The 144,179-nt window shown below is 44.0% G+C and overlaps 1 protein-coding gene across 2 annotated transcripts; it reads right to left on the bottom strand.

Moving 5' to 3' along the window:
• Positions 1-25,724: 25,724 nt before the first annotated feature.
• Positions 25,725-113,996, bottom strand: PTCH1 (patched 1). Of its 2 annotated transcripts, none has more exons than XM_086961182.1 (24): positions 113,795-113,996; positions 90,321-90,513; positions 63,426-63,615; positions 62,732-62,804; positions 62,479-62,570; positions 60,374-60,575; positions 59,084-59,205; positions 55,669-55,816; positions 53,432-53,563; positions 53,106-53,261; positions 51,922-52,020; positions 50,952-51,077; positions 46,331-46,449; positions 45,028-45,433; positions 44,069-44,378; positions 42,394-42,536; positions 40,152-40,326; positions 38,604-38,884; positions 36,877-37,014; positions 35,128-35,270; positions 32,396-32,495; positions 30,486-30,740; positions 29,544-30,078; positions 25,725-28,489 (listed from the first exon to the last, which is right to left on the bottom strand). In XM_086961182.1, the coding sequence occupies exons 1-23, from the start codon at positions 113,795-113,797 to the stop codon at positions 29,545-29,547; spliced, it is 4,140 nt and encodes a 1,379-aa protein (XP_086817308.1). In that variant the 5' UTR covers positions 113,798-113,996; the 3' UTR covers positions 25,725-28,489; position 29,544. The 2 variants fall into 2 exon arrangements, with proteins under 2 accessions (XP_086817308.1, XP_086817307.1); XM_086961181.1 differs by lacking the exon at positions 113,795-113,996 and adding an exon at positions 91,257-91,775.
• Between the last annotated feature and the right edge of the window lie 30,183 nt (positions 113,997-144,179).

Below are 144,179 nucleotides of genomic sequence, written 5' to 3'. Positions count from 1 at the left end.
GGGGACAGTGGAAGGGTTCACCCTGACTTCAGGGGGAAGGGAGTTCCAGATCCTCAGAGTCATACCTGAGAAGGCTCTTTTTTTCTTGAGTTTTTGTGGTTTGAGCAGTAGGGTGCTGGTGCTTCTAGAGGCTTTAGAACCACATGAGAGCTCCAGTTTCTGGGCAAGGCATAGCAGGGTCTTGAAGTGGAAGGCTTTGTGTGCCATGCATGCAATTTTTAACTGTATCCGAGCTTCATTAGGAACCCAGTTGAGGGCCAGCAAGTCCGGAGAAAATTGGTTGTATTTTTTAGTGCCCGTTATAAGCCTAGCAACAGAATTGAGAGCAACCCTAAGTGGAGCCGTTTCCAGTCTGGGCAAGCCACAAAGCGTTGCACTACCAAGGTAAAGCTTTGAGATCACTAAACTAATGCTTGCACTGCAACCTTTAGGTCATGAGCAAGGAGACAGGGTTTGAGTTTCCTAAGGATGCTGAGTTGAAAGTTCGCTCCTTTGGTGAGGGAACTGATGTGCTTCTGCATGTTCAGACTTTTGTCTAATATAATACCCAGATAGGATGCCAAATCCAAGAGGTAATGTCTACAGTTAAGAGCAGTGAGCTAATTCAATCATTGTTCCATGACCAGAGATTGATTTTGGGTTGAGATTAGGAGGAATTCCAATTTTAGGGCATTTAGCTTCAGGTGGTTACGTGTCAGCCAGCTTTGTGTTTCCGGAAGGACTGAATTGAGGGAGTGGATGTTTCCTCGGGGGAGGCGATCTTCAGGTATAGTTGGGTATCATCCGTATCATCCGCATACATGTGATAGTGAATGATGGATGATTTCAGAATTTCTGTCAGAGGCTCTATGAACAGGTTAAAGAGCGTGGGAGAAAGCGCTGAGCCCTGGGGAACTCCCAGAGTGACCGTTGCAGGATGGGACAGTGATTGGTTCACCCTGAAACTTTGGAATCTGTTCTGAAAGAATGAAGAGAACCAGTTTAGTACAGGCCCAACCAGCCCCATCCTGTGTTCCAGGAGGTCAATTAGGTTTTCGTGTTTGACAGTATCGAATGCGGACGAAAGCTCAATAAGGATCAATTAGCACGACTCATTGTGATCCAACAATCTTAGTGCATCATCGACAATGTGTATTAGTGCAGACTTTGTGCTATGGCCCAGGCGGAAACCAGATTGGCTTTGGTCCAGGAGTTGGAAATGGTCGATGTGGTTGCAGAGTTGGGCGAGCACACGTTTCTCCAAGAGCTTTGCCAAGGTGGGGATGTTAGAGATTGGGCAAAAGTTATGAAGGTCCATGGGATCAGCAGAAGGATTCTTTAGAATCAGGGTAACGACCCAATTTTAAGCAATCTGGAATAGCACCTTGCCAAAGTGATGCATTAATGATTGTAGTCCAGGTGATAGTAAGGAGGATCTAACTTCTGGGAAAAGAATGGCAGAGGGTCGTTGTAGTGATTGGAAGGTTTTAAAGTTGACAGCATTGTGCATATAGTGCATCCATGCAAGGTTTAGGACAGACTCATGGATGCATTGTTTATGGGGAGGTGGTGTTGAGCAGGGTCAGTCATATCCAACCCTGGGGGACGGAGGGTGTTTAGTGGACTAATCAACAGGTGATCAAGGGCAGATCGTAATTCAGTTTCAATTTTAATAGTCTTATCAGTGAAGAAATCAGCAAATTCTTCACAATTCGGCAATGCCACTTGACCCAGTGACGAGAGATTAGAATGATTGTTAGCTTGGGACCTCATGAGTTTGAACTGTTTTTTTGGATGTTTGTTTGCTTGCTCTATTTGTGTTCTGAAAAAGGTGGCCTTCGAGCATCTGATGCTTTTATTGTATACGCTTCTAAGGGATCTCAAATGGTAGAGATGCTCAAGAGAGGGATATGATCGCCGCAGCCTTTCAGCATGTTTTACATTTCTTCTTTCTGACTTAAGATTATCATTGAACCATGGTTTGGAGAGTTTAGAGGACATTCTTTTAAGCTGTAGTGGTGCAACCGAGTCTAGTAAATTAAGTATTGCATGGTTATAGTGGTCTGTAACATGTTCAAGGGAAGGGGCAGGATGTTATTGCAATGAGCAGTCAGATCTTGCGAGTAGACATCTTTTCAGCTGTTTTGGTTTCTTAGGCTGGGCTCCATTTGCTTTTACCAGTTCCAGGATGTGGAAGGTGATGCGATAGTGGTCTGTCCTATCACACAGGAGGATCGAATCCAGAAGGATGGAGTTGGGATTACCAATGACCATATCTAAGGTAGCTCCTTTTATATGAGTAGGGCTGTCACAGATTTGGATTAGGTTGAGGTCTTGTAGGAAGGATTTAAGGCTATTGACCACCACATCATTTACATCATTCCAGTGGAGGTTGAAATCTCCCAGGAAGATCTGAGTGCCATGATCTGTTCAGTGAAGGGAAGGTTGTCACAAGGGGGGTGGTAAAAAGTGTGCAATTTGCATGAGTGATTGCTGCAACCAGTCACTTCAATGCATAGGTATTCACAAGACAGCAGTAGGTCTGAAGTACTTTCACTGTTAGATTGCTACGATGTAAACATGCAATGCCTCCCCCTTGACCATTAGTTCTGTCCAACCTAATGATATCATAGTTGGGAGGCATTAAAGTGTCCAGGACGGGAGCAGCTGAGTCATTTAGCCAGGTTTCCGTTAGCATTAAAAGGTCAAGATCCTGGGCAAGGATGAGGTCGGCAATGCCCGCATCATGTTTAACTGGCAATCTACAATTTAGGAGCACACATTTGAGACTTTTTTTGGAGTCCGTTGGTATATGTAGAGTGGTGGTGGCTCTTGTGAGGTTGTTCTCATTTAAAGGTTGGGCGTTTGGCCTTGGTTCCCTGAAGGGATCAGTGGGGATGGATTCAATTTGTGGCAAGTTAGTTATAGTGGAGGGATTTGCCTGATCATATTAAAGTAGGAGAGAATGAATATCCCTATCAGACAGGGGGGCTCTACATCTGGAGGGGCAAGAAGGGCCATTAGGGAGCGGAGCAGAGCGGAGGCCCAACTATGGGGTGTGTGGGTGATGTGGGATGGCGACCGCTGAATATAGGGGTGGGGGGAGCCAGGTACACCCGTTAGCTGGGAGCGAGTTGAGATTGTTCATAATGGAACAACTTAGTCTAGAGTTAGCTGACAGTTCCTCAGTGATATGTAATAGACTACGTACCTCTGCCTTAAGTTGTTGTAGGCAGTGTGCTATCTCGTTAAGTCGACCTTCCAATGAAGTGTGTGATTGGGATTGGGAGGCTAGGTTCAGGGGATCCTGCAGAGGTAGCGAGCTAGTGGGGGCGGGGGGTAATAAGAAAGGTGGCGAATGGATGTGCCCAAAGGGAAGGGGTTCTAGGAAATAGTGATGCGTGCTCAGAGGGATGGGTAGGTTAGGGGAAGAGGGCTCGGTCGAAAAGAGACACCTAGAGGCCTGTGAGAGCAGGTTAGGATTACGGGTTGGGCTAGAGGAAAGGATCCTGGGGAGAATCAGGGCAGTGCTGTGAACAGTGGAGCTAGGGGAGTTAGAGCTAGCTAAAAGAGTGGGGTGGGAGCAGGTAGACTAGCGCGATGACTGTGCTGTCGCTGCTCATTCACAACGAGCAGTGAGGGGGAATTGTTATTATGTGTAAAGGTAGCTAGAAGGGGGCCATTCGGAGCAGATGTCGGGTCAGAGGATGGAGGTGAAGACTGGGGGGCCACTGGGGAGCTAGCCCCTCTGAAGGGGGCGGAATTTAAGTTAGCCACTGTATTCATGATGGTTGGGAAAAAGTTGTCAAAGGCAACTAGATTGCGTTCTGATGCTTGTATAAGGATGGTTCCGTTTTTGTAAAGGGAGATGGTGACTTCAGCTCTGTAAGTCAAGGAGGGTGCAACCATCAATCTAAGACCATGTGGAGTCTTCAGCGAAGTGGAGGTCCTGAGCAGAAGGTATATGGCCTTCCGCCATTGAGCATGACGTTTAGTGTAGAAGATGAGATTATTTATGGTAAAATCTTTTCTGATGGAGAAGAAGGGGTCTGAGATAAGGGTATCTGGATGGGTTTTAAGTAGTCTGTATTTGAATTTTTTTGCAGCATTTTTTGATAGGTTAGGGGGTATATGATTCGGAAAGCATTATGGCCAGACGGCTCCAGGTTGGGAGAGATGAGGATCAAAGGTTTAGGATCCATACCAGCACACGCCTTGTCTCTGAACAAAGGAGGCGTAGGTAAGCCAACAGTCTGGGCAGAGGTCATCTCCGACCATAGGAGGCGTAAGTAGGCCAAGCGTATGGGCAGATGTGGGGGACGTGTCGAAAGAGTTCAGTGTGATAGCAGACGGAGAGTTTAATGGGATGAAGGTGGAGTGGGCAATTGAATAGGTAAGCCAAGAGTCTGGGCAGAGGTCATCTCTAACCATAGGAGGTGTAGGTAGGCCAAGCGTCTGGGCAGAGGTAGGGATGTGTCGAAAGAGTTCAGTGTGATAGCAGACAGAGTTTCATGGGGTGAAGGTGGAGTGGGCAATTGAATCACGCCTGCTAGCAACTCACCCTTGAGTTTCTTTGGGTAGACTAAGACCCATGAGAGCCAGACTATCTAGGGCTAAAAGACAGGAGGCTGGGCTGTGATAACTTGACGGCCATTCGTGGGATGTACTTAAATCTTTATATGGTAGGCAGATCAGGCAGGCTTTTTATGCACAACCTTAAAGGAAATAATCACCTCAAAATTATGTGGTGTTGCGGCGAACTAACTGCTCCAGCAAGGCCACCCTCTGTGTAGAATTGTATTTGATTACGATAGGGAGTGAACGCAGGGCATTTCGTGCAAGTCCCTGAAGGACAATTCAAAGGCCAAGAGTGTCAATATCCTGGGTGGTTCACATAAAAGGATGTAATTATCCTATTAACCGAAGCGAAAACCTGATCAGTAGAGCATGTATGAAGTTAAAAAGAGAACTCGTGGACCAGGTGTGTGGGATCTAGATAAAATGACCACTCCAAGATGGCCACCATATGCTGGAAATGGAGCAAGCCTGTTTCTCTTTCCAAGGCTGGCAGAGCATAGAGACCAGGGAAGGGAGGCTCCTCTTCAGTTTCCGTAGTAGGAGGACAAAATGGGTGCCAGCAACAACAAAGACAAACAAAATGGGTGCCCATCAATGAAGTGGGGTATAGAAACAACTATACTGCCAACCTCCAAGATGGCGTTGCAAACGAAAAGAGAGTGTGTTGCCCCTCCCTCCACTCAAACCGCCTAAAAATGCTGTGGTGGACCAGGAAGAGGAAGACCAACACGAAGATCGGTATGTTCACAATGATTTACATATTATACAGGTTAAAAACCAATTCAGGTTAACATATTCAAAATAGGAGCCTAACGTGCAAGCATGGTGCGATAATTAAGAACAACCAGCAAGCTGTAATGAGATTGTTTAAAACAATTGAGGCACCCCCCTGCAGGCCTTAGCGTGATTAGCAGTAATTTAAAAAATGCCCCCAAAGTGTGGCACCTCGTAAGCCTCTAGGCATCTATGGGCCGCCTTTGTACATCTGAAACATGCTCTTTCTACTGCCCTTGCACCGGGACTTTCTAATTAATCCAATCCATTCACCCTGAATTGTCATGAAAAAGATGGGTTTGCCACTGAGGTACAGGTGCAGGATCAGAGAGACCATAAAAAGCCCATAGCCTAATATCCTTCTGCCCTTGATCGAATTCACTGTGGGTCTTTGACCCTGTTTAAGAGATGTAGCCGCTTTTGCCTTTCTAGCAGAAATCTCAGAGAATATTGTCTCTGGTACTGCTCTCATTGTTGCTGTATCCCATGAGAGAGAGAGAGAAAGAAAGAAACAGACAGACAGACAGACAGACTCATCTGTCTAAGGCCCATATTCATTTCTTTGATCCACCAATACCCAATTGTGAAGTCACCTCCTATGTCGATGACTCGTATCTTAGAAATGATGGTGACACGCTAGTGGCAAGTTATACTCTACATACATTATATGAAGTTGTCAAGAGTCTATATTTACTTCAGGTGCATTCTGCTCAAGTTGCTGAATTGATCACTCCTACTTTTGCATGTATACTGGCGTGCCTATTAACCTTAGGTTCACTTGATGTAGCAGTGTTTATCTACCTCTGTAGAACACCCACATAACATAACATTTATGTAAAGGGTTTGTTGTGCTACTTTTCAGTCTTGCCATTGTTGTGTGTACTGCCCGTCAGTCATCTGATGATGAAGTGTCTAGGAGAAATCCTTTTGCTGATGAGACTACTAAGAAAGCTGTGTTGGGCCCAAATTCTGTGACTTTGCATATCCCAAATTGCTCAATCTCTTCTATCAAGGCTCAAAGACTTATCTGCATTAAACGATTGTGCACCTGAAGCAGAGATGCAGACATGGATTAAAAAAACCTGTAAAAAGTTACCACACATGTTTTCCTCCAGAACCTCATCAAAATGCACCATTTTATCATCCACATTACCAATGTAGGCATGATCTGTGCGACAAGCATTGCTTAATTTGTAAAAGAATAAGTGCCAGGCCCAGGTTTATGCTTAGAACCCTACGACCTGCACTAAAGAATGTCAAGGGTGTCAAATACCAAAGCTCTCCTATATTGTTTCCACCTCAAGCCAATTTGAGCCACCATCGAAACTCACTGCCTCTTTATTTCATTCTTGCACATTCTTTTTTTATCTCTTCCTTCTCCCTTTGCCACTGTTTTCCCACCTTTCCCTTCCTCCTCTTTTCAACTTTTGTGTTTTTTTCCTCTCTCTTTTGCAATGGGTCAAAGTAGGAAGCTCATAATGTCAACTCATGTGCCACCTCCCAAGCCCACAATTTTGGGAATGGGAATAAAACCCCACCTGCTGCCCGCCCACCCACCTCTGTGGGGGCCTTTCATCCATTTGGAGATAGATTTCATCCAAATGCCTAAATTATTAGATTTTTGCTAATTCTTTGTATGTTTTCTGGCTGGATTGAGACATACTGGTGTACACTATTGTACAGACGCTATTACAGTAGTGAAAAGGCTAATCCAAGGTTTCATATCTAGGTTGGGTATCCACTTCAGTTATCCGGTGACGAGGGCTCTCATTTCATGTCCTCAGTAGCTGAGGAATTGTGCATGGCTTGGGGATCCAACAAGACTTCAAATGTGCATACCTGAGTCATAAGGGATGATGGAGTGCTCTAATGGTACATTGAAATCAAAGGTAGTGAAAATCTGTTCTGAAACTGATATTAGGTGGCTGAATATATTACCCGTGGCAATCTTGTCAATTTAAGCAATCCTTACTCAAATAACCAAACTCAGTCCCTATTAGATTGACATGGATAGGCCCATGTTGCTGCCATCTAACTCTCCATAGTATGCAGTCTTACCTGATCTGCATTTAAATGACTTAGTTCTTTAATAATGCAAATAACTCATTCACTGTCTCTACAGCTTCCATTCTCTGGTTCGACCTGTACTTCCCATTTCTCTGACAATATATGAAGCCCAGAGATTAAGCCCACATACATGCCCATCAGTGAAATTTCACCTACCAGTCACTGTAGTGGGGTCCTCTCCAAGTTCTTTTTATGGGGCTACTGCCAAGTGTTTCGTGATACCGGCCTGGATACACAGCACCCACAACAAGCAAGCAACCCACCAAACCAGAGCCCTTTTCGACTACACCTGCTGCACCTGTGGCTCCGGCATCTATTGGCCCATCCCTGTGCCTGACCGGATCACCAAGCTTCATCAGCTGGAGAGGAGTTTCAGATGTTGCACCTTCTTAACCTCACCAACTTCAGGATGCAACCCCGCCTTCCTGCGGATATCACCTCTGATTGCAGTAGTTGGCAGGTCTCCACCTTTTGGGTTGTGTGGTGGGTCTTGCATTCCCACTGCCACATGCCTTGCTGTTTGGCTCATCAGACGGTAGTGCTTAGAGGTAGCAGTAACCAAGATATTAACTGCACTCTACCCACTGCCCACCCTCGGATTCATAATTTTTTTATATCACAATACCTTTTTGCAACTCTCAGCATAATACCAACATAACCTTAACATTTCCTATTGCTGGATTTGAACCCAATGATGGCTAAGAATGAATGCATCTGAACCTCCCCTTGAGCAAGAAGAAATATGGGGCTTATTTATGATCTCCTTGCGCCGCCGGTGCATGACTTTTTGTGACAACCGGCGACATAAAATATGCGCCACTCTGCAACATATTTAAAATATGACACATCTAAGCAGATGCTTCACTTTGTAAACCCCTGCGCTACATTATACCTGCATCAGGTATAAAGTATGTAGGGTGGGCGTTCCCCCGCAAAAAAGATTTGTTGAAGTGGCACAGTGAAATCTATCAGATTTCACTATGCCACTTCTGAGACGCCACTGCATCAAACCCTTACACCTACCTCACAGCAAGCGTAAGACTGACACATGCCCTTTCTCATGGGGCTATATATATATATATAGCTATATGTGTTACTTTAATAATCAGTCAAAGGATTACTTTGCTCATGCATCGACAATAATTCAAGTATAACTTTCTTGGAGAGGATTAGTATGACTCTCCTGATGTGCATCAACTCATACTTCCGTTACTCACAAGAAAACAAATCACATTAAAAGCATTACCTTTCACTAAGCTTCCTTTTAATAACTATTCAATAAATATATTTCTTCTCAAGCTTTACCTGAATGTTCAAATACTCTCAAGTTCTTGAGCATCGAGTATTACTTCACAAGGGTTTGCTTGTTTTTGTGTTGTGTTTTATTTTCACTAATGACTCTTTTATTAACGCTTCTAGATTTGTTCAGGAATTAACTCAACCTTGAGGTAAGTATACTTTTGTTCCTAAATTGTTGTGGACTTAGAATTGGCCATATGTCAGAAGCGATTATTGTTTGCAAACTTGTGGGTCGTAGGTCTAACTTTGTCCAAAAATAAATATGTATTAATCAATGTGTTGTTTATTTTGAAACAATCCATTGTTATCCAAATAAAACTGTCTGTGCACACAGAGCTTTGCGCGGAGCTGGTCCCTCCAGATCTCTGACCCGATAGTAATCGAAAACAGACTTAATGTCCTCAACTTTACTAGCATAAAAATTTAGCAGTTTCTTAACAAATAAAAGAACATTAAGGTATCCATGTCAGAGATGTAGTTCCTGTTTATATTTCACATGTTTTACTTAATCTTTCATTCCCTAAGCATGTTAGCTATTTCCCGGATGTTTCTGTATATTTTTTCTTGTAGTATATACATCTTGAATAGTATATATTTTCAACTGAGTTGCCTTCAGATATTCATAACAGGCCACAATAGAGCACTTTTGAGCGGGCCTGAACAAAGTACGAGCATTTTAGTGTATGTCAGTATCTCAAAAAAGCTATTCAGAATACATGGTGAAACCCCGACACTGGTCCTAGGATGCTTGTTTCCAGTCCAGGGAGGACCTAGCTTGGCAGTTCGGGCTGGACTGTTCCCATTGGGCACAGGGTCAAGACTGATTTGCATATGGCTGGGTTCAAACTGGAATGGCATGGTGAGCAAAAAAACAATGGATTTAGGCCCAGATCTCTGTACCGGGTGAATGTATGACATTGTTCTGCATTCTGTCCATCAATTATTGTTTTGCAGAATACATAGTCGTTCAGTCCTTGGCCTCTCTATTTTGCAGTGGTCATGTATTTCAGTTGCTTCTCTATGCAAAACTGTGTGAAGGAGGTGCTACAGTTGTCAAAATAATGACAAGGAGAAAGTAAAAGAAAATTAAATGCTTACAGGTGAGTGGATGCATAGTGTGTTTGGGGGTGGAGAAGTGCAGGAGATACAACAAAGTGAATTCAGGAGAGAGTGAATAGAGGGTACTGAAGAGGAAAGAGATGAGGTGTAAGATATACAGATGGAGGTGATGTGGAGTAAAAACGTCCTTCCATGTCTAACTGAAGGGAGAGATTGGGAAACTCTGAAGACCATTACCCCTTCCAAAGGCCTTGGTAATGTTTAATTCAGTTTCACAATTTCATAATTGAAAACTTCCAATATTAATTATTTGCCACAAAATCATTGTTGTTACTCATTTATCCTAAATAGATAACAACCACTGAGAAAGCCAATAGTCATGGCTAGTTTATGGTTTGGGTTCCCGGTTTTATGTTTTTTATTTTTTCAACATTTCCATCTGTATTTATCCATATTTATGTTCTGTTCATTTTATCAGTACTCATCCACATTTATTTTTGTCGCAAGCAAAAGAAGACGTTGCAGCTAGTATTTTCCGACATTTATTTAAATAGACATGCACACTTGCACTTGGTTGTTGTGGGTTGCTGTAACTGGTTTTCAAATTGGCGCCCAACACTAAGTGAGCTTTACATATTGGGAACAAATGTCTTGCCTGTCCTCTAAGAAAAGATGCGTTAGTTAGAGTTATTGATTAGATCTCGTTTGAGTAGTTGTCTGGAAAAAAGTCAAAGCATTACTCCCTCCTTTACTTGCATTCTATCAGCCATCACAGAGTCTCTGCTTGGAAACAAACATTCAGAAAGTCTTTTCCGGGCCCAGACTTTGGGAGGTCCTCTCTCAAACCATTAGAACGCAGACTACTTGCTGACAACCCAAACATGAACAAACCTTTTGGGGGTACCTGTTTGTCTGATTTCGAAGCTGATCTCTGTGAAAGGGCTGCTGCTGTCTGTAGACGAGTTTTTGCGTGAGCACAACAATTATGGGCCTTTTCACCAAAGTAATATGGGTCACCTTCAAGATACACAGGGAACTGGATGTGACACTGGTGCAGAAAGAGCTACCGAAATTCAAAACCCTACAGTCCGCAGCTATCCGTAGTGGGCAAAAGCCACATGAGGCAGAACTAGCCCTTTTCAACAGCTTTTCTATGATTTTAATGGTCTAAACAATCACTTCATAGCAGAGAGGAGATAGTTTATGCATAAATGCTGCTTAAGACATATAATTTTAAAGGCCCATTTGTGTTTCCTAAATGTTTTACATTGTAATTTTGGTTTGCCTAAAAAATGAAGAACTGAATATTGAAAATGAAGCACTGACTATTGAAACTGTTGTTCTGCAGACACGAAGCTCCCCAATGCACTTGTTCACCCCTCTCCAGAGTGGCAGTTTGACTGCAGCGGTTTCTTATTTCTTTCTGCAGCCCCTGTGTGCCTCAGACACGGATTGCCCAGATGAGCACAGAGGCAGCAGGAGCATTTGGTTTGTCAGTATTTTTCCGCTTTTATATATCAGTACAGACAAAGAAAAAAGTTTTCTGTCTGTATTTATATGTAAAAATCTGTTTAAACGGAAAACCGGGAGCCTTATTTATGGTATAGGTTAGTTTTTCTGCAATAACTTTAGGCCCCATTTTCAATCAATTACAAGCACAAAGAGCTGTCCTCTTACAGAACCGTATGGCTCTTGATTTTTTCCTGGCTGCAACTGAGGGAGTTTGTGCCGCAGGAGGTTGTGTATTGGTCTTGCAAACCTAACGTCTCATTGAGCATACATAACCAGATAAACCACATTTGCAATGATGTTTAGGAAATTCACAAAATTAATGATGTATTTGGTACTAGTTTAATGACATTTGAGGATTTTGCGATTAAGGTAACGAGAGATATTAGCTGTTCTTGTCATACTTTTTGTATCAGTAAAAGTCTGTGCACCATTCATCACCATCTTTTGTAGTTTCATCTAGATTCACATGCTATGCATGGATTACATCCTGGTCTTATCTTCCCTGTGGAAAAGGAAGTGAAGAGGGAGTGGACAAAACATGTGTTTTAATACGGACTGGCCCACTGCTACCTTGTTATGTGCGCGTCTGTCTTAACAAAGGTGTTCAAGAAAGTATGTTCTGAAGACCATATAGCTGCCCTGTATATGTCCTGTATTGAGATATTGGCCATGAATGCCAGTGTTGCCTCCTTCTTCCCGATAGAAAGATCCTTGGATCCTGCTTCCAGTGGCCATTAAATAACAATGTTCTGAGTCTCCTGTATATAATACATCACCGCCCTTCTGACATTGGGGTGTGTAAATCCCTCTCTCCTGTATCATTAGGCGGGGGCATTTGATGTGGAAAGGTGAGACTACCCTATATAAGAAACTAGGGTGTGTTCTTATGATAACCGTGACTCTATAAATAGTTAGGTATGGCATTTGTACAATAAAGATTTTTTACAATCTGCTAATTCTCTGCAGAGATATCATAGCAACTAAGGCGGTCTTCAATGTTAGAAATGTGGGAGAAGATTTACGTATAAGCTCAAAAGGAGCCTTCTTGATTCCCCCCTCCAAGTACTAGATTCTAATACCATTATGATGCATGAAGGGTGCACGAAGGGTATAGTCTCTTAGCCCCTTCCATAACTCTTTTGATGGCGAATAACTGTCTTGTGTGGGCTCTTTTGCATACGCTGCAATTACTGACAAGTGTACTTATGATGATGCAGAACAGAAACTGTAATCCATTTGGAGTGTTGGATAAGTTAACATTAAAGTCTTATTTGACATACTAACATGGAAATTGTTCTTGCGGCCGCACACTAGATATTTGTTCCATTTGGTAGCACTACACTTCTTTCCAGTATCATTAGGGAGGTCTGCGCGCCTCCATAGTGATTGGGAGTGTTTTCTCAGGCAGCTGTAGATGACTGAATTCTTCTGAGTCAATAGCCAAGCCATTAGGGGAGAGGATGTGGCCTTACGGCTAAAGCGGTCAACCTCAAAGCTGAGGAACCGGGTTAGAGTCTCGACAGGAATGCTCAACATCCTGTGATTCTGGGCAATCAGTAATCTCCCCGTACCCAACAAAAATGAATAGGTCTATCTGTAACGCAACTGGTGCTCATGTAAAGCGCTCTGATACCTTTGGGTCAAGTTTGCGCTATATAAACCTTCGGAAAAAATATGGTCTCTGGGGGCAGGGTAGAAACTTTGCTCTCCTGTATTGTGAGGGTGTTCTTGTGTTCTATTTTCACACATGCGCCCAGTGCTTTCTGTACTAGGCAGAATAATCATGCTTGATAAAGTCACCAGGGGCTATTAGGATCAGTTTTGTAGGTGGTTCGGAACTACTCTACAGCCTGTGGAATAAGAGATACTAGTGGGGGAAGTATTTACATACATCCCTTATCAGCTATTAACGACAATGCATTCTCTATTGACTGTGGGTAGCACTGCCAGGGTGCAAAGGATTGGCTTTTTTTTGTATTGACTGTTGCAAAAAAAAAAACAGATCTTCCTGGGGGATTATTCACTGTCGGAATATTACATTCCCTATGAACTGTTTTAACTCCCACCTGTATGTGGCATTTGTTGTTTGGCTTAGCTCATCTGCGCGTCTGTTTTGTACCCCTTGGAAGTGGTTTGTAATGAGTTGTGGGTTCCTCGCTAGTGCCCTTTTGCAGATGGACTGTGCCAGTTTTGATGGCGGGTAGGAGACCTCCCTCTCCTTGTTTGTTCAGGGAAAACAGAGTTTGGGTAGTTCATTAGGATTTGCAACTTTTTTCCTACTCTGGAAAGCTTTTAGGGTCAGAAACTTGATCAAGCACCTAGTAATCAATGTACTTGACCGCATCCTGGCAGGCCACAGCCCTCTTATAGTGAGCTGAGTTATACATGTAAGGCTCCTGGTTTTATGGCATCCATATTTACATTTTGACCATTGGTAATATCCATATTTAGTTTATGATTTGAGAATAAATGTAGAATAAAAAAATATTTCCACAGATAAAGATGCACTCCTGATGCCTGTCGCATTTTAGCAAATTAACCCCTTCGATGCTGATGACGGCCCCCAGCCATCATGCATTACGGTGGGCATGTGCTGATGACAGCTCGGGCTGTCATGAACCCGCCCACTATGGAAAACGCCGCACAGGCGCAGAATCGCGGCCGCGCCCAAGGGGTTAAGTAACCAAATATAACAAAACACTACATCTTACAGGTAACTATTAACATTATACACAAATATATGTTAACATATGCCTGTATGTAAGGGAATTTTGTCTTGTTTATAAATCCCCATGGTGTCACTGTTTAGCAGTTAGTCTGGAATTCATGAAGAGCAGAAAGTAGAGTTACTTAAAAAGTAACATTTTCCGTAATATTCCACTTCAAAAATAAATACAGACAAGAAATAGATTGTTTTCGGTCTGTATTTATCTGCAAAAAAATAAAATCTGTAAAAACAGAAAAACGGTATAGGCACACCTGCTTGCTTGAAATCCTTTTCCCAGTCAGGTATGAGATTGCCTCTGCTGTGTTTATATCTGCCCCTAAGAAGATTTTCTTCTTTTCTGGATCCAGAAAGTTTTTTTGTTTTTCAATTCGCAGCAAAAAACAGGACCACTTCTTGGTCCTGGCTTCTTGCACTGCTTGAACTCCCGTGAACGTAGATCTTCCACCACTCTTGCCCTGGCTGACCTACATTGGCTGCCCATACACCAAAGGATCTGCTTCAAATCCCTATGTATTGTTTTCAGGGCAGTTCATGAGCTAGGCCCCCGACCACTCCAGTACAAATTTAAGTGGTATGAGCCCAGCCGGTCTCTTCGATCCTCATCCTTGAACTTCATCAGTATCCCCAGGATCAAGAAAGCCACCTGTGGTGGACGAGCTTTCAGCATTGCTGCAGCCCACTTATGGAATAAACTCCCCTTGGACATCAGAAAAACTAATCATCTTCTGACCTTTCGGAAAAAGGTGAAAACTTGGCTTTTCCCCAAAAATCCTCCTAAAACCCTTCGCAATAAATAAATCTACCCGGTTCAGCATCTCGTTCATGCTCCTGTCCCCACAAAGCTTTAGCTATGTACCTAAGCGCCAGGATGCCCATAGGGTTACAGAGCGCTCTACAAATGCTATAAATAAATAAAATTGAACATAATAACTCCTACCAACCAGGTAAGGATAAATTTGGATAGATGGTCTCCTGAGGTGGGCTGCAACACCATCAGGGACATGGTCTAAAAAACAAAAATGCTCAGAGCAGATTTTATGCCAAAAGGTAACACCTCAAACTGGGAATTTATACCCCACAATCACAAAACTGAGGTATTTATAAAGTGAAAGCACGCATCTTTTAGATCTACTGCTCCCAGATAACCTTTCCTTTCCGACAGGGAAATTAAGTCTTGTAGTGTTATTATCTGGAATCTCCGAGTCTTGACAAGACTGCCATCTACCTTGGATCTGTGGTTTGTTTGTGTTCCAGGAAGCATACAGAGCATATCTGTGTCTTTTTTATGTGAAGTACTGTCTCTATAACCTTCTTTTGTAATAGTTCCTGATGCTCCTAGTCCTTTTCGCATATGTCAGTTAATTTGGTTGTATTGTAGGTGGTGTCTCTATGAATTCTAAGCAATAACCATGCCTTACGTGATTTATCACCCACTTTTTTGATGGGTGGATACTCCAGGGTGCTTGGAAAGAAATTAATTACTTGCCTGTAAGTATGGTTTTGCAGTTTGACACTTTTCTAGATTCACATCCTTACACAATTTCACCATTAACCCTTTCGGTGCTAATGGCGGAATGGTTCCATCATAAGCTACTGTGCTCATGACGGAACCCTTCCGTATGTGCACAGGCGCACTAAATCCCTCTGCTGCAAACAGCAGATGATTTCCTTTTTGGGGCTCAGGAGGTGGGGAAGAGCTTCCCAAACTCCTGAGGCCTGCTTTTTATTTTCAATGTAAAGAAGATCGCGGCCATGGCTTGCTGACATCATTACATTGAAAAATTAAACTGAAACTTCGTTTGTTTCGTTGTTTTGGTGCTCGTGGTGGTATCTCTGCCCCAGAGCACCAAAACACTTGGGAGAGGTTTCGTTGGAAAGAGAATCTCCCCTTTCTAATGATACCCTTCCCTAGTGGATCCCTGCTTGGGAATCACCGCAGGAGGGATCCACCCACTAGCCACCAGGGAGGGGGAGCGGACCCTTGGGCAAGAGCCTTTGCTTCCACCATTTTATTTTACCATAACCAGTCTTTCTGGTTTTATGACAAAGTTTGAAGTTTGCAGGGAATTGTAGGCAACAAGTCCTGGTGAGAGCCACACACGTCAACCCTTCTGGATTACCCTGGGTGTCTAGTTTTCAAAAATGTATAGGTTTGCTAGTTTTCCCTAGGTACCGGCAGAGCTAGTGTTTGAAATTCACTGCTAGCCACCTTAAAAAAAAAAAAAGGTCAGTTTTCACCAACAATGTGGTGTGTCCACATTTCCTTTTGGCCAGTTTCCTGTAGTGGGCACTAGGCATACCCACACAAGGGAGATACCATTTGTATAGGAAGACTTTAGGGAATGAGAGTTGGGTGAAATTTTGTGGATTTACGCATATTCCAGAACTTTCCATTACAGAAATGTAAGGAAAATGTGTTTTTTGCCACAAGATTTCAGTTTGCATGCGTCTGGGTAACGGACCTTGGTGAGATCCACACGTCACCCCTCCTGGCTTTCCGTGAGTATCTAGTTTTAAAAAATGTATAGGTTTGCTAAATTTCCCTAGGTACCGGCAGAAGTAGGGTTCAAAATCCACAACTAGGCACTTTGAAAAAAAAAGGGTCAGTTTTCACTGTAAACACGTGGTGTGTCCACGCTGCGTTTTGGCCCGTTTCCTGTCACGGGCACTAGTCCTACCCACACAAGTGAGGTACCAGTTTTATTGGAAGACTTTACGGAATGCAAGGTGGGTGGAATTTTGTGGATCCAGGCATATTCCAGAACTTTCCATCACAGAACTGTGAGGAAAATGTGTTTTTATTTTTACAAAGTTTGAGGTTTGCAAGGGGTTCTGGGTAACAATCTGGTGACAACCACTCAATTCACCCCATCCTGGAATCCTCTGGGTGTCTAGTTTTAAAAAATGTATAGGCATGCTATGGGACTTGGCCCTTTTTGCAGGGTCATCCCTGAACTTTTTGCCTTCCTCCTATATTTTTTTCTGACCTGTTGGCTATTTTATGACTCTGGACACTTTACCACTGCTGACCAGTGCTAAAGTGCATATGCTCTCCCTATTGTAAATTGATATATTAATCAGTGGTTCCAGGTTTTTCGTTTTTCACTATTGCAAGGCTACCTGTTCTCCATAGGCCAGAATGGGCTGTTAGAATTGTTACAATTTATAATCCCAACAGGCTCAGAGAACATGGTAGAAATTAGAGTTTAGTATGCCTGAACTCATAATAATAAAATACATCTTTTAGTAAAGTTTATTTTAATATTCTGTGTTTGCAAATACCACTTTCAGAAAGTAGGTATTTGCTTGTCTAACCATTCAAACCTGCCTCTGCTAGTTTGTGTATTCCTACGTCTGGATTTGTGAGTGACAGGGCTGGGGAATTCCAGGAGACAGGCTGAGTCACCCAGTGGTGAATAGAGAGATCTGCATCTAGATGGGAGGGAGGAGTTCACCTGAACCTTGAATGGGGCTGTGCCTGGCTTCCACAATGCTGGCTCCACCCCCTGGAGAGCAGCTGATGTCTCTGCCCTGCACACTGAAAGAAGAGAAGGAGTCCTGTAAACAAAGTGCTCCAGGACTGTACTTGCCTTCCACAATGCTGGCTCCACCTCTTGTGGGGCGTCTGATGTGCATGCCCTGCACTGTGAAAGGAAAGGAGAAGTCTGGTAAACAGAGTGCTTCAGAACTTGTTTGGACTGGGCAAAAGCTCCTCTCCCCTCAGAGAACAAAGAATTTCTGGGTATAAATATTGGGACCCTGATCCCATGAAATTAGATCACTTTGGACTACAAGAAGAAACCTTTACTGAGGAGAGGCACCTGAAGAAACTGAGGAGAGACTATTCCCATGCTGAAGTGTTGCTTGGGGGATTGGCCTGCAGTGGTTGCCTTACTACCAAAGGAAGGAGAAAGAAACTTTGTGTACTTTGCTTTCAACTTGTGAAGGATCTCCAAGGGCTTGGAAAAGAGCTTGCCTCCTGCTGAAGTCTCAGGGACAACAGACTTCACCCCCCAGCTCCCCAGAGTTCTTTTGGAAGTGCCTGCTGCTGTTTTGGGCCTTTTGAGGAACTGCGTGCCGCAAGGAGCTGAAAGCGCTACTCAACGAGAAGAAGTGAGTCGCCGTCGCAACTCCGGAGAAAGGAGGGTGTCGCCTCTGGAAGTGTCGCACTGCACCGCATCGGAGAGAAGCGTGTCGCAACGAAGAGGAAGCATGTCGCCGTCGCTGCAACTGCCGTCGCAACTCCGAAGAAGGATGTCGCCGCTGGAGCTGTCGCACTGCACCACATCCAGAGAAGAATCTCCCAACGAGGTTGGAGCCTGTCGCCGTCACTGTGCCTGCCGTCGCAACTCCGGAGAAAGGAGTGTGTCACCGTTGGAACTGTCGCATTGTACCACATCGACCAAGAGCACCTCGCATCCCAGAGAAGCGCGCTGCCGTCGGAGCTCCTGCCGCCGCATCTTAGATGTCGCCGCTGTAGTTGTCGCATCGAGCGGAAGCTTCACGCATCGTGGATAAGAGCGTCGCCGCTGGAGCTGTTGCCGTCGCATCGTAAGGGTGTCGCCGCTGCAGTCCACGCATCAAACCGAGAGTTTCTCGCATTCCCGAGAAGCGCGCCGCATCTGGAAGATCTTCACGTCTTTATTTATTTGGACCCGACTTTGCCGCATTTCCTATCGCTGCGACATTGCTTGTCGTGGAAGCGCACCGCAACTTAAGGTACATTGACGCAGAGTGTCGCATCTAGAACTGAACTAAACTTAAATCTACCATCATGAAGTAATCGTAGTGTGTATTTTTGTCGTTTATGGTCTTGTGGTAACTCTATATAAAGTCTACTTATTTTTTTATATAAAACCTGTGTGGTGTCCATTTGTAGTGTTGTCACTGGGTTACTATATGTGGTCACAACTGCTCAATTTACAACGCCTCTGAAATAATCCTTGATTGCTCACGCCACGCAACCTAGATGGTGAGCAGGGGTTATTTTAGGAGTGTAATCCCCTTGTCCTGACTAGAGGAGAGGGTCCCTACATGTCAAAAGTACCTACCTGTGCCAACTACAGACCCCCAAATCTAACATTTGCCTAGGTGCCAGCTGAGCTAGGGTTCAAAATCCACAGCTAGGCACTTTGCAAAAAAAAGGGTCTGTTTTCACTGTAGAAATGTGGTGTCCACTTTGCGTTTTGGGCCGTATCCTGCCACTAGGCCTACCCACACAAGAGGGGTACCATTTTTTTCGGGAGACTTGGAGAAACACAGAATTGTAGAGCAACTTTTATTACCTATTGATTTTTTATGCATTTCTGCCTTCCAAATGCAATACAATATGTACAAAAGAAGTCACTTTGAAATCAGTCCTATAATTCACATGCTAGTATGGGTACCCACAATAATGGAAATGTGCATATAGCTACTCCTTCTTAACTCTATATTTTGTTCCCATTTTGGAAATACATAGGTGTCCTTGATACCCATGTTTCACTTTTTATATTTTACTATATGAATTGGTATATACCCGGTACACAATGAAAAACCATTACAAGACACAGCTCAGTTATTGGCTCTGGGTTCCTCTTGTTCTTGGTGAACCTACAAGTCCTATATATCCTCACAATCAGAAGGATCCAGCAGACGTAACGGTATATTGGTTTAAAAAAATCAGTCATACTTAGAACTTCTAGGTGAAAATATTGGCACAGATTGCTATTTTGTTTTTTAACTCATTTTCAATTTCTTATTTTCAACTGTTAGTTTCTATTAAAAAACCTTGAAGGACCTACACAAATGACCCCTTGCTGAATTCAGAATATTGTCTACTTTTCAGAAATGTATAGCTTTCCAGGATCCATGATTGCTTTCACACCCATATCTACCACTAACTGGAAGGAGGTTGAGAGCACAAAAGTAGCAAAAATAGGTTATGTCGCAGAAAAACTCCCAAACTGTCGGAAAACCAAAATATTTTATAAAGGTCTGTCTGTCCCCGAAAGCTGGGAAGATGGCGATTTCAGCACCACAAACAGTTTGTTGATACCATTTGCAGGGGAAAATCCAGTTTTCTTCTGCAGCACTTTTTCTCCATTTTTTTTTTAAACCCCCAAAATGTAGCTTTATTTTGGCTAATTTCTGAGACGCCTCTAGGGGGATCCACAAACCCTGGTTACCTTTAAAATCTCCATGATGTTAAAGGAAAAGGACGCAAATTTGGCATGGATACCTTATGTGGACAAAAACCTAAAGGGGCCTAAGTGCAAACTACACCAAGTAGCCAAAAACTGGCTCAGCACAGAAGGGGGGAAAGGCCTAGCAGTAAAGGGGTTAAGTGGTTGGGCCTGGAAGTATTTATATACAAACCTTTGAGTGCGCATAGACATTCACATATTAGGTTATGTTATGTTATTCAGGATTTAGGGAACGCACGGCTACTCGATTGAGTGTTCTGGCACTAAAACATCCTGGCCGTGGCTGATGAACAGGCACTATGCTCGCTGAGATTAAAATACAATTGCTGAAATAACCATGTTTTCAAGAACTTCCTAAAGGACAGAAGGTCCTGTATCATTCTAAGTGCCGGAGGGAGACTATTCCAAGGGTGCACCGCATGCACCTGAAAGGAGCGACTCCCTGTACGTGCCCGCTGGAATTTAGGAATACGCGCTACATGCAGCGCAGAAGATCAGAGCACGAGGTGGACGGTAAAATTGGACTTTATTCCTGAGATATGGCCCCCCCCACCCCCCCGAGGCGTGGAGTGCCTTGAAGGCCAAAACCATTGCTTTAAAAGTTATCCTCTTGCGGATCGGGAGCCAGTGCATAGCATTCAGTACATTGACGTAGTCCAGCCTAGAAGTAACTAGCACCTGGACCACAATTTTCCTGTGTGACAGCAGAAGGAACTGCTTGAGCATCTTAAGTACTCCAAAGCAGGCCCCCACTACAGATTGAATTTGGGAGTTCATAGACAGATTATCCTCAAGGTCCACCATAAGCCCACAGTGCCCCACTACGTATCCACCATTTTAGATTTTTTTTCAATATTACAAACGCCACTACTCTATCCCCCTTCAATGTTAATGAAGGGTGTGTCACGTGTGAATCTAGAAGAACTTTAAGCTGCAAACCAGAATTACAGGCAAGTATCTGGTTTGTTTTACAGCAAGAAATCGCTTCCACATATATAGACTTCGCACAGATGAAGTTTCAGCATTACCTCACAAAAGTGTTTTGTGAAAGTGTGTTCTAAAGACAATGTGCTTGAGTACAGATGTCCTGCATGGTTGGCCACAAATACTACGATAGCCCCCTTTTTTCCTACTTGAACATGCTCTCTGGCTTAGCTTTCCGTGTCCCATTTGCCAGTTGATATAGCTGGATAGTTTTTACTATTCATCTGGTGAGAATATTCTTCCTGTTGTGCCCCGAGCCTGTGATGAGCGTTGTACAAAGAAATGCTTGTTTTTTTTTCAAAGTTTCATCTGCAACTTGCATATAGTACATGACTGCCATTCTTATGCCTAGATTATTCCTCTCTGTTGGCTTGAAGTCTTCTGGGGGAAAAGCTGGTAGCATTATGTATTGGTTGAAGCAAAAACAGGACATTATCTTTGGTATGAATTTGGGTCTTTTTATCATCTTATCTTTGTATATGGTTATGTACGTGTTACTGCACTGAGAGTTCTTGAAGCTCACTCACTCTCCTTAATGATGAACTCGCCACTAGAAAGGCTGTCCTTAGTAGGCGATGCTTAAGCAAGGTGGTATGCTTGGGTTCAAATAGTGGTTCATTAGACCAGATGGGATTGTGCATGCAGGGAACAGTCCCTTAGCTCACTCCATAAATATTTTAATGAGGAATCCTTAATGAAGGATAAGTCAAGATACAAGTCAGTTAGATTAATTATGACTGCATGGTCGTGCATGCACTTTGGGGACCTTGTTAGCCTAGCATCATAACAAGGGTCTTCTCCACTTTCTGGCATAACACGTCCTAGTGGATGGCTTACAGGCTTCTTTAATTATGTGTTTCTATAGGAGCTCCAGGTGACTGGATTTTTGCTATCTCATGAACCAAGCAAACAGCAGTAGTTACTCTGGATTTGGATGAATACTTTACCTCCCTGCATTATAAGTGTGTTCTTGTGCAGAGGTATCTTGACAAAAACTTGTTTTGACAGTTGCATCAGATGTGAGAACCAGGGCTGTTATGGCCACCTCGGGTCTATCAAAATTAAGCCATGTAGGAAGATGTGAAGTTTTCCAGGACCACTGGAATTCGAGGTCCTAGGGAAAAATAGCATAGACAAATAATCACATACCAGCTTATCAACCGAGCGTTCCCAATTGACAGCAGGGTGGTAATGCCAGGACACGAAGACTAGCATTTTGTGTTTTCTGATCTATTTGCAGTACTCCCTAGTGTTAGAAAACGGGGTCTACTAAACATTGCTTTAGCTCCCATTTTTGAGAACTGCTTCTTTGCCTACATTGCTCCTCTGTATGCATGTATGTATGTTTTCTATCCGTGAGACGTGGTTTGCTGTGAAGAGAAGATTTCTTGTGATGGCTCACCTGCAGATGGTTTGTGCCAGTTTTGATAATGGGTAAGAGATTGTTCCTCCGTGTATGTTCAAGTAGAACATTGCAGTTCTGTTGTCGGTCAGTATTTGTTCTAATGGTCTCAATTTGGCTTTGAAAAGCCTTTAAGGCTAAATCAATCGCTTTATGCACAAATAGTTGAAATGTCACGTGCTTGCTGAGTTTTCCAGTCCCCTCAACCTTAGATTAACCATATATGGGCATCTGTTATGATGTCCTGCAGAAGGGATTTACTGAACAGTCTCCCAATCAACATATTCCACTGCTTTCCACCATTTTATTTCCATATGGACATTGTTAAATAATGAGAAACTGGACGATCTATTGGTTTTTCTTGGTTATTCAACCACTCTTTAATCGCTCTTACATGGAGTCTTGTGTTTGAAATTAGGTGAATTGAGGAAGCATTAATCGCTAAGTTTCATTGCTTTTCTCACCAGTCGGACATAGGTGTCTGATAAATTGGAATCTGGTTCATTGTTGCCTAAACTCTCTTAAAGGTCGGGTAGGTAGTTGCCTTGTTCCGTTTAAATCAACTCCAAGGAACTCTTTGTTTCTGTTATCAGGAAGGATTTCCCCAATTCACCGAGAACCCCAGTTGGTCATCACCTTCTGTGCACTGGAATGGGCTTCCCTTAACCAGCCAATCCTCTAGGTAGGGATAGACATCTCGCAGCCCTCTTCCTTGTGATTCATATTAAGAAACCTAGACTCCACATGGACTTGTAGGCATTTCGGGGACTGGGAAGATAGTCTGTACTTCTTAGTTCTAAGGATCACTGCCCTGAAGAAGATTTTGCAAAAAGGTGCCTGCCTTGAAGGGTATACAGGATGGATGGGTAAATCTTCCATTTATAAACAGGACTTAAGGTCTCTAGAAGAAAGCAGCAGGCCTATTTTTCTACTGCCATTTGCACCCCATGATTCTGTGCTGCCTTATGAACCACTGTGTGGTATATAGATAAGTCATTGGGTGGTGATGGTTTCGAAGAGTATTTATCCACTTTCTCTTGAAGAAAATGCCTCTATGTACCCCCATATTTTGTTTTCTCCCCCATTTTCCCTGACTTGTATCCTCTACATTGGTGTATGTGTTTAGGATTCCCTCCTCACCGTGCTCTTGTTTTCCTCACCCTTATTGTTGAGGTCAGATTTTTCGCTCGAAGATTTTAGTTTTGCCATTTTTATGGGCGACTTAAGTGCCCTGCCTCTTGATGTTTTCTACCTTGGGGTACTGGTATGTGGTCTTAAGAGTCTTTACCACTTGAGGAACTTCTGGACCAACGTCCTTGGCGGTCTAGTTCTTACTGATTTTCTCCCTGGCCTCCTCATTCTCAACATCTTCATGCTCATAAAAATGTTTTCCTCTATGGACTGCACCTTTCTCTTTTACTTTTCCAGCTCAAAGATATCGGTCTTCTTTGTTGATGTTCAATGTGCAAGTAAAACCTAGTGAGGTATCAGTCTTGGGCTTAAAAAGTGAACAAGTGTAGCTCAACAGGTGGAGGTGGGACCTTTTCTTGCCTAATTCGGTTACTTACAGATTACTGATTTTCGTGGTAATAAACCTTCAGACTTCAAGTAGAAGTGATACCTGATTTTTCTTCAACATTACATACTTCTGTTATGCACCTTTATTTGTAAAGAGCACCTATCCCCTTGGGGATGTCACGGCACTGGAAACTGCCTATTCCATACATGAAGAGAATCATACAGCGAGCCAGTCAGAAAAAGGCTATTAGCCACACACCCCCCACCACACCCCCCCAAAGCCATGTTTTTAGTTTCTTTGTAAACCAAAGGTAACTATCAGCGAGACAGATGATCAAGGGTAAGGAATTCCACTGGTCTTCCACCAAATGGATAAGCGATAGACTGCCTTACTTAACTTTCTGTACTCCCCCATGTTCTGACCAAAGGTAAATTCCGAGAGCTTCAATCATCGGTGTAGTTTAAAACTCCACCCTCGTCTGCAGAATCTCCAGCCCAGTCTTATACAGGCTTTATGAGCATGACAGAGTTTAAGGCTTTCTCTTTCTCTTTTTCCCCTATTAAGCCAATGGAACAATGTCAAGCAAGCCAATGCCAAAATGGTCCATTTTACAGATTAACTTAGCCGCAGCATTTTGGGTTACCTGGAGTCTCACAAACATAATCTGCCATGCCAACAAATAGGGCATTGCCGTAATCAACTCTGCTATCACCAGGGACTGGACAATAAGAATCCATTTCCTTAAAAGCTTCAGAATGCCGAAGCATTTGCTGCAGATGGCCATAACGTGGTCTAGCATGGAAAAACTACAATAAAAAAGGAATCCTTATAGACAATAGCAAATTTCTTGGGGTCGGCATCTTCCCTGAAGAATCTGGCCACCATGATACATCCCAAATCAGGTGGGAATCACTGAATACTCTTGCAATATCAGTCCAGCAGTGTGCAATGTTTTGGTGAAAGATTTTTCTCTTTGGAGGCTAAAGGCTACATAGCTTTGTTAGTGTAGAATCCTTTGGTTATCAATTTCTACTCATGTTTGCCCAGCTCTGTTTATTAAACCTGTGAGACTTAAAAAAAATATTGTTTGGTATGGTGATCTTCACCACTGATGCAGCTGTGGTTTTTTGGCACTGGCACCCGTAGACCCTTTTTAGAGGTTTTGTGGCTCAGGTTAAAAAATAAACCATCAAAAAACATCTAGTCGCAGCCGCAACCTTCTTTAAGGGAAGAATCATCTTTTCTATGGTACTTAACCCAACCAGTCTCAAAATACCATGGTGACCAGCATTAACATTTATGCTAATGAAACTAGTACCTTTTGCTTTATATTCCTTGCAGGCTGCACACCAAGGCTTCCTGAAAGTTTTGCTTAAAATAAGATGCACATATCCAACAAAGAACTCCATATCTTAAGTATGCAAATCGTGTCCATCATTGATCATGGCGCAAAGCAATACATTTGCTAAAAACCTATTTGACCATCTTCTCCCAACACCTCCCATTTCTCTTCCTACAGTATTTGGTGAGCAATACTAGCTTTTTCATGCTTAAGGTCACAATCCACTTTTACTGGGGACACAGTAGGGCTTACACAGAATGTTAAATGTGCGTTACTGAAAAAATAGTTGGACATCATAAGTAATAAGTTATATTTTTATTCATGTTAGAATTTCTGTCAGTGTTTTGAACGTTAATGTTTAGAGAGTTTTCGTACAGTTTCCACTGCCTCAAGATCCAATATAAGAAATCAGACTAGATCACAAATGGAAAAAACATTTTAGAATGGTAGCAAGATTTACTCTCTTGAACACTGCTGAACATTTCTTTTCCCCAACGGAGTTTACAATGAAAGTGTGCACTGTATTCACGTTCCACATCAACATAATGGCATCATTACATATAAACTCTTTAAAAATATACTTCTTTCAAAAGACTTGACTACTATGTACACTACAAAAATAAATTTTCATATAAATAAATTATATGGCATACTTTTATCTTTGTAATTGAAATGACACAAACCCACTCCTACCGCAATAGGCAAGCGATGAGACCCAGTTTGAATTTTTTTCCTTTTAACTCCTCGCACTAAAAAGTTACAATGAGTCCATATTGTAAGTGTTATATACTCTTTCCTATTTAACATTAGTAAGCACTCTATACAAATAAAATTCCATTAGAACGTAGAACGTAGCTGTAATAGAGTTTCCAATAGAACTATAAATCCCTGCATTTTGTTCGTATTAAACTGGCATGACAAATACTGTGAAAAAAACACATAATAGAAAAATATAAATATCACAGAAAGATAAAAAACAAATTCAAATAAAACATTTGAAAAATTGCTACCAAATTGAAACTCCCACGCCAATGTGACTACAGGAGAGCAGGATCTCATGTGCGGGAAGCAGCAAGTAAAAAAGAAAAAAAAAAAGTAAAGAAAAGTACAAGATGGACAGAATCTGCTAAAAGACTAGGAGCACAAGAACTACAAGACCAGATAGAAGAGCTTCCCCTTATTTTGCAACGGTGGGCAAGAGGCGAATGCAATAGCATAGTCCTACAAGTATAAAATGTACATTTGCAGCTGGAAGTGTATAAATAGCAGCCTAACAAGTTTGTTGCTCGCAGTGGCAGTACACAATCTTGCTGTCAGCAGAATGTTCACAAAGGGAAGACTGCTAGTGGCTCGAAAGTGTAGCTAAAGATTTGGCCTACAAGTGCGCTCACAGGGAGTGTGCTTACACTACAGATTGAGGCTGGGCTATTTATACACTGAAATTTCGTAAGCAAGTACCAAAGATGTTGTTTCTCAAATGTGAGGTTATTACAGTGCTTAATTTGAGCTGATGATTTTTGGTGTATGGCACTTGCACTTAATTGTGAACACCAGTGCTTGTGACAGTCTGCCACCAGGTGGTGGCGTCTAATTTAGAGAGGACCACGGCAACCGCCAATTATTCATTCAATTTACATTAAAAATGACTATTACCTGCTATTTTTATAGCTTTGGGGGCTGAAATAGACTGAATTGTCACACTTGTAGGAGTGTGATGGTTAGTAGTTGTGTTGTAATTTGTTACTATTATTGGCATTATAGCACGGGCAATGTGTGATGCAAGCAGCAGTGGCCTCCTGAGGAGAGCCCTGGCACTTTTTTTTTTTTTAATAAATTAAGCACTGGCTTATTGAAATAGCAAAGAATTTTGCTTTTCAGACTGTCAACCAGAATGCGTTTTATTTAATCTGAGCGACCTACAAAATAGCAAACTAGACCAACGTTAATACATGAAATGTGTCTGAAATTATGCTATTGTGACAAGTATTCAGAGAAGTGTAGGGCTACTAAGTTGTCACATATGTTGCGGCCTACAAGAAACGCTGCATGCTGAATAAGCGGACCAATAGCACATTCTTAAGGAAGTGATGGAAATACAACAAAGATCTTTAAATATGATGCCATCACGCTCCTCTCAACGCTAGTTAATGCTATATTGCTTCCTGAGAGAAGGGGCAAGGGAAAAGAGTGCCTTTGTAGAGATACCGAGTGTGCAACAAGTGAGCACACACAACTACTAACAGGGAGCAGGAAATAAATGAATCTGTAGCTGAAGTAAGTTGGGACTTCTGTTAAGTGCTCGATGCTAGTTTCACCGGGGGCTCAGGGACGGAATTCAACGCCCAGCAACAAGAGTTTATAAGCACACTAAAGGCAAGCATAAAAGTACAATAAAATAGAGTAAAAACATGTCTGACAAAACAGAAGACAGAGGAACAACTATAGAACCTGCACACATCCAAACCTACGTTAGACACCAGGATTACCGTGCTCTTCTTCATATTTGCGCATTTAAAATATATTTATATATTTATATATATTTATATATCACGCATAGCGTGTTAGACAATGAACTGTAACATTTCATACTACCACAGGGTTGTGATATGCAAAGTAAAAAAATACCAATATAAAAAAAAGACATACCGTTACAAAACAAAATCCAATAACATGAGCAATATTTGCATAGAATTACACAAGTAAATTATACAATATTTAAGCAGCAGCAAGATATGCTGAAATCTATGACTAGATTAAGCCTGGTTGTGGCACGAGAGCCATGTATAACAAGTACAGACCACCCACACACGCATACACAATACACTTTAAAGAGTTGTACAATCTCAAATTATACTATTTTACAATGTTCATTTTTATAATACATGTGTACATCTTTTAAATATTTATAGAAATATTTAACAAAATATTACAATAGGTTACAGTAATAGTAAACTGTTGCCCTGATGCAGCATGTTCTCTTCCATATGTTCAACAAGTTCTTGTCAAGGATCTGGAGAGAAGAGGGTTCCCATCTTTGGCCTTTTGCGCTTTCTTCATTCACCTAGAAATACATAAGACACATTCATTTGGCATAGAATCTTTTATCAAAATAAGAATTTGTCACCAAACACTGGCCTACCGCCCAAAACATGGCAGGAAGTATGTATTTTACGTATGTAGTACATCAAACATTTCCGGGAGCGTGGAATGTTCTAAATATTAAGTCCAGTGAGGCAGTCACATTCCCACTAAAATACCCTGACTAAGCACAATTATGAAGAATAACTTGTTTGACCCATACACTTAGGCTCAATGCTTGGGGGGGACTGGCTGGCTTTATAACTGGCAGTACCTCTAATACTTGCTTAATTTTCAACTTATTGGAGGTGAAGGTTGACAGTGCTTCAAAAACGTGTTAGAATGATCACATCTGATTTCACTTTGACATGGAAGACTAATTAGGTTGAGAAAAGGCATCCAGCTTCCAGGATTTCAGGAGTTTGTATTCATAATGTAATCCATACTGGGCAGTAGCGGCATCCACAAACAAAAGGTGGTGGGCGGGTGGAGGGTGCATGGGGGATATATATATATTTATTTTTTTGTAAGAAACTTACCTTAAGCTGCCAGGCGCCTCCCACAATGCATTGCACCTCAGTGTCCTTTCTGGTCCCAGTAGACACTGGGACAGACTCCCTGTGAAATCCTTGTGCTGCTCTCATGCGATGAGAACAGCTGGGGGTTTGGCCTGAGCAGGCTGAAATGATGCCCCTCTCAGGACAGGGAGTCTGTGCTGTTTTAGTGCATGTCTGTTTGGCCGGCCGGTGACGGCCAGCCAAACACACATGCGCACTTAGAAATGCACATAGAACTCTTCCTCTCCACAACTCCCATGGCCCAGCCCGCCCCTCCCAACATGCACTGGTTCAGAGCAGGCAAATAAAAAAATAAAACTAAGACAGAATTTAGTTTTTTCACCTGCCGACTCTGAGCTAGTGGGGCGCGCTCCTCCGCCATTGCCGATGAGCCGCCTCCGATTCCGAGAACCTAGACTTCTTACCTCAGGCAAGAAAATAAATTCCAAATAAAACAAAACAATAGTGCTGAACACTTACATTAACTGCAGTTGTTGCGGTGTGTCTTTTTTTCACATTCAACGTCCTGTAGTTCTATCACTTCCACCTTAGAGTTCCTTCGCTCATGGCGTACATTAAAAGGCACATGGGGATCGTGAAAAGCCCTAGGGTCCATTTCATGATAACCCTCGTAGGATGGGAAGCCCCCACAAGAATTATGGCTGTGCAGGGATGGGTGTACAGTGACAGTAACTGAAGCAGAGGCAGTCACAGTAGTGATAGGCTGGCAGTAAGCTTGTCCGCAGGCCCCCATGGCAGGGAATGCTGGATTTCTAATGTTCTGCGAATGGGATGCATGCCCAGAGCGCTCCCGGCTGCTGGGCACAGAATGCCCTTCAGTAGACATTTCAAAAGCATCCCTGCGCGGCCTCTGAGGTGGCATATGCAGTCCTTCCCTCGCTTCCAGCCGGGGATACTGAATGTTTTGATGCAACGGCAGCTGGGTTCTAGCAGCTGGATTAGAAGGCGGCCTCGCACTGGATGGTTGACCCCTTGCAGCATCCGGGTGGACCACCTGAAAGTTAACAAACCTAGTTATTTTGCGTACAAACAAAAGCGTGCATCTTTTATAAGTCATTTTATAATCAGGGAATTCAAACACTATTTACAGGGCATTTTAAGATTTTTAACAAGTCTTCTTAATCTGGGAAGTCCATCTATAAACAAGGCCAATTTACTATTTCACCTACTCATCTTGAGGATTTTGAAACAAGATTAACAGTCTCCTTTACCCACCGCACCCCCCCTTCACTCCACCTCCCCTCAATTATTAGAAAAGAGCATTTAAAATAACATTCCAGGGGGGAAATCGGCTGGGTGCAAATAGGGAAACTGATTGGGTGACAGCCCCCGCCCCCCCCAAACACTTGTTCAGGAGGATTAATAAGCATCGACCAAGCTCTACATGTTTACGTCACTTACAGTGGATCTTGGAAAGATGGGATTCCCAGTGGCTTCCACTATGACGTGATGAGGGGAGGGCCCAGTGCGTGGATGAGCATCATACTGCTGGAACTCTTCACTGATTCCAGACACAGTGGTTTGAGAGCTGTACTCCGAGTCCGAAGTGTCTGATCCATTGTTGGTATGACCTGGAGGCACCGTAAACCTCACTACGTTGGGCGGTGGCTCTGGCGAAGGCATAGGCAAGCTGTCTCCTCCATTGGCTACTGAAACCTAAAAGACAAATATTTGTTTTTCTAAGAGCCACGTTACAGCCGACCTATAACCCAATGTATAACAAACGGCAAGACTTAAAATGCGTTACAGCGTTTAAGTCCCACAAGAACGTAAAACAGAAGTACAGTGCAATTTAGTACCCAATAAATATATGTACCCAAATTTCTTGATTCAACCAAGCAGACACTTAAAAAGGTGTTCGACGTGTACCCAATTTTTGTCTCACTTGCCTAAGTGTCCATTTGTATGAAAAGAAGGTTTCAACGAGGACGTCTTTACTGTGAACACAATTTGGCTATATAGAAGTGTTCGGCATACTGCAGCTCAAAAATGTCGACAAACTTTTTACAAGCAGAAAAGTGTTTGGAACATGCATTCTTGAGAAGCTGCGAATCCGCAATGTTGCAACTTATTGCAGGTATGACCACTTTGTACGGGCATCTTTGATTTCCAAAGGCACCCCAATCTGACCACTAGTGGAGGGGGGGGGGGGGGGGGGGAAGAGTGTGAGTGCTTCTGATGCAGGTGTGAGTTTCTAAACACAGGAACCATCTTTTGCTGGTTATTTACCATAAGACTGTCAATAGCATGGACCAGGAACAGGCAAGTCAAGTCAAAAGTGTGGACCAAAACTAGGTCAACCCGTGGCCATGGATAGGTGGCCGTGTAGAAGCTACAGTCAACCAGATACTGGAAGTAACTATTTGCGCACACACAGGAAAAAAGAGCTGTACTGCAATTACTTGCAGTCAAAGATGGTCATGGTACCAGGAGCTGAGAAGTGAGATCAGAACCCGGAGCAATGCAGAAAATTGAATAGTTATCTTCTGAATGGAGGATGTTCTTCTGATGCTTGCCCAAATTAAATGGAAGTAGAAGGACTTTTTTTTAAACCTCTGCTTTGTGTTAATAAACCTACAAAACTTACTAAAGGATTTTTCAATTAAACCAAAATACTCCAGAATCCGTATTTACTCACAAGACTAAAGTAGCCATTGGCTACACAGATTTGCTTGACATTATTAACTTGCACAAACAATTGCGTGGAATATCAGACCTACTCATTGTTCTTTTGGGCATCTTGCCACTTTAGCTTGGACCCAGCCGCATTTAACAGATGGTATGGTAGAAAGCTGGAATGCTACTACAATTGATTACCAGTGCCTAGAGAAATTACAAGCATCCCTCCCATCACCGTTTGTGTGTTTGATGTACACCCCTAGTGGCAGGGGTATGCCCAGACATGGGTCCCGGGCTGTCTGTGCCACGGCAACCAAGCTATACGTGGCTAATTAGCACTAAACGTGGGCGAAACTGGTTTTGGGTTGCTTCTGCTCTGGTTTAGGGAGTACCTGGCCATCCTGGGACTGTTTCTACTGAGCAAGTCAAGAGTGATTAGCGTATGGCTGGGTCCAAACTGAGGTGGCACAGTGTGGAAAGGGACAATGGGTTGGGATGGGATGTTACCCAAAGCGTTTCCCAGTGGTTAGACAAATTGTAAGCATTCTTCACATCACCATGTGTTTTTTATGTGCAAGAACAGATATCAGTTGAAAATATGCTAACGGCTAAAATCTTGTGCAAGGTCACACACTTGAAAGCAATCCCTCTTCCTTCCAAAAATGCAAATACTTTGTAGAACGCATGCTGACCTCAGGACAGGGACCAAGGACGGACAGCAGAACTGGAAGTAGCACCAACCCATTCAAGACGCCAAGAATTGTTAAGATGGCCAAAACAGCAAAGAAGTACCTGAAAAAGTTTTGAAACAAATTAAAATATTAGTTTGCAGCAGAGCAGTCACAAATTAAGCAGTTTACTGAAGACACACAACTATTACATGTTTTTACCTTGTTTGCTACATTCCACAACCCAAAGTGTTAGTTGGAGGAAAGAGAGAAATAATTAGTTGGTAAATAAAACAATCAAAGCTTGTGCGCTGTGTGACAGTTGTCACGCATGTGTAAGGAACACAAGATATGGCATGCGAACTGAATAGCTGAAGATAGCGAGTGCACAAACACAACACAAAAAGAGTGGAGGTCGTATTAGTAAAAACCACGCAGAAACAAAAGAAAGAAGCAGAGCATGGAAAACGCACAGTGTACTATAAGAGCAAAAGCTGGCCTTTCCACGAAGCTAAACCACTGAAAAACACTCCAGCATTTTACATCAGAAACTTTTAATTACATCTCTAATGATCAGAAGCAAAGCTTTATCGGATACATTAATCACAACTTTCCGCCTTGAGTTGTGCACAGTCTGGTTTTACCAAACAGCTCAAATGGAACTTTTTTTTTTAATAAAAACACAGGAACCAGCTTTGGAGCAAAAGAAAAGGCAGCCCATTCTGTGGTAAGCTTGGGCATTGTGTGGAGTGGGAGAGCTGCACAAAAGCTGGGCTGCACTGCGGGCTGATCTTTTGTTGGACAATTTAGCATCTCTGAATACTCTTGTTTTGCAGCCGCCAATTGAAAACATAAAGGCCAGAGGAGCATGGCAGGAGGAGGAAAAGGCCTCTCCTTTTCCCACCATTGCAGGCCAGTGGCGGGGACTCTCCGTGAATACCAAGGTAAGAGTCGTGAGGCGTTTTCTTTGCCCCAGCTATCTATCCGGCGGAGGCCTCAAATAAAGACTCCATTTTGAGCGCACAATCTCACTTTGGACCGGAAACGCAGGCTTCGGAAAGCCCGGATGTCTCAACACTCTAGGGGCTCGGTGCATCCTAGCCTGCTCGGATGCACACTGGTCTCGCGACTGGTAACAAAACTGGTCAATCGGTGTTATACGCCAGATTTCTAAAAGGGCTATAGGCCTGGCTGTGAGAAAGGGTGGATTTGAATTGGCCTGCAGCCTCCACACCCATTTTCCCGGCACCCTCCTCGCACCGCTCTGGTTCCGCTCAGAGAACATATCCTCGTAAAATTACAAATATCCGGCTACTCTAAACATCTTGAAACCTCTGAACTACTTTAGCAAACCCAGCGAGTTTTTGTCCTCGACCAATGTAAACTGTGCAGAACTCGAGACCGCGCCATAAATCAAGGAACATTTGCAGCGCATCGTTCCAGCGCTAGAATAAACACGGCCGATTACATCTGTCCGCTCACTGTAAACGGTGCCGGTTAATTTATGCAATCCTGCTGCACAGGTCTAGGCCCGCCAACTCTTGCCAGAAGTGTGGAATGCTGGTGAACCCCTAAAACAATTATGCACACTACTTGCTCGGGAGAGAGCCTGGAAAAAACAGGCAATACATACATAACACGGACTGATTAAGATGATGCAAAATGAAGGAAAAAAAATAAAAAACTAAATTCAGACCGAAACGAGCAAAATGTCTACAGTTTGACAAACGGGATATTACGTAAGGAATGACGGAACTAACTCAGATCGCCACATGACATGATGGAAGCCATCTCAAATCGTTTTTATGAAAAGGTGCCGAGTATGCGGTCAGTTTACTCGCAGCTTTTCAACAAATCCGCCATCTTGGATTGCTGCAGCAAAACCCCTCTTAAGAGGAGGCTCCCTCTGTTAGACCCGGACTTTAATAGCAGCATGGACATACCATGCCTTACGTACATTTTTAAACCCAACACTTGAACACCCTTTGCCACAAGGTTCACTTCGACAAACCTTTGCACGGAGGGGGCGGGGGACGCGGGCAAGCCCTGTGCGGTAACCATGGTATGTGCCATCCCCTTTGTGTTTCGCAGCCCCTCCTCAATCCCCCCCAGTTTGTTTGGGGGGTTTTCTGCCCATAAATCCAGCTACAAAGAAACAGTGTTACTGCTCAGATCACCCAGAGCTACACTGCTCGTTTTAAGAAGAAAGGATCAGTTTCACTGCACTTCTCAAGTTCTCCTTTAAAAAAAAACTGCACCCCTCTCGCTGCCGAACACAGAGTCTTAATTAAATCCACAAGTAACAGCCCCTTTCTTCCGAAATGTGGAATTCGGCTGACGTGATTTTCATCCAAAAAAACTTGCCTTTTCAGTTTCAGCAGCCGGACCGACCTCAGTAACGAGGCTTAGCCAAGCACCAATTTGTCGCAGGAGATTCCCACGATGGCACGGGATGTTTACATTTCTACCTCGCTGCTTTGAGAATGGTGTATTTTAATGTAATGGGGTACAGCTTTAAGGCTTTCCTAGTCATGGCAGGAATGCTTGGCCAGCTAGCGTAGAAAGTGGTCAAGAAAACACTTGGCACCAGTTGCACAGGTTTGAGTGTGCAGTAACAAGGGTGTTCTGCAAACATGCCAATGTATCATGCACAGCCGTTAAACAGCAGGCGTCTAGAGCAGCTAGGACATAAAGAAGGCACTGTTTGACTGAAGAACAAAGTCATACTATAGAAAAAGAAAAGGCACCACTTTTACCTCACAATAAAATCAAATTCAGATCCTGCAAGCATCAGCACACCAAGAAGAGTGGACACAGCTCCATCCAACACTGGTGCGAACATGTGTTCCAGTGCAAGGACAGCTCTCCGGTTCTTGTCACCAATGGCAGTTAAAAAAGCCTGTAAAATTAGAAGGAACAGTAATTAGACCTTGGCGCTCAAGATACATTGGCTCGCAACTTAACTGTCCACCTAACTAGATTGTACATCAACAGCTACAAGCATCACATTTCCTGATCTTAGCCACCACATAACCACCAACACACACCCTTTCTTAAATCTGCATCCTTGCCTAGTTACAAGAAATTTGATTCAGACTCTCAAAAGGAGTTACAGCAGAAGTATAGAGGATCTGGCTCCCTAAAGTTTAGACATTTCCATCACCTAATAGTGCAAAAAGCAAAACCTGTGGTTGGAAATCCTAATCAAGGGAGGTTAGAGTGTGGATTTTTGGACTTCACATTTCACCAACTGGGGTAAAATCAAGTGCGGGGTTTAGGAATGGAACAAGAGCTTTCACTGGAAAGGACTGCAGGAGGTCATTGGAAATATACAGAAGACTCAAAATCTAATTTCGACTGTGTATACCCATCAATTGTACGCCTACTACTTCTGTAAAAAATGAGTGGCACAAGTGAGGGCGGAAAGGATTTCAACCTCTACAACAAACCAGGTGCAGAAAATAAAAAAATTGGAAGTTCCATGTATTACTTAATACATGCCCTTTATACTCACTCCGGTCATAGTATAGAGTAGAAAATCTATAGGACCAATTCTAGATGGAGGGAGAAGCATGGAAATCTACAATTCGTCTAGGTTTTCAAGCATATTTTTATCAATCACCAGAAGGAAAATGTTTAATCAACATCACGTACTGTTGGCAAGAGGAGATACAAATGATGCACTTAGTCTAGGGTCAGGTGTAGGTTTCACTTTCCAAAGAAATCCAGATTAAGAGAAGCGGTCTGAAAATTCAGTAGGACATTAAAACGTGGGTGTTTTGAGGACTTGGTCAGTAACTGCATGCCTAGACATGGGACAGGGAGTCACCCATGTGTTTCCTTCTTACAAATTTCATGGAAGCGAAATTTGCCATTACAAATGCTCTTTGTCAAAGTATTAATCAAGACTAGAGTACATGTCACTACCGTACTAAACATTTGACATTTTCCAAATAAAGACTAACACTAGTGACACTAGATTATCTTTTGGAGGTACTGCAGTGCTGGAAAAAACCTGGTCACCTATCTTGGTGGACTGGGCTGAGGTACAACAATAGGCTCATTGCTGCTCCTAATGCAACACATTGCAGGGGCTTTAACAATAATGCAAAGTGATTTCCATAATTAATAGAAATAGCGGAGATAAACGCTGAGCCCAACATGCAGGACTTGCATGCAAGTGGTTACAGGACAAGCCAACCGTTTTACAGTATATTTTACTCTTGAACTGACCACCAGTAAAGAAAATATACACATTATGCAAAGTATTCAGACAGTGTTGCAAAAGAGTACAGCTGCATTTAACATCCAAGGTTAGGTGACGGAGGATTGAACCTAGCTCCCAAAAATAAGTAATAATATTTGCAAACTGCACTGCCCAAAAAAAAAAAAAAAAGACTCGGGCTCCAATGTTCCTACAGCACTCCTCCCAAGGTCTTAAAAAGATTTTGCACCCTGTGTTGGCAAACTCACATCCACGTGCAAAAGTACTGGAAAGTACCTACCAAAGCAACGTGGACAGTGAACTCCACTCCAATACCGACGGATGCAATAAGGATGACGACAGGCACAGCACTCAGCTTTATCCCGATCAGCCCCATCATTCCAAAGAGCTCCACCGTCATCAGAGCAAGCACCATCACCTGAAAGGATGCAAACATACACTGTAAACTCTTTGGTCAGACCACCAAGAACCAAGGAATGGTTCAACAAGTCAATACCGAAATAAGTAATCTCAGATGAGCGCACAACAGTTTGCTTGTGGCAGACATCTATAGCCCATGCTTACTGTACCAGCTCCGTCTAGGAATTACTTCAAGATTTGCCATCTAGTGCTTTAAGTACAATATAATGAGGAGCAAGAGAGCACCAATGTTTTATTTTAAGTAGCTAACAGTGATCCGATGTTCTGCTCAAGTTAGCCTGTGCATGCTACCAGAATAGCCAGCTAACAAGTGCAAGCATGAATTTAAACACTTTCTAATGTGACCAGTGCTTTGAATAAAAACGCTAAGTTCGCACACATGGAATGGGACCGCACCTTTTATTGTGTGGAACAGATTATACAGCGGTGCTTTTCATTGCCTCCCAAAACAATGAAGTACAGTTTAACATGGACTTGGTATATCACAGTTAAAAAGAACAAAGTTACTCTGAAAAAGCGACATCCTAACACAAGTTACTATCAGGAACAGGTGAGAGCGTTACAGAATGCAGGGCAGGCAGATTCTGCCCATTTAAACACTCTGCATGTCGAACAAACATTTTATGCTCAATGTTTGCCTACTGCAAAAGACGTAAAATCCACAACACACACAGGCCACCCCTTGACCACACCAGTCCAAAAAGGGTGCTGGGGTTTCTGCTAATCTGACTGCTCAATCTCACAAGCTAATTTCCCCTAGAGCAGCTAAGCTATCCAGTCAAGGCCCAAAGTGAACATTAACGCTAGACTTATGGTGAATGAGTTGGTATGAAAACACATCTGTAATGCAATGAAAAAAAAATCTTATTGCTAGAGAGATGCTGAGACATAAGCAGCTGGACAACCCTAGCACCAAGCACAGATCCATTTATTTGATAGTTTGACATTTACCATTCTCTTTTCTAAGCATATAGAACTATTAGTGGTAGAAGACCATGTGAAAAGTCAATTTCCTTCCGCCATTCTGACATTTTATGACTACACATATATGAAGTACATGTGGGATATAAGTCCAATTTCTATTGGCACTGGTGATCAATCTCCGCATCAGGAGAGGCATTTAATGATTGACAGGGTACAACTAACCAACACATAAGCTTTTGTTCTTTCACTATCCTACGTGCATTACCGAGAACACAACAGTGAAACTCCTCCCCATTTAGAAAAGTACACCTAGTGTTAAAAAAAAAACTGAGCTTCAAATCAATGTGGCGTTAACTATGCAAGGCAACATAAAATAAAGTTGCTAAAAGGCTCCTTTTAGAAAAGTGCTGCTCATATGGCGCCCACGGGGACAACATTTCTCGGCAGGAGTACCCCGCTCAGGGCCCAGTTACTTCAGCGCTGAAGTTCACCCCATCTCTTTTCCTGGCCCCTCCCTGCCTCATCCAAGGTCGAATAAACATTTCATGAATGATGTAAGAGCCACACTGCACCAGAGGCCCAGACATAAACAAACTCTCGCCGACTATAGCAAGAGCTATGCTGAAAGGAATTCGACTGCCACAGAGGCCCTTATAAACTTACAATGATTCCAGCTGTCCAGGGGTTCAGCAGGAACAGGGCACACACCAGGAACGTGCAGGCCAACACCACGCTGATGGACAGCAGGAGCCAGTGCCGGAGGCCGATGTACTGCTCCCAGAAGAGGAAGGGGTAGCCGTTGGGGTAACTGGCCACCCCCAGGCTGGAGAAGTTGTTGCAGATTACCCGCACTTTCTCAATCGCTTCCACGAAGTCTGACGTTTCACGCAGTCCGTTGAGGTAGAAGGGAAACTGGGCGTATTCAATGGGGGGCGATGCTGGAACTGAAGGAGAAAAAAAAAACGTTTTGAAGACTGTCTTTTTCAGCTAATGTACAACACATTTAAGATACAAATCCACCAATCAGACGCGAGGGAGGGCAGACTGGAATGGAGTATGGTATGAGAAAAAAGCATAATTGCTCGGATGGCACGTTCCGCTAGCGAACTACCGCACTTTTTATTTACCTATTTTAACAACCCGGCTAAGTAAGCCCCTAAAATCATTGCGCCAAATGGCAGTACCGCGCGTTTTCGTTTCTAGAACGTTAGTGCGCGCAGTACAGGATTAGATTTACAACTGCAAACAAATGAGCATAAAAAAAAACCTCAAAGAGGGCATATGATCCCCAAATGTTTCAAGTGCAAAGTAAAATCAGGATCACGGAGAAAACAGAAGAAAAAAAATCGCTGGGGTGGGTGGTGGTGGGCAGTAATTCAAATAACAAGCATTAAGTTACGGTCTGTGTGTTCTCGACCAGGCAGGGTCATTCTGTTGACTTGCTAAACATGATTTGGCTATTATAATCTCAACTATAAATTTTCATTAAGACAAGACTTGGCGGACTGCCAAGCTGCTCTAGGGATCCGATACAGTACAACGGAGCCACTAATATTTCCAGGCACTAACCTCAACTTAAGCCTCCTCATTTAGGCCCTGCTTGTGGGTTACCCTGCCCTCCCCCCTCGCCACCACCCTGCACACAAACTACAGACAGCAGGCAGTCAAATACTTTCAGGGCAAAAGTCAACCAGGGAATCTAAACACACTCCCATGAACGCCCCCTCCCAAAAAGAGACCATGCACTTAGGATTGGTAGGTTGTTTTAAAGAAAACAGGGGAAAGGCAGTCTCAGATATTTCAGTCCAACTTTAAAGAGCTGGCATACAAGTCTGCCATATAACTCAAATAGTTAAAGAAAACTAGACAAAGCCAAGAAGCACTACCTTCACAATAACCACATTTAAACCAAGGGTGTCTTTGATGCCAAGTCTGGCACTGTTGCCCAGCTATATCAAGTCACCACTCATGCGAGCATAAATCCCACAAGGTTTGTATGGAATATTGGATAGGGCTTCCACCGCATAGCTCGAAGGGATTAACAGAGCCCAAGAAAAACAAAAAAAAAAATGCCACTTTAACTCAAGTTACAATCTTAAACATACTCTGATATAAGGCCCCTCAAGTGACCCAAACTCTTTAAACTGAGCAAGTCATGCACGTATGGTTGAGGCCAATGCTTAGCAAACGTCACACAATATGTGTACTCACTTGTCTTCCTGGATTGGTCTGCCTTATCGTAGATCCATTCTGAGGGGCCTGGTCTGAAACTGGCCTGGGAGGCAGCATAGGCCACAGGGTCATTGCTCACCCATGCAGTCAAGTAGACGTAGAACAGGTTTGGGTTGATGATACCATCTGCATCTACCAGACGTTGTTTGGTCAACTGTAAAAATGAAAGGGGGGTTACATTCGGAGCTCCACTTGGCTTTCAGATTTCCACAAAGTACAAGCCAAAATTAACAGCTAGTTCCGTACCAAGCTGAACACAATCAGCACATATGGCATCCTCGATAGGTCACAACAGTTCAATCTTTGGAAAATGTTTTGAAGTACAGTTTCAGGACAGATCACCTAGTCAGGAAATTTGCTAAATTCAATGAAGCAGACTATGAAAAAGCTTAAAAATTTCAATTATTCAAATTCTGCCATTAGATAGATCTGGCCTACAATGGCAATTATTGGACATCTTCTCCGGGGTCTAGAGATGAAATAGGGACAAACAAGGGTAACAAAGACTATTCAATAAGGCTTGGACTGTTTAAATAATCCATATTACGTTAATGTACCAGGGAGAAGCAAGGGATTCATAAATGTGCTCCAAGAACTGCCAGCTCACAGGAGAGTTAAACATCTGTAAAAACCAGGACATGTCCTCTGACCTTCAACTGTAGACTAGACGCCCTTGGGGAAACAAAAAACATGCTGCCAGTGTCAAGGGGGTAACATATTTGCAGATGTCAATCATAGGGGCTAAAATGTATAGTGCTAAAGTGCACATTTGTAATAACCCCCCCCCAAAAAAAATAACCTCATGTGTCTGTTGAACACTAATTAAACTGGTATGGTTTTGGTCAGACACCGACTTTGTATATCCAGGGTTAGCAATTTAAAAAGTGATTTTAGACATAGGATAGTTAAGATCTAGATTCACTTCATATAAAAGGTTTTCCAAACTGTTGGATGCAGTGCGGGATGCCACGGTGCACTGCACAACCAGAACTTGCAGACCCTCTTTAGAGCACTGCACAAATCGTATTTTTTTATCTGCCTTTACTTGCTTCTCACCCCCCCCCCCTCACGGACGTGGCTCATCAGTAGCATAGCAAAGGTGCTACAAGCCCTAATAAAAGCAATGAAATTGGTTACCACCGTCCCCAGGTAGACCAGTACAATAAACAGTCACTAACTGGGGTGAAATGGGCCCTGGCGCCATTTTACTTGCTGCACTATTGATCGTTGTTTCTCTGGGGCCCCTGCCTGCCCTCCCCCCCCCCCCCCCCCCCACCCCACTCCTCAAGTTCTAGTTTCTGACCTTCGCCTAGGAAGACAGTTTTACAGTGTTCCGACTTTGCCACCTTCCATTATATGCAAATGTATGAAAAAAATAAAAAGGTAAGCCTCAGTATTTGCACAAGCTCCATATAATTGAAGTTCATATAGCATTATTCTAGCCCTTCAAGCCACCACAGACTTCTAAAGTAATCTTCACCAGTAACCGCTTCTCACTTGCCACATTTCGTCGTTCAGGCGCAATCTCAGAATCTGAGGCAATTATGTGGCACACATTTTCGACAACTCATGCTCTTGGATATCTCTCCCACTAATTTTATGAATGCTCTTTCACCAGAGTGTAGGCCACCGAGGGCACGTGGAGCCTCAGGCTTTACATCACAGGACAAACATTGATACAATGAACTGGCCCAAGTGTTTACTGGCTGTAGTACCTCTGCATGCAGAGTTGCAACATTAAATCATAAAACAATGTCACTAATTCACAACTTCACTTCCTTAAATACCGTGGTCTTGTCACTTCTTGGGCAACACAAATCACCAGGACCAAGGATGTGGACAGAGGGTCACCCAAACAATCCGAGAGTTTAAATGGACCAGGTCACAGGACACAACACCAAAAAAAACCAGCAGGAGGTTTGGGAAAATTTACTCTTGCAAGCATGGCTTGTATTAAACACTTTGTGCGAGGTGAGTTCACCCCCAGTTTAGGCTGTGTTCCTTGACTCAATCCCCTCCTACAACCTTAGTGGCCCTCTTCCCAGATCTGCATCTTTTCCACTTGCGTCCTTTCACTGGTCTGCATTCCCACTTTGGCAGTGGAAGAATTAGTTGAAAGGAAGCATTTTAGTGAGTGGGTGATTAAAATCACGTGGGCATGCGAACCCTCGTGATTATCATTAGCACCATCTTAAGGGTGGAAAGAAAACGGATGGGATACCTGGCTGATGTCGATTTCCTTGTCTCGGTTTCCAGTTTGTACCAAAAGATGGTAGGCAAGAACTGCATCGTCAGAGCCATTACTGTAGTCCTCTTCAGTGATCCTTCCAGCTTCCCATTCATGGTCAAAAGCATCCTGCAAACCTATTAAAAGCATAAAAAGTCAATGGGCAGTAATGTTACCATCACCTACCAACCTCCGACAAAGATTCACTGTCTTGCTACTTACTGGGAGTAGCCTATTTGCAGCTCCCTATCTGTACAATGTAAGAAATTTAGATCCTCGAACTTTTAATAGGTCTACTATGGAGTAGTACTAAAAACCTCCAGTTACAACAAACAAATACTCCCATTTATGTCAACAGCATAAAACAGTTCGATAGACAGCAACTTGGACACACACACTCCAACTCCCACAGCTGAGAGATCAAAGGCAATCAATCGAAGTGTATACTAGAAGGCGTCAAAATAATGTAATCTGGTAACACAATTCCACCTGCACCATCCAAACAGTGCTTGCATCCTGGATAAACGATTGACGAGGCAAAGCGCAGAGCACAGCCGCAGGAAAACCGATCCATGCCAAAACAGAAGAGCAAACAGACAACAGCCAAGCAGGTCAAAAGCACAATCTGTGGGAGGAGGATGCGCAAAACACCCATCAACTAGCTGATGCTACTGCGGATAGCCAAAGCCACAGGTTCTTAGACCGAACTTGAAATTCCATTGCAGGGACGAAAAAAAAGCCAATTCTCGACTTCAAACAGAAACTCAGCTGCTCCAAGCCCAGCGTGAGCTAACACGAGTTTGTCAATTTGTTCCATCTGTTCAACTTGTGCAGCTAATGCAAGCCCTGGGCTCCGCTGCCAGCATGCGTAAAGATCACAGCTAACACCTAGCTGCTCTCTCCCATGCCACCCTTCCAGGGCTTGAGGGTGACGGGAGATCCGCAGTGAACAACACCATTTTTATTAAGCAAGAGCATTTGAGACAGGAAGCCAGAGCAGTCCTATACAAGTAGCCCCCGAGAAGAGGGAGCAAACTACACGGCCAGCAGAAATGAAGAGCAGCGGAGGGGGGCGAGGGCCAAACATTAATGGAGATTGCCTGCCCCCTCCCCCCCCCCCCCCCCCCCCTCAACCCTCCCCCGCCGACTAAGGCAGAGCCTGGTTACATAACACCAAGATTCCCAGAGCCATACGTGATGTGCTGTTCCAGTCAAGGTTTTCTCTTTTGAATTTTGGAACTTGTAGTCTTGTTCAGTAAAGGAACAAACAAGACTACTAGCCCCAGAATTCACAGAAAAAATTAATAGAGCAGCACATCACCCTCGGACTTAAGAAACTTGGCAGGGCTATGGGTAGTCCCAAGCACAAGTCAAAATTCGGCCTGCTCACTCTTGAATCATCCAGAGAACCACTGCCCCTCCACCACCAATGACCCATGACCCCATAGCAGGCCCCACCTCTTCCTGACCCAAAGCCCTACTATTGCACAATAAAGTTCTGCAAAATTTCCATATCTGTGCCTCAAAATTTGAGAACTTAAGCCTCAAAATCCTGTTCTTGAAACACTATACGTCTGAGCACAAACTCCTCTCTAAATATGTCCGGTCATATCAACACAAGGGCCTACAGGTCAAGAAGAAAAGGATGAAGATTCCAGTGATAGCCTACCTTGCAGCCAGTCTCGAAAGTAGTGCAACCACATTTTGGGAAGCTTTTTGTCTTCTTCCAACAGTATGTACTTCACGCTGCTGAAACTTTGGTGCAGATCATAGAGTAAGTGCTGAGCATGGGCATAGTCTGCTTTTTGTGTCACCACATACATGTTGTAGAATGAAAAGTACTTGAATTGTGCGGCAATAAAGTCATATTCCCTAGTTTCCCGGGGCACAATGTCTGTAAGGTCCAACCCATCCCGCACACAGGTAGTTCCATAAAGGCTGACACCAAGCAAACCCAAAAACAGGAAAATTACCATGATCTGAAATGTAAAGAAATTTTAGTTAGTAAACAATACCAAATATCAATAGAACTAACAGAGCACAACTCCAGTCATTCAAATGTAACAAAATGCAGAACATAGAACCATTTATTTTCAGGGAGAAGTTAGTAAGCTGCAAGTAAGATCTTGGTAATAAGGGACCGCTTTTGCTACCAGCAGAATGGTGCGGAGGGCTTACTATCCAAATCACTATGAAATGTTTGTACTTCACAATTTAATGTGAAGTGTGGGCAAATTATAACCTACTACACAACAAAATGCATACATGCTCATTACAGTTTCACAATTTGTGAGCGAATAACCATTATTTTGGGTACCAAGCCAAGTTGATGGTTCTAAAAGGGGCATGCAAATGCCTTGATTTAATAATATTTTAAAAACATGGTGCAGATATCTCACTAGAGTGTCAGGGAATTACTTTGAGAACATGAGTAAAGCTAATAGTCAAACTAAATCAGAGCACTGTATAAGACGCAGAGCACTAGCACTACTGGGTCGCAATCTAGGAACATTTTAGAAGTGGATGAGGAAGGAGTAAAATCGCACAAAAATAAAAATAAGAAGCGAAGCAGTTAGATATCAAACTGTGTGAAATCAACTAATAACATTCAACAGTGCATGAAATTACCTTTGTTTTTGGCTTTAAAAGGAACGGGGCGTAGTGTTTCTCAGCAAAGCAGGAAAGTGTCCACTTGGCACATGGAGGCTCAAGGCAATGTATTCCTGAGTCAGAAATGTGGGAAAGCAAATCCCTTGTGGAACTTGTACTTTCTGGGCTATTGCAGGGGAGGTTTTCTTGCGGCACAGCTACTGCTGGCTGTACGGATATTTCAGAGACTGGCTCAGCCGTTGTGTAGTATGCCTGGGTGCGAGGATCGTACTCAGTGCGCAGCTGTACCGTTGACTGCATGGTGATCTGAGTTTCGTGTGCAAAACTATGACTGCTGTATGGTGGAGGCGGGCTGTACTGAGAGCGGTTGCCGGGGTCTCCATAGGCTTGAGGTTCAACTTGGATCACCCGACTCGCACAGGGTCTGTAAAGGAACAGAGACAACTGAAAATAAACTTCTAAATTCAAACTGAACACTTTCGTTGCTATGAAGGAGCTTCCTCGATCAAGAGGTCCAGCGGACCAGAAATCGTTTCATCCTAGGAAACAAGTAGGTACTGAAACAACCAATTTTTATCTTCACTGATCTCCAAAAAATCTCAGTCTTAAGCAGAATCTCTGCATGTTGTCACCATCATTTCTAAAATGACATGCATACAAAATATTGTCTGCTTATTTTAATGAGATTTAGAAGGGTGGGGGTGATGGAAAAATCCACATTATTAAATAACTTCCACCAAGCTTTTTACCTCCGCAGTTTATTCTAAACTCCTCTTAATTCGTGAAAATGCCATTGAAATAGGTTTTGTCAAAATGCTGAAATAGGTGACTCTTCTAGGTCTTGGACCTTTCTAGGCTATGACAAAAAAAAAAAATCGAGGTTGGAGCGTCAAAGATTGCTTACCAAATCGAGAGGAGAGATTACCAATCCAGCCAAGAAGGCTCAGGGCTTCAAATACTGTGGACTAAGACGGGAAGCTGTGCAGTTTACTACGCTTTGATGTGAACAGCCTTAAAAGACACCATCTTTTAAAAAGTACAGCAACTGTTGGCATAGCAAACCAAGCTGCACCAAGTACAAAAGCAATGACTACTCAAAACTACTAAATGGCATCACATTTCAAGGCAACAGGCTGCTCCATCCTCCGCACGCGACATCTCAACAGTGGTATTCTAACACAAAACAAAAGACAAACATCACGCTGCCATAAGCGCTGGTCAGTGGAAGCAAGCACTTGAATGGGAAGGGCTTGTAGAAACCGAAGACAATCGTAAAAACTTAAAAAACTATGTTGTTTTTCCAGACTGTCAACCGCCTTACCTTGTGAAACAGCAGAAAATATCGAGTCTGCAGTCTTCGCGCCGGTAGAGGTCCATGCTGAGGATGGCCGGGAAAATGAGCAGGACCATGGCAAAGTTAAACACCACCACCACTGCTGCCTGGAAGACAAAAAACACCATGAACATCAGATGAGTTTTCCTGCCTGTGATCATCAACGAGCTGCATCGTGACAAAAAATACAATACAAGGGACTTCATGCAGTGTGATGTCAGGATCTGGTATCATGTGCAGCTTTATTTAGTTTTCATTTTTTCAAAACGTGTATTTTGGGGTTCTGCTGGTGTAAGGGGAGGTTTGACAATGAAGAGAGCCCACATAAGCAGGGTGCGTCAGAGCTGCATGTACACACACACACACACACACCGGTGCCCCCCACCCTCGCCCAGGTTCCACCCCAGGAGCAGGCCGCGCGCACCGAGCCCTCCAGCGCGCGCAGGCGCCGCCGCTCCCCTGCACTGCACTGCACTGGGAGCCCGAGCGGAGGCATCTGCAAGGTATCAGTAATCCCCGGCTTGTAAAGCTGGCGGCTGCTGCTGACTGATGTGGGAGAAGAATGGGGAGTCTGTGCTGGATCTGGGGCGGGCGCAGCTCGCGAGGCCGCGCGGCTGGGGCCCTGCCCAAGGTATACGCGCTCGCTTGCCATTCCGGGCAGACCACACAGCGCGCCGGGGGTTGCTTCACGGCCGCGGGCGAGGAGCAGATGAGAGGGCCTGTCAGCCGGAGCTCCACCTTGCTGCCGCTGCTATCCTCCTTCGGAAACCTGCCTCCTTTTGAGGTAAAGCTTCGCAGGCCGACTCTTACTGACGGAGGTTAAAGGAGGGGCTCCAAGAGGCCGCGATTTAATACCAGAGTATGGGGCCGGAGACTTGCCCCCTTGGCACTGCCAGCTTCCTTGTAAACCAGCACATGTGCGTTATAGGGGGCGGTTCAGTGATAAAGCGTCAACTTTAAAATCCGAAAGTACGTTTTCTAAACAGGACAACACATTATTAACCCACCTATGGGAGCAATTGGACTTTTTAATTAGTAGGGGAAAATACTGCATGACAAAATATTGCAACGCAAGGTGTCAAACTTCTGATCAACTGGTGTGCCAGATAAGGAGAAGATTCAGACAATTACCAATATGCCCCTGGTACCTACACTGCACCCCTGATCTACAGTCACATCTATAATATTCCTACTATTCACACAAGGGCACTGCGGATTTAACTAATAAGTATTTTTGGAGAAAAGCAAACCATGTTTAGCGTGCCTGGAGTCAAACAATGACGTTTCCCACTAAGTGTGCAGGAGGGGTGATCAACATGAAACTGCAATTTGGACTTTGCCCTGAGAAAAGGTGAGGCGCATTATTGGAGGGTTCCTGCACACACAGCAGGATTTGTGCCCGTTGTGCTCTTCCATAGTGCAGAAGACGATGCAAATGCTTGTGCAGCCCATTCCATTATATTGAGTGAACGCAAGCTCCAGCCTGCGCAAAGCGAAATGGACATATCAGTTGCACTTGTGTGGCCATGTCAAACGTCTTTGCTGATACACCTGTGGCCTATTACTGATGACACTGAAGTATACAAAAACAAGTGATGAATACATTAATCTAAGCCACTGGTAATTACTCCGGCTGCATCCCAATGTATCGTTATTTTGGACACCATGCGACCTCAGTTTGACCCAGACTATATGCAAATCAGTCTTGACCCATTTCCTCATGGGAACAGTTGAGCCCTAACTGCAAAGCCAGGTCCTACCTGAACCTGAACACAAGCAACCCAGGACATGTTTCACCAGTGGGAGGATCTGGCCAGGCAGTTCAGGCTGTACTGATTTGCATCTGTCTGGGTCCAAACTGAGGTGGCATGGTTGGCAAAAAAACGTTTGGGATGTGGCCCGAGTGATTGCCAGTTAGCAAGATGAATTCAAGCATTTCATCCATCCCCTTGTTTTTGCATTGGACACCAAGACTGCATAGTATGCCAGAAGTGGGTTCCAGTCTCACTGTGCCACTGGAACCAATTCCTATACGTCTGAAAAGCCCTAACTAGGGCAAAACCGGTCCTAGGTTGCTTTTGTTCCGGTTCAGGGAGGACCTGGCCTGGTAGTTCAGGATGGATTGTTTGCATGCAGGGTCAACACCGATTTGCATATGGCTGGGTACAAACTGAGGTGGCATGGTGGGCAAAAAATGATGGATAGGGATGTGGCCCAGAGCGACTACCGGTGGCAAGTTTAATTCAAGCATTCCAGCCATCACTTTGTTGTTTTTGCCTATTACGGACGAGAGGCATAGGGGCAACGAGAACTCTGGTTGGTGTGCTAACTGTGCAGGAAAAATGTGGCGTAGACTTTGTGTACCCCCTGCCCCCTTTGAAACTAAGGTCTGCTATGAGAGGGGACAAATAGGGTCATGCCACTCCTTCCGCCTTCGGACAGTTCCCACAGGACCGATGGAATGTGTCAAGCTTGTTCCTCTATTGGGGATCCACCGTATCCACCCTTCTCAATTCAGGCTGATTGTTTTCCTGCAAATATTCGGATAGCTCAGGAGGAGCCTTCCTATTGGTGTCTACACTTACAATGTGCACAATGGGCCCCTGAAGGCCGCACAAACCAGTCTGATTACCCCCATATCAGTAGAATCCCTAAAACTAGGCGGGGATGGTCTTGCACAGCAACACTTTAGTTCAAAGCACTGCTTAGTTTCCTTGCAGAACTCTCGCCTGTGCATATGCTAACTCCACGATTGTGTGCTCTGACGAGTACTTTAGTACTTTTTTTTTGCCAATCTGACACATAGGCTCTGGATCAGTAAACCAGCTCAGAGTTCCTCAGCAACAGCTAGACTGAAAATCTGAATCTTACAGCAGGAGGCCAAAGCACCCCGACCCTTTTTTCCAAAGGGCTGGAATTACAAAGTGATCCACATTATGAACTCCACACAAAACTAAGCGTTGAACGGGTATGCGAAATGGGAAGTAATCTGGTCTACGACCAGAGAAGAAAAATACAATATTCCAAAGCTTTTTAAGATAAGACCACATCGTACTAAGCTATGGAAAAAAGGTTCTGTGTTTGACTACAGTCACTGACATTTTTAACTACCTTATTTAGTTAAGGCACACTGTGCAGTTAGTGTTCACTGCTAGAGTGCATACACTGCCTTTAGTAAATATGGTGATATAATAATACCACAAAAAACCCACACACCAGTGTGCATATGCCAACACTTGCAACTTTGGTTGATGCAGTGAAGTCTGTTTTCTCGTCCCAGGTCAACGTAAATATAAGAGGAGGTCGGAAAAAGGAGGTATATTTAAGGGTTGAAAAGCACAAATTTTGAAGCAGACCACACACTAAAGCAAACAAAATGCCTACAAGCGTTCAACAGGTGAAACCAAAGACCTGCTTGGAATTTCAAATTAAGCAACCTGGAAAAGGAAAATTAACAAAGTTAAAGATGGCTTTGATTTACTCTTTATTGCATGTAGGATTAATCTTGCAGTAACCTATCAAGGTTTTGGGTCTCACAGGGTTGTGACACCAGACTGGCAACCATTAACAGCTACAGCAAAAGCCTTCAAGGACAGGGCATGCTCTAGCCAAGTGGGTAAACAAGGGACCTTTAATGCCCCTTATGAGCTCCTGGGGCAGATTAGAAGTGTCACTTCACTGGAACTTTTCTACCAAGCAGTGAAACAATTCAATAACCATGAACAATTTCGCTAAAATACCAATGGAAAGAACATGGTAACACAAAAAAGAGCTTAATCAGAAAGGAGTGGTCAGCAAGGTAACGCCCCAGTGAACAATATAGAATCCTTCAGAGAGCGGCAAATCAGCAGGTCAATACATAAAAATTAACTGCAAAAAAATACAATGCTTCAGACAAATACCAAACCCTTTTCAGACACGTATTGACCATTAAAAACAAACTGACAGAGCAACAGGTTGGTTTCCATTAATGACACCTCTCACTCTCTGATCATACTACCACTTGCGTTTGCTTCACTTGTTTGTGCATAGGGTAAAACCCATAACCTTTAGCATGGACTTGGGCTGCAAATTCGTGGGAGATAGGTAGCACAACTCATGTGAACTCTAGATTTAGTTATATGGATTGAGCGGTGCACGAGTGGCGAGAGCCAGCTTAGTGATAAAAGCAAGAGACAAGTTTCTCAACAAAACAAAGAATTCACTTTTATACTACTTTGTAGAGAACTCGTTTCTCTGAGACTACCACTGCGTCCAACCTTTATAAGCCACTACAAGAGTCAAAGGCTTTCTACAGGTTTTTCAAAGTCCGCGAACACAACACAAACTCTGCTGCCTGGTCAAATGTCGTGTCAAATAGCATTACACAATGCAGAAGGATTTTCTCCTTCCTCCAAACTAAGTACCACTTGCAGCCTCGCACGTTCCTTGCTTCTTTACATGTCTTTTTGACCACATTTAGTCAGAGGTAGCCACCAATCCTTTCTCAAACGTAGAAACCTGTAATCTCATTTGTAGCAGGTCACTTCCGCAGAGTTAAAGCAATAAAAATAAAATACTCTTAGGACCAGCTGCTAAGCCAGCCTTTAAACCACTCTTGCATGCTTACTTGGAGTGAAAACGCCCGCAAAGCTGGGATGGGTATTAAGGCAGCCATAAAGAAGGCAGTGACGTTGCTGATGGAGGTCAGGGCCACACTGGCCCCAGTGCGCTTTAAACATTCCCCAGTCCGATCCTGCAAAATACAATTACAAGGGACATTGAAATAAACAATTCCAGTGCACGTAAAGCAGCTTATTAGATTATATTAAAGACTAACAGATCAGACCACAAACTGTTTGCACAATAAGGTAAGTTTTAAACCCAGTAACAAAACAACTCCCGGGCATTCCATTTACAAAGTTTCCTCTTTCCAGGACGGTACGATTGTTATTACTTCAGTCAATAATGTTTCGCCAAGATACACATACGTGGCACAACTACATTATTAATGAGCACATCACAAAATAAAGTGAAGCAATAAAAACACAAAGACCACACAGATCTTTAGTCTCTGTTCAAAGTCTAGCAAGACTCTTGCTCAACACAAAGTGGTTACCACAAAGGTTGAGATTGCAGTAACTGGCGGCTACGTCTGTGAACAAAGATGCATGCGGTAGATCTTGTCTGCAGAAAACAAAAAAAGCAGGCAAGTACATGTTGCTTTTAAAACAGACATGTCATTCAGCCCTGAAACTTCACACTCTGAAGATGCCAAGATGAAAGACAGAGGTGAAGAGGGAGCGGTGCCCGAAAGCTCGAGTTCCATCAGACAGGATGGCTACATTCTTAGTGATAGGTGCTTTACAAGGAATATGGGTTTAAACAACAAGAAAAGAAAAAAAGGAGCTTATCTCAAAATGTTGAGGAGAAAAAAAAGTATAGTAGATAAAAATACAAGAATGAGAGTGGTCTAAGTAGCGTCACACCCTCACATTAGTGGCAGGAAAAAGTTCTAGAAACGCAGAAAGGTTCAGGCACAAATAATTCCGAACATCGATGGCTGTACTTTAAGTTTAAAGATTACATTTAACAATTACCTCAAATGGAATTCGTTTGTTCTGCCCGGTTTCACTGAAAGCATGTGCCAGAAGGAAAACATCGTCCACACCAACTCCAAGCGCAAGAAAAGGCAAAACCTAGAACAAGCAGCTACGTTAGTAGGATGGCTTATGGTTTTGTTGCAGAGTTAATTGAAATACACCAATGGGTTCTACTTTCTTACACAAGTCATTTTGAACAACATACATTTTAATGTAAAGTAACTATTTAGGACAAGCTAGTTGACTAATTTACTAGAGTAGCCTATGACCAGGGGCATAGCTTCAGAGGGGGTGGGGGTAAGGGTTTTCCACCACACTTCACCCCCACATAACAAATGTACTTTCTGCTCAATAGTTGGGTACAGGTGCTTTCAGTCTGGTAATGGTGAGAGGTCTGTAGGATTTAACCAATAATGTTTACATAGACATAAATGGGCCCACTCTTGCTTTTGAAAGTCCTAAAAAATGTTTGTTATTTTACAAAATATTGTGTTTTCTCTTAGAACTCCTACCAGTCCACATTTCTTTCCCTTGCCACGGTCCATGAGGCTCCTCTTGCGCCCTGCTAGTCGTTCGTATTATGTATTTTAACATTATAGGTCAGCTGGATTGTTGGAAAATCTGAAGCTGACCACCCCCACAATCTTACTGACCAAACTACGCCACTACCTACGAAGTCGAGACAGACCGTGATAGTCCAAAAAGTAGTTTGTACTTAACAGTCAAATCTAGTACGAAGATCTCATACATGTGTATAGATTGTCCACACTAGTCATCAATCTAAGGGCCAAGGTTCATGGTATTCCAGTAGCAAAATTTTGGAGAACTACAGGGATATGCCTGGACACATCTCAAACTATGCTGAGAAGAAGTCTCCATGTAAAACAGTTCACAAAGTTTGAGTGGAATTGTAAACACTTTCTCAGGGTGCAGAGATTTCCTCTTCATCCACCTTAAAAACACCAAAAATATTGTGGCATTTATATACTTTTACCAACTCTTTATGGGCATGCCAGAGCTTCCATTATGGGACATAAGTCCTTGTCCAATTATAAGCTTAATGTCCTTGCATGTTTTTTTAAAACCCAGATCAGGCCAGTCATGGATAAGCATCCCTTCCAAGTCTCAGTTCTAAAATAAAGGCTACTTTAGTGTCCCCCATGAATCAATGTCTTAAGTACCTGAGTTGTGGCTGCATTAAAGGAAATTCCAATCAATGAGCACAGGCCCAATCCTGCAGCCACAGACAGTGCAACCAACAACACTCCTGCCAGACCCACGGCACCCTGAGACTTGGCACAGTCCCACCGCAGCATGGTTAAGCAGGCATAGGCAAGCTGTTGACAGAAGAGAAACAAACACACAAGCGGTAAACATCACACAAAAATAAAAACCCACAAGTGGTCTTGATTTAGTCTTCAAAATAAATTTCATTAACACGACCCTGCCTAAAGTTTATAATATATATATGCTAAAGGAATTTATTCAATTGAAAATTGTATTTTACCATTAATAAGTAGCCACTCGCAACACGGATAACACTGATGTCAGAAAAGGACTTTAATATATCGTCCAGCGTAGTCGTGGTGAAGGAGAGCACCTTCTGAGTTGAATTTTGTGGAACACTTCGATGAACAACCTGCAAAAAAAAAAACAAACAACATTAATGCTCCAAACATTAAGATAATGGCTGTTTTATGCAGGTCTGGTCAGACCGGTTACAATATTGCCTGCTCTGGCTTTGCCCAGGAGCATTTCCATCTCACCACATGATATCGGCCGTTTGGTACATTATTCCTCCTCCTAGTGAGTCATTTCAATGGTAAGAGGGGGTATTTTATATTTATGAATACACCCAATCGTGACATTAAAATGCATTTCACCTAAGCATTGTATATAGGAAAAAATCGTTTGTTCCGATTGTTCACCGCACCTAGCTTTGATTATTTTATTCAGACGTTAAAGTGGAAGCCATTTGGCTTTGCCAATGCTGGTTTTTGTGCACCCCTCGCAAACAATTGGGACGCATGTGAAACAAAAATGGCGACAAGTTCCCAGGCTCGGCAAAGTACGTATAGCACGCTGCTAGCTTGCAGCTTACAGAATGGTTTTGAGTCTGTTGGTAGAGCATTCTGACTCTTGAAACATAAGACTGATGCGTTTTCGGCCATACAACCCTACAGCATGTCAGTAGTTATATCAGATGTCCCTCGAACCATGCAACAAATATTCTTGGGGCAGCACTGCCCTGCTTTTCTCGACTTTTAATTGACTGGCGAGTTCAGTGGGGGTCACGGGCGGCTCTGCAAAGGTCACTGCCTGGGAAACAAAGGCCAGATCATGTCACATGACCTCACCAAGGCGACTGCAGCTGTGAACAGAATCTGGGCCTCACTAATGTTTTCCAGACACCTTTCTTTTTTTAAATGTTACTGTGTACTCAAGCGAAGCAAAGATACTGGCCAATTCTCTCTGAAATCGAACAACCTGCTTTGGCACAAAACTCGTTATTTTTCAAACTGGTTTTGTGGCTTCACTTCAAAGCTGCGAAAAACCTCCTTTGTTTTACAGTACCCCTTTTAATACACCATGTGTACTCAAAGATGAATATGGTAAAGTAGGTGCATCAAATCAGCAATTCCCTAAAGAGGAAAACAAAAGTAAAGGAGACGCCTCACCACTTCCTGGATGAACTGTGCATTACAAAGAACAAATGGGGTAAAAAGCATTGCAGAAAGAAAATCCACTTATCGAATTGTGCATTACTTAGCGCTTTGAATCACACACTGCAGGCTTTACAGAACCAAATTTGAGCACATTTCAATTCAATTCAGCTATTTATTAAAGTAAATAAAAACAAAGTGGTTGTGAATGTATACCTTTAAGAGTAGCTATCACTGCTAGACTCAAAGTATATTTTAACGCAAAATGTTACTTTCGCTTTTCAGATGGCTCCATATACTTATGCACCAGACATCTAGTTGTTCCAGTTCTACTTTTGTTAAGAACGCAAAAGGAAAGCACAGAGGGAGGCTGCATTTACACCCCCCCCCCACCCATGTTCAAGAGATTTAAGAATGCTAAGAGATCAGAAAATAAAATGATAAATGGCCCCATGACTTTTATTAGTACGCTACCAAGACAGCAGGAGGTGGGTTTTATGTAGGAGAAAACACAACCTGCTCATTCGGTAGTTCAAAACCTTCAAAAAAAAAATATAACACAAAAGAAACCTGTGCTAGGACTTAAAAACAGGCATACAAAGAAGAGTGCAAAGAGATGTGCTCACCAAGATGGGCCATCTAGGATGGGTTAAACCGAGATGCATTAGCCCTTGCGCTCAAAGGAGTCAACTTTTTTGGTTCAAGGAAAAAACTCTGGGCCCTTTTAACGTTTAGAGCAAACTGATAGCTCGAGTTGTTTTGCTTTAAAATATCTATTAGAGGATCACAATTTGAGAGCCAATGAAGAGCATTTTATTGCATGGTCCTCTCAAGCCATCCTAAAATGGTGGTGATACAATTACTAGAAAGGTGATTGGAAAAAAGAATGCATGCTGGATCACTTGAGTTATGAGACTGAAAGGTGAAACTTATTTGTGTAATCAATAGTCAAGTAATTCTTTCCAAAACCATTTTGTCATGGTGTTCTTCGTTACAGGGGTGAACGGCGTGAAAGAGCAGACTACCTTTCGAAGGCAGCAGTGAACAAAGTTGTGAACACCTAAAAAGAAATGGTTCTTACCTCAACATACATCCTCTGCCAGGCCTCAAGAATGGCTGCAGCCTTGTCTTCATTCCAGTTGATGTGCAAAACGTCCTCGTATCCCCTGAAGTGCTCATACATTTGTTTGGGGGTCATCAACTGGAACATGGTCTGCAAAGCCTGGGCACTGCAATTCACCAACAGGAGAGAAGAGAAGAAACATGAGCAGACTGCTTTTTTACCCCCACCAAGACAGAAAGGAGTATTTTGAACTAATGCAATAAGGAAAAAAAAAAGTCATACATCAATGAATGGAGAACAGAAAGCAACCAGGGCCAACCGTACAAGCAGCCGCTTTGTCGCATACAAAGGAGGCCACGTCGGCCAGGTGGTAAGGCACTTACATAAAAATGAAATCACCCATTTCCTTTCTTGCATATATGAAGCAGGACGATAAGAAGGGATACTCAAAGCAGATCAACTTCAGGAGGGCCAGGCGCAAAGGCTAGCCTGGGTCTGAGAAGCATTTGGCTCCGCCTGAAGAGAATTACCAGACGTGCACCCATGACACACTGCAGAATCAGTAAAGTACACAAAGGATGATTATTGTTTAACTGAAACGCATTGCATCCCCCTCCCCCAGATTATTTAATCACGTTCTGCAGGCCACCGATAGGCAAGCCCCGCCCCTCTCAGGACGTCCATGTATGCTCTGCAATGCACCTGGAGTCACTTCTGGAGGTTTGAGAGAAAAGCAGCTCGTGAATGCTTGAAAGTGCTCGAACGTAGATTTATTTCAAACTAAAACATCTGGAACCCAAGACACTGGTCAATTTGCATTACACAATGAAAATCTATGTACTTAACTTAAATAACAAGAAAGTGTGCAGGGTGTCGGGTGTCAAGTGGAGCAGCAAATAAAGTCCTCTGGAAACGAATGTGGCTAGAAGACCCATCCACTGCGTGGCCCCACCAATCTCAACTTGACCATCAAATGCTATAGCAGGGCACAAGCAGCTGACCTACTAATTGCTGCCATAATTCCAGTCAACGGGCTGTGTTGCACTACCTCACAACAGGCAAACCCTCTTAATATGGGATAACTGGTGAGAGTTAACTCCCCAACAGGGGGAAGATCGGGACGACCGTGAATGATTCAGCAATCCTGGAGGTAATACGCAAGAAAAAGAGCCACATTTTACATGACAACATGATTACGCCACACAGCAGGGCTGCTCCATCTATGCACCAAGGATCTGGAACAACATTCCCATATCCGTCAGGGACATCCAAACAATGCTCACGTTTTTTTTTTAGGAAATGTCTAAAGCCACCTCCTGAAAGAACACTACATCAAGATACAATAACAGTCCACCTCGACTCAGAACCCAGGTCCCCTTCCAATCACTTTCCCTTTGACCCTGAACAGTGCTTCACTGCTGTTCGGCTAGGATCACACTAAAAACAAAACCGCACATATTTTCAAACTAGGAACGAGCCAGCACGTTGAGAAAGGACTATGGACTCAAAACCAAGTCATTCTGCTCTTTCCATATGCAAAGGAGCTAGTAATTTAATATATGAATCATAATTAAGTCAAACGCCTTCACGTTCTCTAATTTAAGTAAAATGCATCTGAGTGACAACTGTGCATTCTTTATAAATAAAAATAATATATAAAAAAACCAAATAAATAAAACCCACAGGAGCAATGCCACATTATGTGCCAGTCCTGATCCATGCTCAACATCCAGAGATTCTGGTGCATGTTGCTTAATATCCCCATTTCCCCCCAAAACCAGAATTTAATCTGGTTTTCGCATTAAGAGATCTACAACCCTTGTGCAATGTACAGTTTATAAAACTCCAAAAACAAACATGGCAGAACTTACAATGTAATGCTCATCAAGGTTAAAAATAAAAGCCTCCTACATTGGATCGGATTAAACTTCAGATGGGCAATCAGGGCATACCCAGCATAACCAAATACAACTGAACACCCTAATGAATCAATCCTTCAGGAACTAATGAGCACAATACCAAAGCTAAGCGAAACCATCCAACATCACCATAACTCTCTACCTTCAACCAGCACGCGGAAAGACGCCGGGACAAACTCAACTCAAAGATCACAAGAACACTTGGCAAGCTCAAACACCATCAAAAGCATATATTTTTGGAAAGGGTAGCCGCCCCAAAAAATACTTGCCTCTCCTTACACATTCAGCTTTCACACAGCCAACAGAAAAGCTTATTCAAACCACACAGCACATGCACATACACACACACAATGCAAATGATGGTTAATTAGGAGCGGACACCCAATAATACAATTAACTTTACACATGACGACCACCATACAAACTAAATCAACATTAGTTACGTTAAACAGTTATAAAAGGCACATACAAAAAAAAAAAAAGGTTTCATGGCGTGGAGTAAGAGAAAGAACACCAAAAATCAAAACGTAGCCATAAGCTTGTTTAAACAGCCAAGAGTAAGAGTGACCTGAATCTCGGATGGGCAGTTGTGGTTCTTATGTCAGAAGGCAGTTTTCCAAAGATGCGGAGCAATCTCAGAAAATCTAGCACCTCCCAACCTCTTCTTTTTTTAGACTATTCATAACCGAGGTGACACACTGAAAGCAGCAAACCATCGTTGACATCAGATATACAACTTTCGTTTGACATACACAGACATGGCCATGCAATGGACAACCTTTCGCTCTTCAACAAAAAAATAAACACAACCATATATACAAGACATACCACAAAGATTATATATAGTCTATGGAATTAACCCGAACTGACAGAACACTTTGATAACTTCCCAAAGAATAGAGTTACTACAACACATGGACTTAAATCCCACAGAGAACAAAAAGGGTGCACAGAAATCAGACCACAACAGGAAAGGACAAAAAATTTAGAAATGCAATACACAGGTGTTGGTAACGTATTAAGAAGCTTTAGACCAAATTCCCACAGTCCAACAAGCATTTCTGTAGTTCCAATGGGGTGCTAGGAAGCAACACCCTTAGATTTGAAGTAATAAAAATAGGTGCTCAAAGCAAAGACTCTCTAGAGTCTAGAACTACTAACTAAACGTTTTGAGAGCACTACAATGGATAACCATGCCATCGCCAAACCCACATGTTTTATAAGCTTTAGCAACCCACTTCAACTATAAGATCAGGATAAAAGTGGTCGACAAACAACTTAAATATTAACTAGGGAGTTAAAGAAAATGCAGTTTGGCACATATCTTTTAAATAGTCTACAACTGACTAGGTACTCCCATTTAGAGTCTGCCACTAGCACGGACTTAGGAATACAGCAACTACTGTCTGAAGCTCTCATGTAAGGTCGTGGTATAAGCTACACTGTACACAACCGACCAATGTTTTCTAAAATGTCTTGTAAATTACACAGAAAGTAACTTTAAAGTCATTTACCGGAGGAGCGTTCCATTGCTGTTCTTGACCGTACCACCCACAATCAGTTCTTCTTGCCAGCGCATGTACTTTTTCGACAGTCCATAGCATCCACCACTCAAAATAAGTGCCACATCAGGAGGCTAGAAGTAAAAACAAGAAATTAATTAAAAGCGTCAGTTGGCTGGCCTGCTGTGTAGCTACAGGAACACAACAAGCTGCAAAAGTCTTTTTTCCAAGTTAGTACTAAGTTAACCACTGGCAACTGAACCTGGACTGGCCCCGGTTGTTAGGCTCTGCCCGATACCATAATCTCCAAGTGTCTAACATGAGGTCCTGGGGAGCTTTAGAAGTTTACTCCTGTGGTTGTTTGAGCACCAGAATAAAGTTTGCAAACTTGAAAACTTTTCCTCCCAACTAGTGAGACTTAAGATTAAGTAAGAAGGTAACATTTTTGTTCAGAACAAACCTGATTTGTCTCCCTGACCTGCACTCATTCACGGTCAGCCTCAAATTGTAGCTAGTTCTCACTGCAACACAACCATTATCCATCATTTGAGCTTTTTAGCACCAAGTCTACTTAAAATTTTGACAAGTTCATATCTCTGCTTTCCCTTATTGAATTTTTGTACTTTTGTTTTAAATTTCACTAAATTTTTCTAATTCGGTTTGGAATTTATTGTTGTACATTTTTAATTTATTACGAAGTGGTACTGCATACACACCACCCTAAGTTACGCCTGTCTGCTCTGTACCATAGCTCCATATAGCTCAGGTTAATTTATTGAGTTGGAGGGTTCACCCGGACAGGAATAGGGATGTTTCCTTGAGGTGGGCAGTCAGCCACCCCAAAAAATAATCCACATTCTTACAGTGTGAGGTTGGAGGGAGAAGGTACACACTTTTGAGAGCGTTATGCACCTGTTACAAACAAGCATTGGCAAAGCCAGTATCTCTGGGTTTAATGTGCCAACTCATGTGACATTTGAATACACAAGAAGAAGCCCTCAGAGGTGGACAGAGGACTATAGTTGTAGAGTAGTCCCTCGTTCTGAAAGTTTCCAGGGAATGGCAGAAAGAGGCTGCTTGAAAAGAGCAAATGATAAAGTGATGGACCCAAAGCACACTTGATGTATACTAGATTATTAACATTATCTGTGCTGCCAAAACACAGATATAAAAGTGTTCAGAAATCTCAATGCTATGGCCTACTCCATTCAGAAAAATTCAGCACCAAAACAAGACTCCGATTGTCCCCCCCCCCCCCCCCCCCCCCCCCCGAACAAACACAAGCGATATCTGCAAACTTACTTTAGTTGAATTTTTGTTGGGGGCTGTAACAGGACATTCGGGATCTGTGGGATTCAGGCATGGCCGGTTCATATAACCCTGGCCGACCTCAGCCTTGTTAAGCAATTCCTCCCAGCTGTCAGTCTGGTAATTTATTTTCTTTAACTCCTCCAGGAATTCCAAAGGGTCGAACTGTGTCCACTGTAAAGGCGCATGCTTTCCTCTGCAGAACAAAACATTTGAAGAACGTGATCAAGAAAAGTCTTTAAAAGCAACTCTCACATTTATTGCATATATATATATATTACACACACACGTACATATTTTTGGCGACATCTCAAGATAGATGAGCTTTGTATTCAAGAAACCACTATTCCGCAGTTGTGGATAACACATACGTGCACAAGCACTAACTACTAGTACGTTTTGCCCTCCAATGCATAACTGCAAGCGGCACTGCACGGATCTGTTTTTCAACATAATTTTAACATCTTTGTTCAAGACTTAGTTGACCAAAATAGAATGAGCATATAGTGAAAACGATTATTTAAATACACGCAGCAGCAGTTTCTCCACCACATGCAGTTGGTCAGAGGAGCAGCAGCCACCGCTGCTCTATCACCCAGAAGCACCACCTCAGCAGAGTCCTTTTCAAGGAAAGCAATACCACCGAAGCCCACAAAAAGGGTGAACTGAAGAGACATCTGCGGGCAGAGCAGGCTCCAGGGGGTGAGGCCGAGGCTGTGTTTAGAACTGTACAAAGGGCACGTTTTATCATCGCGTCCAAATGAATACAAAAAGTTGAGAGAAAAAAACCCGGCATATTGCGCAATCCCCCCAGGACTCAAAAGTTTAATTGTGAAATTATACTGCGCTGGAAGGGATTCAAACATCATTCCACTAGCATACTTGGGAGGGTGAGTGATGTATCCAATGACAAATGGTAACTTTTGCAACCAACAAAAAGGTGGTTTGCTAGTGCTGCAGTAAGGATCACTATTTTAGGGCATAAAGCGCTCTCCAGTCATACAGACCTGGGGAAGGGTGCAAGAGCTCGAACAGAAGTTCACACCGGATAATAAGCAATCTGAACATGGAATCAAATGATAAGATCTTGGGTGCCACTAATGGCACCTTAACTCCACACCCCCAGAAAGCTTGGCAAAAACCTACTTCTGCAACATGCACGTAACGTTACTTCTCCCTTAAAAACTCCCCTCCCCTTTCAGCATTATCTACTCATCAGAAATGCATCCAACTCGCTTGCGACAGGTTTCAAACCACACAGCACAACCTTTACCAAATTTTGTATTAATTGCCCTACAACGGAAGCAAGCACACTCCCTAAAGCGATCTTAACATAGCTGACAGGTGGCTCTACTGCACACACTACACAAAACATGCAACCAGCACAATAGCAATCAGTCCACATTTAATGAAGAAGCCGCTCTGTGGATATTTCGCTGTAGGACATATACTGCTGAATACTATGCAGTGGTGTTTGTGTTTTCCCTTAGTGATATTTCCATGCTTTTAGCCCCCCCCCCCCATCCGCTTTTCAGTACACTATTTTTGTGTGCTGCTCTTCAGTGTTAGTGCAGCAGGCAATTGCTTTCTTTTGGGGTTGGGGTAGGGGGGTGTGAGTGGAAGTCCACAACCCGGGATGTGAATAATGCAGACTTCTACAGTCCATATTTTTATAAACCTTGTTAATAGGGAGGAGGATACAGTCTGTATCCATGCCGCTTGTTGCATCAGGCGCCTAGTTAACGTGGTGCAGTGTATGCGGTGCCATGCCCATCAGCACCAAAAGCTAACAAGAAGGGCATCATCTGTACTGACAATATTCTTTAAAGTATTAAGTTATGCAAGGATGGAAAGGGACTGGAGGCATTAAGAAAGACAAACTATTTTACATGTTACAAAGAATACAGGTACACACTACTCTTTGAGTGGCCATGGAGGTGACGAATTAAAAATCACTATTAAATGACTACCCTATCAAGACAGTATAAAATTATATATATATATATATAAAAATACATACATACATATACACACATACACACACACACACACGCAGTGATACAAGACTAGGCCGCTGAAAGAGGAAAGTAAGAACTTACGGTAGATATGCTGTTCCAGTTTGTAGTTTAGCACCCTCCCAAAAACAGTCCAAAGGCGTGATAACCAAACACGGATAAAGAGATTCAATAATCTGCAAAAAAATCAAGTGTCTTAACACCAGCAAGGAAAGTACAAGCACACGAATAAGACACCACAGTAGGAACCTAAGAAGGGAAAACCTTCAAAGAACAAAAGAAATAAAAATAGAACACAATGAAAAGTGAGTACTTGAGAAGAAAATGGCCTACATACCTTGTTCACTATGTAGCCAGCTTCTGTGATAAGTTCTCCCGATTTATAGCATAACTGTTCCAAATTCCATTTCCTAAAAGCACAAAAAAATTGACTTTCATTGGCAGCTTTTTAAAAGCACTGCTGCTCGAACCATCCTACTACCAATGCATCCACAAACCGTACAAGGACATAGCAATGATAAATAACCGCAACACCCACTATTTTAACAGCAAGTCGCCTGTAGAGTTTATTTTTCCAAAGCTTCAGCGAAAAGAGTAAAGCATAACTGTGTTGCCAGGACACTGCTTTCACAGTTAACGGACACCAGTTTAATAAAATCAGTCAAGTCATCTTTGAGAGACACAATCACAACTTAATTCCATGCAGATTATCTACATCCATAAGAACAGGGTTGCAAGAGGAACAGGAAAGAACACAAGTTAGGCCTCCTGCATCGGTTCTAGGCACCTGCCTGCCGCCATCTCCCTTTGCCATTTGGTCTTGATGGCTTCTTGCCATCATACATTTCAGTACTCCATAAAGTAAATATCATATGCAGGCACTCTTCAAAACTGGGTTACTTTCCCATTTCTACTAACAGGATCCGCATTAGGAAGAATTAAAAAAGCATAACAGCAGCACAATTTCTTTAACGCCCCACATGCTTTTAGTACAGAACACAATTAAGACCACTCATACTACCATGCATTACCTGTTGTACATGTAGACTTGGACCCTACTGGCTTCAAGTGCAGATTGGAGGTGTTGTCGAAGCGCTTCAGAGGTTAGTACGTTAGCACCATCTTCTTGCGGTGTTTGAATCATGAGCTGGGGATTAAACATGGCCTCCTCTCCAATCTTCTGGCGCGTGTAGTTTAATTCCCGACTCACTCGTCCACCAACTATTGGAAAAACAGACAATTTTATAGACATCTAGGAGAGATGATTATTAAAATCGAACTAAACCATATGATGGGCTTCAAAAAGTTTCCCTTCATGTTATTAATCCACATTCCGTACATTTTCTCCAATTAGAAGTGAAATCATAATTATTGCAGCTTTTGCCTTGCACATCTTCAGTAGGCTATGCCATTTAATGGACAATTGTTCCCAAGAAATCTCAAACACCATGTCAGCCCAAAATGTTACAACTGAAGGAGAAACAATCATACTACCGAAATCTGTAGTGTCATCAACTTTTACTCTTTGCTCGTGTGATAAATTGCATCTAATAACATAACTAATTTTATCTTGGATACCTACTAATAAGCAGATTAGGCTAACAAGCGCTCCCCCACCCCCAACTGTAGTCCAGAGATGTTGGCAAACCCAAGTAATGGTACAATACATCCAAATGATCAGAATACTGCTCATGCCACTAAAACTAATTACTGGTCAGACCCAACTCACTGAAGTTCTGGTTTGGTTAGCACTACAGACATAAGTAAGAGTGGAGTCCTTCAAATAGATAATTACCCTTTCCTATTGTATCCAGACAGTAAAAAGGTTCAATATTTGTCTCACAGGACTCCTGCTACACCACACGGTCCATCCGTTCTGCAGCAAGCTAGACAAATTACATTTTTGGTGCAACAGTACACCTGGTAAAACCCTACACCTTTATGGCTTCAACTATTCAAAGAGGCTGCCTGAACATGTACACATGCATCTACCAATCCACATTTCCCCTTTATATTAATAGCTTGTTTAGTGCTCAACTCAAATTTTAAGCTGCCTGATTCAAACATTGATAAGTCACCACATGCCAATTACTTTTTCCCTATATAGTTCTCACTTTTTTTCCGCCACTATGAGCGTATACAAACTCATCTATGCTCCCACGAGAGACTGGCCATTAATATCAGCATTTTTGGCTAAATTAAAGTTTGCTTTCAGAACGCTATGGTTTAAGGAGTAATAGTGCATGAGCAAGGAACTAGAATCTAAGGCATTCCCCAACCTTATATGGCAACCTATTGACAAAAACAGCACCCAGAGCGGAGAAAAGAAAATGGGGCACCACCTGCCAGATATAAAAACACCTGAAAGTTAATGTTGGAGGCACAGCATCACTTAGTCTTGGGGTCCTTTCTATACTTAGCAGCATTTAATACTTGAATTGCAAAGCCCAACATTAAATGGAGGGCTGGAATAGTGTACTACAGGTTAGAGAAGAGTTCAGTGGGTTACACGTGCGGTAAGTTTGATAGAAAGGTTTACCTGCGCTAATGAGGCAGGAATTAAAAGTGGGGGGCCAATGTTTTAAGATGCAAAACTAAGACTATCCAGTCAATTAGGTGATGTCCGTCTCATCTGCCACTGGACTGGGAAAAAGTCTGTGGCCCCCCTTTTGAAAATTTATAAGAGAAAGTGTCTCCCTATTTTAACATAGGTCGTGGGTGTGTGGGCTATATAAATCCAAAGCCCCTGCAAAGTGTACAAAATAGCGTATTAAGGAGACTCCTGGGGGTTCCTCCGACCAGTTCCACTTCTATTTCCCATCAGGAGCTTGGGATGGAATATGTAGAGGACACTATTAACCTAGCACCTTTGATGTGGTGGTGTTCCATATGAACAAAGCCATAGGCCTCTTATCAGAAATTGCACAGGATTAATGTGCGACGGAGCTATGGCCATCCTTTGGATTCAATACGTGAAGTTAGGGTTGGGTGATCTGGTAGAGTGACAAATCCTTCATCAGCCTTAAAGGATGTTGAAGCAGGATACGGCCCTGGTCAAGTCTGTTTAAACAAGACGACAATATGTTAGAGAATTATGCGAGTCTTCTAAAATTATGGTTAGAGAGCACGCTGCTCTGCATGGGACCCCGGGAATGGCACCATATTTGGGCTGGGTTAACTCCTCATGGGAGAGAATGCTACTTACACGATTCCGCTTAGGTTTCGAGAGGGGACACTGGAGTTTCCTTGGAAGAGGGGGGGGGTGAGGGGGTATAAAGGGGGTAGAATTGTGAAATGCCCCTGTGATGAGGCCTCACATCAAAGCCTGTTGCACTTCGAATTTACAACAATTATTGTAAGGGTGCGGGGCATTTGGCCATCTCTAGTTGCTTTGGAATATTTGCAAACCTTGGATTGCCCCTCGAATTGTGTTAACATCTTCCCTTTCTTAAAAGGTGCAATTAAAAGGAGTAATTGAATGCTGTTTTGGCTGGTTTTAGGTCTGATTTTATAATGCGCCGATGGTAGCGTTTTGGTGGTGGTTATTAATTTACTATGTTTTATTGACGCTTTTAATCCGGAATTGGTCACAGGGATTATGATGAAGCATGCACTTTAATGTTAGAAAGCTTACTGATTCCTTGATGAAATGTGCGCCCAATGTGTGAAGCACTTCTCATTATGCTATGTATTGTGCTTTTTAATTAAAAAAATGTTTATAGTCACATAGTTGCCGAAATAAATTTTTAAAATTAAACGAATGAAGGATGCACAATAGGTAGGCCCATCTCGTACCAGGACGTTTAAACATAACCAAAACTAAGACTACCCAGTCAATTAAGTGATGTCCGTTTCATCTGCCACTGGACTTACCAGTGCATTTCGTAACAGATATTAAAAACTTTACCCAAAATCCTAATGTTACACATGCAGCCATTATATGCCATACAAAGATGTACGCATGCAGTGAAGCCAATAAGAAAGCTAAAAAGTACAGCCGATTCCAAGCAAAAGGTAATAAGCATACCAGTACAAAGGTAAAGCCACTTTCACCCTGCCAGCCAGTCAGATAAATTGAACTTTAAAACCACAGCACTGGATACTAAAACGTTCATCGAATAGGAGCGCGTGCACGCATCAGGAACAACCTGGATACAGCAAATCAACCCCACCATTACAACCAAACCGGAAAGGATTCCATTTTGGTTTAATTACTGGCATAGTCCTCGATAGGACCTCACTCAGTAAAAACAACTGCCTATGGTTTGATAGTCACGTGCCAACAAAAGCAAGTCAAACAATCAGTGGCAAAGCCAAGAGGTGGTGATAATATATATATATATATATATATATATATATATATATATATATATATATATATATAACGCTAATCAACCACCTCATGGCGTGTGCTAAATATAGGCACTGCAGAAGTGGAGGCAGGTTAGGTAAGTAGGTATGATAGGTATACTTCGTTAAGCTAAACAAGTTAAGGGTGTTAAGTGAGGATTGTCTAGAGAACCCTAAAAACAATCACTATGAACGGCTGAGATATGATTGTGTGACAGGTGTATACTTCGATGTAAAAGAGTCCAGCACGCATTCTAGGGGATGCGGAAGGATACAGCCAAACACACCAATAGTAAGAGAAAGAAATACTAGTGTGCTCATCCAAGATGCGACTGACAATGCCCTAAGCCATTGGTGAACGCTCCTGAGCCAAGAAGTCAATGGAAGAAAAGATGCTGAAACAAAGCGTATGGATAGAATACAATATTAGCCAAGAATGGTGCAAGAGCCATTACAAGTTAAACCTTAAAAAATACTTTATTTTAAGAACAGCATCCAGGACTACAAAAGTGTTGCAGAAGGTGGGCACAAGCAATATATAAAAAAACACACACACACACACACACACACACACACACACACACACACACACACACACTTCACAGACTACCCACTTCTAGCTAGAACGATTAGGAACCAATAGTAAGTGCATACAACTAATACCAGACATGCTTGAATAGTGAACAAGGGACTTTAAGGTGGAGAGCCTTACTGTACAGACACGAACACGGAGTGACCAATATTGTTTCCACTAACAAGACTTCAACCCTGGGTCATGATTAAAAACTGCTGGCTCGTCTCTGGGGGAGAACCCCACTATGTTGAGGCAAGCTGAATTAAGAATCATTGCTTGCGAGGCTTTGATTTCAAGCATGTTAAGTTGCAATGAAGCTGGGAACACGGTCACATGGACAGCGAAAAGGGACATGATCAGATTAATGAACTGATTCCACAACAGTGATTGCGCAGGAGAAGACGCGTCCTCCTTGTCTGGGTTTACAAAATGCTGGTCTTTCAGCAATCAGGTGTGAGGCGGAAGCAGATTGTGGTTGGGGGGGTTGGCTTGAATCACGCCTTTTATGAAAATAGGAAAAGGCTCATCTATGACTTTGTGACAAATGGTAAGCGCTTTGAATTGGATTCTCTGGTCTACTGGTAGCTAATGAAGAGTATTCATATGGTGGCGCTAGCGAGGATCTCTAAGAAGAATTCATTTGCAGCTGGTGCAAAGCAGATGTGATAACATAGGATATAGTGAGGTATATTAGTTTAATCTGGAGCATAGGGCAGCCTTGATCACGGGAAATTTCTATTCAGAGGTAAGGTAGATTTTAGATTCCTTAATTGGCGTAGATGGAAAAAGCATGTGGTGGGGAGATACGCAATTTAGAACAAAAACAAACCCTTGGTTTTGAACAGTGTTTTGAGGTTTCGGAGCAGATTTAACGGTGGTAGGGAGCAATGGTTTAGTGCTACCCAATAAAACCCATGCAATAAACTTGGTTATTGGGTCATTGTTCCGAGGGGATGTGATGTGGGCTGTAGCCAGCAAAGTAGTCGGGGATCAGCGCTACCAGACCCTTACACGAGCAGGCCCGAGGCTCCTACAGTTCCTCAGCCACAGTCAGCAAAAGAGGCTGGAATGGCCATCACTAGCCACAAAGACTATGAGCTACTTTACTGGGAGAGCAAGCTCCACATTAGCAACAATTAAGTCGCCTCAAAAGTCCTAGCTGCTTAGAGGTGGAAGCAAATTATTAACTTGTGGTTAGACGGCTGGAAGTAAATGGGCTGACAATCAAAATTAATATCTTAACTAAGTTGTTAAAGCAAAACCTGCCAAGAATTAACCTCAACGTGCACATTCAAAAAACAAGTGCACTATTTGGAGTACGAAAAAAAGTGGGAAACACTTCCGTGGAGAGGTCAGGGGAGGGTTGCGCAAGAACCACTTCAGTATTATGTAGAATAGTTACGTGGATAAACAGAAGGTGAAATAACTAACAGCGCCTAATAAAAAGGAATAAACACAAGTTAAGTGAGAAGATTAAACAAAAGCCATTTAAATTGCAGATAGAGCAAGAAAATAAGGAGTCAAAGAGAGGAGGCATGGTTGTGTGTGTGGGGGGGGCACCTCTATGAAAAAGGAAAAACAAACTAGGCATAAATTGGAAGGTGGTGTTATGTTAATTAAATTTATACAGCGCACGTATACCCTCAGGTGTCTTGGCGCTTGAAGTGTTGCATACTGTGCTATGGACTACTGCTTCTAAAAGAGACAGGTCTTCAGATGTTTTTTGAACTCAAGAAGGGAGGACGTTTTTCTGAGATGTAGCGGAAGGGAGTTCCATTCCTTGATAGTATTGTAGATGAAACTCTCTCCTCCCCCCCCCGTTCATCTTTTTGATCCCGACCACCGGCATCAGATTTGCATTGGCTGAACAGAGGTCTATTAGGGGAGAGCCAACTGAAAAGGTCCCCTAGAAATGTTGGCCCTTCTTTGTGCAGTGCCTTGTGGGCAATGCAGAGTGCCTTAAACTTTACTCGCTGACCAACTGGCAGCCAGTGAAGGTCTCGAATTGCTGATCCGACAGACGGATGTTTAGATATATCCAGAATCAGTCTTGCGGCAGCGTTTTGTACTGTCTGTACCTTCCTGAGGAGAGAAGAAAGCACATTGATGTATAATCCATTGCAGTAATCCAGTCTAGACAGACTAAAGAGGTTACAAACAGCTTCCTAGAGGATTTTAGAATGAAGGAGAATTTTTCTTAAGTCTTGATCGCGAAGAACGAGGAAGACACTACCTTGGAAGCTTGAGCTTTAAAGCTGTGTTTCTCATCTAAGATAACCCCAAGGTTCTTAGCTTTATCCACAGGGGTGTGCGATTAGAGTTCACCACCAGCGACCAATCGCAGCCATATGTGGGGGGCGGGTCTTCCATCATGTTTATTAATAAACTTTGCTAATGCAGCACTGGCTAATATTGAAAATCATTTTTAGCTATAGAAAACGTATCCAGGTTCTGTTACTACTGAACATCAACGCCACATTTTTAACTGTTAACCTCCTCCACCCTTTCTTTTGATGGATACCATTGCAATTGCTCAGTTTAACAACTCATGGTAGGTCTCATGAGAAAAATACTCCAATCGATTTTGAGGCATTTGTTCTTTCTGCAGTGGGCTTATATCCAATAAGATGCATGTGGAGTAAAAGAATGGTGTGAACAAACGAATTTAATAGGTCTCTTAAAGTGCAACATTTTTTAAGTAAATAGTTTACGGGGGGCTGTATAATTAAATTCTTGATTAGTTAGTGCAGAATAAACGGCTGCTGAGCGATTATGGCAATGATATCCTATCAGTAAGGAGATGTGCCTGGAGATTGGAGACGGACCAATTGTTAGCAATGGGAACTGCGTTATTGTGAATTTCAGATCGCCGTGGCTGGTTCATAATCTTCTGTTTAGTGTTGATTCCCCAAATATTCGGAGGAGTGCTATATCTTTGGTTCCCCGTGGGTATTTTTACAAGCCATGTTCCCCTCATATGCAGGGTTTTCACTAAAGACGGCTGGAATGCCAGAAACCGGTCCTCGGAAGCTCGTTTCCGGTCCAGGGAAGACATGGCTTGGCAGTTCGGGCTGGACTGTTCCCATGAGGCACAGGGTCAGACTGATTTGCATTTGGCCATGTTTGAACTGGGGTGGCAGAGTGGGCTAAAGAACGGTGATGGATCAAACCCAGATCTTTTGACTGGGTGTGAGTGTTTGATTGGTTCAGATGCTCCGTCCATCACCACCCCCTTTGTACCGGGTTTTCACTGCAGTCAATCAGTAATCGGTCGCCCCCCACTTTTTCTATGATTATCAACATCAATCCCTGTTATGCACCCCTCTACATCATTCGGTTAAGATGCCATTTAGGGCATCTACCCAAGGCCTGGCAACAGTCACCAAAAGTTCAAGCAACTTTTTCAATTCTCAACCCTTTCAATGTTTTATCAAGTTTGGATTGACTCCAGATAGTGGCTCAACAAATCCCTGCACAGGGAACCAATCGTAATTTTCCACCTGCCAGGGTTGAATCCCCAAGACTTAATAAGGGGCGATCATATACCATGATAAGATAGAATATTGCTGGCCTTAAAATGAGACTTCACAATTAAGATGGATGAGCCTTTGGTACTGCATATGATATAATAGATTTTCAGGAAACCGTCTAGGACTCATATCACTTGTGATGGCTTTGCCTGTTATTCCTGCTGTGCCACTACATTACGAGGTAGAGCTTTGGGTGGTCTGGCGATCTGGGTTAGTCTGAGGCTCCGCATAAAGGTAACTATTATTGACTCAGGGATCCTTGGCCTTTTCAACTCATAAGATACATGATAACTTGTCACGATTCCCTTAATTTCTACAAAAATTATTTTTTTTAAACTGTGTTCATTTTTATCATTTGTTAAATTTTCTTTCCGAATTGCAATTGTAGAGGATAATAGGAAATTACAGTCTTACTATCTGATGTGTGGAGATTTCAACCCGAAGTTGGTAGGATATACCTTGGATCCAGGATCACTTACTGAGAGTAATGGTAGAGCCTTTAGTGATCTTAGCGGGGCAGAGCTGTCCACTTTTCTGGCAGCTCACTAGTTAGTTGATTTCCTTGATACACTCCGAGGGGACAATGTATTTCTGCCAACTTTTAGAGGCAATGGTCATGCATCAACCATTGATTATATATTCACATCTCACAATTTTGAACCTTGGTTTTGCGAAGGGGAGGCCATAGAGACAGAGTGGGGTGATCATAATACCCACTATGTTTCAGCCAAATTACCTCTGGGCAGACAAAAAAGTTACTAATGCCCTCTCCTCTAATTCACTCTAAAGATGGCCTATGCCTAATCTGGCATATTTAAAAAAAAAAAAAAAAAATACAGTTAATACCTTATTTTCATTTATTAAAAATCACACCTAGGCCAGTTTCTTAACTGACTGAAGTTAATGGAAGATACCACGTGGACTCATTTTGGTAGCTTAAAAGAGTATCAAATAGACTCTACTTAAGTCTATTCAACACAATAAAGGAGTACTACGCTGGTTCGACAAGCACTGTTCAGCAGCCAACCGTAGATTGAGGAAAGTTTTGACCTCCTTTCCGAGAATTCAGTCCAATGTCTGAGCTGCTTGGCAGAACTAGAACACTACTCTTAAGAGCGAGGAAAGGTGCTTTACATAACAGACACTAGGAAGCTCTAGAACACTAGGTAACGATGGAAAAAAATAGTACACTTTTCTGGGATCGGTGAAAAGAATTAAAAATAGAATGCGTCAGTAAGCCCTCTATCACAATGTAATAATTTGACAGATTGGGTGGCGCATTTTTCTATCATATATCACATAGAGGATACTGTAGCTATGGCCCGTACCTTATAAGCGGCTGAGGCAATTGTCGCCTTTTCTGGTCTCCTTTCCAGAATTGGAGTTGGCATTAAAGCAGGGTTCATGAGGGAAACCTCTTGGCCCCGACTGGATTCCTATTGACCTTAAGTGTAGGGAGGATTTATGGGGTCCATCAATTACTAATGTATTAAATTGCTCCCTCAAATGTAATATGACTCATTCTTGAACCCCCTTCTATTACCCCATATTTAAAAAGGGTGATCATTTATCCCCATTTTAAAAAGGGTGATCAGACATCCCCAAAAAGCTGCCGACCTATATACACTCGTTGACAGTACAGTCAAGCTAGGAAGAGTTGTATATAGTTGCTGTATTGACTGGGCAGAGAACAACATTATCTCTTTTCCAATTTGGGTTATGTTAGGGCCTCAGTACAGTGGAGTAATGTTTAAATCAGCGCTTGATAGGGAGCAAAAACTTTCATGTAGAGTGATGCCCGCTGTACCTGGCCTTTATGGACCTATCTATGGCCTTTGACTTTGTAAATAGGTCTAGGCTGTGGTTGATGTTACTGGATTTAGGGGGGGTGGGGGGGAGTTCACCTTGGTGAACTTCTTGCACTTGATCACCAAAATTCTCATTAAACCTTATTTGACCCTGAACTTGGTAGATACCCCTAGTATAAGCGGCAAACAGGTGCCTGCACTTGTATATGCAGACATTGCCGTTTTACTTCTGTGCACCCCTAATGCATTGTCGTAGCTGGTAGACCGGTTTGCGTCTCATTAGTAACCGCAATTGGACAACAATTGATGGAAAATCACATATAATGGCCTAGGTAAACGAATTTCTTGTCCTATTAATAAAGAGCAATCAATTAAAAGTCTTAATGATTTTAGCTATCTAGCTGCAAACTTCATTGCTTCAGGGTCCTGGCATGGTCAGTCAACACCTCACGCCTTAAACTCAGTAGGACTGCAGGAGTAACTACCAGTTTACCCAGACCCAACAGTAAAAGGTCTATCACACACTCATAAAAGTATGCAATGTTCAGTGTGTTCCTGCCGCTATATATAGGGTTTACCCAGATCCTCCTTTTTTTATTTACAAACTGAGGAAAATCGCATATGTCCGAAGCTTCTGCATTTTATCCCAGCTACCTCTAGTTAGATTATTCAATCAGAGTTAAAACTACAGAGTTAAAACTAGATTATTTTGCAGAAAAGGTCCATCTGGCTCTCCTGCTGTTAAGGGTTAGTGTGAAGACGAATCCGAAGGAGTCTCTCTACAAAGACATTATCACAGACCAGCACCGGACCGCCTTAGCTAGTTCTCAATCCTTCGGTGAATGATATCCGTAATAGTTTCCTCGCGGCATCGCTCCATGAGAAAAATAAATAACAACAAAGCTAGGATTTTACTTTTCATTACAGACTATGTAAAGCTGGTGTGGGTGGGTCTGCGCTTCCTGCAGACCAGTGGAAGGAGTGGTGGCAATCTAAGTGAGTATGAGGGTTTGGCTGGCAGTCTTCACATTCATGCACACTTAGCATGTTCTCTACCAGGCTGTGTTGTACAGCCTGATGGAGAACATGCCCAGTCTCCCATTCCCTGGCTGAGCACAACACTGCACTGCAGCGTAGCGGTTGGACAGGGGAGCCTGGTTGCTTCCTGGTTCGTCGACCTGACTAGGACAGAGGAAAGCGGGCACCAGGAAGGTATTTTTTTTTTCTTTGCCCCTTTTCTTATTTTTAATTCCGCACATTCCCCCCCAATCTCTCCCCACCAGCTCTACTGCCCCGTAGCAGCCGCTACTGCCTCGCGTTGGGATTGCACTCTTTCTTCACAAATCCAAGGAGCAGTAGTAAGGACAAATTGAGGGTGAAGTGCTACTTCCTAGATCATTGCGAAGAAAATAGGCTCAGGATAAAATGTACCAAACACTCAGTGGTGACCTATTATAGGGTGCTAGCCTCAGTTGAACCCGTTTACATGTCCCTTTCCCTTACACACTGGGAAAGGTCTTTTACTTTGAGCAGGAACAATCTGGTGGCTACTTTGTTATAATTATGCCCCAGGCTTTAGGAGTGCTAAAGCTTTGCCTTGCCCCAGAGATAAAACTAGTCAGTCATTGCTGCATTTTATATTTTTTGTAACCAGTTTAAATTTGCGCAAAATCCAGTCCTTATTAAAGGACATCGGGATTCGCAGTTGCAGAGAGACCTTATATCACCTGCAATTATTGAACTCCCCTTAAGTACGTTTACAGGTTATTTCGCATGTAAAATCTCCAGTAAGACCTAGGAAATGAATAGATATGTAATTTAGATCCAGTTTTTATATCAAAATTCTATACATTTGTGGCAAAATTGCCAAATGTTATCATAATGGTTGTTTTGCCAGCAGGCAGCTATTGTGAACCCAGAGTTCACCCCGAAGAACAACTTTACCTGGTTGTTTTTGTATAATGCACATTTGTAACTATGTTACAGTCGGTTATTGAGATTTATGTGTTTTTATGACTTCAACAGGTGGAATTTCTTAAATTGATTGATAAGCTTTACTAATGCACCTGCTGATACTGAAAATCATTTTTAGCTGACTAAATTTATCCAGGTTAGGTTACTTATAAACATCAATTCCACATATCTAACTTTTAACCTCTACCCTTTCTTTTGATAGATACCATTTGTAATTGTTCAATTTAACAACTCGTGGTAAATAGGTATCATGAGAAAAATACTCCAATCCATTTTGAGCTATGTGCTCTTTTGCAGCAGGTTCATATCCAATAAGAGATCTGGAGTAAAGGAATGGTGTGAACAAACTAATGTAAGAAGCCTCTTAGAATGTAAAGTTCTTAAACCAAATAATTGCTTAACGCTTTTTTTTTTAAAAAAAAAAGGAATATATAGAGTTGAAAAAAATGTGAATATCTGGAGATTTCTCCTTTGAAGAGATCAAGCTTCAAGTAGCCGTAGGTGCAGTGCTAAGCCATACCCGAATATAAAGTGGGCTTTCAATTATGGCCATGAAAAGATTGTATGCTTTGAAAGTAAAGCAACAACTTGTTGCCTCTCGATTTAGCAAGTCTGAGGTTGAATTTTGGAGGGGTGCTCTAAATCTAGCCTCCTGGATAAAGCTTAAGAACCACCTTCCATGTAGGGCAGTTATGACAACTCAAGATAACTCAAGTTAATGGCACAGAATTACTAGAACAGCAGAGCGGAGACCTGCAGGACCCTTTATCCAGGTTGGACTACCCCAAACACAGATTCTCATTTTATTTATTACTATGCTTTTATCCAAGGTGCCGCACAGAAGCAAACAGTACAACACAAGGGCGAAATAGTAACAAACCAGGTACAACCAGGTTTATTTGATTGGGTGGTAACAGGAGATATTCTTTCTGAAGTTTCGTGAAAGATTTAAGGCAGATCAATAAAAAAAAGAGAAGGATCTTTCAACATCTCGAAAGCAAGAAAAACAAACATTCGCAATGCAATAGGTCTCGCATTTATGCGAGTTTCAGCTATTGTAAATGATTAGGCCCATTATGTTCTAAAAACGAAAACAAAAATAAAAGCAGCGTTATTTGCAATGTTAACCCCTTGGCTGCTGGGGTAATATTCCTGCTGCGCTGGGGGGCGCACAGCGCCCCCATGCTCATGACTAGCTCAGCTGCTCATGACGAGCTGAGCTAGTCATGGCCACACCCGTTTTCTCAGAACGTTCAGCACAGCAGGAGAATTATCCCAGCGTGTGAGCGTTCCGAGGGCCATGACGAGCTCAGCTCGTCATGAGCACAGGAGCACAGGAGCACTGTAGCTCATGACGAGCTCAGCTCGTCATGAGCATGGGAGGGGTTAATAGCTCAAACTTGCCTAAATGTGAGACGTATTACATTGCAAATGCTTGTTCATTAGGTCTTAATTTAGAAATAAAAAGTAACAAAACCCACATTTTTAATATTGTTTCAATTCCTTGTTCTCACGTTTTAATTTTGAAATTGCAACCTAGATTTGAGATTTGATGCAGTGTGCGACATTGAACACTTCATTTTGCTTCCTCATGCCTGTTTCAGGGGTTTTACAAAAGTTTTGGTGGTGGGTAAGAACACATGAGTGCGAGAAACAGCACAGTGACATAAGGAACGGGAGGAAAAGCACACGAGGGTGAAAACAACAGACAGCAAGGGAACAGGGATAAAGTACATGAGAAACAGATCACAGGGGTTGGGGGAGCACACGGGGAGAGAAGTAGAAAGCCGAGAAATTCCCTAAAAGCAGTCCCTGTACTTTAACGCACTTCGACCGCTGGTTACATAGTAAAGAAACAGACAGGTTGTTACACTATGCATGATACTACGTGACACAGAAAAAAAAATCAGTTCACAAGCACATAGGCTGTGAGGGGGAAAACTAAGGATAATTTTATTATGGCTGCATAGTTAAAATATCTATCCACTGTTTCCTGGAGGTACTTTCATGTTTGCTTTTGGGAGAGAGAGAACAAAACTTTAAAAAACATGGCTACTGCTGGGATGTTCCTACGAACGGGTGTGTGAATATGGGAAAGGAGTATCGACGAGCATTCTGATAAAAGGGGCAGGCCGACTCCAGACCTGGTAAGGGTTTTTGCCTGCACTCAGGGGAGGGGACAACGTTGCATTTAGTAACAGAAGATGACAGTTTGGACGGGATAGGTAGTAGTGAGGGGCCGAGAGATAATGGGGGTTGTTTGAAAGGACACAGACACCCGATACGTAGAAGGAGAGTGGCTGCAAAAAGAAACAGAAACAAGTAAAACAAACATATGGCTTGGAAGCGCCCCGCTGGTACAGTGGCATGCTGCAATCATGTGTTTGCCGGCCCGGGAGTGGTGCGTGCGCAGTCTGCTCTTTTTCGAAGCACACTCGTGCATGTGGTTCGCCCCTGCGCGCTCACACAAGGTGGATGTCACCACAAGCAGGAGTATGTGCTTCGTAAAAGAGTAGAACGACGGCTAAAGGTCCTCCTATGCAGAGCATGCGCGCTGCGTAGGCGAGACCTCAAAGCCATAAGGAAGCATTACATCTTCTGTTAAGTTAAAATGCATACGAGGTGTTGCTTTCTATATATCCTGAGAGAAGGCACGTTGCTGGAAATTACCTGCATCACTAGCTACCAGTATGGCTTGCCTAGAACCATTGTAAGCACAGTTCAAAACACAAAAAATGGACTGGAAATCAATTGTAAATAAAGGATAATACAGGCATGTAAACGTTTCTCTAGATAGTTCAGATATGGGCCTACGGTACTGTAAAAGAATTCCCGTTCTCCTTTAGAGGCCAGGGGTGCTCAACCAGCTAGTATAGAGAAAACTACAAGATTGCATAAGGACCAGGAAACTTCAACTTTGACCTCTTGCTTTTCTGAGGCCACCTCTGGTTACCAAAAGGGGGAGCCCTAATCAAAAGCAACATGGGTTTGGGGTGGGAAAAAGAACATGCCTCAGGCCTTGAAAATGTAAGGATCAAAGGTGAAGTCCAGCAGACAGTGTTGGATACGCTGGAGAGCCAATTCTGTGCACAATGGCGGGATCCATGTGAAGTCAACATGCAGTGAGCTGACCGGTCTATTGCAGTGAAACAGACAACCGAGGCAGCACATGGGCAGTCAAGCAGGGTGAAAGGAAGACAGACACTGACAATTTGTGTAAGTCCGTATTAGCACCTGGTCTCACGCAATCCTGGAAGAAGGGCCGCCTGGGTACTCTGCTACCTCAAGACAGTAGACACAGAGGCAAGACACTCCCTTTTCAAGAACTCCAACAGCATCCCAACCACCCAGGACGATTATAAAGGCAATAGCTTGTATGGGAGGGGAAGGGAAGGGCAGAAAAGGTCATTAACCCATTTTACCAGGCAAAAAATACATGGAAAAAATAAAGAAAGGCAATGGCAAAAGCAGGCGTCTCAGACTGCGTGTAAAAGGACTAGTAAGTGACCGAGGGTTTCTTCTTCCTTTATAGCTGATGCCTACAGAGTCTAGGCTCCTCACAGGAACCCTGAATACCAGCTCTTCCTATCAGACCCTAAAAGATGACTGGTAACAACCAGAACTAGGAATGACGACCTGTACTTGGAGATTACCTAATCCGTTTACTGTACTGCTTTGGCTACATCAATCTTTTTCTGCTCCACAGTCTCCATGACATGCACAACTGATTTGTCCACCATCAGACTACTAAACGATCATTGTCAAATTTAGACAAACTGACGCATAGAGGTCAAGAACATTCCTGGAATGTGAAATGCTACGCCCAAAGGACTAAAACAATCTCACTATAAAACCTTAGGATTAAACAGCAGTGCATGAAACAAAGAAATTATCACGTAACTGCATTGTGGAAGGTTACTGAAGGGGGAACTTAAAATAAATTGTAACAAGGAACAAAACTGAAAAGGTTAACTTGCCTAAAACCATGGACAGCATTCAGCAAACGATGCACGTAAATTAAAAATGGAACAGACTTGAGAACATCTGAAATGTAGAAGGCAGTGTAAGAAACCCAAGAACCACCACAAGAATCTTTTCAGATGATCCTGCTAATCAGTGCTGGAAATTATGTATTTTTGCCTGGACTAGCTGAAGCTCCAATGCATATCTAATTTCATTGTCCAAACTGTTTAATTCAACCTATCATTCACGAAAGAACCCCACAAGCATGCAATCTGTCAGCAGGCCTACTTGTGACTTGGGCCTTAGAACTTGGTCACCTTCGTCGAACCACATCCTATTTCTCATTTTTTTAAATGTTCATCCTATTTCAGTTGTTTTACTTGCATTTGTGGAGCTTTCTGCTGCATAATCACTTCCCTAAAAAAAATTCCAAACAAAGGCTCCGAACAGCTTTACATGCTCAACAGAATTCAATTCCTTTGACGCAAGTGTTTTCATCAGACAAGTAATAAACTGAAGGATTCGTTTGCAATGGTCAGCAGTTACATTAAGGCAGAGGGCTAGAGCATGGACAGGTCTTGAGTATCGAAGCCAGTCCTAGAGACTGCTGCTACATAGCAAAACAGGAGGACCCCCAAAATTTGAACTGGCCCAGAAAACAGCCCAAAATGATGCATTGTTTAAATCACGAACCACGGAACTTAGGTACCCACATACTACACAGGGACGCTCTTCAAATGTCAACAGGGAGTAAACAGAAGGTTCTATACTTACAAGTCAAAATTGAAGTTTGGACTGAGTTTATGAATATGAAGAATTACAGTCCAGCAGAAACCATAGAGCCAATAACCCTAAACACCAACAGAAATTGGCAGTACTGCTTCAAAAAAATAATTTGACCCTCAAGAAAACAGCCAATTGATCATCTGAAGAAACAGATGAAGATCAGAGAAGGAAAGATGAAGACTAAATATGTAAATACCATCAACCAAAACATGGAAGCTGTTTCAAAAAAAGGGGCAAAACTTAGACCGTAGTGAAAAACAATTAGGTCAGTGAGAAAAGGAGGCGAGCACTAGAATACATATGGTACAAACTAAAGATGACTAAAACTACACACTTGTGGACCACGGACATTAGCCAGGGTTTGGTTCCCAGCTGGAATTTTAAAGTCATGCCATAATATGTGAGGGCCACAGCATTTACAGGCTGTTATTTGGGACTCTCGTCAAGTTTGTTGATTTTGTTTAATCAACATGCTGTTGGTCCAGGATATGGACTTTAGCTTCCTTCCGAACCAACTATCTAGGTCAATATTAAGATTGTGTATAGGTTACAAAGGGTTGTTCATGAATGTTCTGAATGGCATGCAATTACGCTGAAAAGAGACTTTTCACCAATTCACCACTTAGAAGCCAATATTATTTCTGTACATATTTCTTAACTACAAAATAGATGCAATTCCTGGGCATGACCCGCAGACAACGCAAACTGATTCTATAGAAAGCGCGAGCCAAGGGCAACCTCTCCAGATGGGAGAGTAAATGCCTCAACTTCAGAGTAGCTTTGCTGCTTGTTTGAGAACATTTATAAGGGTGCTTTTTGTTGCCTCAGCTGCCTTCTCTGCAGGAGACCAGCTTCTCGCTTACCCTTTTAAATCCTCTCCATACAGCTTCAAATATTTGTGAGATGTTAAAAAGCCATTTACAACTCTCGTGAAAATTCCACCTACTATACGGTTCTAATTCAAACTACCTAAAAAATAAGGAGGAAAAAGGTGCTTGAATGATGTGTAGTACTCTAAAAAGTAAGTTAATCCAGTATGCGCCACTAGAACGGTGCTGAAGCGCAGAAAAATTGAAAGCTGTGAAAATATTGTAAAGCCGAATGTGATTTCTTTCAAGAGCCTCTCACGGCTGCTTTCTGTGCCATCTGCTGCCTGAGTAAATTCCCAGTGAATGGAGCTGCACTGAAGCAGAACTGCTCCCGCACCAGGGCACAATCGGGTCAGGTCAGCACACCCTGGCACCGTCACAACTCCCACCATCACGGTACCAATGCAGGACCACCTCCTCCCGGAGAGGGCAGAACCAGCCACAGCTCCCATTTCTCACACTTCCTTTTCCACACGCACCAGAAATGCCCGGAGGCTGCGCTGCACCAAACCTGACTGCAAGAAGCCCAGCCCTCCTGCTGCTAAGTACCAAAAGCAACTACGTCCCGCCCCCAGCTAGGCAACCCAAAAAACGTTCAAATAACCTGCTCTTGAGAAGATCCACCCCCCCCCCCCCCCCCCAACTTGCGATGTTTTACAAAAATATGGAAGCACGGGGACCAGATCGACAGAGTCCCAAATGCAAACACCCCTCCTCCCCCATCGAATCAGTTGAAACCTTCTTAAAAAGCAAGTGGAGCGGCTGCAGCGGCCAAGCTCTCCCTGCGCATTCAGCGTGTTGCATAACATTAACCCCGCTGCCTTCTGCAGGGCTGACATCACCTCGGCTCCATTCTTCGGCGCGCCGGCTTCCCATTGGCTGCCCCCCCACCCGGAGGCCACACGGGACCCGGGACAATGGCAGCCCCTCTCTCTCTTCAGGCAGCACCCCTCCCTCACCCCCTCCCTCCCGGATTCATCGCAGGCACGGCTGCGCCTGGGCATCTGCGCAGGGGAAACATCACTGGGGGCCACTTTTCAATGATTTTGTTGAGTTCGGGATTAGCTGGATTAAGGGACGGTTCGTAAGGACCCCCTGCAGCTGCGAGGAAGTTTCATCACGGGGTCAGCATAGTTCGAACCATAGTCTGTCAACACCAATCGAGGGAGACTACACAAAAACCTGCCTGTTTATAACACGAAATAAGCGCGCACAGAGCCACCCAAAAATGTTCGATATTTAATCTAAAACTACCTGGGTTCGCTACAGTAGAAATGTCCGGTATAGTTGGGTAAATACGTAGTTTATTTCGGTTGGAAAACGACAAGAGCGTGTCAGATCTTTTATTTAAGTTAGTACAAAGTGCCCGCCATATTAGGCCAAAACCAGCAGCCGATACACACATGAAGTTAGTCCTTTTAAAGAAAACTGTCCTAGGTCAACACTCATGGTCGCGGTATACACGGTGTTACCATTCGAGGAACAGGCTTCGGACACTTACGCGTGGGCACTCCAGCATCCTGCGCATAATGTTCCGTCAGTCCAATAAAAAAATATAAAGGCCCGCAATACGGAAGCTATTAAATATGGATAAAAGCGAGTGTTCCCTGCCCCATTGCAAAAAACTGAACATTTCTTGCCTTACCCATTGTATTTATTTTCTAACCACCATTTCACTCAAACTAAAAAAAGGTATGGAAAAAGGACCCATAGATGTGCGCATTGTGTTTTGGGGAGATTCTTCCCAAGAGGCCTCATCTAGCACACAAACTTGGCTGTTCAATCAAAGCCTGATCTGTTATATTTCTGCTTTCTCCCGTTTGCTGCATTCACCAACCAGAGAAAAGGGGGCACCTCAGCGGAGGCTCTGGCCTGCAGCTGTAACACAATACTTTCGCACAGCCCTGTCGACCCCTGACATAAATTTTACACCGCAGCTGGCATTTACACACTTAGCATTACCATATGTATAGCGGGCTCTCTGCTAATTATGCTAATCGCCTGTCTAACTCTCTGCTGCGAAAAATGGTTGTATTTAGCAGTCCACTGGCTACCAATGCAGCTTACTGTGTGGCTGAAATGTACATTCAGGCTGCCCTGAATGGCAAGATTTTTCCACGTTGCTGGCTTCATTCAGGCCACAGAAAAATTTATTCAAGTCAACTGGTTTCAGTCCGCAACAAAAAAGTTACGAGAAAAAAGTGAGCGTGCTCCTGCCCTAACATTCTAAGTCTGCTTGCAAGCAAAATGATAAATCAATTGGTGTGGGAAACAAAAAAGGAGAGAGCTTTCTTTTGCAAGCCATGTGAAACTGTATCTTGTGATAAAAGGGAGGCCCATCCCTCCAGAACTCGGCAAGAAGTAGCGAATGGGGAAGTGACAATTCTCTGATGTTGCAGCTTTTGTCTTCAAGAGGGAAGGTTGTGTTGGCTTTTCAAGAAACCAAAAAAATCTGGATAAAGCATAACCAACAGATTCTAGTATGTGCACACAAACACAAGCAATGGAGGGGCCACGCTGCTTTGTCACAAAAGGCATATTGCAGGTATAAGAAAGCACGACTCTGCACCTACTGGGACATGGAAGAGGACAGCAGAAGTACAAGAAACAGCAGAGCTTCAGTACTGCGCTTGTGCAAAGGCATTACTTAATAAAGGTGCCCCCCCCCCCCCAAAAAAAAGTTTGCAACTGTCTTAGGGACCAAGAGGAGCAGGACACGTCAAGCTGATAAGGGGGCCCCAAGTGTAAGCAAGTACCTCAAATTGTGGACCCAAGATCACTGAACTTTCTTTTGATAAACTCAGGTTGTTTCAAAAGATTACACAAGCCAAATATACATGGGATTTGCTTAGTATCTCAAAGAATTCTTTACAACATTCACGTATTCATTGACTGCAAATGTGCTAGACATCAACATGCCTAACAATCCTCCCAGGTCAAAATTAGGACTCTCATGGGCCACCCAACCGGTGCAAAGCCCCCCCCCCCCCAACACCCCCCCCCCAAAAAATAAATATCACAACAGAAAAGCATAGTTTAATATTCCATTCCACAGCAGGCACCAATACTGTATATAGGGAGGTGCCTGCGGTATACACACACACACGTTTTTATCACCCATGTAAACAATGAACAAATCTAATGAAACAATTTGCACAAAATGCAGAAACAAAGTAAAGCCAGTGTGTTTAGTAGGCCATGTCTTGACAAAACAGAAAACACGAATTAATGATTATATAAACCAGAACAGTACACTTCAAAATAACTCAAAACAACCAAGCATATGTGAACCTGAAAATACAATAATATGAAGATGTAAAAAACTAAGGAACCATGTCTACACAGATTTCCATTCGTGGATGGAGACACCCTTGTCGGCACAAAAACCAAGCTGTTCACCCTAAACACAAATAACACTACAACTACTGTGCTCTTTTCAAAGCGTGGAATTCTCCCTTCAACCCCCCCCCCCTTTAATCTGAGGTGGACCACCCTGCACTCGTGGCAATGAGTTCTGTTTACATTGCAGAGCTTGACTGCATAATACATCTGGCATTTTTGGGCTGGATTCCTAAACCGGGGGCCAGGCACCCCTAAGCAGTGAGTTAAGGGACTAAAGAAATGATGTTCAAGTTGTGCTTGTGGTCATTTCCAGTTATAGTGATTGCAGAACCTTTTTTGTCACCAAAGGCTGGTAAGCAAGGGGAGCACATAACGAAAATGCTTGCTTTTTTAACCCTCGAGAGTAAACGGAGCTAGAATTTCGATAGCGAACACAAGTTGTGGTTCAAGGGCACAACACACACAAATAAAGGCAACAGTGCAGTTTTTAAACACGGGTGATGCATCACCTTTCCATTGCAGATGTAACCCTACACAGTACGGAACAAGAAAGGAAGACTTGGGGCATAGAAGGGCAATTAAAAAAATAAAACGGACATTACTATCCCACATCAACGTCACGCAGGTCATCCACCTCATAACAGTATTGTGCAAGTAGTCTAAATGCGATAATTACATGCTCTGTGGACTGCCAAAATGTGTCAATGTAGTGATGGATTTGAGAAAAGACAGTCTAGCAGGGCATGTCATGCTGGGCTGGAAGTTCAGACAAGATGGAAACAATAGACATCTGTTTTTATATAGCCGCCATATTTGGTGTGAGGCATCATGGGAATTGCCAAAAGAACTGTAAATCAGTTGTTGAGTAGGTTTATTATGTAAGCGTCCTGCTTTGTCAGTTTATTTTTGGGGGAAGTAGACAGCTCACAACCAGCGAATAAGCAAGTTTTCTGAGCCCACTTTGCCAATTGTGTCCATTGAAAAGTCTTAGACTAGGGAAAAAGCCAGCAAAGACAACAGTAATAATATTTAGCTATATAAAGACTGGCTGAACTGGAATCTAGTTAATATAAAAGTATGTGATAACTTTTATAGGAACGAGTCCAGACTGACCATAGCATGGACATCCTATTGCGTCTCTTATGAGAGGATAATTGAGAGGGTACACCATCAGAGGAACAAAATACACAGCATCTGTATTATCTTCCAATGTCAATGCTGCTTCCATATTTAAAAAACATGCTTCCAAGCTAAATTACCCTTTTCAGTTTAGGCAGGTGACAACTAGGACCGATTGCCCCAATATCATGTTATTGCTTCCTTGTGATGAAGAGCAGCATTTTCAACTGATGCCTTTCACAGCATGTGGTCTAGCTGGAAACTTCACCTATGACAACTTGATGACAGCAAGCATCAGTCTTCAGACTGGAATCATCAACATATATGTTGCAAGGTCTTCAGCAAGACTACATTAGTGATACCCTATGGCAGTAGCTTAACTGTTCTTTTGGAGTCAGGAGTCCAAATAACAGTGTCCCAAAGTAGTGGCCATTAGCATCTGGAGGCTAGCAGGTTAATCTCATTGAGTTCTGCATCTTCCAAAAGTGGGAGCATCTACAGAGGACATGGTAGTATTGCTCAACTGATAAATAACTGCATCACTGTATCCACCGACAACCCCTCGAATTCACACCTCCCTCAACAGGAAGGGTCTGTACTCTTCAGATTAAACCCCATAGTGTGACCTTCCTGTAGCTTACACTGGAGTACAGGACGGGTGAAAACACCTTTTCAGAGGAGGAAAAAAAGCCACCCCCTTCCAACAGAGCCGGTCTACAATCAGACCATGACAAACAGAATACTGTATTTTCATACCCACACAATGCCAGGTGAGCCAAGTAGAAGCTAGGAAAGCAAAGTAAAAAAAAAATGGGCTCCTGACCCTAGCAAACTATAGATTTTGCTAAATGGGTTGAATGTCAGACCACTGAAGAAGAGGGATTAGGGAGAGCAAAGCAGCAGTTACTTGAGCAGATATCCGCCTGCCACGGCATCTACTTAAGCAGAAGCAAGGCACTGCAAGGAGTAGCATGTTAGTAGAAAATAAGGTACCATTAGAGCATTAACTGGGAAATCATAGCATTGGCAGAGGACCAACGATGCTTCATGGGAAAAACAAGTGAATGGGTACCCAGAGCAGAGCTTTGGCTGGAAGGTGTGTTCAAGCAGGGCATGTGATGCCACATTCTGCACCCTGGGTAATCTTCGTGGAATACACATTAACTGTGCAGATCAAAATGTACACCAATAGCCCAAAACTGGGTGAACCATTGCAATTTATATTAAGAGTTCTGTACAGGTGATCCAGATAACGAGTACTGAACTGACATGTTAGAGGTGGTCAAGGTCCTTGCCCACTGGTCAAGGCTTACTATGCCGACTCCACACCCATCAAATAAAGAACACAGTAAACCTCATCTGGTGGAAACTAGACCAGGCGTGTCCAGTGTCAACCTGGCCCGTTGCAAGTGGTCTATATTGGATCCCACTGCTGGCATACATGTTTTGCGGATCTATCAAAGAGCAAGGGACAAAAGTCCATCTGATTATGGTCATCTATGTATACAAGTTGGTTCTTCTATTTAATCAAGACACCAGCCGCTAGAATGAAACAGCCAAGAATTCCATTGTCTTTTCTTCTAGGCAAGGGTGGGACCTTGCCTATGGGCCCACAGACAACATTAAACAGTAAAAAGAGAAACAATGTGCAAGTGAGGACATGCTGAAAACTTTTTTACCCAGCACTGCATACACGAAATGGACCAAGAGCCCACTGATGACAGAAGCATGAAAATGCACTGAATTGGACAGTAAAAGATAGCAGTCTCCTGGACACCAGTCCAACAGTTCACAGAACAGCAACCTTAAAAATACAAGCACACACCACTAAACAAACTTAATTGCGGGAACCAGACAAAGAGCCAGCCAACATTAATCTAGACATCACCCCAGGACTAGATATTAAACAGACTATATCAGGTTTCTGGTGGGTGTGTTCTCCTTGGTTTCTTAAACTCATGACACGGATGCTGCCCTTCCTTTTAAGTAAGAGATGTGAAGGCTTGGGTGGTCGGTCAAATCCAGAGAAAAACTGGCTAAAGTGGGCCACGGTTCTCCCTTTCAATCCTGTTCAGCTATCCCAACTGAATGGAGATCATTTTGAGAGACTATAAACTTCAACACCCCCCAAAAAAACATGAAAGTTCTAGACCAAAACACACAAAAGCACAATGAAAGAATCATTTTTAACATGGCTTACCACTACTTATCTTTGTGTGAAAAAGAATAGTGCTCCAGCATGTACAGTATCAACATTTTATATATTTATTTTTTTAATTCAGGGAGGTGGCACGCCACTTAGTCACTTCTCTGCAATCTCATATCATTCATTGTCTGCCAGTAAAACACATTTTGGCAAGTGTTCCAGAAAGTCTTTTAGTAAAACAATTTCATCTGTGCTATTAAAAATTAAGAACTGTCTAATGTAATGCTGGGCTTGATAGAGATGGATGTATGTGCCTGCTACTTGCTGTAAATAAAAAATAACCAGCATGGGACGATAGCATGAAAACACCTTTCAACAATAGGAAGGACGCAGGGGCTGGAAGAAAATATTCTATGAATTAGGAATACGAGGGGAGTAGTGACAATGTTGGTGGCTATAAACACCTAAAACTGGTCTAAATCAAACAAATACATTGTACAAAACTGCAAAGCACTAAAGGCATAACGGATTCAAACTAACGTGGGCAAAATTAAGGCAACATCATCTTACTTTTACACCCCTCCAGGCAGATTTTCGCTTGAACGGTTAAACTTCATTGGAAAAATCCCAAATGGAGCATATTTAGCAACACAAAAAGGCCACATTCTGCGCTCAGGCATGTGTCTTCGTCTATGCCTGCACAAAAGTAACATTGTTTCCCCCTCACAGGCCCCTAATTTCTACTCCCATTCAGCTTCTCGCCCTGTACTCCCTTCTGTTTATACAAAGTCAGAAATATGCAGTGGCTGCTAATTCCCTGGTTTATTTGTCTGCGGCCTATGTACGTGGCCAGATCATATAAAGCTAACTGAAAAAACATACAAGCCAAGCATAAGTTTCTCTCTATGTAAGGAGGGGCACAGCTGAATGCGTGATGTGCTTGGTTTCAGACAAACTACTCTTATAAGCCGAGGTCTTTCACCTAGGCCTGCACTGCAAGCTTCTCCTCTACACCCTCTCCGCCATTTTGAAGTGCATGATTGGTAAGTGCATACCAGGCTTTCGACACAGATGAATCCCAGGAGACTTCACGAACGCCAAAAAGAGGGTTGTGGTAAAAATGCCCTGTCCCCATCGCCCAGGACTGCAAACAGCTAAAGGCCCAAAAAATTACATATGTACACGTGTTTAATATGCAACTATATAGAGTTAACTCACAGTCAACAACAAAACCGATGTCAAATGCATTCTGTCCTGAGTTATAGGCTCAAGCCACAGGCCAAGTCCAGTAATGAGTGAGGAGCCTTAAAGGACATGTAAATCCAGTGTCAGCAAGGTTACAAGAACAAGCCACCCACTGTGAGCACAAGGTTTTACATTGTAGGCAGAAGCCATGGTCTGTAGTAATCTTGCTCTTTTCAGTCAGTCATCCTCTCCCAAACCATGGTTTCAAATAAGCGCCCAGCTTTCCAATGTACTAATACAAATTAATTATTTGAGGGGTGTGGGGGGTGGACAATAAAAAAAACGTTTACCATGACATTGTTTTGGCTCTGGAAGTCTGACATTATTGGCTAAAGTCCAAAGTTAGCTAAGTCACACTTGGGGATTCACGTTCATGCGTGTATAATAAGTAAGCGTGCAGTCCATACGAGGAGATCTTGCATAAAAACGTAGCCTCCACAGAGAATCCACTAAACACGAAGAGACTGCTGTAACAGGAATGAAGCAATTAAAACACTCAGCCTTATTAATTGTACATATGGGAACTATTTAGGAAAAAATGCAGACTCCAACCTGCAGCAACTCAGCTCGGGTCACAAAGAAATATGCCAGGCTAATGAGCACATATTACGCTGTAGCAAGCGGATACTTCATCCCAAAAGTTTCCCCTGTGGACAGGCCACCCCCATTATAGACATCTGCAGCCACGCACGATGCATCTATGGCTACAGAGAGCCCAGGCGTCCTTGAAGTCCTTGCACAGAAGTGACTCATTCATCTGAAGCAACAGCTTCACTGACAGACCATCCATTGTATTAATGTGAGCTACCTGTAAAAACAACCCCAAGATGGAGCCTATCAATCACAGACTGCTCTTTCGTCATCAGATCACCATTGGCATAAACAGAAAAGGAGCATTTTGAGCTACTCTCGTTTGGAACAAATATAGGAGGGAAATGGACACCAATGTTGGAGATAGTTGCCACCTGTCAGAGGGCGGTGCACACAATCCCCAGGAGGTAATGCTACAAGGCCTCTTTCGAACTGCGACAAGTCTGACTGTTTAAAACATGAGACAGCCTTGAGGCGCTACATGTCAAGAGACCTTTAGCACAACATGGCGAGCATTACTTGGCTAGCGAAAAATCAGAACACATTGCATTGCATGCAGTCCAGATAATTATGAATCGCATGTCAAACTCTAAATTGACGGTCTTGTTAACTGAAAGCCAGAACCAAAGATCTTAAACAGTCACGTGACCAACAGAATTGCCATCTTTCAATAGCAAACAGTAGTTATACAGAAAGAAATGCAGCATATATCCAAGTAAAGTTATATAACGTTTCCGTATGCTGGACACCCCTAGATTTATTGTGTAGAGAGAACTGACTTTAGGCAACCTCATTGCAAGTTTTGCACATATAGTCATCAGTAAACAAAAATGGTGTTAAATGGTTACGGAGCGTCTATTTTGTAATGCGCACCACAAACAAGCGTAGATACAGTACCACACAGTTGCAGAAGAGCGGACAAAGTAGACCTTCACTGCTCACAAGTATAATCAATATTTAAAAAGCCTGTTCCCCGACAACACCAAAAGAGACTGTTCTATGTAAACAAAGCAATACACCAACTACACTTGGTTTAAACATTTTAAAAACCACCAGTGACAACCACCAAGCTATCGCAAATTGAGTGATCATCTACATGGTTATTAAATCGGGATTGCCATGAATGAGAGTTAAGAAATCAAAAGAACAGAAAGTTACAAGTTTATTGAAACAAAGTCTCACTAAACACGGATGGCAAACATACACGTACAAAAAAGGCATGTACCAGTAAATCTCCCTCGCTAGAAAATGAAACGTTAATCTACTTAGAAAACATGCGTCTCACTGCTTCACATTTTTTTTTACCTTGAGACAAATGTTTTTCCCTTCGCTCTGAAAGTTGAAAGCCGTCCAAAAAAACAGGACCACACACAGGCAGGATGGCTGGCTGCAGAGAGCGGTTCTGGCTGCTGGGGGCAGTGCAGGCTCTGACAAGATGGCGTCCCAGAGCAAAACAAGCATAGAAAGGGAGCCCCGAGCACCCCAAACCTCAGCTGCCAATCAACCCCCTCCGAGCGCGTGGAGGTCCTTTGTAGGCCCGGAGCCCACTGCAGCTGCCTGCTGAGTGTAAGGGGGAGCACAGCTATGCCGGGGACGAGAGTGGCTAGAAAAACAGGGGTCACATCTTACCTTCCACCCAGAGCTCCTCCACGTTGGTCTCCAGGTTGGCGGCTCGTAATCCGACGGCGAAAGCGCCAAAGATGAGCAGACCCACCGCCAGGAATTTGCCGCAGTTCCTCTGAATGTAGCAGCCCAGTCGGAAGAGCAGTCCCTGGAACTTTGCTCGCAGCCAGAGGGGCGCTTTGCGGCCCGAAGCTTTGCCCTAGAGAGGGGGAGACAGACAAGGCTGGTGAGGACGAGAAGGGCTGCCTCGCACACAAGGGGGACATTGAGGTTGGGAGATAATTGAGAGGGGGCAGGTGAAAACAAGCAGGATCAATAAACTAGGGGTGCAAACATTAAGAGTGCAGAAGAAGGCCAACGGGGCTGGTGCAGTGAGACGTACACAAGGCTAAGGGGGCAGACACGGGTAGGGGAAAAAAACACGCGGCATCTGGTGGCGCTGGCTGTCAAGACAGAGTGAATATACACATGGGAAAAAAGACTGGGGAATTACTTTTCCACCCAAAATAAGCCTGCGTCCGTAACACATTGATACATTTTCCAACGCTTTCCACAACGAGGGTCGGCAAATGCCACAGCAGAGGCACGCTGCTTTTAGCACTAAACGGCAAGGCTATGTGTGGGAGAACGGTCGGCCTAGCCAGCGGAACTCTGTAGTAAATAGGCCGGTCCACGTGGTGGGGGTGGAGTAAAGCCAGCCAGGAGGCAGTGGCAGGGTGTCTGGCTGGTCGTGCCTGGAGGAGCAGTGCCTGCAGGGATCTGGAGAGCCTCCAGGCTGCTCCCCGCGCCACAACACAGATTGCGCATAGCCTGAGGGCTCACACCACATCCTGACCGCAAGCCGCGGACCACCCGGGAGGCAGGGGAGGCGGGGCTGGGTGGACCACCCGCGGCGAGGACCCAGGGGCGCCGGAGGATTCGAGGAGGGCACCAAGGACGCACCTTGGAGATCTGCTCCAGGGCGAACGCCGCGTCGCAGTAGCTCGGCCGCTGCAGGTACTCCGGGTCCAGGGGCGGCCGGACGGCGGCGGCTCCTCTCCGGCGGCCGCCCCGGTTCCTACGGCGACTGCTCAGCCCCAGAGGCGGCGCGGCGGCCCCGCTGCTCTCCCGCTCGGGAAGAAGCACCATAGTGGGAGCGCGGGACTCCGCTTCAGAGCCTGGGCGGCGGCGGGCAGGCGACTCGGGCTGGGCTGGCGGTGGCTGGGCTGGCGCTGCTGGTCCTCATGCTGCTGCTGCTGCCGGCGGCGGGGCGGGCTGCGCGCCTCCCATTGCCACATTTCGCGAGGCTCCGGGGGGCTCCGCCGCGTCCCACATCCAGAGGCGGCGGGGAGGGGGCGCGGGGGCCGCTCCAGCCTCTCCTGCCCCCGGGGCGCGTCCAGCTGGGGAGTGCGGGCGCACAAAGGACGGTGCTCCGGGGGTCTCAGCGGCACGTCCTTGGCGGGTTGCTCCTGCTGCTGCTTCGGGTGGAGGCCGGGTGCTTACTCCGAGGGCCGGGGTGCATGGCCTGCGCGTGGGGCTCCGGGAGCAGTCTGCCTGCCGCAGCCTCCGCGCGGTGTAAGGAGCAGGGGATGCAACCGAGGGCAGCGGGGAAAGCCTTCTCTGTCTCGGCCGGGGAAGGGTGGAGGAGGAGCCGGCGGAAGGCGGGCTCGGGTCGGGCCCGCCCCGGGCCTGTCAGATGCCCCTGTTCCGCCTCAGCCATTGGCCGGGCCCGAAATTACTCAGCAAACACGACTATTATTAGCTGCTTAGCAACAGCTCGGCGGAGCGCAGGACCACCCAGGCCGCCCGCGCTGTGCGAGCCTCTGCGGCTGCGGGGGAGCCCCCTCCCGGGCCTCCAGCCCTTTAAACCCACACCCGCCCGCAGGGAGGCGGAGGGGGCGCGGGCCTGTGCAGAGAGAAGTGGCCTCCCCTCTCCCTCCCCCGGTCGGTCGCGGGAGGCACCCTGGCCCCAGGCGACGGCAGAGGCTGGGAGGTCCGGCTCCCATTCCCAGGCTCGCATAATGACAGGGTGCGGGGGCAGGCGAGGGGGCGCGCAGCCCGCTGCTCTGTTTTTCTTTCAGTCCCACAGCATGGAAGGAAAAGCACATGTCGACGAAAATAAAGCACTGCAAAGCTAAGCAGAAAGTTACTTTGAGAACCATATTTATGAGATTTTCTTTTGAGAGGTGTGTGGTGGTCATGCTACTTTCTCGGAACTTTTCCAATCACATCAGATTTACTTGTCCTTAACTCTGGTTAGAAGGTTTATCACCTCTACACGATTTGCAATGAACGCTACACGGGACATGGATTCAAGTGGATTCTACGTTAGGGTGCTTTCTTAAGTCGCTAAAGTAGGAAGCAGCAAGTGTGTACAATACAATGAGCTGACCCACAGTGAAACGAGTTTACTCTTGCATGTATTTGAGCTTCTGAACACACTACGAGCTACTGTCAAACTTTTTTTTTTTTAATAACTCGCACTATTACAAGTGTGAATAACAGTGGCAACACAGCTCTTTGCCTCTTGCTCTGCTGCTCGCACTGGAAAACGGTGTGACCAGAAAGGTCTTCTTGAAGAAAGGTGCGGCCTATCACCCACATAGCAAATTTCTACGCTGATCTAGGTTTTGTGATCTTGTGCTGCTAACTAAATACCAGAGTCCCATGGCTCGGGTACTTGTAAGGTATTGACATTCTCTCTTTCTACCATTGTCACCGCTCGTGGTAACTCACGAGCTATGTAACACCCTCATCCTGTTTTCCGTGATATGCATCCTCGAGAGCGAGTGTTCTTTCAAACATGTTTATGTTTGAGGTGTGCATCTCTCGAGGATGCAATGTCTGTTATTCTACTGTTTCACGTAAACGGTATGTCTACTGGTCAGTTGAATGTTGTACTTGCTACTGGCCAGTGGCACTCCCGTGTGATGCTGGAAATGTGTGAATAAACTTCATACTTGGATTACAACCCACGCCTGAGATTGTTCCTTTTCAACAATTATCCCTTCTTCACATTTGGCGACAAGGATTTGGGATTTTTCTGCATTTTCGGCATTTATCACTATTTTCTCGGTCCGTCTAACGATAATTCCGAGAATATTTTTGTGTTTCACTGTGTCAAATTTCAAAGAAACAAGCGTTTCTCACCTCGTGTTGAAATTTTTTCTTAATGAGCTATCTTCGGCGTTTTGTGGATTTTTCGAGGAATCATTGCCTTTCATGAACCCTTCGAGTTCAGTTATCGCGAGAGTTGCCTTCAGTGAACTCATCGCGCAACGGAAGCATTTCATTTGAGGAAGTGAATGTCAGTTTCTTCTCCCAACGTGAGCTCATCGCGCACATCTCGCAACGGAAGGATTGCCTGTCAGGAAGTGAATGTCAGTTTCAACGTAAGCGTTTCATTTCTGAGCCCGTTTTAGAAGCAAACACCGCTTTGGTTTCCTTTCTGTTCGTGCAACTGCCGATCTTTTAAAGGGAAACTCGAAGAAAATGGTATGTGCATTCTGTTTTCACTTCTCAAGGTAACTTTAACTTTAACAGAATAACTATAATTCAGTGGCTCATTGGGCATTTCACTATCCTTTTTAAACTGACATTTTATATTTTTAAATCTTCAAGAGTTCAAGTACTTTTTACACATTTGGTGAATATTTGAACATTCACATCTCCTACATTTTTCTATTTTAAAACATTTAACATTTTAAAGACTTTGGAGTTTAAGAAGACTGGTTTTACTGAAATTTAAGAAACAGCAATTTAAAGACGTTTGTCAAAAATGTCTTCTGGGGCATTTTAAAGGTAGCACTTAAAAAAAAAAAGGTTTAACATTTTAAAGACTCAGCATTTTAAAGACATTCAGCAGTTTAAAGACATTTAACATTTTAAAGACTACATCTTCAGCATTTTTAAAGACATTTTACATTTGATTTAAAGTTTACAAAGCTTAGTTTAAAGCTATAAGAAAGGAAGAGTACAAGAGTTGCATATTTACATATTATATTATTTACAGTACAAGTTATTTATTTTAAAAAAGAGAAATGGCTAATAACCAACAGGTAATTATTCTGAACAAATTCTTGCCCGTTAATGGAAAACCTGTGGAACCATGGAAAACTTGGTTTAGAAGCTTCGAGAATTATTTAGTGGCAATTGATGCAGAGGAATATGCTCCAAAAAGGAAACTTGCTATTCTTTATAGTCACTTGGGGAGAGCTGGTAGAGAAGTTTTCGATAACTTACCCCTTTCAATTCCACCTTCAGGAAGAGGCGAAGGCTGGAATGTTTACAGAGATGCAATTCTAAGACTTAATAGGAAATTTTTGGAACTTCCGAATGTCATTCTGGAGCGATATAATTTTAGAAAAAGAAAGCAAAACCTGGAGGAAAGCGTAGAAGATTTCATTTCAATTTTGAGGAACATGTCTGCTGATTGCAACTTTGGAGCTGATTTAGACATTTACATCAGGGATCAATTTGTTTATGGTTGTTGCCATAAAAAAATTCAAGAAAGGATTTTAAGTTGCAGAGATCCAACATTGGCTGAAGTGGTTGATATGGCCAAAAGTATCGAAAGGAGCATTGTTTCATCAAAAAGTATTATGGTTGAAAATGTTTCTCCTGTTAACTTTGTACAGAATGATGTTTCTGTTAATGCAGTGTCATTCAAGAATAGTTTTAGTAAACCTCAGCAGAGAGGTAATAATACATTTTGTTTCAGGTGTGGATCAAGAACACATCTCAGTAACAGTCCCATGTGTAATGCTCTAGGGAAGAAGTGTACGAACTGTCAGAAGTTTGGTCATTTTGATAATGTGTGCAGGGCCAGGCCTACCGTACATGTTAGATCTGTGTCAACACTTGAGAATTTTGATCAACATGATCAACATGATATTCTTTCAGGGTTTGATGTCGTTTCCTTAGAATCTGATATGCAACATGTTGATATTCACACCTTAGATTTACCTTCAGTTTCAAATGAGTCTATACAGGGAGATATTGTTCAACTATAGAAACTTTAGCTCCTTTGGGGGTGTTTGAGAAACCTGAGGTTTTGGTTGGAGCGCACACTTTGTCTTATTGGGTTTCCACAAAATTTATACAAAGGTTTGACAAGAACTTTTATTAATTAATATTTTGATGTTGTTACTCTTTTTCCATATCCAATCTACCTTTTCCCTTGCATGGCCTAATGGTTTTTGTTGTTTCAGTTCCATGTCTGTCATATCCTCACTCCTTATCTGCAGCGCAGATTTCATTTCTTTACTTACCTTTTATTGAGAAGAAGGGGTGGTGGTGTCAAAGGGTTTTTGTGAAGACATTCTCGTTTTGTATTTTCCTTGCATTGTTTCCTTAAGGTTTTGAGATAGGCTAACCTCACTCATTTCAATTTTGTTATTATAGGAAGGGAGATGATGTAAGGTATAGTCTGTTTTCTGTTACTTCTTTCATCTCTTCTGTTTCTTCTTTCATCACGTTCTCACTTCACCAATTCCCTCACAAACATCTTCTATGTTAAGTGAAAGGTATGAATCAGTAAGATCAAATCGCAATTGTTCTTTTCCTTCTAGGTTCAAGGATTTTTATATGTTTTAGTTCATTTTGTTCTTTTATTTTGTTCTCCTTTATAAAAAGGGAGATGTTGTAAGGTATTGACATTCTCTCTTTCTACCATTGTCACCGCTCGTGGTAACTCACGAGCTATGTAACACCCTCATCCTGTTTTCCGTGATATGCATCCTCGAGAGCGAGTGTTCTTTCAAACATGTTTATGTTTGAGGTGTGCATCTCTCGAGGATGCAATGTCTGTTATTCTACTGTTTCACGTAAACGGTATGTCTACTGGTCAGTTGAATGTTGTACTTGCTACTGGCCAGTGGCACTCCCGTGTGATGCTGGAAATGTGTGAATAAACTTCATACTTGGATTACAACCCACGCCTGAGATTGTTCCTTTTCAACAATTATCCCTTCTTCACAGTACTTTCGATACGCACACTTTGCCATCCAAATGCACCCTTCTGTGCGTAAACTTAAGTGACAAATTATTAGACAGTTCTCAGCAACCTTTTTAAACGGAGATTACCTTTTACGTTTTTGTAATCCAAGCACCATAACACAGGAGTTATAGTTACACATTAAATGTTAACATAAATTGTATAAACAATCAGCACAGACGTCTGTTTGAGAACAATTCCAGCAGAATGTGGCAGATGAGACAGATGCGATGCCCAAAGATAAGCATGAAACAGCATGGTACTGAAATTACACACCAGGCATCCGTGTGTATTTACATTGTTAACAGAACCCGCCCGAGGAGCCGAGTTGCAGCGGGGAGGCCCTGCCGTCCTGCCCCGCATACTGACAGGGCCGCTCACAAGGTACTATCGTGGCTCGCGAGGTCGCGCGGCCTTGTCTGTGTGCGGCCGCTGAGGCACGAGGACATGCCGGGCGAGCCATAGTACATTCCTGAGGCCGGGGCTCGCCCCCTCTAGCGCAGCCAATGATATTCAGCGCTGTTCCCTGCAAGCCAATAGAGAGGAGGCAAGAGGCACCTCCATTCATCCCGCGCCGCAGCCCGGGGGGTGAAGGTAGAGCCGGCCAATCCGCTGACCGCAGAGGGCAGCCGCACACAGCGCGAGCACTGACGGAGGGAAGGGGCGCCAGATACAGAAGGGCATGACGCACCGGGGGCGGGACTCCAGCACACACAGAGCAGACCCTACAGACGGGGCGGGGTCCCAGCAAAAACACAGCGCAGCTGGAGCAGGCAGAGACAGGATGCAAGCACACGAGGATCAGAGCACCAACAGTCAGATGCAGCGTAAATATAGAACAGCCTGCAGACCCAGGGTCCAACTTCTGGACGCATGTGTGTAGCACGCCCCAAGCAGTCATGCCAGTGGTGGCACTCAACATTTTCAACAGAGGCAGCAACACGCCCAACATATTCTAGCATGTGTGTGCCTTCTCAAGATTTTGAGGGGATGGCCAATCTTTACCTTCAAACTATGTTCACTTGGGGAGGTGGTATAAGCTCAGCCGATCGTTCTCATAACCTATTATACCTTCACGAAATACCACCCAGGTAAACATGTAAGGGAGAGGGGGTGGGCGTCGTGAGATAACATATCTCTGTTATGAAGACTGCTTGTAGGTAATCTGGACATTTCTATTGTATGCTTTACTACAAGCCTGAGTCTGCACGGTGTGTGTTGGGCTCCTGCTGTTCAAATTAGAGCAATATTAGAGTTGTACTGGTTACGATTACAAAAAAAATGCCAGAACGCAGGTCTTAGATGTCAGTGCTGCACTGCACTATTGATAGATTTCGTTGCAATGGGCACCAACTGTTGCATGTCTCTGCAGCACCCACAGACTCTGTACTGAGGTGTTGTACGAAGAGGGGCTGCAGGCTGACCCCTCCCTAGCCGCCGCCCCCACCTCAAGGATGTCTGACTCCATATACAAGAACAAGCTTTAATATTCTCTTTTTATCCAAAGTGTCTTCTGGCCGGGAGCAAGTTGTAAACTCAGAGGACCAACTTAATCACCAGATAAACACAGTTTTGCATTACCATGGTACAAACAGACTCTGGGTGCGTGCTTCACGTTTTTTGGTAAAATGTAATATATCGTGTGTAGATTGGTGTGTGTAATTATACTAGTACCCACTTGACACATCATGCAATTCAAACGTTATTGAATGAAAGATTGGGTTACATTCGGGCATTTGCAGTGGACCATGGATGCATAACCTGCGAGCGGTTTTGTTCTGATTTAAAATTGTGACCTGCAGGTTACGTTAGTAGCTCTACAACATCCACAGATATATCCTGTCTTGCATACAACATGCCATGCTGAGCAGCAGGAATACTAACCCAGTGACCACCTTAGGGGGATTAAAGCTTTTGACTAATAAAACCCGGAACACAGCCCCCCCCCCCCCCCCCCCCTAAGAGCATTAACCATCAGTGCTAGTGTATCCATTAAACCTAGAGACCTATGTATATACATAGCTTTGCAACAGCTGCTTAGATTTGTTAGCTAACTTATAATATGATCTGCTTGGCTAATATGGTGCTGATTTCAAGGGGTTGTCTAATGGCATACGTTTGAAAACTAAGATATGCCATGCATACGACTCTTCAGGGCAATAAACAGTATTACATGTTTGTATAATATTTTTCAAGGCGGTTTGCTAAAAAGGAAAAGAGAACATCATCATCTATGAACTCGAAGGTTTCTGGTTATTGACACACTCCCTGCTGATATTTACCCATCTTAGTAATGATCAGACATTTAATTCACCAATGCAGCAGAACGCCCCAACAACTAAGGTATTTGGAAACGATCTTACACAGGCAAGTACCCTAAGAAAACTAAAACAATTTTAGTTTTCCCTCAGTCACTCCTGGGATCCTTCCAGAACACAGCTCCAAATGAAGGCTTAATCTCGAGGGAGCAAACGGTTGGCGTTTTCCTCCCCTTTTCCAAATCTGGCATGAGAATGTACGGATATGACTTTTTAATGTCTGTGTATCGTGATTACTGCAGCATAAAGTGGCCAAAAGGTCACACTGCTGGAAGATCCTAGTAGAGGCATGGCGGTGGTGAGAGGGGCACAGAGAAATGGGGTCCCCATAACCCCAGCCGAGAAGTAAAGCCCTAATAATTGGAGAGTAGTGGCTCTCCTACTCCCTGGACAAAGATGCCTACAACCCTGGATTCCTAGAATGAGGTGTGCCACCCAGAATCTATTTGCAGGTTAATGTCGATACACATCAATTTGGTGACCATTTTCCTTAAGTTTGTGTGTTTTGCAGATAGTTTGAAACTCAAAGTCTTCTCAATGTGTCCGCAGGATGGGGCACAGGTGGGGTGAGGCTCTAGGATATATATACACACCCTGCAGTGCGATTAGATCCAATGGGCAGGGCTTTGGCACATCTTAGGGATGATGCAGGTGCTACAATGCACATCCAAAGGCATAACTCCACCACAATTATATGTAAGGCAGGCCCGCGTAAAGAATACAGTGATGACAGGCAAGGTCCCAGCCAGCATTCATGGAGAAAGACACCAACAGGCAGGGAGCAGGATTCCAGCAAACATGACTATTATAGCCAGAGTGAAGTTAATGTTGTCTTGAAGCCCATAATTACTAGTGGTCCAGTGACATCGTGAAACTATGCCCCTCCACCCCAGCAAACTTTAATGACCCCCTACAATGCTGATTAAGCGGCTCCTCTTCTATACAATGTATAAGAAATTGAGTTGTTAGTTGGGGGGGGGGGTGAGGGGGTAAATACCCAACTCAAGTAATCATAATCCTGGTCACAGTGTGAGCCACTAAATAAACCTGCGCTCAACCCCTTTGTGCTATGGCACAAAGACGAGTTTAACTTAAGAGGCTATGTGTAAAGTATTTTTGCAGTACTAAAAACAGTAATAAAGTCGAAATGCAAAACAATAAAGTTTCCAAAATGAATTAGAAAATAAAGTACAATTTAGTAAACATAATGTGTACTGTGGTAATCCTAGTGTCCTCCCCATCTGACACTAAAATATATTTTAGGCAGTGCTTGTACTCCCACAAACTCGGAGACAAAGTTCTGGGTGAACACAAGCAGAGTTCTCAGTGACCAGATAGTGAATAAACACAAAGTATTTCGACATTCTATTTCGCTCCTTTGACGGGTGCCCCAAATGTGATATGTAAATCTCTAGCAGACCTGTCAAGCAGGTCTTGACACTCCAGCAAAATCTGACACTGATATCAACAAGAGGTCCACTGTGATGTGTGCCAAAAGAAGGCCTTAGGTGTCAACACTTGCATGTGACAGGGGAGGCATTTTTGAAGTGCTCCCTGGGGCTGGACACATCCCCAGGCCATCCTGTCAAGGGGTGGAAAGCCTTTCCCTACACACAAGGCCCACTGTCCCTGCTCTGGGAGAAGCTCACTCCTCCCAAAGGGGAAGCCATCAGCAGTCAGGAGACAGTTGGAAGTCACAGATAGGCCTAGAGGATATAGGTAGGAAACATGCAAACTTTTCTAACGTACCTTTTCTTTACCAGTTAAACAAAAAAACTAGAGTCCTTGAAATAATTTTCTAGCCATTATCAAACAGCAGTCATAATGATTAAGTGTAGTATTGCAATTCAATGCCTTCCTATGAAACCAGCCAGTCTTGCCACAGTAGAAATAGCTGTAAAGCCTTTTCACGATGAGGACAAGTGGAACATTGAACTTTTACATGTCAATTTGCCTTTTGTGCAATAAGGCTTACGTAGCAGTGACATATTAAATATTTAAAAGTAAAGTTTAGGCCTGTCAAAAACGGGTTATATTGATTGGTTGAATTTGCAGTTTAAAACTGCACAGTCAGGCCACAATGACAGGCCTGGAGACATGCTTTAAAGTGCCACTGCAGTGGATGGCGCATTGAGTGCTGCAGTCCACTGGTAGCATGTAACTGACAAGCCCAAGTACACGTGGCAACAAATACTAGGGACCCCAAGGCAAATAAAATAAACTAATCGAGTATACAGATTTTACAATGGTGAACGGAAGTGCACAAGCACTTTACCCCTTGTTAGCAGTGCACAGAGTTCTATAGCCACCAAACATAGGGTTCTGAAAAACATTCGGGATGACCCTGCAAAAAGGACACAATTCCGACACAAAGGTCTCAGTACAAGTAGAGCCCTGTAGAGCGGGATGTACAGCAATAGACTGAAGGTTCCATTATACCCTGGTAAACGGAAATGTTAAAGGTCTACACGTACTAAATTCAGAGAGAGGACCCTATGCTTAACAAGCTAAATGGGTCTTCAAGAGCAAACACACAGAGCATAATTCCAACATAGGATGGTAGGACACATGAGTTAAGACGTGAGCTATGGTATTATCTGTCAAGGATCTTACAGATTTGGGGTATGTTGTATCAGTTTTTTGTTTTTTTTACACAATGGGCCAGGGTTTCTACACAAGCTGGGCAGGGCTCCCAAATATGAAGCAGTGTTATTACAAACAAGAAACTGCCACCTCAAGCACACAGCTTAAGCATACATGAGTTCTACAATTTGAGCCCGAGGCCTCTAGCACATTCGGTGCATGCATTATCCTACCTAGTACAGCAATACCCAATGTTGGGCCACTACAAAGATGCTTCAAGGCAGAAATAAACAAGGCTCTTACATAGCCAAGCACATCCTCCCCACTGTGGCTAGTGGGGTGACAGACTGATCCCTTGCCTTGTGATAGGTGGGGTAAACACTGCAACACTGCCCCATGACCAAAACAAAGGGTTGCACCATTAGGCTGAAGATGGAAACGGCGTCAAGAGAAGGGTCTGGCAATGGTTTAGGTGCTTCCGGCTCCTTCTACTCTTATGAAGTGTTGGTCTTTCCTCTGCATGCAAATGATTGGTTTGGGGCAGCAATATAATTGTTGTGCACTGGTGTTGGTGCAGGCGTTTATCCAGGGAGGCTATAGTGCCCTTGGGCAGTTTCCCAGTCACTCATGAGCAGATTTTTGTGGGTCGCAAAATCCAAGCAATAAATTAAGATGCCCGTAAATGCAGCATTTATCTTGTCACATTTCTGTCAAATGTCAGGCTATGTCTTCTGACCAATTGTTGCTTATTTTTATTTACTTTTTTTAACACGAGGATTGGCGTTTAGAAACTCCTCCCACTTAGCAGTTGGAGAAAGCAAATGATGAGACATTCTTGCTGGGGTACGGGGGCGTGATAGTAAAACTTACATCCTAAAGCCTTTCCTAACACACAACATAATGTAAATACCTGTAAATGTTCCATACACATTGTTTAAACAAAGAAAAAGGGAACTAGCTTTTCTTAACTCCTTTCCTGAAGTGAACAACCTTTCACAGAAAGGAACCATTTATGGCAGCTGTTTATTCTTTCCATGACTATAGTTCTTTACACAAAAGCAGACATCTCTTTGCAAGTCACCATGCCTTATGAACTATAGCAATTTTTTAAGTGACCTACATTAAACTGCATAAACTAGGTTGTTGCAACTTTTTACTAGCTGTACACATTGATGTGTTTCATTTTGCACTACAGATGCCACCTTATTTCTACATATTTTCAACCATATTTGCTCATATTAAGGCACATGTGTTGAAATATTTAAGAGAGGAGTCACCTCAATGTTCCATGACATTATAATGGAACTTGCCTTTTTCCTCAATAGAGCCGTGAAGCTCCTCTTTGTCTTGCAATATCCTTATAATGTACAACGGAGGTACTTTATTCCTAATACATTTCCTCCAAAATCGGTTAGAACAATAAACTTGGGAATAATTTTATGTAGCATCAACTTTGCCTATGTGGATCTTTATAAATTTGTAGCGCATTCCAAGTTAAGTTGATCACGTTGACTACAGTAACTCAACACATGTAAATAGTACGGTTGCGAGGGAGGGTATGCACATATGCCCTTCCAAATATACAAACTTATAACCATGAGTAAGAGACAAGAATGTATTTTTCCCGGCATAACAAGTAATAACTGTGCAAGGTAATTATTGAAAAGGAATCTGACAAGAGGCCGTAGAATGGCTACCCCAGTGAATCCATTGTTCAGACACTGGATATTTTCACCTTAATTCCATTAAATAGTAATATTAGGGGCATTGATGACATGGAACAGTGGGCTATTATTGCACTCCGGTTCAGCATATTGGCACCTGCAATATTTTGTCAAAATGGGTTGTCCCTTTTGTAGCATGGCACATTTTATTAATTCTGTGGCATAGCAGAACGTAACGGTGAACAGCAATGTTTTAGGTGTGGAAAACCTAAAGCATTGTATCTAAGCCCTACTGGGCATGTCCTTAGAAAATGTGGGGTTTAAAGTCTTCATTTTCTGAATCTCGGGTGTTCTGATAACGTGTCCTAGGAGTTAGGCACAGTACCGTTCAAGGAGAACAGTCTAATACTGTATATTTTTGACTTCATGGCATGGCATCATTTGGACATTTCTCCATTGCACAATGTGTTTGGGGTATCCTTTTCCAGCACCTAATCTTTCTGGCACAAATACAGCACATTTTGCACACACAGGTCTCTAGCATTGCGGATTGAAGGGATATTGGGTGCTTTCTTCTCTAGGTACAAGGTTGATGCAGGGGCTTCTTTTCTCATAGTATAGCATTTTCAGTGGTTAATTTGTAAAAGAATAGTGCTGGGGCTCTCATCAGGAGGCAGCTTGCACCAACCCATTTCTCCTGTTAGTGCCACTTTAAACAGTACGGACTACTGACCATGAAAGTGGGGGAGGGTATGGTGTAATGGTCAGAGTGTAATAGTCAGAGCTGCAAACTTCATAGCTGGGGCACCAGGTTCGAATCTCGGCTCAACATCCTGTGATTCTGGGCAAATCACTTAATCTCCCCATCAATTAATGTGTCCTTAACGGGTGCTCATGAAAAGCGCTGGTGTTGATGATTAAGTGCCGGTGCTGAGCATTGGAAACCACCAGCTCAAATTAAGCACAGAGTATTTTGAAGACACCATTGTTTAGCTATGAGAGATATTTTATATTGCATGGTTTCTTCTCTGCACATGGTTACCTATTCCATACTCGCAACAAGGAAAGTGAACACTAACCAGCATGTTGTGATTTAGTGAGAGTTAGTCATGTTCAGGTAGGTCTGTACTGGCACCCAGGGAATGAAAATTGTGGAATGCTTGAAATATTTCAGGTTATTTGCCCTTTCAGAGAGAGGCCTCCATGGTACTCAAATATTTATTGGCGTTTCAGCCATAAATGCCGAATGGTTGTAAGAGATATACTCTTCCAGAACTAAGGGATTGTCCACTAATCCAGCAAACACAGGTCCTTCTACCCACTTGAGAGATATATTTTCAAAGAACTCTCACCCACATAAAACCTGTGGCATGCTTCATCATAGAGTCTTCGCCCACAAAGTCAAATACCTCTGGGCAAGCTCAACCTCACTTTTGGAGAGAGCACTTTGATATCAATGTGGAGGATTCCTTATAATAACCACATTTAAAATTGCCTAAAGAGGTCCCCTCTGGGGCCCAAAGTATTCCACGGGTATCTTTGGAAAATTAAAAACATTCTGATGTTCATGGAGGTCATTAGTACTCCAACATCTGTTTTCTAGGTTTACATGTTTCAGCCTTTTCTGCCCCATGGGTCCAAGAGCTCTCTTCAGGACCTAAGACATCCCTAGTAAGCTTTATTAGATCAACTCACTTATCCCTACAAGCTCTTCAAAGCCTAGATCACACGTCCATTCATGCATCCAATCGAAATATAACTTACAAACCGCTCGGGTACCTCCAGGATGTGTTCTTAGAGGCACAGTCAGATTACCATTGATTGGGAGGTATAGGATATGAACGCAGCAAGGGCAGAACATATGGTGCAGGGATCCAACACAAGTACACAGGGTTGTGCACAACTTTTTCAATCATATGAAGACACCGTCTCACATATGCCAAGGCAAAGCATAGGGCTCTTGGAAAAGAGATGGAGAATTCTTCCCTGGTTGAACCAGGGAAAGAGCATGGGAACACCAAGCTTTCTACACAAGGAAATGAACAACATACTTGAGAAAAGGCGCTGATATATTGGGCTTGGTTTTAACGTACATAACTCTTACTCTCAGGGAGTAGGGCTTAAATGTATAAAGGGGAAGGCTCTAATGTGTAATAGGAAGGACCCATATGGCAGATTCTACATTCAGTAAGCAGTGCTGAAACGCCCACATGAAGGTAAACTTAGATGCGGAGTGGCTCCTACAAACAAGATATGAAGAAAAGGGCTTTTGTATGCACGGCGCACACTTCCACTGTATCGGAGGCGTGATTCAAGCACCCACCAGACAGACAGACTGAACAAAGGGAGCATGGAGGTTGTTTATCTATTTCTACAGCACAAACTAGACCCGAGGGCAGGAGCGTGCTTTCCAGTGAAGTGTGGGAAAGAGGAACAGACACTGGCTCTTACAGAGAATACTTGTACAAGCAGAACCGGAGAAATAATTGAACAATAGTCAAACAGGTTCAAAATCCCAGTTTAAACTGAATGGGTGGCAAGAGTTACACAGGTAGTACGGAGAAGTCCTTGAGCACTGGGTACATATGCGGGAAGAAACTCGAAACATATGCCTGAAGTTTTTCGATGTTTATTGGACAGAATTCTTACATATAGAGGCTCTGGGCCCATCCATATCATGGGAAAATTCCCAAACTACAAGTAGCATGGCTCTTGATTAGAGCTGCTGTTTTTTCCCCTTCGAGTGCCTTAACATTATGAGCATTTCTTAACCACACAAAAATGGCCCTACGGCACAGTGAGAAATCCCTATGGACAATCCTAAAGCAAAGTGCTTACAAGCATCAAGACCAGATCCTAAATACACCGAACAGGCTCTTCCTTTGCGAGAGACGTGGTTCAAGCGAGGTGCCTCTACCTGGAGCTAAGCTCCTTAGTCAGAGCAGTGCTCTTTTTTTGCCTCGAAGAGTCACAACAGCATACGGAGCATGGTGAGGTACTGTCAAAATGGGATTCTTCACATAATCGGAAAGGGATTCATATTTGCAAATGGACCCCCCTTTAGAAAAGCAAGAAAACATTGAGACTTCAAGCACTGTTGCCACACAAACACAGAAGACCTTCCATAGCTGGAAGGGAACTTTGGTTCGAATATTTTTTCGTGTAAGGAGGAGGACTAAAGGCTATAGCAGAATTCATGTTTGTACATCAGTGGTCTTCCTTTTCTTTAAAGGACAAGTGTTCGCTGAAGGACATCTCCTGCAAGAAGTAACAGCGGTCTTTGTTGGATGGATCAGGTCTCTGGCACAGGCCAGGACTTCTTTTACATGGAGTGACACTTGACAGTTTTATCATTGTTCTATATTTAGCGCACAGCCTACTATTAGTATGGCTACCTATTGCTGTTGGCATTTGTGCCTTCCAGTTCAGGGGTCTTCATATACACAGATGGGCTCTTGTTCCCCTTACATGCCCCAGATCCCATGATAGAGTCCTCTTCCTTTGTGAAACTGGACTTTGCATTTGCGATGCAGTGCACCGTCACATGTAACTGCCTCAGTCATGTAGCTGCTATTACCCCTGGTGCATGGTGGAAAGGTGAACCCCATTCTTTGATATCTTTTTGGGTGGGATCCCTTCATATATGGACCATGGGTATCCTTACTTAGAACTCACACACGGAGGCGGTCCATTCCTAGATTACCTGGGTATGTCTACCAGGCTTCAGATCTCTTGCATTGGCATGGTGTCCTTTCACATGCAGTAGGTCACTCGTAATTAGTGATGCATTCCTTCATAAAGCGACCAGTGCACACTAAAAAACTGTCAACCATCTACTACGTCTTCGCATGCATTGACTAGGGCTCTTTCTATGGAAGCCTGTGCTTCAAAGGCAGGTTCGATATCTTAAAAAGTAGATCACACCTTGAACCCATCTGGCATCTTCCAGGATGGAGGCATGCTGGTAACGTGTATGGGGTTCCTATGTGGAGCAGGGCAGTGTAAGCTGTAATGTTCCTGACTTATGGATAACACACATTCTACTTACTGGTACGTTAGCGTCTGAGGATTTCTGCAGGTGGAACCACTCTTGGTGTACACAAAGTAGGTCCATTCACACACTCACCGAGAAGCAATACCTGTAAAGGGCGGATGAACCTATTAAGAGTAAATCTCTAAGGTGCCAAAGGGATCTTTCATGGAAGAAGCACTTACACAGCAGGGAACATCTTTCCAGGAAGACACCATTCCTTACATGAATTGGGGCTCTTCATAGGTGTAGCCAAATGTTCAGTACTTGGAATATGGCTTTACATAGGCAAATGCGTAGAGCAATGGTTACGTAGAGCGGAATGTAGAGTAGCTTGTGTTATGAGGCCTTGCGTTCTTATGTATTCCGAGGTCAAAGTCCTCACTTGGAAGCGCACGTCTACATTTGAGGGTGGGTGAAGCTTGCTTGGTGAAAAGGTGAAGTTTCATACTACACTTACAACATCAGCAGCTCAGGCACATGCATGTACTGGTTATGATGAGCTCTTATGACAATACAAAAAATGAAAAAAAAACGAAAGAATAGTTCTTTTTGTTTTTTTAAAACACTTTCCCCAGTCATGTTTGCACAAGTGCTCAGTCGGACCTACAACTAAAGAAAGCTTGTTTAGATATGGGAAGGGAGCAGAGCTGGGCATCCCAACACACCAGCTCGCTTTTCGAGCGAAGTGGCGGTATGCTAATCTGCCGGCTGCAACAACGCGGTCTTGTTGCTGTGGCTCAGGTTGGACAAAAGCCATGAAATGCCCATTGAGCTGCAGTGGGTGGTCCTCGGAATCATTCATACATCTCCAAACTAACCAGGGTAATGCGAGCGCCTGCTCTTTGTTCAGGACCCACACAATGTGGACATCAACCATTTGCAACACACCGCTGGCTTTGAAGGTGCCATCATGTGAAGAAATAATAAAGAAAGGATAGTTGGCTTTACACGGTTATGCATTGCTAACAATAACCAGCAGTAGGCGTTCCTGAATGTTCCTTCCTCAGCTGAGGTTTTCATATATGCTGTGACATCATTTAGTGGACGAGCCCTATAATGCAATCACATGAACCCGCCTGCAAAGGCAGGGACTGTTATGTGTAAGGTTGTGTCGATGTCTTCTGGAGTTTCTGCTGCTTATCTGAAAACAGCACCACTGAACACTCCATTTACATGTAGTCCCTCTGCGTTTTCAGTGTGAGCACATTAGGAAATCAGTGAGTTAACGTGTGCATGCACTGAAAGGAGAGTTTAGTGGACTAGATCAAGCTGGGCCTCGCGCAGAAAGAAGACATGTCGTATCTTCCAAGCAGTGAGTAGAAAAGGAATTGGTCTGACTCAAAATGCATTCTCTAAAGGGAGAATGACCAGCACATGCTCAGGATCAAGGGGGTCCATGCGTTTTAAAGCAATCGAAAAGAAGTTTTTAAAATCTGAATTGAGTAAAGCAAAGGGTGCATTTTCACCAAAGTCGAATCCTCCTCGGTAGCATATAGTGACCAGGGCCACTGGAATGATATGGTAGGGGGAGCACAAAACATTGTGGCAGGGTTGAATAAATTACGAGGCAATAAAGGCAACTGTGTAATGCAATAGAGATGTGATAGTACTAATTATTTGGTCAGGTTTACATGTTACCATTGTTTGAACTAAAGTTTCACCGCATTAGCCCCAGTTTATCCCCTACATCAAGCAGTCTCCCACTATATTCCTAAAACCCTGTATGTAAAACTGAACTGGACTCCTTTCAGTTGGATTACTTTCCTTTTTGTCCTTCAAAGCTACCCTCTTATTGCCTTGCCTCATCCACATGCTTTCTATTTCGGAGTAACGCCTCCTCCTGGTCTCACACCAGTCTACCTTCATTTCTTTTACTGAAACTCTGCAAAAGGGAGACACCTCATTTCATAGATCACACCTGCTTTAAAACCCTATCCATGCAACCTAAGATTACCTCATCTCCGCCAGCCTCTCTCACCATCCATTTACCTAAAACCAGATAGTCCCCCCACTAATGATCACACAAACTGTTATTAATGTTAGCAATAACAGGAGTAAATGAAAGTAATGTGTTTTCTTGAGAGCACACGACTAATCACAATAACCAACATTTACTCACTGGATTAATGACTATCCTTGGGTTCAGGAGTAGCGTTCTACTCGCCATAAAGCACTTAGGGGCGATATAAACGATATAAAGCATTCAATTACAATGGAATACATCAATAAGCAACTGCATTACAACCAGTCAGCCTTCTCAAAGGGCCTTACACTATGGCAACAGGGGGCGCCACAGTTTTAGTACCTTATGATCCGTTTGAGTTAGAAATATTTTTGGATGAAATCTGCAGATTGGGCATGTGATGGATTACGTGGCAAATCCACAATTGTGCACAAAACGCAGAAGTAACATAGTTCCAATGGCCCCGACTATGACACATATAAAGAAGTGGTCTCACTCTCTACTCCAGAGGGAAAGCTAAGAATACATGGGTGGGGCCTGGGTGGCTCAGAGCATTGCACACATATTGCACAGTAAGCCAGGTGTCCGATGGCACCCGCACAACATGGAGGCACTTTACAGAGGATGCGCGGCCTAGCAGTAGCCTCTGTGTCCCAGGGCCCTTTACGGCAGGCTAGCACTTGAAACAGGGCGGTGAGGCGCACTGCACTAGTGACCAACCGTTAGTGTCACCCAAGGAATTCGAGGCAGGCTTACACTTTAGAGGAGGAGTGTGCCTTAGAGTGCACCAGATCCACTCCCGTCAGACGGGTACTCTAGAAGAGCACAATGCACAAAAAGAGAGGACCAATCACAACATGTTTGCATTTTAAGGGCATGTAGGTCGCCAAGAAGCAGTCGGGAAACCGTGGGTGTGTCCCCCATGAAGGTACTTTAAGGGGGGCTGCTTGGCCTAGCAGTGGTCAGTGCGGTCCATGCAGGTCCCCTTCAGGACAGGCTACTTATTTACAGGGGTCTGCGTGGCCCAGGAGGTACAAAACGACCGAGCAGCTGTGTGTTGCGTGGAGTGACCCAAAGCTAAAGTCACCAATATTCTATGGAGCCGGATGCGAGGCCCAGCAGCAGTCCGTGGGCATCAGTGGCCCCCGAGGGCCCACTCTCTGCAGTCTAGCACTATAAAGGGGGCCCAGACCCAGCTGTAGTCATAGTGAATATCTGCACCCCCCCCCCCCCCCCCCGCCTCACAGCGGGCTCGTCCCTGGGGTCTGCGAGGCCCAGCACGCAGTCCATGTCACTCGCGGTGCCCAGGGCCCTCTCGCGGCAGACTGACTGACTGCCCTGCCCGCCCGATGGCAGAGAGCTCACCCCAGAGGAAGAGCGCCGAGCTGTGCAAACCCTTCCCACCGCCCCCGCACCCCAGCCAGCGGATAACTTCTAATTCTCCCAAACAGAGAAACAATAGGGCATTCCTGCCGCTGCTTCCTGGGGCGCGGAGCGCAGGCTCAAACCAAACAGGCCCCGTCTTAAAGCCTCTCCCCCTGTGGTCCTGCCTGCTCCGCGCGCAAGAGATGAATTACCGCTGGCATCTAATTGGCCTTGTTTCTGTAATGTTTAAAGAGAACAGGGAGAGGGGGGTGTAAGAGGTGTCCGAGTAAAAAGTCTGCCCGCGACCTGGGTGGCCCGGCCGGGCCTGCCCCCAATTTGCCTCCTTGCTGATGCGTGTGAGCGACAATGCTGCGGATAATGCCGGCGCGATCAATCCCGGCGCTGTTTACTCTCGCGCCCTTTGTGTTTCTAATATGCATGGCCCGAGCATGGGAGCCCGGGGGCTGGGGGTGCGAGGGTCCAACGTGTAGCATCCGCGAGAGCCCAGGGGTCAGCATGTACCATCTCCGAGAGTTCAGGGGGTGCTAGGGGGCAGCACCGACCCTCTCCGGGAGCTGGGGGCTCTAACTGGTCTCTGTCTATGGGGAAGAGAAAAAGGCAGGCAGGTGGCGATCTTCCTCTAAGGATATCCTCCCCCCTCATATGGGTATTCCAAGCACATCAAATCCATCCCCATGGGTGCAGAGTAAAACACCGTCATAGATTACTAGTTAGATACCAGTGCAGGCCTACATAGTACAAAATACACAATTTAATAAGATTTAACAGAGTTACAATCTTGGTGTTCATCAAGTGTGTTTGAGTTTTTTTAAGCAACAGCCAAAATAGAGTACTGCAGGTATCCTCTACAAAGGCGAGATGTGCCCTTGTACAGTTTTCTTATTTAATTTCCCCCATACCGTTTTTGAGCAGGGCGCTAGAGGTCTTCGGTAAAGCCTCATAAGAAAACATTCAACCCAACACAGGGCCCAGAGAAAGCTGCCCTTTGCTGCGCCCTCCTCTTAAAGTAAACATTCAAAAGATGGTGGGGAGGAGAGAAGAGGTAACGGGGCTCTGGGGAAGGGTCCATCTATCCGGACTGCTGGTGAAGAGACCAAAGCGAGTGTCCAGCGAGACGAGCTTGACAGACGGGTGGCTTTCTAACCGAGCATCCACCCCCAAAGCAAGCACAGGAGCCGCACCGTTTTGTTTAAAGACCACAGTAATGGCGAGTTCAGAAATACCCAGCTTCCATTGCGCATGCATACTTCATGTACATTATGGTTGTAACAAGCACGGCACGAGGTACACATAGAAGCCAGCAGATGATTTATCGAGCATGCAACCAAGGATCAAGAGTTCTAATCCGGGATTCCCCGTTCGGTGATCCTGGTCACACCACATTATCTCCCCTTATTACCTCCGTTTCCTCATCTGGCTGACGCCGACTTTGACAGGTATCAATAAATCGTTTTTTCCTCTATCTGGATAAAGTGTTTTATATACATCTCAAAAGCAAGGTCTGTTTGTGGTGCCTGTCGACAGACCTGTAACCCACAACCATTCTCTTCGCAGAGAGCGCTTGACAGCACCGGTGTAAGGGCTAACGGCGCCCCGGGCAGGGTTGCCGCGGACCCGCACTAGTTCCACCAGCAGCTTGCAAGATCCCATCAGACGCGGGGGGCAAACCCGTGCGCTACCCAACTCCGGGCATTAAGAAGAGACATTAATGCCACTGATCTCTGCCTCGGCCTCCTCCCCTTTGCCCACTGCGCGCGCAACACGTTTACCCCGATAAAGGCGTGAGAAATGAAAGGGGGTAAGACAATAGGGGCGCATTGTGCGCCTCTCTTTCACACTGCTAATCCGGTTTACACATCCCGCCTACACGTCTCCGCGGGGCTCCGCGCGGTGTGTGGCAGCGGAGAGAGCCCGAGGTGTGTGGAAGAGGGGGCGCAGAGTACAAGGAAAGACCGAGGGCTCTCGTTCCCGGGTTTACTGCGCCTCTGCTCCACTGCATGCAAACGAGACAGTGTGTACTCGGGCTCGCCACAAATATTTACTGGTAAAACATGCCACCCGCTATGCTACCGCCCTCGCAAGCGTTTTAGGGTAAATGTATCCCTCACACCTGAGCCCAGGTGGATGTGTTTAAAGAAGGGGGGGCTATAGACCATCTTTTAAAAACGGTTTCACCGAAGGCTGACCGGTGTCCTCCTCCCCCAGGCAGGTGCCAGATGCCGTCGGCGTTTCTCAAAGCATCGGATAATTCTTTAAGGGGGGGTGGGGGGTCTGACTTTAAGCCAAGTGGCGCAGCCTTGCAGGAACTGCTGAGACGCAGAGTTACGATGCGCACATCTACACAAGGTGATAGGATGACAAAAGCCAAATCTATGTTTATGCTTTGGCTAAAACACATAAAAAGCCCATGCCATGTTTTTATTCAATTTTCCTTAAACGTATTCTTCGCTTTAACATGAGGCTCACTGTCAGGTATACACCCTGCCCTTCCTGCAGACTATCCCAGCTTTTGGCAGGTGGGTGCCAAGTGCACCCAAACGTTAAATATATGGGGGACAGCGAGCCCAACATCACGTCCAGCTTTTGAAGGCTGAGTGACAGATGATGCCCACCGGTTATAAACCACCAGGTGTGTCGAGGAAGTTATATCCACCTTAATACGCTAGTTACTCCGGGGGAAGGTGGAAATAAAGCCATAGAGCATGCATATAGTACCAGCAGCACACCTACCTGCTGTGGAAGCCAACCCACCTTGCCCACCACAGGCCCGGGTCAGCATCAGTGCACCGGGCTGAGGTGTGGGGGACGAGGGGTTGCGTTGGTACAATTTGCTTCGGGGCTTCCTGTGGCCTCCCTATAGCACAGCTGGGCCTGCGGGGGCCCTCAGCGAGGAGGCATCCCCCACGCATGAAAAATGGGTCCCTGGAGACCTCGTCCGAAAATTAGCATTCATCCGTTTCACCCCGTGCTTGCCCTCCCTGCCTGTGCGATGCCCCGGGAGACTCCACAGAAATCACGCAGGAGTCGTAACATACGCCTGCATGTCCCAAGAGAGGCCAGAGCATAACACAACAGGTACACACACTGAAACCCACACTGCCAGAGAGGCCCCGGCATTGCATGATGTAGCGCCCACCAAAGCAATTTATATAGCGTCTAGCGCACGTTATCGAGCCGCATGCAAAGTAATACACGTATGTGTCTTCATGGCAAAATCTGTCGTGCAACGCTAAATACCTTCTATTGAATTCTGGAGCGCACTCAACAACCATATCACACACCCCGGAAATAACTTGTTTCAACAGCAGCCAACATTTTAAGTCAATGTCATCCTTTTGATCAACTCCATCACACCGTGGAAAATCCAGCAGCGGCAATCTGGGAGCATCCAGAGAAGGCGCACGAAACCCTCTCGGAGCAGGGGCGACGGTAATTACGCGTAAAACAGAGTCTAACCCAGCCGGTGCTGGGGGGCTGCCGCGCCCCGATCTATCCACAGCCCCATCCCCGATGCCGCAGGGCCAGTCCCCGCCAGCGGCCGCGATCCCCCGTCCCTTACCATGTCCCCCGGGGCGCGGGCGTCCCGCCGGCGCGGTGGGTGCTCCCTTCGGTGCGCGGCGCTCCGGTGTCAGCAGTGCGGGGCCATCGGGAGCCTCGCGTGCGCTAATCCTCCGCCTCCTCCCGGGCTGCGGGCCTCACGCCGAGTGCGGGGAGCGCGCACAATTACATGCCTGTTCCTATTAAGCAGCCCCATCGTCTCCACGTGGGTGGTCCGGCTCCCTCGATAGGCAGGACCTGTCAGGGTCACGTGACGGCCCGGAAACCTTCACACTCTGCGCGGAGCTGGGGTGGGAGACGGTGTGTGCCGCGGCCCGGGCGTGCGGGGCAAGCAGAGCGGTACGACCGGGCCCGAGCTGGCTGCCTGCGGGCTGGGGAAGAGGGGCACTCGGGGAGGTAGAGAGGAGCGTCCCCCAACGGGGGAATATCTCGAGAAGTTGTGTCTCTCTGCTCACCTTTTAAAGGCACCAATACTAAGCATGGAGAGGGTGAGATACACTGTTAGCAATGTTATTTAAAAATGCTGGATTTGTTGCTGGACGCTTGGTGGTTCAGTCATAATCCAATTCCAGTCCTGGACTTCTCGCATACAAATAATGACTTTTAGTTGTAGTAGTCTATTTAGTTCAATTGAAGCAAACCAGTACTGCAATACCCAAAATGCACTAGGTAGTCTCATGGAAAGTCTAGGCTTGGAAACGATGTCGGCCATGACAGTCAGATGCATATGGCCATGTTTGAACTCGGGTGGTGGAGTGACCTAAAGAATGAGGATGGATTAAACCCAGATCAGTTGACTGGGGGTGAGTACTTGTAATGTTCAACACTCCGGCCATCATCCCATTTGGTTTTGCTTTGTTCGCCCTAAGTTAGCAGGGAATGCCCAGATGTGGGTCCCTTGCTCACTTTCCCACTGGATTCAAGCTAGCCTGGCTGATGACGGCTGATTAGCCAGAAACCGGTCCCAGGATGCTTGTTTCTGGTCCAGGGAAGACATGGCTTGGAAGTTCTGGCTGGACTGTTTCCATGAGGCACAGGGTCAGACTGTTTTGCATATGGCCATGTCTGAACTGGGGTGGTGGAGTGAGCCAAAGAACAATGATGGATTAAACCCATTTCAGTTGACTGTGGGGTGAGTGCTTGCAATGTTCAACACTCCGCCCATTATCCCCTTTGGTTTTGCTAGATGCACATCAACAGCACTTCCATTTTAAAACTAGTTTCCAAATTCCAAAAGTCTTTTATTCGATTAAACGTTTTGTTAATCATAAAAAGTACATCATAATTTTTAAAACATAACCTCGTAAAAAACACATTATTATTATTACAATGTTACAATACGATTAAAAAAGCATAAAAAAGGGAAAATACGCTTTACATCATCTGTATAGTTAATACAAATTTTTAAGGATTTAGGTCTTCACTTATTATTGCTTTACGAATTGTTATACATGATTTCAAAAACATGACTACATTTTTTGCCACGTATTGTGATTCAAGCTGTTGCAATGCTAGAAACGCCGGTCGACAGGTCCTCAGTCCCAACTGACGCAGCACTGGGAGGACCCAGCGTCTGCGTGTTATAGCAGAAAAATGGCAGAAAAAGACTACATGCATGGTTGTTTGGGACGAGACCTTATCACATGGGCATTTCTCCAAGTCATGAGACCAATTAAATGGGTTTGGAAAAGTCACCAATCGAAAAAACAAATTAAAACGGAACCTGGTTAGTAGGTATTTTTCGTGATTGGATAAATGGTATGTGAGATAAGGCTGTATACCTAGTGACACTTGAACCATCAAGATGTGAGCATTAGTTTGCTTGGGTACTTTGCCGCACAAACGAAGTTCCCTAAGATGATTAAGACAATGACACTTGAGGGTTTTTCTGCTTAACTCACTGATTAGTGATGGCTCTATGACATATTGGTTAAGATCCAGATCTTTCAAAAAGTTGACAACATATGCCAACCATGGAATATTTTTCCAGGATGTCAACCCTAAGCAATCTAGGATCAAGGCACGAGTGAGATGGCATTCTGGCTTAGACCAGATACGGTGCCATAGGAGCATTGGTTGACATTTGATGTAATCAGCTAGATAATCAATCCCAAGCTCGATATGGCATCCGTATGTGGGGCGCTCTGTGGGAGGGCCAACAGATATTTAACAAAGCCATTTTGGATTTTTTGAAGTTCAGTCGTGTTTACGTAGCCCCATACACCGGCTCCGTATGTAGCAATGCTCTGACATTTTGCTTGGTGAATTTTAAGTAATACGGAGGGGGTTGGTTTACCCATTTTTCTAGAAAATGAAACCAGGGCAGAGGTGGCACGTTGGTAGAGCAATTTTCTAGTTACCAGAGCCCTTTTCCATGTTAGCTGTTCGTCTATTAGAATACCCAGATAGGGGTATTCCCTGACACGTTCCAGTTTGGATTGCTCGATGCAGAGATGCTTAGAGCTTCTCACCTTGGGGCCTGTTTGCATGACAAAGGTCTTGGTCTTATTCACCTTTAACCCAAGTGAGAGCATATAGCTACAATACTTATCCAACTGTTTCTGGAGCTGTACTAAGGACCTAGCGAAGATTACAGAATCATCAGCATAGAGTAATGCTGGAATAGGGCGATGATTAATAGTAGGTAAATCCTGACTCCCTTCAAGCATGGCTGCTTCCAAACCATTGGTGTATAGATTAAACAGGAAGGGAGCCAGGACACAGCCCTGTCTAACTCCGCGAGTTATTGGGAAAGAAGATGTTAATTCGCCACCCGTTCCAAATCTTACGCAAGAGGAAGCTTCAGAATAAAGCTCGCGCAAAAATTTGATGAGCGGCGGATCGACTCCCAACTCCTCCAAAATAGACCACAGCTTAGCGTGGATTACACAGTCAAACGCCGCGCTAAGGTCGACGTAGACCATGAATAGATTACCCCGTTTAACTCCCACATACTTTCCTATTAGGAGTGTCAGATTTAAAGCCTGTTCAACAGTACCCAGTCCCTCCCGGAATCCATACTGGAGGTCGGTGAGGATGTTCTTTTCTGCCGCCCAATCCTGTAAATGATCAAGAATTAGGCGGCCCGCGACTTTACCCAGTGAATCCAGGAGGGAGATGGGCCTGTAGCAGGCAGGGTTATTTCTATCCCCTTTTTTAAAAATTGGGAGAAGTATGGAGGAGGACCAAGAGTCCAAAAGGCCAGTGCTTAACACTGCCCCCATTAGCTGGGTAATGATTGGGGACCATAAATCGATGTTAGAGACAAATATATCGAGTGGGACACCATCCGGGCCGGGAGCCTTTCCAGTTTTTGAGGAGGATAATGCGCTTATAACCTCCCCCAGGGTGAAAAATAAATCAATTGGATACACCCCTTTTCTTGGGCACACAGTTGCATGGTTGTGTTGCGCCGCGCTAACCAGGGGGAGATCACTGAAGATCTTGGAAAAGTGACTCACCCACTCGTCCGCGGTCACTGCTACGTCTAGGTGTTGATGCGTGTTGGCCTCAAGCAAAAATGGGGATTTAACTACCTGCCAGAACTGGGAGCTGTCCTTTGTATGGCAGCTCTCGTGTAGTTGGGCCCACAGTTTTTTCTTATGCTCTTTTTTACATCTGGTTTGGGCCTGCTTGTATTCAGATCTTAATTTGGCTACTTTGTCCTTGTCTCTAGTTGGGTTATGGAGTTCTTTCTTTAGGGCAGTTAGTGCTTTCCGACATGCCGTGTCGAACCATCTTGGGTCTGGGTGGGTCCCTGATTTATGGGTTCAAACTAACTCATTCTGAATGGTTTTAAGGATTTCCCCAAAACTAGAAATAATTTGCTCGGGGGTAGAATCCTCTTTAAGGCAGGTGTTTATCCAAGGGAGTGCCTTAGTTATGATCTTACTTGATGTTACTAGTGGATCTACCCGTGACCATTTCACGGAATAACCATTGGTTCTGTCCATACTTAGTGCTTTTTGGGTCAGTAAGCTCTTCCTTGAAAAATGAGGAACATTCATGGATAGCTTTAATACAATGCTATTAGGGAAGTGATCTCCTGATACTTCTAATCCTGTAATAAACTGATAAAGTGAACCCTTTAAAGAATAAGAACACAAAATAAAATCTATGGTGCTAAAACAACCCCTACCGTGAAAAGTAGGTTTGAAGTCCACGGGAGGGTCTACAAGTTCATTGGCGTACAACATTTCTAGAGACATTAGACTATCATTAAGAGAGTCTCCTACCGGGGAGTGGGTAAAGTGTGTCAACGGGCAATCATTTTCATCTATAAGGCCACAATCAGTTTTCTTATAGTTAGGACACACTTGTACATTGAAATCACCTCCCCATATTACATTACACAATGTAGAAGAATGTTTAGCGGGTTGTTCTCTTATAGACATGGTAATTGCTGACACAGTTTTCATGCATTCAACCTGGGATAAATTGTTATAAAAATTAATAATACTATATGACGTACCATTTTTAAAAGTATGCTTGCTTCTGTTCCAGGGAAGACATGGCTTGGAAGTTCTGGCTGGACTGTTTCCATGAGGCACAGGGTCAGACTGTTTTGCATATGGCCATGTCTGAACTGGGGTGGTGGAGTGAGCCAAAGAACAATGATGGATTAAACCCATATCAGTTGACTGTGGGGTGAGTGCTTGCAATGTTCAACACTCCGCCCATTATCCCCTTTGGTTTTGCTAGATGCACATCAACAGCACTTCCATTTTAAAACTAGTTAATTTAAAAGTGCCTCACACATATAAGTTAGTTTTTCCTGGTGAAGATGCTTTATTTTCATTGTCCTGCAGGGCGGGGGTTAGAGATGCAAGTGTGATGCAACCCTTGCACCCACTTCTGTGGTTTTAGGAATTATTCTGAAATTTGGCAGTAGGCAGGGTGCTTTCCACCAGGCGTTCATTCACAGGTAATAGCGGGCTTGGTGTTTTGCTCTGCAGTATCTGCCCTCTGTCTCACCCCACGGGCCCTAGTAGGTAGTTAACAAACCAGACAGTGCTAATAAGGACCCCTTTACAAAGGTTGTGCTGTTTCTGATACAGCTTTAAACATTCCAGATTAGATGTCAGGAGTCAATTCATTGTTGTCTGTGGGGCCAGGACGCCAGCATTACGATTCCACTCCCTCACTTGATATAACTGGGTGATTCTTGGCAAATCATTTTATCTCCTGGGCTCACTGCTTTGTCCCTTTTACTGTTATAATGCCAGTTTCTCCCAACTGCCAAAGACAAGGAAGAAGGTAATGGAACTCGAAATTCATAGTAGAACCTAGGTAATAGGATGCAAGAATGACATTGTTTCCACAGGTTTGCTGTAACAATAACACATTTTTATTTATAAGGATGGAAAGAGTTGAGAAACTAGCAATAAAGTTACAGGCCAAAAATAAACCCCATTTAATGTATAGGAAACCACGATAGACTAAAGTGACAGACCAATTCAGTGAGCACCACAGGCCCAACTGCACAGCGATCATGGATATAGGAACCGGATAATTCAGTTCCAGACATCTGTATCTTATTGGATCTTTGAAGTCTTGGTTCATATTTTATAATAATGGTATTATAAAACAATATGGATGAGAGTATAAAGGAATCCTATCTAATTCATAGAATTAATAGAATCAGGCACTTTGTCTCAGCACTTTGATATACAGGACTTGAACAATTAACAGGGTCATGTTAAACGATTAAGTATTTGTTAACCTGTTTGTTGCTAACATTGTTTTATATGTCAGGGTAACTTGTATCTACATATTAGTATGAGATCTTTTGCTGTTTTTAAAGTTTGTCTCTCTTTTGTAATGGTTGTAATAAACTGATACAAATAAAGATTATTACATACGTAATCCCACTTGTGAAATGTGGTGGTTTGGTGTAAAGCTAAAATTTTGGTCCAACAAGTGGTACGGGTCTCAAATAGTAGGCCAATCCCACAGAGTTCTAATTTATAACCAAAAAGAGAGTGGTGGTGTTGGCTATTATGTTCGTCCGGTCTCATCATGCCTCTTGGAAGGCGTCAAAGTTTTAACTCTAGTGGGTGAACAAGCATGTAATTATCAGGGTGAATATCGGATTTAAAAACTACTGACCTGGACGCTGGGAGAACCACAAAAAAAGGCTGTTAGAAGGGAGTGAAGGATGTAGAACCTCTAAAATGTCAATGTCTTGAAAATCCCATTCATTTACCAAGTTTCCTACTTGTCACCACGTTTGAGTGCAAAGTCCCCTCTTCGTACCCAAATCTCCACAGAGCTGAAACAGGGCACACCTGAACAGTGCCTAATTGCTAAAATAGAAAGTGCTGGTGCTTAAAGTTTGCTCAGGACTCTGCGGTTGGAGGTACAAATATCAGGGGTGCTGAATGCCAAGGCTGCTTGGTCTTGATTCCACCTTATAATACTTTAATCTAGCATGAGGCAACCCCTGCATCTTAATGTCACTCTTTCGAGTACATTTTCATCCCTGCTTGCTCCCTCTCCTTCTACCCCTGCTCTTCTGTCCTGCTTTTCCTCCTCCTTTCCCCCTTATGAGTTTTTCTCTCTCTTGCTCTGGGTGAAAGTCTGATGAGAAAGAAAATAAGTGGCAGTCCCCAAAAATAAGTGCAGGTGGGTTCAACCTGTAAACACTGGTTCAAATTAAGCACTGCTACTGAAGCTTTTTTGGCTGCACTTCTCATCTACCCCCTCCACTAGGAACTCTCTACACTCATATGCTACCAGTTTTGACTTCCGAATCTCTTCTGCATTAGATCATCTATCTTCCCTCAAAACCATTTGTTGCAGCAGCATGCATGCTGCATCTACACAAAGCTTGAAATGGAAACATTGAAGTGCAGGTACCCTCCCACTTACTCCTGAGAAGTGCTGGCACTCTCCAATTAAAAGTATTGCACCTTTTCTGGGAAATGCAGGTACTCTCCCTCCCAAAATAAAATAAAAAAAGCTTGGGTACTCAGTACCTGACAGTGCCAGCCCATTTAAAGCACTGCCTCTACCCCTTGGTGCAGATAGGAACTTAGGACGTTCAAACACCGACGTAACGCTCTTCAAAGAAAATGGCGAATTTATTATAATAGCGACACGAAAGCCCGTTGTCTTGCCTCATTTAAAATGTCCAGATTAAAAATTCACTTCTCTTTTTTGTATTGCTCTTCCACTAGCACTTTCTGGGGCAATAATTCTGCCAAGGAACTATTCAAAATCATTAAATCATTCTTCCCTGCCTTAACAGTGCTGTCCCTCCTCCACAGGAATTTTACAATTACTTTAACTATCGTTTTGTACGACAACATAGAATACGTTGTGCCTTTGTTGAAAAAGATTTCCATAGACAGTATAACTCTTAGCAGCTATTGCCCCACCTCCCTTCTGCCATTTATCTCTTGGATTCTAGAAATGCACATTTTCAACTGTCTCACTGAGTTTCGTGAATCCAGCCAATGTCTTGATTCCGTGTATTCTGCTGACACCCCCTGCCCCCATGGCACCGAATCTGGCTTCAAGCGATTTCCAATTAACTTTGATCATGTGTGGATCAGGGGAGCTGTGCTGCACCGATTCTCCTGGACTTCTCAGAATTGTTTGCTATGGTGCCTCACTTAAGCATGGGCGAATTTTGCGAATTCGCGATTTGCGGATTTGCGAATTCGCGATCCGCAAAATTCGCGAATTTGTGCGAATTTGCGGATTTTTGTTTTTTTGCGTGTTCGCAGGGTTTTTTGCGTGTTCGCGGGTTTTTTGCGTCTTCGCGAGCCGCTTGCATAGCGAAGTTACCCATGCAGTCGTTTATGGGAGATCGAGGGAGAGAGAGATAGATAGATAGATAGATAGATAGAAAGAGAGAGGGAGAGAGAGAACGAGAGAAAGAAAGAGAGGCCGGATCTATGAAGGGCCAGATTCCTGAGTTGCCCCTACAGAACATACAGCTTTTTATTTTTAGTAAAATGCATATGAAAATTGTGCTGTAAAGGTCTCTTTTAGTTTAACCCCTCCTGACAACTCAAAATGGGTGTATTTGCCATCCTCTCCCTTCTTCCTGTTTTTTATATCTGTAAGTGCTTCCTGATGAGGTTTAATTCCTTGGACAGGTGCCTCGTTGCCTACTTGTAACTATTCTCTGACCCTGCTTCAAGGGTCAGAGCAGGGTCAGAGATTAGTTGCAAGTAGGCAACGAGGCGCCAGGAAGCAATTAGCAGCAGGTGTCCAATTTGAAGTTAATTTGTTTGTGACCCTTTTGTAAAAGGTTACAAAGAAATTAGGTTCAACTTTTGCACCTGCTGCTGTAACCCTTGCTTGGCTGAAAATTCGTCCCCGCTGATTCGCGGATTTTACCGCGATTTCGCGAGAGTCGCGGATCGCGAAATCGCGGAAAATCCACAAATTCGCCCGTGAAACTGATTTTACGCCCACCCTTAGCCTCACCCCACAATCCCGACTAGATTAGCAGTATCACTGATTCATTCTTATTCTGGTTCAAATTATTCCCAATAAATTCATTTTGCAACTTTAAGACTACCTTGAAGATACATTTATTTAATTTATATATTTAATTTATTTTATGCACTTTTATATAGCGCAGACTTTGTCGGAGCGCTTCACAGTAGGAACAGAACTGATACATGAGGAGAAACTTTACAAATGAACAAGTTACAAAAGCAAACGTTAAGCTACATGAGGCAAAAATGACAATTGTGAGCAAACAAAATACAAGAGGTGGAAAACGGTGCATTACAGGAGGAAAAAGTGACGTGTGCAGGTTACACGAGTGTACAAAGTAGAAATAGAGGTATAATACTGCAATACATGGCAGACACTCAAGCACAAGAACAAATGTTACGTAGGCAATGGTGGCACTTGTGCAAGTATCTAAAGCAAACAAAATGTAAGAGGTAGCAAACAGTGTGTTACAAGAGAAAAGTGACGTGTGCAGGTGTCTTGCCTGTAACCTGCCACAACCTGCCTGGGGGTGCCGAGCTACCAGCTTCCAGAGTCTTCAACGCTCACCTGCTTTGGCGCACTTCCGTTTCCTTCCCGCCGCCGCTCGAGTCTCCCTCGCGGCCGCTGAGTGAAGGGAACTACACTTCCCAGACTGCACTGTGACCCGGAACACCTTCCCTGGGGTCACCGCGCCCGGAGGCGCTTGAAATTCCCGCCGTCCTCGGTGGAGCGGGTGTCTTGCCTGTAACCTGCCACAACCTGCCTGGGGGTGCCGAGCTACCAGCTTCCAGAGTCTTCAACGCTCACCTGCTTTGGCGCACTCCGGTTTCCTTCCCGCCGCCGCTCGAGTCTCCCTCGCGGCCGCTGAGTGAAGGGAACTACACTTCCCAGACTGGACTGTGACCCGGAACACCTACCCTGGGGTCACCGCGCCCGGAGGCGCTTGAAATTCCCGCCGTCCTCGGTGGAGCGGGAGTCTTGCCTGTAACCTGCCACAACCTGCCTGGGGGTGCCGAGCTACCAGCTTCCAGAGTCTTCAACGCTCACCTGCTTTGGCGCACTTCGGTTTCCTTCCCGCCGCCGCTCGAGTCTCCCTCGCGGCCGCTGAGTGAAGGGAACTACACTTCCCAGACTGCACTGTGACCCGGAACACCTTCCCTGGGGTCACCGCGCCCGGAGGCGCTTGAAATTCCTGCCGTCCTCGGTGGAGCGGGTGTCTTGCCTGTAACCTGCCACAACCTGCCTGGGGGTGCCGAGCTACCAGCTTCCAGAGTCTTCAACGCTCACCTGCTTTGGCGCACTTCGGTTTCCTTCCCGCCGCCGCTCGAGTCTCCCTCGCGGCCGCTGAGTGAAGGGAACTACACTTCCCAGACTGCACTGTGACCCGGAACACCTTCCCTGGGGTCACCGCGCCCGGAGGCGCTTGAAATTCCCGCCGTCCTCGGTGGAGCGGGTGTCTTGCCTGTAACCTGCCACAACCTGCCTGGGGGTGCCGAGCTACCAGCTTCCAGAGTCTTCAACGCTCACCTGCTTTGGCGCACTTCGGTTTCCTTCCCGCCGCCGCTCGAGTCTCCCTCGCGGCCGCTGAGTGAAGGGAACTACACTTCCCAGACTGCACTGTGACCCGGAACACCTTCCCTGGGGTCACCGCGCCCGAAGGCGCTTGAAATTCCCGCCGTCCTCGGTGGAGCGGGTGTCTTGCCTGTAACCTGCCACAACCTGCCTGGGGGTGCCGAGCTACCAGCTTCCAGAGTCTTCAACGCTCACCTGCTTTGGCGCACTTCGGTTTCCTTCCCGCCGCCGCTCGAGTCTCCCTCGCGGCCGCTGAGTGAAGGGAACTACACTTCCCAGACTGCACTGTGACCCGGAACACCTTCCCTGGGGTCACCGCGCCCGGAGGCGCTTGAAATTCCCGCCGTCCTCGGTGGAGCGGGTGTCTTGCCTGTAACCTGCCACAACCTGCCTGGGGGTGCCGAGCTACCAGCTTCCAGAGTCTTCAACGCTCACCTGCTTTGGCGCACTTCGGTTTCCTTCCCGCCGCCGCTCGAGTCTCCCTCGCGGCCGCTGAGTGAAGGGAACTACACTTCCCAGACTGCACTGTGACCCGGAACACCTTCCCTGGGGTCACCGCGCCCGGAGGCGCTTGAAATTCCCACCGTCCTCCGCGTCGCGGGTCGCGAGCGGGACGCCCGGACGAAGCCCGGACAAAGGGCGGACAGTCTAAGACAGTCCAAGACTGGCCACGACTGGACTGGACCAGGAGAATAACCTCTTCAGCACCGTGAGTCATCAGTCGCAGTGCTTACTTACAATTGACGGTTTACACACGCAGGGGCTATTTTGATTCTCTCACTTTGCCTTCTTGACTAATTATGTCAAAACAGAAAACACCTATTACCCCTGCCAATACCATGGAGAACTATCTAGTGCACAGGGTGACAAAAATAATTAACGATCGGAGGTCCTCTTTAGGGCTTAATGACTCCCCTCCCTGCGCTCAAACAGAAGCTATTCGTCTAATCGATCTGGACACAGAAGCAATGAATCCCAGTGATGCTGAAAGTGTGGAAAATGTTGTTTGTTCAGCACTAAATGCTTCTATAAATGTCCCACAATCTGCTATAAATACTGAATTGCTAACGGGAGATGAAACCCACTCGCTCTGTAATGACTTAGTGTTAGTTGATGGCAGCATTACCCCGCCAACGCCAGTCCCTGCTCCAAGAGCAGCTAAGAGGTCTACTAAAGTTCCCTCTAAAAGACCAGGACTACGATCTAATAGTAAAAAACCATCAACTCCGCCTAATACTAAACACAAGAATGTAATTGATGACATAAGGGAGGAAGGGAGTAGCACTATAGATTGGGATGATTTGTTATCGAACAAATTTATGGGCATGTTAGAATCTAGGATTGTACGAATAATTAAACCGCTTATATCCAAAATAGATCACTTGTCCGACAAAGTACATAAACTGGAGTCCCTTATAAAAACAACAAATGATAATATGGGGGATATTCCGAACTCGATCATAAACAAAATAGATGAGCTTCAGGTGAATATGATTGAGAACGTAAAAGCTACATCTGTACCAACGCAGACTGGTGCAACTAGTGCCAAAACCGATCTTAACAACCCCACAGTTGTAGTTCCCCCATCAACACAAGAGAATGTTTTTACATCTGATTCCCTCCCAGAATTAAATCCTGTAGAGCTGATAGTGGAAGCGTCACCTCTAGTTTTAGTACTTGCTAACGTCCCACTATTGAAAAAAGATCAGATTGAGACTCCAGATTCCCTCCTAAATAAATCATTGCAGTGGTTAGGCAATAATATTCAAGCAACTCCTTGGGGTAAAGAAAAGTTGTCTGATGATCTGTTAACAGCAAGAAGAGTAAAGTGGATAGGGTCCAAACCTAAGAAATTTGCCGGGGATTGCGTGGTACTAAACCTAAAGGGTCCAGATGTATTACCAGACATCCTACAAAATATTCTACCACCCCAACGCAGAACGGCAGAAATAGTGCCGCTAACGCTGGACTTCTTCTACAGTAGAAGAGGCCTACTGGCAAAACCAAGTATCCTTAGAACTAAGTGGTCAGTGGTTGGATCTAGAAGGGCTAGGGGTGGTCCTAGCGGTGACTGGGGGTTAAATTTGAAAAACTGCTTCTCGGCTTTATCTGATTTAAACGAATGTGATTGACTCAAAAGCCCCGATCCAGTCTCTCATATTAGGCCGATGCAGCAACAACATGTAGGATTAGGAAACATAAAATGCACCGATCTGGACAATCAGAATATAGAGAAACAGAAATTATCACACTTGGTATGTAATAATCCCGCTTCAAATGAGCCAAAGATAGCAACCGATGTTTTCGTATGTGCTACTAAGGCGAAAGAGACCAAGATTATCTCAAGGGAGGGAAAAACATCATTATTAGAACTGACAGCCAATGTAAGCGGCCAGAAAGAAGACCAGTTATTAGACCAACGCAAACCTAATACACTATCCCTTGTATCATGGAATATTGCAGGCATAGTAAGTAAGATAAACACACTGGAATGGGCCGAATATATCAACCAGCACGATATTATTATGCTGCAAGAAACCTGGTCTCTTACCCCATCATTTAGAGTGGGATATTTAAATTATCATATTCCGGCAATTAGAAACCGCCTCGGACGTCCTTCCGGAGGCTTGTTAATATGGATACGACAATCCTTGAATGTCATTATAACACAACTATCAATACCATCTAATGACATTATGGCCCTTACTGTCAGATGGGATAACGGCCAAGAGTTTACCATCTTTAATGTCTACGCCAGGGGAGTGGCTAGGGGTCAATCTTCTAATACTTTAGTAGTTTTAGAACAGAACATCGAATTGCTACCACCACAAAACCAAATAGTAGTAGGTGGTGACTTCAATGTAACTTATGAGCCCCTGGGTGAGGAGGACAGGATTTTGTCTGAGGAAGAGGATGCCAAGTGGGGAATTCCCCAGTTGGAGCTGCCTGCCATTAAAAAATGGAGTAATGTGGCAATCCAGTTAAAAAGTCTTTGCCTAGCTAGAGGGTTGAGAGCGGCAAATGGGCGCTCGCCATCCGACCTAATAGGTAATAATACGTTTGATAATGGGCGATCATCTAGTAGAATTGATTACATACTAATAGATGTAAGATTTTGGAGTAAAATGCTAGACATGGTTGTAGAACCTAGACTAGAAAGCGACCATAATCCCTTGCGACTAACCTTTCTTTCCTATTACAAGTCCTCACCGCATTCTAATAATAATGGAATGGTGACGCAGGATGTAGTATGTTCAAATAACCTGCGCCACCTTAAATGGAGAATGATGATAGAAGATAATGTAAAATTAGAGGCACTTAAAGTATTAGTAGTAAATGAAGTAAACAATATCAAGTCTAAACAAGGGATGCCTAGCTTCCAAGACTACATGATGGAGGCTCATGACAAACTCTTTTCTAAACTGCAAAGTTTTTTTATCAAAAGAGTAGATCCTAGCAAAGAGGGTAAAACCCAACCGAGGCAAGGTTGGTACGACAAAAGTTGCAGATTGGCACGACTTAATCCGAGTTTAGAGCTAAAAACAGGCAATGCAATAGCAATTAGGAGAGCAAGAGATGCATACAGACAAACCCAAAAAAGGGCCAAGAAACGATGGGATGAAGAAGGGTGGCAGGAATTGAAGGAAGCCTGCGCTGCCAAGGATTCCAAGCGCTTTTGGGCTATAGTAAAATGGGAGAGGGGAGGAATAGCTGCCCAGCCACAAAATAATGTTCCAATAAACAAATGGACTGAGTTTTTCAAACCACAGTATGCCCGCAACCCGGTCCATGCTTCTGTTCAACCTCCGCCATCTATTTTCTTCAAAAATCAAATATTTGATGAGAACGAAGTAAGTAAAGCATTGGATGGTATAGCAGGAGGAAAAGCGCCAGGCATGGATGGCATCCCGGCCGACGTATTTTTGTCGGACCGGAATGCCTGGTGTTCATATTTTAAAATGCTGGCAAACGCTGTGGCAATGGGGGGGGAAGTGCCCCACTCATGGAAGGGAGCAGAAATAATCCCCATATTTAAAAAAGGAGACAAAACACTAGCCCAAAACTATAGACCAATTAGTCTCATAGACACAGCGCAAAAACTGATGGGTCGTCTAGTCCAGAACAAGTTACAACAATGGATTGACGACAAAAATATACTATCCCCATATCAGGCAGGATTTCGTCCTCTGACTAGTAGTGTTGACCAAGTTCTCTATTTCTTAACCATCTACTGGAGAAATGTCACACTCAAAAAGGGTTCGTTGTACGCTGTCTTTGTAGACCTAAAAGCAGCCTTCGACCTAGTCCCCAGAGAAAAATTGTGGCAGACCCTGGCTGATGTAGGTCTAAGTCAGGAATTCATCACCCTCCTTGTCCGCCTCCACGACAATAACTTTGCCAAAATTAGATGGGGCAAGCAAGGAGAAGCCACAGATCCCTTCCCAGTAGAACGAGGAGTCAGACAAGGCTGTGTGCTAGCTCCAACACTATTTTCAATTTACATTAACGGAATTGTTGACCATTTAATGAAATCCCCAAGTGACGCCCCGATCATAGCAGGTCGCCACGTCCCAGTTCTAATGTTCGCGGACGATACGCTCTTACTTTCACGCACTCCGAGCGGTCTCCAAAAAGTGGTTGATGCCTTTGGGGAATTTTGTGATAGTAGAGGACTTGAATTGAATACCACTAAAACTAAATTCATGTGCCTAAACTATCAGTCCTCTTTCAAAGGAGTAATCAAATATAAAGGTACCCCCTTAGAGAAAGTGGACGCTTTTACCTATTTAGGCATCACCCTGCAAGGAAACATGAAGTGGAAATCGCATATTGATAATACTCTATTAAAGTTTAACCAGCTTGCTGGTGCAGTAGCACTGAAACATCGCAAATCACTAACAAAACCGGTTAAATCTGCACTTGAGATATACAATATGAAAGTATTAGGCGCCTGCTTATACGGCTCTGAACTGTGGGGGTTTTCAAATTTGAGAGAGCTGGGACGTGCAGAAAACAGGTTTTTACGAGGGCTTGTCATGGTTCCACAAAGCACACCCATGCTTCCTCTGAAATTGAACCTTGGCAAGAAAAATATCGAGGATATAGCTAGATTACGGCCACTCCTATACTGGAAGCGCTTGATGGTGACCCCAGAGCTGAGTCACTATGCTGAAGCTCTGAAGGATGTCGTTGAGTTTGACCGTTTCCATTGTATCGAATGGCTAAAGGAATTCCAGGGGCTTCTTGTATCGTTAAAATTGGATCATTTATGGGGAAACTATGATGTGGCTAGCTTTCCTTCGAAAGCAAAATTGAAAGATCTGTACTGGGAAATGGTGTACGTAGTAACGTTTTGTAAAGGTTCCCAATCAGCATTGACAACTCGCTTTTGGGACATTAAAATGTATCCGTCCTGTGAAACATATTGGGATATTATAGAACGTCCATACGATAGGAAATTGTATTTCCAATTCCGCATTGGAACCTTACCAGTAAATGCATTTAAAAAACATTGGTCTCCCATGTGGGATGATCACTGCTATTTTTGTAAGGACCAAACTGAACATATTTCCCATCTGCTGTTTTGTTGTCCACTATATGTTACCCCTAGACGTAAATGGCTGAAGCCAGTGTGCCAAAATATCGGCACACGTAGTCAATCGATAGCCTTGAGAATACTTGAAACGGATTGTTCCACACCTTTTGTAGTTGCCGTAGCTAAATTTCTTGCCTGGGCATGGTCAATACGTACACGCACTTTAAAGTCAAATGTAAATATGTTATGAAATAGTATTGTTCCATCAAATTATCCTATTGCATTGTATGAATTGTTCTTTTTATATAGAAATTAATTGAAATTTTAGCTTTATAGTACTTACTATGTATAATATTCGGCTGTCAAAATGTTTAATATGTGTTTTAAAATTATTTTTAAATGTAGTATTTATTGTATTAGGGTTAGGAAGGATGCTTTTATGACAATTGTCGAATAAAGCTTTAAAATTGTTAAATTGTTAATTGACGTGTGCATGTTACAAACTAATACCAAACACAGGTAGAAGGATAATACTGCAATAACTGGTAGAACACACTGGGAAGGCACTTCCATAGTCATGGAGAAAAGGATTCTCTATAATGGAGGGTCTTCTTTCACATATTAGAATGGGTGTGAATTACATTTGGAAGTGTCTTTGAAGGAGGAGAACTTTGAGGTCAATTTTGAAGGCCTGGGGGGAGGTGGGGACTCGCGGGGAACTTCATAGAGTCCACGGTTTTCAATCTCTGTTCTCCCACTTGTACAACTCGTGTACTTGTAGTCTTTCATATATAATGTACGCTGATGACAACCAGCGAATCCTTACAATGAATGACAACCAAGGGGCCACCCAGTCTAATTTTGAAAGTGTCTTGCGAAGGTAAAGACAGATAAACGTGAATACTTTAAGCTTATGTCTAATAAAACCGAAGTTCTTATCAGCTAGCGTACTGAGCTTGGTACACCTATGACCAAATCCATTAAGAAGTTGGGATTTCCCTGTATATGTTTTTATGTAGTATTTGTGAACCTTCTCGATGCAGAGGACCACTGTACTTGGTCAAACACAATGATAAATTCAAGGTCAATAAGAGTTTCCTGGTTAGTGGACTTTTATTGGTTCATGATGTAGTGTTCCTTAAAGATGTGTGTCTTCAAATCTTTCTTGAGTTGGAGAAGGGTTGGGTTGGTCCTAATGGATAAAGAGCTAATAATCCATTCTTGTCTCAGTTCAATCACTTTGCTGTTAATGTTTTTTTCAATCTTCAAATCCTCAAGAAATTCAATTTACTCTCGCAAATCTGGCATATCAGCAATTATTTGTTTCATTTTTGACTACGGGAATTCTTTGCATCTTGGTATGCCAGTCATCTTCTGTCTAGAATCCTAACATTCCAAATGCTTCTGCTCACCTCAATTGTAGGCCACCTAGCAAGTCTGCACTGACTCCATGTTACTGGAAAAGTTCTCTTTAAGGTGCTTTGCCTTGTTTACAGGGACTTCCGCTTTACTTCATCTTCAGTTCCTTTTTCATCCTTAAATTTCTAACCTATCCCTTCGTTCTGTGACCCTTAACTGCCTTCAGTTCCCCCCATCTATAGAATACTCAGGTGTTTCGGATAATCGTATGTTGCCAGATATTGTTTCAGGTTGTACTAGTGTAGTTTTGTTTAAGACAATCCCTGAAAAATTGAGCCATCAGCATATTCATGATAAAGTTACAAAAACTTGTTGCTCTGGTCAGAATTATGGTGGACCATTTGTTGGTCAACTAGGCGAAGCAAGATGTAGTAAAAAAAAAAACAAGAATACCATCCCTGCACACAGCATCTACCTACTCACCACCAAAAATCTATACATTAAAACATTACACTGAAATTTTACTTCAATACTACTATCATTTGTAATTCACAATTTTGAACATCACAGAAGCTTACACACTTTTGGAACATCTTCTTCTTCTTTCCATTCTATATTTCAGTGAATGAGTGGGTAGCGTTTCACATTTTTACTAAGACGCTGTTGTAGCAAGGACATTCATGGAGCCTTGACGTCTTTAAAGAGACCAATCTCATATCAAATAAATCATTTGACCAGCAGGACAGCAGTGGTGGCCCTATCAGGTCTGTAGTAAAGGTTAGTGAACTTTCATAGAAGCAGAGCCTAAAAGCTCACCCAACTGTGCTCCTCAAGTAAGCCTTACCGATACTCAGGGACTTTTGCGAGGAAACTGAATTCTCCACCTGAGAAGATTTTGACAATATTTTGATCAAGTGGTTTATTTTCTGCATGATTTCCTTTTAAAAAAAGGTACAAAAAGGCCATACATTGTAGTAGCATTCCAGAAGGGTTACAAGAAACCTGATAGATAAATGTAAACAAGCAAAGTATCTTATAGTAGTTTTCCAACATGATTTGCAACAAAAACACATAGATCTTACACAAGGCAGTTTTGTGCGACAGTTAACTTAATAGATATATCACAATATAAACAAGGTATATTATGTTGTCTACCAGACAGCTGTGCACCTGATAGAGATGCTTGAAGCCACTCAAATGTTACAAAATGAAATTCAATATTTCAGCATTTTATGGATGCTACCAGGGAGATCAAAGCTGGTCATTCTGTCAGTGGCATTGCACAGATAGATTAGGACAGCTATTGGGCCGGAGGTTGTCACTTCTAGGGAAAATGGTAGAGCTGCACTTATAAAGCAAGCCCTCATTGAAATAACACCTCTTCAAGGATGTCTGCCTTGTTGATACTGTATCCTTTCCTACACCTTCCCCTGGTAAACACAGGAGCCCGTAGTTTGCAGTGAGCAGGGCCTGTCCCAAGGGTGATCAATGGTCCCTTTGAGAGCCCGCTCTGAAAATGAGCATTCATCTGTTTCACCCCATTCCTACTCGCCCCTGAGATCCCTCAGGAGGCCAGCTCCCAGGAGAGATGGAAACACAACAGAAAATGCAGAGGTGTCGTACCATATGTTTTCATGTCACCAAAAGAGGCTAAAGCATACCACTATCCAAGACGGGATAGCACAGTGAGTTAAGCCCTTGTCCTTTATACTTGTGACACCTTTGATAAAGGTCTGAGGTTCAAATCTCAACAGTCTGATCACAATTCTTAGGTAAATGGGAGAAACATGCTCCACATTCTGGTTGTTTTTTTAATCCTTAGTTGTTATTTAGTCTCATATTACATCCTGAGTGATAAATTCCTGTTGGCACTTATGATTCCCAAAGCACAAAATGTGCACAACTCACTTCCTCTTCTGGGAGAAGCATGGGCTGCATTTTGGACCTTTAAGTACAAAGCTTTTTTGGTTTTGCAAATGGCCTGATTTACAGAATGGGGCTGTTTGCGAATGCAAAAAGTCATTTTCAAATGTACAAAGCCCAAATTCTAAATTTGTAACCTGTTCTCGAATCGCAATTTGAGATTGTGAATCGTTACTTTGAAGGGGCGTGTTTAGGGTGTCCATTCCTAATACTGATTTACATTGGTATGTACAAATGTTTTGCGAAGGAAATGCGGTCACAAAACATTTGCATTTTACCACCAACTCGAAGTTGGTGGTGAGCCATTCACTAAAGGGAAGAGGTCCCTGTGGGGCCCCTTCTTGTTTGAGAATGAAAATAAAAAGATTTTTTAAGAGCAGACATCTACTCTTAAAAAATAAAACAGAAAATAGTTTTTTTTTAAATGTATCCTATTTTCCTTTATGGAAAACGGACTGCATTAAAAAAAAAATGATTGCTTTATTTAAAAGCAATCACAGACATGGAGTCTGCTGACCTCAGTAGGCCACCATGCCTGTCATTTTTGCGATTCCCAATGGTTTTTAAACTGAGACCTACCTCATTAATAATTATGAGGTAGGTCTATTTGTGACCCACAGGGAATCCCAGAGAGTGTAAAAACACGTTTTCCTACATTAGTGTTTGCGATTAACAAATAGCGATTCACAAACATTCACAATCTGGTAACCACAACCACTAAGCTTCGTACATCTGGCCCTTTTACCTCTATGAAAGTAAAGATCATCTGCTGGCTAACAATGTGAGGTGTGCAAGAAATGCTGCAGGCTGATTGTTGATCCACAATATCTTCAATACAGTATCTTATGCAGCTATTTTACCAACTTTCCATGATGAAAATTAGTGATGTGGCATTAGCTAGTATTAAAGAAATCTTCACTTTGGTTTAGGTGGTGTCTGATCAAAAACTAGCAGTCTGTAAATGACAGAACCCACCAAACAACCAGTGGGTCGTCCTTTAATCATAGGTGGAGACAAATTTGTCAAGTACAGTCGGGGCTCACATTTATATTACACCTCGCATGGCTTTCTAGCATTGGTCAAAGATAACATTTTCACAATGCATACAAGCAGGTGCCTAGATGAGCTCACAAGAACTAGGAAGATAACCTTTGAGAGTTAGAAAAATGTAACCTGAGCAAACTTTTCTCACCTTCTCGTCTCATGTGCCAATACGCATCATCCCTCAACGTCAGAGATGAGCAGATCTTATAACAAACTTAACATGAGCAAATAATCATGTCTGAAGCAGGTTACAGTTATGTTAATACAGACAATTCATTTGAAATATTTTGTAATGCTTCCCTCTTGCACTGCATCATTTGTGCAACTTTCAAGACACTTCAGTGTTCAGTAGTCAAAGTACTTCACACTCATTATCTCCAACATGACTTTCTAGATTGCCACAGTCAGAGCTTTCATCAATACCATGGTTGCTACCATCATCATAGATGTCAGTGGGTAAGATACGGAAATATCATCGACGGGGAGGAGGGACGGGGAGAGCTAGGTGTTTTCGGCGGAAGGCGCACTTTGACACAAGTGTGACTAAAGGGGTCTTCCCTCCACTCCTTCCATGGAACACATAGGTTAAGAAACTTGGGCTGACATGGAGCCCCCTCAACGAGTGGAGTGGTAAAAGGTCACCCCACATAGTGGTTTTCCCTTATCACAAAATTGGTAAGGCTGGAGCATGCTTTTAAACAGGTCCTGATGAATGCTGCGAACCCTTTCGGGACACTAGGCAGAAACATGTTGACCCTATACACCACGGTGAGGGGATAATAAATTCCCAGAGTCACCGTACCACTTTTTAATATCATACAGTTGCCCACTTTATTAAAATTAATTTGACATCTGTAATGATTTTTAAATCACATTCACTACTCACGGGCTCCCATTTAGTTTAGAAGTGCATCCCTGTCGTCAGGTGTATGCCCGCCCTCTATCAAACCAAGTTTTTAGAGGGCGAGGACTGCCAATGATGAAGCATGACACCAGGTGGTGTGTGAGGCCAGTCCTTCACTTTTTGTGAGATGGTAACACTTATAGTGTGATTTTGATTTTTGAGCACTAGTGGTCATTCTTTTCTGGGAGCAGCCCCATTTGTGTGTAACATTGTATGTTAGAGGCTGTCTTGCTCCTGGCGCCCTGTAACCTCTAGTTCCCTTATCCGGCTATCCGCGGGGGTTATTTTGGTTTATATAAGATACAGAAATACCCATGCCTCTGGTAATGCTCGTGATAGAGGCAATATGATAAGGTCAAGAATTTAATTTAGCAATATTGATACATATTACATCAAGTATTTTAAACCCCCCTCCTCCAGAAATGCTTTCCAACTATCAAGAGGTCTCGACCTTGAAAACATAGGCTGTCATTAATTGTATGTAGAGTTTTGACACTTTCCCATGTTGTCTCATTCTGTTAATGAATGGAAATATGAGGGATTTATGCACAGCATGTTCCCCAATTTTAGCTCACCCCCACCCTTAGTAGGCAAGACGAAACCAAAGTTAATACAATTTTGTGAAATCGCAATTCGCTCAGCCACTAGCTGTGTGATTATCAGCTTGAGAGCATTAGCAGTTGAATTTGTTACCTCCTCTATTATCATAGCAACTCAGCACATCTCACAGATGGAGAGACCCATTACATACCTTGGGGTTTAAAAGGCGGCAAATTGAGCAGTCTCTGAAATGCCTTTGGTCTGTCTACTAGCAAGGCAGGAGGTCACTTGGCAAAATGTTTGATGGGAGGCACAAAATAAGCCGGACGCTTGGTCCAGACCAATCCTTGGGTACCCACGTGTAATCCTGATTGACACCAACATTGTAACTTCCAGTCTGATCTGACGTACCACTCCGGAGAGAAGGATTGTTCTTGAGAACTCAGTTAGGGTAAACATGGAAAAGAAATCAGTTCGGCGCATTTAGAAATTAATACATCATACCCGCTTTACCCATTAAAGATGCTGCCATTTTTTACTTTTTAGCCCAGCCCATTTGTAGCAAAACGAGCTGGAAATTCAGCAGTATTATCTGTTGATTGTCCAGGAGATTGGTCAAATCAGCAAGGGTAATACAGGTACTGATGTTATAACAGTTGGGTATAAAATGCAAGCACAAGTGTAAGTCATTCTCCCATTCCTGAGACGCAGGTTTTTATGGCTACATTGGAGTCCGTTAATACATGAGAGGATGGCCAGCTTAAAAAGAGGGTGCAGAACTAGTTTGTACCGATCCGAAACTTGAAGAAAGTATTGTCTTTGTAGATTGAATGGTAACTGCAGAAGTGCATAGTAGGCACTATGCGGTTGGCTGCTTCCACCCACTGCCCACTTCAACTACACAGCTACATGATGATCCAAGGAAACTATCTGGAAGCAAAGAGGGCTGGGCGGACCCATAGAGGTACAGGTTACTGAGAGACTTTCCATTACTGGGGTCAAAGGCTCTAGCTGTGGGCAGGAGAATGGTTTGCATCCTGATTACATTTTAGAGAGGAAATGGTTGGGACAGGAATTCTTCAGACAGCTGGTCCAGTATCTTGAAGCTATCTCATTCACTTGCAGCGTGATGCGTGAATCCAAGCTGGCACTCCTCAACACTTTATGGTGGAAAAGGATCTGGAAAGGACCTTGTCAAAGGGGTTGGAGCACTGAATTTTACTGATGGACGTTCATGTGAATCCACTCACAAGGCTGTAGATCATGGCAAACTTAGATCAGATTGGTAGACAGTGCAGCTTGAACTTGAGAACGGAAGCTATCAAGGCACTACATTGGATGTTTGTGATATTCTAGAGTCACATCATCAGATGAATGCAGTTGAGTAGAGTTGAACACACTGGATGTGTAAAAGGAAGAATCATGAGTCTGGCCATGACAACTTCATCTTGGCTTGATTGAATCTTTTGGCTAGCAGTGGCTGTAATCAACATGAGTGCTAAGAGTGAGGTTCTTGGTCAATTAATTCCGCTTTTCTCACATATTTGAGACACCTTGTTTTTCAAACCTTTGTTGTAACATTCCATTTTCAGTGAGGACTCAGTGTTCTAGGCACAGTGAAGTGCTGTGAGATCTTTGCATATTTCCTCAAATACAGAGGACACAGGAAACAAAGTGAGCCCCTTTTCTTTTCCAACCTAAAATGGAATTCCAAACCATGGTATAAAGACTTATAGTAATCTCTTGGCTACAGTGATAGTGTCAACTTGAGTACAGGAATAGGCTTCATCCCAGTGAACATGTATACTAAAGAACAAGAGTGAGTACATCAACTCATTTGGATGAAGATGGTCCGCATGTGAGCAAATGCTCCCCATGATGCAGGATGTGCAGCAGGAGGAGTCTTGACACCTTTGCCAACATTGTCGGCTTGGTATATTCAACTGGTATTATATTATTGAGTAAAGGACGGAAACTAAGGTACAACCCAATAAGTTGCAGTAGCACGGATCACACTTATTGACTAATATGTGCAATACCATGACACAAGTAGGCTAAGTTACAGAATTGTATCTCAGAGGTATCCATTTTCAGTTCTTGTCTCACCACAACCATCAGAGTGTTTGTGACATTAGTGCTTAGTCCCAACACTCTTTACTCTCTTTGGTGCCTGATCCAGTAAGCCTACGAGGTGCTGTAAGGTGGGAATGAGGGGTCCAGCAGCTTGGGAGACACATAAAGTCACATCACAGTCACCTATATCTACCCTCCATTTTTCCCTCAGCGATGTTGTAGGGTCCGGCAGGTTATTGATTAATTTACGGTAAGTAAAAGATGTAGCGTGCTTCTGCATATAGTCTGTGAGTAATCTATCTTCCAGCAGGGAAGCCTCAGGGACGTCTGTACCCTGTGGCAGTGCCGCCAGCAGCACGTGTCGTATTTGCATGTATCGGAAAGCCTCAGAGGAAGCACGGTCATATTGTTGTCTGAGCTGGGCAAACGGAATCACACTCCTCCTATCCCATAGATCTCCTACCGTGGAGACACCTATGTTGTCCCATTGGTCAAATCCCTTGCTATTACGCAAACTCCCCAGTTTTTTTGTGTCCCATAGTGGGGTAAGTCGGGTAATGATCCCCTTCCATCCCAGTCATGTCAGTGCTGCGTGCCATAGTGTAGCTGTGTGTTTTGTCGGTCCTATTAGTTTCGTGACTTGATCTTTATTGTATAACACCGAAAGCATAGTTCCCGTGCCCAGCTGGGACCTGACTGCCCTGTAAGCTGGGTCGTCTTGGGAGGCGTGTATCCATTGATTGATAATTTTGAGGTGTGTCACCCAATAATACAACTGGACTTTAGGGAGTGCTATTCCTCCGTCGTACCATCCTTGACTCAGTTTCGCCTGCGCTATTCGGGCGGTTTATTGCCCCACAGTAGCGTGGATACCTGTGCAGCTATTTTCTTAAAATATTTTAGGGGCACTGGATATGGTGGGTTTTTAAGGGCATATAAAAAACGGGGTAAGGCCATCAATTTAAACAACGCTGCTTTCCCCAACAGAGTTAGTGGGAGCAGCTCCCAATGCGCCACATCTCTCTTCAAACGCTCCAGTGGGGGCGCCAAGTTTCTGGTGAAGAAATCTGTTGGTCCTGCTGTGATGTGAATGCCTAGGTATTTAAAGGAACCATGGGAGACCAAAGTGGGCAGCTCTCAGAGAGATGTGGTGTGGGTCCCTGCAATACGTACCGGACAGACTTGGACCAGTTGATAGTGTAGCCTGATACTTTACCATAACTCTCACATATCTCAAGAAGTACTGGTATGGAGTGCTCAGGGTTTGTCAAGTACACCAGGATGTCGTCCTCATAGAGGGATAGACGGTCTTCCCATCCTTCCACCCATCAAATACCTTTCAATAAGGGGTCCCCTCTGATCTGAGTCGCCAAGGGTTCCAGCACTAACGCGAAAAGGAGCAGTGACAGGGGGCACTCTTGGCGTGCCCCTCTTGTCAGCGGTATGTTATCTGATATGTGCCCATTCGCCGTCACATGCGCTCGCGGGTTGTTATATAGGAGGCGGACCCAGGCACAGAATTTGGGGCAGAAACCTAAATGACTAAGGACTGCAAAAAGAAAATTCCACTCCACCATATAGAAAGCCATTCTTGGATCTAAGGATATTACAACTGCCGGCTCCGTCAGGGCCTGTGCTTTGGCCATCACCCCGTGTAGGCGCCTGAGATTCAGCGCGGTGTTTCTATTCGGCATGAAGCCTGATCGATCCGGATGAATTAAGTGCAGAAGGTGTGCTATAAGTCTGTTTGCCAAAACTTGAGCCAGTATTTTGGCCTCCGCATTTATCAGGGAGATTGGACGGTAGGAGGCGCATTCGGTCGGGGGTTTCCCGGGTTTCGGGATAGCCACTATTGTGGCTAGTTGCTGATCTTGCGGCAGCTCACCTCTTCCCAGGCTGTCATTATATATACGTAGTAAGTGGGGGTTAAGAACGTCCACCATCTGCTTATACAATTCTATTGGGACCCTGTTGGGTCCCAGTGCCTTTCCGGACTGTAACAAACGGATTGCGGTGTGCAATTCCTCCTCTGCAAGATCTGTCTCCAACTCCACGGAAGCCTCTTGAGTGAGCTTGGGCATTACTATATCTTTTATGGGGGTCGCAGATTCCTCTTCTGACACGAGCGACGTCGACGTATAAACATCTCGGAAGTACCGTGCCAGCGTGCTTACTATCTCTTGTGGGTCTGTTGTCAATTGTCCCTCAACCGTCTGTAGTTGTGCTATTCCCCTAATACCCTGCTCCTGCCTATCCAGCCACGCCAAGAGCTTCCCTGCCTTATCACCTACATCATATATCTTATGCCTAGTTGCAGTGAGGTTGGACATAGTCTCCTTTCGCAAATGGTCTCTGTATTGTTGTTGTTTGAGGTGCAGAGTGTGTGCTGAGGATGATGAGTGGTCATTTGCGTGGTGTGTTTCGGGCGAGTGTAATTCCAACTCTAGATCTAGTAATTCTTTCTGCTTTTCTCGCCTGTAGCCCGTGATGGAGACTATAGCTTGCCCTCTAATGACGGCTTTATAAGCTTCCCATAGAACTGACGGGGTGCTAGCAGACGCAGTGTTTTCCACAAAGAAATGCTTCGTAGCTTTGCGGATTTCCCTTCGAACTTTCGGGACCTGCAGGTACCTGGGGTTGATAGGGTACAGCCTCCTACGGGTCACATGGGGACGTGAAAAGGTCAGCATTATCGGGGAGTGGTCGGAGATGCCTCTGGGCTTAATTGTTATATCATCTATGTGTTGCAAACTATTAGTATAAGTCAGGAAATAGTCTTTTCTGGATAGGCTGTTGTGTGCATTTGAGTGAAACGTGTACTGTCGTGTTGCGTGATGTTGGTGTCTCCAAATGTCAACGAGCCCAAGTGCCTCTGTGAAACTCTGCAGGCGAGAGATTCCAGGCATCTGTGTCCTCACTGGGTATCTGTCTAAGTTAGCATTCATCGTGGCATTAACGTCCCCCCGATAATCAGGTCCCCTTCTGGCAGCGTAAACAGAAATTCACTAAGAGCTGGGAGCGCTACTGCGTGGAGCGCCGGGGGGATGTACACCGACACTATGTTGATAGCTTTCCCTTCCCATTGACCCCGTACCGCTGCAAATCTCCCCTGATCATCCTTTTTTGTCTGCTGTATTATGAAGAAGGAAGTCTTCCGTACCAATATACCTACTCCCCTGGAGCCCGATGAGAACTCTGAGTGTACTGCCATTTTGTATCCCCACCTGTACAATGCCTTACACGCCGTGCCTGTGAGGTGTGTTTCTTGTAGGAGTGCTAATGTGGGGGCTTGACGTTTGAGAGTCTGCAATACCAGACCTCGCTTGATTTTATCTCCTAAGCCATGTACAAACCATGTGAGTAGTGTTAGGGGGGTGATCGGAGCACTGGGGGTCGCTTCTAGATTATTTTCAGCGGGGTGAGTGTCGCCATAAGTTCGAAAATCAGGGGGTGTGTATTTTACATCATCCGTGTAGTGTGGAAGCCTAGCATCGAGTGGGTACGATGTCCTTCTATCATTGCCATTACAAACTAGAACCAAAAAACTCAAAACCCAAGCCCCCCCAACCTTGTGCCCCTCCCTCCCGCCCTGCCTCCCTGCCCGATGGACTTTGAACTGCCCGCCTCCCCAACTTAGCAGAGTGCTCAATCCCAACCCCAAACATTGTACTTGCGTGAGGGGGTTAAGAGGTCCAATGAGAAGCGCAGTCCTTCCCTTTCCCCCTTAGACTGCATCAGCCCAGTGCCCAAAGCCTGCAAAACTGCATCTTTGTCCATGCTGGTGCTCTGATTTTTCAGTTATTTTCAGTTCGCCAGTGTTATCCGTGACGAGGTCCTCATTTTGAATGTGTTGTAGGCCGTCCTCGTCTGGCCGCTGCTGTTCCTGTCCGCCCATGTCTTCACTTTCTCTTCGGTGGCGTTGGCCTCTAGTCCCGCGTCGCGGTCCATCCGCTCGGCACCAGCCCTCCAGCCAGTTGTGTGCCTCCTCAGGCGTCTAAAAGAACCATGTCTTGCCCTCCGCCACCACAGTTTCGCTGGGAATAGCATTGAGTAAGGCAAGTCTTTGGCTCGTAGTTCTCTTTTAACTTCCAAGAAACTGCAGCGGTGCTTGGAGACTGCCATCATGTAGTCCGGGAAGAAAGACACTGCTGAGTTCTGGATTAGGATCGGTGGGGCCACTCTGGCCGTTTGCAATATGCCATCTCGATCGCAAAAGTTGAACAGGCGGGCAAGCACTGGTCTGGGGGGCGCCCCCGGCTTGGGTCTTTCCCCCGACACTCGGTGGGCTCTTTCTACTGAGAAGAAGGCTGATAGTCCTTTTGGTTGTAGCCGAGTCTGTATAAGGTCCTCCACTTAAAGGTCCATTGCCGGGGTCCCTTCACTTCCCGGAATTCCGAGAATTCGGGCGTTGTATTTTCGAGAGCATCCTTCTTGATCGTCCAGCTTCTCAGCCAATAATTTATTCTCGGTCTCGAGCTGGGATACTATTTTTCCCAGGGCAGCAGTGTCGGTCGTCAGAGTTTTGGTGACCTGTTCGACTTCTGTGACTCAGGCTGTCATTTTCTGGAAATCTGCTCTTAATAGGGATACATCTGTGGAGATTGAACCCACCGTGGTCTGGACACTAGTAAGGGCTGTCATTATATCTTCTAACACAACTTTTATGGAGCCGTCGCCCCCGGGGACCTTCTCCGAGGAATCACTACGCTCCGGCAGTGGCGGAAAGTCTTTACCATAGGCATACTTGTCTAGTTTACATAGCGCGGCCTGATTACGAGGGCCCCTGCCCGCCATGGTGTCTCCAGCGTTTGGGAGGGTACCCTGCTGGGAAGCACTGCGTTGTTCTCGGGGTAATCAGTCCCTGTAACCCGGTGATGTACTCAGAGCCTCCATCCGGTGTGGTGCTGCCCCCAGGAGTTGTGTTTTGCGAGTAATAGGGGGGGGGGGGGGGGGGGGGGTCACTGTACGGTCGAATCCTCTTCAGCTCAGAATGATTATCAGTCACTGAGCCATTACCTGTATTTATGATCGACTGCTCAGTCCACCATCTTTGGCGTGTAGGCCGTTTCCTGTGGGCCTCCGGATTCCTTCCCCCCGCCGGTGTAGGGATTTTACACCACACAGCAAGTTAGGTGGGGGGAGGGAGGGGTTGGTATATCTGGTCCCTCCGCTGGCGCAGGCACCGCCACTCCCGAATTCAACTGGGGTGCGGGCCTCCGTGTCTCCAGCCCGAATAGGCCCTGGGGGCTCAGGTACTCCAGTCCCCGGCTTTCCTCCTGTTGGCAGGCCTCACCTCGCTGCCGACTCTTCCGAGGCCGCGGCTCCGGGCTTCCGCATCTGTTCCGGCACTCGAGGTATGTCGCGCATTACTCTGCCTCGCCCCGAGGCGCTCCTATCTCCACCTCTACGTTTCCCAGCCTGCCCCCACCGTGCCCTGTGCTGGGTGCGTCCGGTAATTTAGTCCCCGGCGGCCGCGTGATCTGCAGGCCTCTGGCGTCCGTTTTCCGCTGCGCACGGGTCCGGTGTAAGATTTTGACCGGAGTTACTCCTGCAGCTGCCGCTTGGTCCCGTGCCTCATTGCAAGTCTCTGGGGCGCAATTGTAGTGCGGATAGGTGTCCGGATCGATGTGAAGGGCTACGGCTTCTCCGGAGCTCCTTTAGTCAGCAGCCATTTTACTCGGCCGCTAGCCACGCCCCCACCTTTCTCTCTTTTTAAATCAGTTTTGGACTTGCTATTGTTCTTCCAGATTGTTCCTGTTTCTATTTCTGTGGCGATCACATGGCTCAATGTTTTTCTTTTGTACTTTTCATTAATCTTTATATCTTCCCAATCTCTTTTTATCCTCTTCCTTTCTCTCCTACTCTTCATTGTTTTCTCTCTACCTTTCCGCCTACTATTATGTAATTTCCAAAGATGAATGGTATTCGCGTTATCTCTTGGAATGTCAAAGGTATTCGTAATCCTGTTAAAAAATAATGTGTTTTATCTCACTTAGCGAGATTAAAATGTCAAGTTGCAATGTTGCAAGAAACTCACCTCACTTTAAAAGATTTGTCTTCACTGCACAAACAGTGGGTGGGAGAAGCCTTCTGCTCTCTGTCAGTGAACAACAAAAATGGTGTTATCATTCTGTTTCATAAGTCGTTGACTGTTCAGTTACAAACCGAGCTTCATGATACTAATGGTAGATTGCTGTTTTTAGATGTTACTGTCAATAATACAAAACTTTCTCTCTGCAATGTTTATGGCCCCAACGGTGTCGACGTAACTTTTTGGAATGATTTTTCCACGCTTCTCTCATCACATGCGTCTGATGATTTGATTGTGGGCGGTGACTATAACCAACTTGTCGACCCCATTTTGGATCGGAAATCACAAACTAGATATATTCCCAATAAGATACAAAAATCCTTTCTAAAGCTATTTCCTCTAGAGGCCTCATAGATTCCTGGAGAATATCTCATCCTGATACACTAGAATTCTCATTTTTTTCTCCTTTACATGCATCACACTCCCGTATAGACTACATTTTCCTCATTCACCACATCTTCCAATTCATGACTAACTCAGAAATAGGATCTATCCTTATCTCAGATCATGCCCCGGTTATATTGGACATTGATTATCCCTCGACTATTCCCACTACTCGGCGTTGGCGCTTCAATAACTCTCTCCTCCTTGATCCCCAGTTCATTGAACATTTGACACTTTTCATGGTGGAATTCTTCCACGGCAATCTTCATTCCACATCTCAATTTCACTTTATCTGGGATGCTTTTAAGGTTACTGCCAGAGGATTTGTTATTGACTTTGTTTCTCGGAAGAAGAAAAAGCTCTCTCAGAGGCATCACACATTCTTAAACAGATCAAAGAGCTTGAACACCTTTCTTTTTTTCACTACGAACTCTTCTGCTACACTTTCCCCTCTCATTAAAGCGAAAATGCAATACAACAAACACTCTTGGGATGCTGCATGTAAT

This window comes from Lissotriton vulgaris, chromosome 3_1, assembly GCF_964263255.1.
Source record: "Lissotriton vulgaris chromosome 3_1, aLisVul1.2, whole genome shotgun sequence".
Lineage (NCBI taxonomy): Eukaryota > Metazoa > Chordata > Amphibia > Caudata > Salamandridae > Lissotriton > Lissotriton vulgaris.
This window is presented reverse-complemented; position numbering and strand designations above follow the sequence as displayed.

Coding starts and splice junctions, on each gene's coding strand:
- PTCH1 (XM_086961181.1), bottom strand. CDS start 91,442: ATGGTGCTTCTTCCCGAGCGGGAGAGCAGCGGGGCCGCCGCGCCGCCT. Junction 90,514..91,256: donor CCCTGGAGCAGATCTCCAAG/GTGCGTCCTTGG, acceptor CCCCCTCTCTAG/GGCAAAGCTTCGGGCCGCAA. Junction 62,571..62,731: donor CTGGCTACATAGTGAACAAG/GTATGTAGGCCA, acceptor ATTTTTTTGCAG/ATTATTGAATCTCTTTATCC.